At 43.0% G+C, this 135176-nt stretch overlaps 2 protein-coding genes and 1 long non-coding RNA gene across 3 annotated transcripts; 1 reads left to right on the top strand and 2 right to left on the bottom strand.

The window, feature by feature from the left end:
* Positions 1-17994: 17994 nt before the first annotated feature.
* On the bottom strand, positions 17995-75809 carry LOC130403823 (uncharacterized). The gene is made up of 3 exons (XR_008904125.1): positions 75418-75809; positions 27394-27477; positions 17995-18811 (listed from the first exon to the last, which is right to left on the bottom strand). It is a non-coding gene; the product is annotated as an uncharacterized LOC130403823 (long non-coding RNA).
* A 4571-nt stretch (positions 75810-80380) lies between these two features.
* On the top strand, positions 80381-91670 carry spg7 (SPG7 matrix AAA peptidase subunit, paraplegin). Its single transcript, XM_056608306.1, has 17 exons — positions 80381-80901; positions 81031-81133; positions 81224-81310; positions 81524-81765; positions 82111-82250; positions 82618-82720; positions 82816-82941; positions 83512-83674; positions 86070-86243; positions 86465-86589; positions 86811-86913; positions 87226-87336; positions 87475-87590; positions 88136-88292; positions 89060-89223; positions 90638-90715; positions 90857-91670. Exons 1-17 carry the CDS (start codon positions 80677-80679, stop codon positions 91061-91063), a joined length of 2424 nt encoding a protein of 807 aa, XP_056464281.1. The 5' UTR covers positions 80381-80676; the 3' UTR covers positions 91064-91670.
* A 127-nt stretch (positions 91671-91797) lies between these two features.
* On the bottom strand, positions 91798-113801 carry cdh15 (cadherin 15, type 1, M-cadherin (myotubule)). The gene is made up of 14 exons (XM_056608307.1): positions 113607-113801; positions 103711-103896; positions 103266-103421; positions 102280-102424; positions 101647-101828; positions 99629-99757; positions 98926-99111; positions 97712-97956; positions 96356-96492; positions 95730-95960; positions 95157-95396; positions 93526-93674; positions 92845-93027; positions 91798-92430 (listed from the first exon to the last, which is right to left on the bottom strand). Exons 1-14 carry the CDS (start codon positions 113658-113660, stop codon positions 92230-92232), a joined length of 2424 nt encoding a protein of 807 aa, XP_056464282.1. The 5' UTR covers positions 113661-113801; the 3' UTR covers positions 91798-92229.
* Between the last annotated feature and the right edge of the window lie 21375 nt (positions 113802-135176).

Below are 135176 nucleotides of genomic sequence, written 5' to 3'. Positions count from 1 at the left end.
CATTGCAACGCCGGTAAACAAACGCCAGTAAACAAACCCCTCGAAGAGAGCTCCCAGCCCTACGGCCATCCGGAGGCTCACTCAGCTTTTGGCCATGATATTATGTATACAATTATATTATATATTCGCCCGATTCGCGTCTCTACGTTGACGCGTGAACGCACAGTAAAACCGAAAAAAACGTGTCTTTGGCGATCCCGAGATCGCGTTGTCTGAAATCGCGATTTCGATCAGAAACGATAAATCGGTCAGGCCTACTCTTGTCTGATCCCCTCATTAGAACACACGAAACACAGATGTATTCCTCTTACTATTTTATAGTGCTGAATCAGAATATTCTAGATAAGGTAATGATACATATTGGCGCCAAAAAAGCTGTTTATGAGCAAGAAAGTGTTCATTCTCATCCAAAAAAAGTGCTAAACATTTTATGTTCAGATGCAAGCTCTCAAATGAGATAAATACTGCCTCCTATAATTTCAATAATCATAAAAAGTAGTGAAGTAGCCTTGGCCTATTTTATAGTACAGTGATGTTGCTTGGTAGGGAAAAAGCGTGTCCTGTATTGTATTAATGTATTATAGTACAGTGATGTCATTCAATTCTGATTGGAAGCAACAGCTAGCAAGATTGATTGTTGAAATGTGACGTTTCTGGTTGAATTTAGTTTAAGTTTGGGGCAGGGTACTTTGTGTTCTGCCAATTGTATAGAAATATTGACAAACGGTAGTTCCAGGGGTTGACACTAAGGTTTCAAAAGTAAAAAACCTATACTTGCCCATCGGGCTAGTACAGGTTGCCCAAGTACAGGTTGCCCATCGGGCAAGTACAGGTCATGTTCAACTTGCCCGAATGTCATGTTCACTTGCCCAAATTAAAATCTGTATCGCCTCTTTCTGCCAGGTACCTGCCTGGTTTTGGGGGGCTCAGTAAACTCACCCTCGCTCAGACTTAAGCTGAATGTCAGCTTCCCCACATGTTGTGTTTAAAAAAAAACAAACTTCTGTTTACTTATTTACCGAACGGTCAAATCCAAGTGATTTCAGTCCACCGTTGCAACCTATCAAAGCTATCGCCCAGTTATATTGTAGACCTGCATGATTTTATGCAAATGTACATAACTAAATGTCCAAGATGGTAGCAAAGATATGTATTTTTTTAACTTTCACGTTACTTGGATGAGATGTAAACCAACACACCCCAAATATATTGTTTGCAGATCTACACAATTCATGTGGCTGCACTATTCAAGTTAATTCACTGAAATGTGACAAGTTTGCACACGTGAAAATAGGCTAACACCCTTTACAGAGTTGTTACGAAACTGTTGCAATACAACTGCACACCTTCATGTTATCAAAAGCAACCTATTCAGTCAGACAGTGTTTACTTGCACTGCGTACCACAGTGCAAGTAAACATTGCCTTGTAGCACAGACCGCTATCGAGATGAATGATCAATACATATAACAGATAGCGATGATCAGTATAGGTCTATGTTTTAAGTTTACCACTATGGATCAGTAAGAACACTTGAGAAACGTAATTAGGCCGCCGCAATGTCGTACAACTTGTACATTGGCCATGGTGACTGACAAAAATACCTGAATGTGATTGGTAAATCAGATATCATCGCTTGTGGAAGACGTAAATATATCAACCTTGGTGCGAACATAATAATTACTCCTTTTTGCAAAACAGAGATTGCAGTGTGTCTACTGCTATGTTTAACAAAGTTCATATTTCTTTTTATGCAATAAATGCACTTTATCCAAGTAATCCTCTCCTCGTGATCACTTTGCTTTATCAGTCTTGATTACCAAGTGAACAAACATTTGAACGCAAAGATAAATTGCTGACGGCCTGCTATGTGACCAAAGAAGACCACGCCAATTTGCCATTCTGCGCCTCGTCCGTTTAGGTTTTTTCAGTACGTACCACCAGGCCTGAAAAAAATTCTAGAGGAAACACTGCAATCAAAATCCATCTAATTATCGTTTATCTAACAATCAACTATTTAGCCATCACCTAACTCCCTGGCCAAGGATCTATCCCTGTGCAAGACAGCAGAACACTAACGGCTCCAGCCTTGTCTCCGACATGTCAACGAAGGGTTGATTGCAAGGCAGCAGTTATTGTCCAATTGTGCTTTGAGCACGTCCGAGTTTTAGAAAAGTGCTGTTATACAGAGTGCACGCCATTAATACATCGCTATCTCACATACTGCTCTGCTATTCTCAAGGCCGGCTTCTCAGCATGGAGGAACTAATTAAAGTAAGCCACGTCTCCGAGAGCGGCTGTGTGGGTGTAGAGATACATGTGCTCGTGGCATGTGGGCGGGAATGCATTGCCAGGTGGGGCTTGGGAAGGTCTACATCAACGCCAGAGCTCAGAGCTAGAGCTAAACACAAGTGAAGCAGCGATGGGATACACATAGCTCAATAAACTCAACACAAACAAAAATCTATTCTAATTCTCTAAATTGCATAACAATGCTCACGAATGAACAAAAAGCTATTATACACGTTTATGTATTCAAACTGATTTCTGTAGAATTTGTAAATATCGGCATTATATAAAATGTACAAAGTCTGCAACAATAGATAAAGGCAGTTATTGTAGTGGCATATTTTTAAAAAAAAGTATTAAATAATTTTGCAGTGCTGCCATTGGCTGGTTTGAGTAGCGTGAGACAGAGCAGAAACAAGAGCGAGGAGACAGAACGACAGAGCTGCTCAGTGCTGCTACTCTGTTGTTACCTCGATGACTCCGCCCCTCCCCCATTCATACCTCTCTCCCTCCCCCCCCTCCTTTTCCCCTCCCCCTGACTGCGGCAGGCAGGCAGGGCAGATGGTATACTAGAAGCAGACCCAGCTAGCGTTCCTGCCTTGCTTTTTCTGATCCTGCATCCTCCATCATGATTGTTTTGAGCTTATCCCATGCTAGCCAGAACCATAGACCAGCGTTCGTATTAATCACACAATGGATATTGCAGCCAGCTAGGGAGGGAGCTAGCCACGTAGCTAGCTAGCTTACACGGTCATTAAACCACAAATACGTCTGACACTCGTGCCCCCCCACTGCCTTGTTCTCTACTGCTTGCTTCTACTTTAACACACACACACACACACACACACACACACACACACACACACACACACACCACACACACACACACACACACACACACACACACCACACACACACAACACCCACACACACACACACACATCCTGCTCTCTACGTTACTTAAAAACACTTTTCCACTTTTCTCTCATCACCAAAAATAAATAAAAGAGGCAGCTCTTTATATGGCTTCTTTAATTTAACACAAAAATAAACATTTGCAATTGAAACAGCAACACGCTTCTTACCAGAACATACGCCCTAATCTGGTGCCATTTAGTGCTAAGTAAAGTATAGCATATTAATAATAATGACAATGGTGATAATAAAAATAGCAAAAATGCCAATATATATACTCCTACAGGTTTGATGGTATGAAATAACAATCTCGAATAGCATGAACCAGCTGCACACCGATGGGAAAGAATAAAATACAACAGTGACAGGATAAAGTCAAAGGAGGAAAGTGTTTTCACCATCCACATCCACAGCGTTTGAAGTGTATAACCAAACATGTTTGTTTGCGGAAAGTACAAGCCAAGAGTCAAACCTCTCCTAGAACCATCACCTTGTCGTGGTGGAGAGCTTTGCATGTCCCTGTGAACCTGAGGGCTGTGGTGTCTGGAGCCTTGTGCTCCAGGTAGGGTCTCCCATGGTAGAGTGGTCTCAGGTGAGGGGCCAGACTAAGAACTGTTCACCAAGACCCCATGAAAGAACAAGACAGAGGAGGAGAGACCCTGCCCGGAGGAAGCCATGGGCCCCCATCCGGAGCAAGGCCTAGACGGAGGGCTCGTCGGCGAGCACCTGGTTGCCGGGTTTTCCACGGAGCCCAGCCGGGCATAGCCCGAAAAAGCAACGTGGCATCCCCCCCTCCTCGTCCTGTGGGCCCACCAACTGCAGGAAGACCTGCTGGGGTCGGGTGCGCTACCACATGAGTGGCAGTGAAGGTGGTTTTGGAGTTTACCCCGGAGGACGAGAGGGTCGCCTCCCTCCCTACACCTAAGGGTGGTGGGGGGGAAAACTCTGACAGTTGTTTGTGCGTACGGCGTACGCACCGAACAGAAGTTCAGAGTACTCAGCCTTCTTGGAGACCCTGAATGGAGTCCTGTAGGGGACTCCGTAGTTCTGCTGGGAGACTTCACCGCAACGATGGAGACACCTGGAGAGGTGTGGTGATCAAAACCCGAGCAGTCGTTTGTTATTGGACTTCTGTGCTCCTCATGGATTGTCCATAACAAACACCATGTTCGAACATAAGGGCGCTCATAAGTATACCATCTAGTAACGATGCCCACTCGGTGCCCCCCATAGGGGTTTTCTCGGGGAAGACCCAGGACTAGGTGAAGAGATCACATCTCAACACTGGCCTGGAAACGCCTTGGGATCCCCCCGTCAGAGCTGGTCAATATGGCCCGGGAAAGGGAAGTCTGGGGACCACTGCTTGAGCTGCTGCCCCCGCGACCCGACCCCGGATTAGCGTATGAGGATGAGGACAAGACCAGAGTCGTATTTGTGCTGCGAGGGGAAAATAACTGTTGCATAGCCATTTACTAATGGGTCGGCTAATTCCGCCTGTGCCGTTTTGCATAACGGAAAATATGTCGTCATAGTTGGCAAGTACTTAGTGTTGTGGTTGAAGTGTTCGTTAGGAACACTGAACATAAAAAAAAATTATGTTATTTGGGGTGTAAGCAAGTCCTAAGATCGTAATGAGTGCATCTTGTGTGATTTAAACGGTTGTAAATTATTGGGAAATGTAAAAGAGCTTAGAATAACTAGCTCTCATTCGATATATAAATACAATGTAATCAGCCATCACAACAATGGGTGTTTCTACAGCTAGTTTCAACATATCAACTTACAAAAATGATCGAATTTGATTATTCCTCCCGGCAGGCTGTAATCAGTAATTTATGGAATTATTTTGAACTTGAATCCAGTTTACTGTTACTCCTTTCCATTCACTCACGTCCCCTCCATTAGAATGAGAAAAAAACATTGCAGTCCAGAACTCTCTTCTGCCGGTTGCCTAGCAACTTATGTGCAAGCATGTGCTTGCTTGTGCTAGTACACGTACGCACACACACACACACACACACACACACACACACACACACACACACACACACACACACACACACACACACACACACACACACACACACACACACACACACACACACACACACACACACACACACACACACACACACACACACTTCAAGAGCCATATTTCACATTAAAGTCTAACCTTAAACCGTGATAAGGATTAATCCAAGCAACAACAGTGCAACTAGACCATAAGCATGCTGTATTCAAATGTTTGCCTGTTTCTGAGATAGCGGCATGACCACGTGATGCGTCATGATATCACAGCCATACCCCCAACCCAAACATCAGAACGTGTGAAGGACCAAGCGGTTAGTCTTGTATATCACTTGTAGCTAAACAGCCACAATGTTGCTTTTTGGAAGAGTCATCAAGAGAGGGCACCTGTTGCTCTATAGCCCTGGGGCAGAGTCCTCCAATGCCTGAAGTTCTGCTGACAAGTGAGTCACCCACACCAATGCCAACACAGTGGCTCTGTAAAGAAGTGGCCTTTCTTCTGCCATTCTGCCATTTGCACTTATGGTTTTGCCCTTCAAACCATACTAGGCTGATACGCGTTTCCATTACCAGTATAAACGCACTGAACTGCATCTACAGAATTGGGCCAAAGCAAGCCCAACCCAGCTCCAAACAGGCTGCAATGACCTCATCCCTGGTTCTTTCAAATGTAATGAATATAGACCTTTAAAAATAATAATATTTGTTTGGTCCTAAAACTTGTTTGGCCTAATGAAAAGGGTAATGAAAGTTTAGATGGAAGCACAACCCGTTAATTTTAGGTTGTCCTATTTCAACCAGGTATTTTGTATAACAAACAAATATCGTCAGATTTCTTTCAGATTAGTCTTTGTCTAATTACTGGACATTGGAGAATTTTTCACATTTTTAGATTGCTGATATTAATATTCCAGTCATGTCCTAATATCAAGGACATCGTGTGGCACTCTGAGAAATATGTGTGAAACATTTTCAAATGTGCCAACAAGACTTAAATAAATAGTCTCTCAATGAGTTAATGAGATAAGAAAGCAAAAAAGGGGTGAACATTGACCGTTGAATTTGAATTGTGTGTTTTGTTGGACTGAAACAACCCAGATATGTGAAATGTCTCTCATATGAATCAATACAATTATATGGTAGACAATAGAATAAAACTAAATAAGCTACAATAAGTGTTTGTTGTTTCATCGACTCAAGACAAGCGCGTTGTCAGTTAAAGACACTCCCCGCTTTATGCACCTAGTCAAACAGGTTTCAAACTGGAGCGAGGCCAGTAGTCCAATTGAAAAAGGCTGTAGGCCTCACCACAACAACAGGATCTGAATTTATATTGAGACACAACAGGAAGCATTTCATACAGTGTACTTGAAAACAGGATTATTGATGACCTACTGGTAACTGTTACAGCCAAGTAAACTATATTCAATTTGATGTAATCAAATGTAATAGACACTGAAAAATATGTATGGACTCAAAGTGTAAGTAGCCAATCATGATACTGCTGCAGCCAAACAGTATTACAGTACTGAAAAAACGTATTCAAGTAATCCAACAAGGTAAGAAAGGACACTTTAATTGTTTTTCTACACCAACTAAATAACCTTCCACTAACAAAGGCAGACCTTTATGATTTCAAAACAAGGTCTTTCAAACAATAGCTTGCTCCTTCCTATGGTCCGAGGGGGAGAATCAGAACCGCCATTTAAAATTTGAAGGGAACTGCTAGAATTCAGCAGAGCTGGTTCTTGGCCAGGAATCTGTAGCCCCGCCCCCTCCTACACCCTGTGACATCATCGGTATGTTGAGGTTGAACACTGCTCTATATATAGCAGCCTGCCGCCCGCACTGCTTTGCCTCTCTCTCTCTCTCCTCTCTCTCCTCATTTGCCTCCCTCCCCCTAGATCTGTTTTCATCACTCCTTCTCAGTCTCTAATAGAACAGCTCTCGCTGCTCATTCATTTAGAAATAAGAAAGGTAGAAGCTGGGGAGAGGAGAGGTGAGGGACTATGCAGGAGAGAGAGGGGTGAAAGGAGAGATAAACAATGAAAGAAGGGTCATAGGGAGGAGGAGGGGATGGAGTGAATAGACATGCTGTAAATTAACACACACACACACACCACACACCACACACACACACACCACACACACACACCACACACACACACACACCACACACAACACACACCACACACACACACCTCTGTAATGCATCATTGTGTACACGAGAGAGCGAGTTACGTTGTGGCATGCGTGTGACTGGCATTATAAACATCCTCCCTGCACGAAATAACATCCAAGGCAGCTAATCTGCTAATCCCGCAGCCACTGGAAATGTATTCAGGATCACGCTTGTGGCTCAATGTGAGGACGCAGCCCGGGAGCAGGCTCCATAGCGACGCAGTGTAAGGGGTTCTGCCTGGAGACAGGCAGCCAGTCACCTGCAGCGCCTGGTACCCCAGCTCCACCATCTTGACAGTATCGTCACCTCCACCTCACCAGGCATGATATACGTTACAGAACGTGGCAGAACATCCACCCACTCCCGCAGCAACGCTCCTCATCTCCAAAAACTGTCAGCATTCAAAACAACACATTTCTTGAATTGATATTTCACCCACAATATTTTCCAATTGTGTCAGTAAGATCACTTGATACCCTGGCGGTTATTTTTCGAATGTCCATCTTCTGCAATTTGGATATGATCTTCAGCATTGCAGTGTACTGTTGGATTTTAAATAGCGTATTGTGAAACGTTTGACATCAACGGATCGTCAGGCGATAAACAAGCCTGGTCAACAGAACACCTTAGGAGGGCCCTGATTGGCTACAGAGGAGCATGATTATACCAATAGTGTGCACTGCATCACTTCCGCAGGGAAGTGGAGGCAGGAAAGGGTCTGTTATAAAACACACAACCTAGCAGATCTGCGTTAACATAATGCTTCTTTGTAATAGTTAACTATTTTAACGGCACCGACAATCCAAAACCCAAGTGGAATCTAGATGGAAAAAGTGTGTTGTTCAAAACGTGAGCAGCTTTTATTTCTTTGCCACCTACGGAGTTTGTTATGTACGATCATTCAAAAAATCATCGTAGAAGGAAATGTTATTTCCCATAGACATTTGACCAATGGAACCAGAAACCTCGGAGGCTGTGTCATTAACCCCCTATAATAAGAGTGAATTAACTAAACTAACCACCACTGTGTATGCTGTATTTACATTCAAATCAATGAAAAAAAATGCTCCACATTATCTGGACAGATCCTCTACTGGGATGGGCTTGAGTGTGTTGGCGTGTCCACTATTCTCTGTGTGTGCTTGTAAAGCAGGTGAGGAGGAACTCTCATCCTATTGCTCGTCACATGCAGTTTCTAGTTTCATCAACCCTCTTTCTTTATCCAACTCAAGTCCCCCCCCCCCCCCCTCTTTTCTTAATATTAAAAGTGGGCCGGCAAACGGGCAGTTACTATGGCTAAACTGGAGGAGTTAACCCTATAGGGGACGCATAAAACTGGAGGAAAAGAACATGGAGCTCACTGGGAAGCGATTACCTAGAACACCAACATGTACATAACATCAGACTAGCGCCCAATCAATATTGGATTTTAGGGTCCTATACCGATATTAGGGAGAAAAACATTACCGACATCGTTTCATCGCCAATATTCAAAATGTACATATATTGTCAGATTTCGAAAAAAATATATTGTGGTACCCTGGGGGTTGAGCAGCTGTAGTTCGGGCCTCAGCAACATCTTGGCTAACGGAACCAATGAACCATATGGGGAGGAGCTACTAACCTTCACACAGGATATGATATAAAACTGTTAGTGTTGGGAGGCTTTAGGTGGATGCTCAGTAAGCATTTAGAGGTCCAACCAGCCCTGTAGAGGAATTCTAAAGAGGTAATTACATTTATAAACAACCATTTCTAAAGTTTTCATATCGGCAGACATATACTTTGATACAGATATATCTGTGAAAGGCCAAAATCTTCAACCGATATATCAGTCAGACACACATACAAAGTAAAAGTGCAATTCAGGACAATTTACTTGCGCTGTGATGAGGCTGAATCAAATGTGGACGCACAAAAGAGTTGCACAGACAAGCGCGTACACGAGCACAAATGCACATAAAGGCACGCTCTGAGGCTGATGTAGTCAACACGCATGCAAACATTGATAGGTTAAAAAAAATTGGCTAAAGGGTTTCGCACACCCTAATCAAGGCTTAATACAGGCCTAAGCAGTGGATTTGATTAGAATCTAGCATTCTACTCCAGTGTAGCTGGATTATGAAAGTGGACCAACACACACAGTGTGTTGATCCACTACAAGTTTAGAGAAAGTATGACATCGAAATATTCCCCCTTGAATTCATCCAGGTATGTCAGTAGTCAACCAGAGAACCTTGATGAACTTAAAATTAAACCTACTTTTGGACCAATCGATTAGTCGAAGAGCTAACATTTTGAACTTTTTATAAAAGACTAAGTACTTCATTTTTTTATTCAAACTTGTGAAAACAGGGGTTTTACCAAGTCTTTAAGCCTATGAATATGATTAATACAACAGAAACAACGGCGCCTTTAAGATTATTTCTATTCATTATCAAGGACATTTTAACACAATTCATCACTAAGGGGTACAATTATTCAGTCTGCATGTGTCCCTCGGGCCCCAGAGAATAGGACATCAGCGATTGTCCAACCAATTAAACATAGAGCCAATCGACTAATCTAAATATTAAACATCACACAGCAAACAACCGGATGATCCAGGTTGTGTTAGAATAACCAGATATGACCAAACCATCGTACATATTTAAATGCGTACATTGGATTGTAATTTCACTACAGACCTGTATAAAAAGAAAACGCGCAATGTTCCCTTAGAACGTAGGACGCCCATTTAAAGGGTCGCAGTAGTCATTGTCTAGACAAGTCCATCAACTCCTAACTGCCTAATCAGCATGTTTTCTCTTCTCCACACAAGGGGCCACTCACACTAGGGCCGTTTGCCTGTTCCGTGCTGAAGATTCCCTAGTATGTATAGTTTCCTTCTGGAAATTGAGTTGCTGAGATTAGCCGACTATGAGTCGTTACTAGGATCACCACGTAGAGGTTCTCTGCTCGATCCAGAACCTGGGGGAGAACCCAGTCCTTCCAGAAAATGACAGGATCAAGCCCCTCAGACACCTGCCAATGTGGGGCTACCCAGACGGTCTCACACATAATCAACGAGTGCCCGACCTTTGGCACCCCACATGGCCGTAGAGGCCTGGTACAGCTGGACGGAGAGACACTGAACTGGCTGCTGAATGTAGCAATCCCTGTGTGATAGTTCCAAAGGAAATTACACGAAAGAAGAAGAAGAAGCACGATTCCCCCCCTCCCCAGTCCCCACTCCCACCGCTGGCCTGTGGTCACACTGCTACAAAGGCCGTGGCCTGGGCACGATTGCTCCTTCATACATACGTCATCACGTCGTAATACGATAAATACGTCATCACCAAGCGTGGTGTCCAGCTGCGACTGAATGCTGTCGTCTGCCAAATTTCAAGTAAACACTCGACTTCACTATCGCATCAACGTAAACCCACTCGTGAACCGCTTGCCGCCATTGTCTAAAATGATTGTTGTGGGGAAGAAGGACTTGGACCTATAAAGAAAGAAGGGTCACGCAAGGACTACGTCATCCAGCTCACGTTGAGTATCCGCGCGTGTCATCTCATTAGCATCTGTACTTTGGCCACGGCACACCTCTCCCAGGTGTGCCGTGGCCAAGGGGCTGTTCTGTGCTGGAATACGGATGGCGTGGTCACACTAGCCGAACGTTCTAGACTTGAATATGCAAATGAGCTCGGGCACGGGGCGTTGGCCCTAGTGTGAGTGGCCTTACAGTCATGGCTGAGTTCACACGGCTAAAATACAGAACTATAACAGCATCCCAGACAAAGGTAGGTACTAGGGATGCTAAACAGGTAGCTGCCAACAACAGTACACAATACAAACTGGAAAAAAACTTAAAAATCCACTTTGCCAAGCTGTCTTCTGCTTGGTCGCGTTCATGCAACAGATCAACGTGTCACGTGTGTGTGTCTTTAACTGAAGTATGTTCCCTCCTGTTCTAATTCAGTTTAATCAGTGTCCACGAAAAATAATTTAATCCAATACCACCACAACGAGTATGAATGGAGAATGTACACTAAAGAGTGTAAACCGTTATTGGGGCTCTCTAAAATGTTGAATTAGCTTCTGACCGACGTCAAACGACGTTCACCACAAGAAAAATCAAATGACCGCCAAAACCCAAAGATTTGTGACAAACTCCTCCTCTCTCCTTTCCACAAAATTAGCACTCTGCTTTCACACGCTGCACTCACTGTTCCAAAGCAGAAGGGGATAGGAGTGCTTGTACAGTAGATTTAGTTTGCTGATAATCTCCATAACCAGGGAGAAAACAACTTCTTGCTTTACTTTTATACCTAGTTTCTAGCCGTTTATACATTATGTTTTTGATTTATCAATCACCAAAACAACAACAAGCTACTTGTGTTGCCAACAAGGTTTACCAGAATAAGTACAAACACTTTGGTTTAGTTTTGCTACTAGATGCTAGGCTAGCCATTCAATTGGTAATGACATTGATGTTTTCAGCAGCAATACAATCGGTTGTTGAGGTTTAAAGAGTTGTCAGTTATTTAGGGGGAAGAGAAGAGCGAAGGAATACAGTCACTGCTATGCTGATGTCTTATCTTAGCATGTCACTGGATTCATCTTGCGTGCATGGACACACTCACGCGGACACACTCACGCACACACAGCCACTCACTGACACGCATGGAGACACTGTTGCGCACTTCTCTTTGGATGCCTGGGTGGCTAGGAAAGAGTCCTATGCTTTCTGGCAAACTACATTTCTTGAACAAACACTGAGGGAGCACGAATGCCGGGGCTGGATCTATACAGCAACAAAGCACACGTAAATTCAGCTGTACAGCACGACACCCCCTGTAGTTTAGTTCTGCAACAACAGAGCATAAATAGCTTTAATTATTTCCCTGTTTTTCAATGACCCCAAGTTGGAGACCCATTGACATCCATTCTCTTCCCAATAAAGCAGCTCCAATAGCTGTATTATTGTTTTGTTCAACATAAGTAATCATAGGTTTCTACAATAGTGCCCAAAAATAAACAGATCGACAAGTTTCGACTCTGATCTTCACTCAGATTTCTAACTGTGTGTAAAAGCAGAATCAAAACATGATTTTTTCATAAATTGGTGAAAATGACCTAATCAGGGCCGTTTGTATGCACTTACTTGGGATGAACAATACAGACACCATGATTACACCACCGAAGACTCACTTGTTGTAGAAAGGGATTCAATGGCTTTAATTTGCCAAAAATGTAGGTCGATTTTATGAATGAATGAGGTGCCCGGCCTGCACACTTAGATTTTACATATAGACAAGAGATTTTGTCAACAATTAACCTGGGATCCGAGCAATCAAGCCAAAATCCTTTAAGTTGTGTGTGTTTGTAGCCCGTAAACAAAACTTTAGCATGTGCTTGTATGATTCGAATGAATGCTTTTCAATTCCAAGCAAATGACTAATTGAATAGCACAAACGTAGTTTACAATCTCTGCAAGCTTAATGAAAAGAATGTGTTCAAACAGGGCTCAAGACTATCATGTACTACTAGTGCCACACACTTTTCTTGGCACCATAAGAATTTTTGCTGAATCCTTTTTTAAACAATCTGTCCATTTACCTTGCATCTCTGTAACGCATGTTGATCCTTTACTACTCTCCCGAGTCATACCTCTGATATCGCGATACCAGACGCAATCATTGAAACCACGCTTCATCACCCTAAAATACATGTTTTATTGGAATCAAGCTTAAAAAAGCAAAACTGTATTATCAAGTGCTGTGTGGAGGAAGTCGGTGGCTTCGGATCCACACTTGGTCCGAGTTTGACTGTTACAGCAGAGCTTCAATGTAAAGCAGGACACACACTATACAAGCCATGGAGCACCACGCCAGGCAGCGTTGAATTTAGGTCTTGTTCCATGTTTAATATAATTAGTACATACGCCAAGGTTTTGGATGTGCCGAAAGTTATTGAGAGCATGTGGCAAAGGTTTCAATAAATAATAATAATAATAGCACAGCAACACTATCTCTATTCACAAGCATGGCAGAAATGTACTATTGTAGATGACAAATCTCGAGATGTCAAGTCACTGGCAGTAGAAAAAAATAAAAAGACTACCAATGCAATAAAACATTTTTTGATAATTTCAAAGTGAGTGAATCTTTTATAATGAATATACACAGAGGGAAGGTTCTGTGACAACGGACATGCCAAATGAAGAAGTTAGAAAATCCTAGTTTTGAGCCCTGCCGGGACGGCGTCTAAATATCATCCGAGACTGGTAGGTTTTCTGAACCGAATAAACTCAACAATAGATACATTGCTCGTCTGGTGAGCCGACCACTTCATATGAAGCTCTGACATAACCTAGCAGGACGGACCAAGAGTGGATCAGAAAGCCACTGACCTCTTTCATGCAGCACTTAGTCCTGATTTTGTCATTTTTCTTTTTGAAGCGTTATTCTGATGCTCTATGCGTCTACTTTTTTACTGTCCCAACTGGACTAGGAACACATTACCTCCCATCCACACAATAAATGCAATCATTTTGGTCACAGTCTTAAGCCCTGTTAAATGCTGAGTGTGTTACTAGTAGGGGTGGGAATCGAGAACCGGTTCCTACTCAGAACCGACTCCAACTAACCAATTCCATCGGAATTGTACGCCTCCAAAATTATCGATTCTTCACGATGCCCTCATTTCTCTGTGCAACGTTTTCCGGTTTTCTCAAAATTTTGCGTCACGGTACATTGCGTCACTCTCTCTGCGATGGCTCAGACCTTCAAACAACGAGGCAGCATCATAGAGAGGAGGAAGCGATCCAAAGTCTGGTTCCAGTACACCAAAAGCAATGAAAATGCTGCCCTGTGTAATCAATGCAATGCTGTTATATTGTGTAAATGTGCAAATACCAGCAACATGCTAAAACATTTGTCTACCCAGAATGGATTTAATCATGCCCTGTGTAATCAATGCAATGCTGTTATATTGTGTAAATGTGCAAATACCAGCAACATGCTAAACATTGTCGACCCAGAATGGATTTAAGTACCAAGAATATGTTGTGTTCAAAAGCCTGCGTACGAGTCAAACAAGCTCCACTGTGTCCTCTGTTGACGACGGTAATGATCAGGTTGAAAGAGAAAACTTCCCCTCCAAAAAAATTGAAATAGGCAGCCATTACAGCAGATGGATGGACATGGCTTGCCCAAGACCATTATACAACGGTCACTGTACATTATACAAAGCAGGGAAAGATCTTAGGTAAAGTCCTAAGAACCAGGGCAGTGTATGAAGCCCAAAACAACCCATCTGTCCTAAAGGACAGCGCGGATCCGTCTTCCATCTAATAAGCACATTTTTTATTTCAAACATGATCATTGCTCACCACTGCCAGGTTTATATGTTTCTACTTTTGTTGGTAGGGCCACATGAGTGTCAGTCACACAAATTTATGGTCCTTTTAATTTCAGACTGTACCTTTAAAGCACCCCAAGAAGGCCCTAGAGGAGCTGTTTGGAGAGGAGGAGCGTGCAGCAGGTAGAGACCCAGAACATTGGTGAGGACTTAGAAATACAAATGTACAGAAGCACTCCCATGTCATCTGACCCTGTTCTATGGTGGTGGCAGAAGAAGGACCATTTGCCACTTCTGTATGTGTAGCACAAAAGTATATGTGCGCTCAGGCTTCTTCTACTCCCTCAGAAAGGGTATTCTCCACAGCAGGAGATACCATTAGTGCGGAGCGCTCAAGAAACCTACCAGAAAAGGCAGATATGCTTGTATTCTTGCATAATAATTGCTGATGCACATTCAGTGTATAAAAAAAATAATTTAAAAAATGTTTTGAGGCATACAGTTCATGCCTATTTAACTAAAGTGGACGTACGTATGTTCACTGTTTTGTTTACATTTTATATCCCTTACTAGAAAAGGATTGTTAAACTAATGTACTGACATTTGGTTTAAGCTTAAGCCGGTTTCACACCGCCGCGCGGCAACTCGCCGCCTCCATTAATTTCATGAGGTAAGGGCGGCAGAGGGGAGGCGGTTACAAAAGCGTCTGTTGACCAGGAAGCGGTTGCCGCCCACTTTAACGCGTACAGATTTTGCCCTTCCGCTCAGCTTTCCCCGTGTTGAAACTTTCGGCGGTAGCCGCAGCAGCAGCCGCTTTTGAAAACGCCTGGCCCTTCACACCGCCGCGCTGAACCCTCCGGCAGCGAGGCGGTTATAAGGGCGGTTGCCGCGCGGCGGTGGGCAAGCACCTTTACAGTTAAGCTTACAGTTACTGAAGTTAAATCAACATGTACATAAAAAAAATGATTATCTCTAGGCCTACATTACTTTTGCTCTAAAGTGGACTTGTGTATGTCCACTGTTACTTAATTTACAACATCCTTATTAAGAAGTTAAACCATGTTCCATTATTAAATGTATTTATTTTTTGTATCAGTCTATTTAGAATATATTTTCTTTCTACTCTAGTGTCATGGTCAAAAATAAAATGTTTGCTTTTGGTATTACTTTTTTTTCTTTTTTAAAGCCTTCATTTACAGGTGTTTGTCATTGGTTCAGTAGTTATAAAAGGCCAGCAAATAAAGACTGTGCTGCTATTTGTACAAAATAAATCGTACCGTTTTTGATACTGTACTTTAATCAGTTATAAAAAGCCATATGAAACGCAACGTGCTAGAGGTGCCAAAAAACTATGCTTGGTACTGCCTCTTTTTTGGTCATGGTTCATGACCAAATGACGTCAAATCTTGGCAGAGAATCGTGATATTAATTCCCAGCTAAAAAATTGTGATTCGTATTTTTCCCCGAATCGTGCAGGCCTAGTTACTAGAATAGCACATATAGCTTGAGCTGTTGCTCCATCGTTAATAGCTTGCATGTTTAGAAACTTGTAACATGATAGCAATGCAAGCATAGCCATCCTGAAAGCAAAGAACAATTAGTTACACTGCTTTCAAGGTCTGCCTGCTTTTTGAAACATTGGGTATCAAGGAAGGGTTCTTGGGAGGAATGAATGGAAAATACCTTACTTAAGCGTTTGGCTTGAACACTTCCCATCAAGACTCATCATGCAAAACCTCATGAACTCTTTGCCCTCTTTAACCAACGAGGAAAAAAGAAGTAATACACAAAATATATCAGAAGAAGAGTGTAAGAGTGGGATAAAGAGATAAATTGGGAGAAGGGAGAGAGAAAGTGAAGACAAAGATGAAGGAAGGGAAAGGAGGGGAGAAGGGATAGAGAGAGACAATATAGACAGAGGGGGAGAGCGGGAAAGGAGAGTCTAAAAGGCCAGCTTGAATCTGGCTGATGCAATCTAATGGAACATTGTATTATGGAGGTTTGTGTGCAGGGCGGTTACTCTAGTAATGGAGACACACAAGATAATGCGGGGGTGTGGGTGGAAGGTGACGTGGTAAACGATGGTGGTGTAGCCGGAGTCTTTGGCGGAGGACATTATAGTGTTAGGGCTCCAGATATGGAAGAATTTATTCAGCCCTAAAATTGTATTGTATATTTATAGTACATTTTAGAAGATACAATTAAATACTTAACTTACAAAAGGAACAAATTCAAAGAGATGTTCACAAAAATGTAATATGTGCTTATTTTAAAAAGGTAATGCTAGATATTATAACCAATTCCTTGTCAAGATCACAGAATAGGATAGAATGTGTATAAACAAGGCTAAGGGCAGTTAGAAGATGAAAAGTGGAAATCAAGGAACCACAACAGGCAGCATAGCTTAAAACGTGAGCAGCATTACATTATTGCGCCCCAAAAAAATAATAAAAAGAAAACGTGAAATAAAAATATTAAAAACAACAAAAAAAAGGAAAAATACACGGAATGAAAACAATAATTGGTCTGCTATTCTGGTAGAAAGATGTATCAACCGAAGTGGAGGAAATGGGTTGGGGGGAGCAAGAGAGAGCGAGAGAACTACAAAAACAGATATAAAATTGAATGATATCAATAGCAAATGAGGGGATCTTTGAAGGAAGGAGAATGTTGTTGTTGTTGTTGTACAGGGGTTAGGAGGAGAGGGGGAGGAGAGATGGATGAAAGGGAGGGGAGAAGAAGGATAAGAGAACAGTCATTTGCGAGCTAGCCTTCAGATTGGAGCTGTGAGCTTCTGGCTACCATTGGTGGGTAAGTGTGCTTGGTTCTCCCCCACTACACTGCTAAATATAACCTCAACAACTGGAGCAAATGTTGAATAATGAAGCATGGCAGCTTCTGGAACACAACCAACTGCAAGAAGGGTAAATATAGAAGTGTCTGAAAAACACCACTACCAAGAACAAGTTTCCAGAAAGATTTAGAGCCAAACTACAGCTTAAACTACCACTAGTAATAGTAGTATTAGTGATGTTAATCTAGCCTTCTTTACAGCTGTGTTCATCGTTTTACTTGTCTACTTGGTGGATTGGGTAACAGAATGCATGAGATCGAGAGGCAAGCCCTAATCAGGACTGCAGGAAAGAACACACTTGCACTTCCTTGTATGGACAGCCTGCGTCAAATAGTGAGACCAGAGTTTAATTCTGTGAATGGACAAGACAACACTCTTTGCACCCTAGAGCTTTAGGCAAAGACCTGTCCTTCTTGTTCTCATTCAGGCTTTTTATCCATCACAGAGCTCCATCCTAGAGGTCACATCCCATAACTACAGAGCTCCATCAGAGAGCTAATCATCATTATAATAACTATAAGACAGATTACCAGAACAGAGCTCCATTTTAGAGCACACATCAGATAACTACAGAGCTCAATTAAAAGACTTGGCCGGTTAGTAAAGACCTCAGCGGGTTCATTGACATTGTCTTCTTCAAGATTTAAATCAACCTTTTTTTTTTGGTGTACTGAAACTGAAACTAGACAGTTGGGGATCAATTGAAAACCATTATAATCCAAATTAGTCAAGCAGCTATAGTCCCCCTGTACTCTGATACCCCTAAATACATTGTCTAATAAATTGCCTTCAGAAGTCACCTAAAGAGTAAATAGAGGCCACCTGTGTGTAATTTACTCTCATATAAATACACCTGTTCTGTGAAGGCCTCAGGGGTTTGTTAGAGAACACTGGAACAACAACATCATGAAGACCAAGGAATTCACCAAACAGGTCAGGGATAAAGTTGTGGAGAAGTTTTAAGCAGGGTTAGGTTATAAAGAAAACATGTGGAAGAAGGTCAGATGAGACCAAAGTTGAACTTTCTGGCCTAAATGCAAAGCGCTATGTGTGGCGGAAAACTAACACTGCACACTATCACCCTGAACACACCAACCCCACTGTTAAATATGGTGGTGGCAACATCATGCTGTGGAGATGCTTTTCTTCAGAAGATACAGGGAAGATGGTCAGAGTAGATGGGGAAGGTGGATGGATCTAAATGGTGGAGAGATACGAGAACATGAGTGAGCGAGATATTGAGAGAGAGAAACTAAGAAAATAAAGCAAGATGGAGAGAGAGATACATTGTGCTTTATCAATGTAAATTAATGTTTTCCAGGCTAATAAAGCCTAGACCGAGAACGACATGAGCAACGGGAATCCAGCTAGCTGACTTTGTGATCCCGTCCTCATCAGTGGGCTCCTTCTGCTATGGTCATCTTGCTTCCCCAAACAATACAATCGAGGCAAATAGAGCCAACGGTCGCTCCCACCCCAACCCCCTGACCCCCCTCCTCCTCGCCTGGGTCCATTCAGAGTGCTAGGGGGGTGATGAGGAGTCAAGGGGTATTGTTACAATGTAGCAACAGATAAACACTATAGTGGGCCCCAGCTGCCTGCTCGTTTCATCAACAATATTCTTCAAACCCACCCACACAGAGAGACAGAGAGGGTGAGAGAGAGAGAAAAAGAGAAAAATATATATCCATCTGTTAAGCTCAGTGCATAGTTTCACCCTCTCTTACCAACAATTGAATTAGCTAGATTGGCATGAGTGTCCACATTCAACATTGTCCACTGGGTCCGGACAGGCCTGCAGATTATGGCCGGGCTAGGCTGGGGACGGATGTGGAGCTAGACAGGGAGCGTGGTGTGGGAATGGTTCAGTCCATACAGGCCCATCTCTTTCTGCTTCTGGACTCCTAACTAGTCACTCGTTCTGGCCCAGCAATGCGTGCACACACACAATCACACAAATACCTCATTGTGCATAAGCCGCACTTGATAACAATTAAGGATTGAAAGAAACAAACCTGTACATATGTCACCGCCGTGTAAAGGCTTTTGGTAACAAAGGCCCAATTTAAAGTACATGAAATCATATCTGAAGGCCCTGCAAGTGCTGCGCAGGTATTCAGACTTTGAGATCTTCGTGGATTACGACAGCAACACTGAGCAGCTCAGAGGAGCTGACCCACTTGCTGCGGAAGCACGGCAAAATTGTGGTGATGGACCAGCCGGACCACCCAGTGTGCTAGAAGAAGGTGATCACACTTCAGAAATAAATGTTTGCAATAAGTCTGTGAGAAGCCTTTGAAATTATTTTATGTTTATATCTTATATCAAAGCATAATATACTGAAGAGGCATGTATATGTCGGTAATTAAATTGTTTGTTACCAATTAGAAAGTATTGATCATGCCACAAACCTTTGAAAGGTATTTGAGTAGATTACAGGGCATAATTACTGCAACACAACACACACACACACACACCACACACACACCACACACACACACCCACACACACACACACACACACACACACACACACACACACACACACACACACACACACACACACGAAATTATATGAAAGCAGGATTACAAGGCAGAGCACATAAAAAGGGAGGGTGCGTTGTTTGAACAGATTAGGCTTGGCTATAAAGATGCGGAAGAAATGATCATGTACCATCCCTGACCTATCAGGCCCCTTAAATTTGGATCCAAGTATCAAAGTCCAAATAACTTGCAGAGAGATGCATGTCTACGTACATCTGTGTGTGCATGTTGACATTATTATTAGTTAGTAGTATCTGTGTGTGCATGCGTGTGTGAAGAGAGGAAGGGGTTACTTACAGTGTCAGAGAACAAGGTCAGCCCATCCCTTGAGAGGTGTTGGCTTACTAGCAGAGCACAGCTACTTGAAACCAAGGTCACTGCTTTATGGCTAGGGAAAGGGGGGAAGGCTGGCTACAGGACACCCACACAAAGTAGCAAGGGATTGGTGGGGTGGGGGGGAATATATCCATCTTTCTTTCTTTGTTCGGCTGGACGAGATTAGACACACACACACACACACAAACACAGTATGTGTGTCTCTTGTGCTTGTGTGTGCATCTGTGCTCGTGTGTGCGTCTGTGCTCGTGTGTGCGTGTGCTCGTGTCGGTGGGCGTGTCTTGCGTGTGCTTGCAAGCGCGTCTTGGGCGTTTCTTTCGCTTATACACTTTGATACTCCCCTTCAGGGCAAAACTTCCTGAAAACTGACACCGGTCTGAGATAAACAAATCAGAATAGCAGCCATTATTGGGTCATTATGGCTGGAAACTGGAGAGCAAAGAGACCATGTGCATGCACCCTGCACCCTCCTCATTCTCTTCAAAATCCACTAACCAGCATCAGCCAGCTCCTTCGGAACACCACTACACAATAAGAGCGCTCTTATAGAACTGTGGATGACAGCACGTTGGGCGATGGAAATTCAACACCATCAATTCATTACTAAGACTCTAGGGTAGGGGTGTATGGTATAAACGGTATAGAAAGTATACCGGTGTGAATTTGCACTACGGTATGGATTTTGACGTTACCGTGAGACCACTAGACAGTGTTGCGTGCAACACGTTACAAAGTAAGTAACACGTTAACACAGTAACGCAACTACTTTTTCATGTAATAAGTAAAGACGAAACATAGTTCCTTTTTCAATTCTGCGCACCGTTACTTTTCATCACAGACGTTACAGATTTGACAGCGATACTGCATACTCAGCAAGCCCTAAGCACAGCGAGATATACCAGCATCCAATGCGGAAGTGACAAACATTGAAGTAGCACCGGGTGACCACTACGAGGTGGTACCAAAAGGGAGCAATTCTTCGTTGACTCACATGTTAAACAGGCCGTTTTCACAGTCTTATTAAACCTATTTACAGCCTGGTCCAAAAAAACAATCTAGTCAGAATGTTTACTTCATATCTCCATGACAACACAGATTTTTTTAGGAGGCTAATTTTTATTGTATTGGAGGTTAAAATGTAGGAATAATTAGGGGCGCAGTCTCTAGTCTAGAGTGATAGCTAGCTGATGTTGCTAATTCGGTGTACGTCACCTAGATGGGCGTATCTCCCGCCCCCCATGGGGGGGCGAAGATCAATGCCCTTTTTTGGTTAAAGGAAATGAGGCGGAGTCAAACTATGACGAGTCAAACTAAGATGGCGACGCGCATAAACCAAGAGAATTAGATGCAGTTGGAATAACTGCCCGGATGCTACAGCCATTTTATATACTATCTATGGTACTCAGGTACTGAGTACTTTATTACTTTAGTAATTTTTTACTTTGGTACTGCCAAGTATTTGTACTTGGGCTAAGAAAAGGTGGAATCGGTGCATCCCTCATTATTTATATTTATAACTTTACACCAGACCCATATGCATTTATATCCACCATGTGAAATGCACTCTGATACCCGAGTCTTTTTGTTAAGCCAATTGACAGACTGAAAGCCATGCCTAGCAGCGCTGGTGCAGAAGGTAGACGTGTTCACAGCACAGGAGGAAAGAGGGGACAGGTCTTATCTCAGCCTCCCAAGCTTAGACCAGTGCCTAGCAGCTCTAAAATTAGACACCAGTTCTAAACACAGAGAAACGCCTCTCTGATGTGAACTTGGCTGGCTGCTGACATAACATAGACGGAGCAGAGTGCTGGAGCCGGCCAGGTCCCTTTCAGGTAAACAAGCCAGACACACAGGCCGGGACTACTAGTCGCCACAATCAGCACTACCATTGACTGCTAGCGTGCTGCCATTACCAACCAACATCTGCCACTGCACAAGATATAAACAAATACATTGGGTTTTCCAAAGTGTTCATGGCATAACGCAATATAACAAGAATGGATAGTCTGATTTATAAATGGAAACTAGCAGCCTTTTGAGACCTTGGGTGATAAACTGCTAAATAATTTGCAATAAATCTGTTGCAAGATGCACTTTTAAATGTAAACATATATTTGTAAGCATATCCATATTTAAACATATGCACAAAGCAGTTCTTGTAGGCACTGATGAAGCTAGAAGAAACAGCTTGGCAGAGGAAAATCAGAACCACTGCCAGTTTACAGCAATTCAATGCAAGAGTTATAACGAGTTAGGCACAGATAGTGTTGTAGGACTGGATTCCAACGAGTAGTGAGTACATATTTTCGTGCACAGACGTGTCTGACAGACTCAACCTCTAACCCCTCCTGCCTAATAAAGGCTTTACAATGAGAGAGATATTCAGAGACACTGAAACAGAGAGAAGAAGGAGTCAGATGCAAAGGTTGAGGGGACGGACTTAACCACAAAAGAAGGAGGGAGAAAAAAAAATAGAGAAAGATGGACAAAAAAGACAGAGGCAGGGCAATTAAGATCAAGACGAACAGAATTAAGATGGGGCTAACATTGAAACAGAAAGCAAGAGTTAGCCAGGAGAATGAAGCCCAGAAATAGACTTCATAATATCTTCCGGTTTGTGGTGGATGGAACAATTTGTCAGTCCAATTAGCTGTTAGCTAAGAAAGCCCCTTTCCTTTTTTCCCCATTGACAGCCACTGCTGAAACAGCGAATAACACAGTTACTGATCCCAGAGTAGACAAGCGGGTATGTTTTATTTTATGTAACACAAACATGCTGCGCTGCTTAAGCTTTTGCATAAGTTTTGAATGTGGAAGCTACAAGGATATTCACTGCGGCCCTACTTTGGAAGACCCCATGTTTGAATTTCACCATCACCATTTGGCTGGTCCACATCGAACAGATATGTTTCAGTCCAAAAAAGCCGAAAAAAGTAAAAGTTCAAGACGAGAGACGAGTTCTCTCTGCTAAGAACACACAGCATCCTATTGGAGAACATTCTTGTTCTCTGCTCTGACAAGCAACTCTTCCTTATTTAGTGTAACATGACACATCTCTTGCCTCAGTGTAACCAACCTGTGTGTAAGAGCACGAGTGTATGCGTGGTGGCCGGGGTATTGCACTTAGTAGGGCGCATTAAAAAACAAAACAAGCCATGCACCTATGGGGAAAAATAAAACAAAGACATTGAACAATCACCAGCCAGATGAGCCACCCACCCACAAACTCACCCACACACAGAGAGAGAAAGTTCACAGAACCCTCCTAGTTCCTCCCCCAGCACCCCCTCTCTAGCCTCACCCCGGCACATGGAAGACCTCACATTCCAGGTCTGGAGATGTAAGCCGGGCCAGTGGTGGCCAGCTAAGAGGAGCCTGTCTCCCCTCCACAGAGGCTCGACTGTTCCCTCAAACAGACTCCCTCTATCTTCTGCAAGGACTGCGCTGTCGGAGAAGGAGGGGAGGGACGGAGGGGAGGAAGTGGAAAGGTTGGGCAAATAAAGAAGCCTATAGTGGAGTAGTCTCTCCGGCCTGGTGCAGGAGGAGCCTGATATCTGGGAGTTATGTAATATGACTGTCGGGCCCTGCGTGCACAGAAGGACTACTGCCACACATACTAATAATACCAGAGATAGAGGCAGAGAGCAAGAGAGAAAATAGAGACTGAGGTTGGAAGTGAGGCGAGATGAAGTTTGAGAAAAAGAGGAACATAAGAGGGTTGTGAGGAGAGGGCAGAGCCTTTAATCAATAACACACACACACACACACACACACACCACACACACACCACACACACACACACACACACACACACACACACACACACACACACACACACACACACACACACACACACACACACACACACCACACACACAAATTAATAACCCCACACACGCAAGAAGAGAGAATCAGGGAGAGTGCTAGCTTGTAGGCCACCTCAGTCTGTGTCTGGTAACCAAGGGGTGAAGTGGAGGAGTTAGAACGCTTAAAATATGATGGTGATTACTTGGTTGCTTCCAGTAATACATGTGACTGGCATCACTTAGTCGGGGAGGGCTGGTTGGGAAGGTGTGGAGAGGGCGGGGCCTACTAATGCCGGAGGTCTATGAGGCTTTGTGATCAGTTTTCCTGCTTCCTACTGACGGTAAGCAGATCGCCCTTGCACACAAAACAAGCAGACACTACTTTGGCCGGGGGTAGGGGGATGGAGGGGTTAGGGTGGTGCTGTCATGCCAAATTTGTACCAGCTGCCAAATTTGTACCGGGCGCGTCATCCATACGTAATCCACTCCAAATCTGCCTGGCAACAGATGATCGCTTCGTCCGTTGCCTGGCAACGGACGATCGCGTCGAATGACGTGAACATTCGCGAACCTTCTATCTAGCGATCCGTTATCTGTATTGTGCTAGTTTGTCCTTGACCTGCTTTAAACACTAAGTTTACTTGCTAAATTTGATTAAACAATTAAATACAATACAAATATAAAGTAAAAACAAGTGTTATCTGTAATGATATCAACATCAGTTATTAGACCGTCACACGGAGCATGCGCAGTTGGATTGGCGCGCTGCATGTTGATGTCTGTTCCAAGATACATTGTGTTTTTATTAAGGAACCCAACAAAACATTACATTATCTAGCGATCCGTTAACTGTATTATGTTATTTAGTCTTTGGCAACATGAGCGCGAATGTTTTTTGAAACCTGCCCGGCAACGGACGACGCGATCATCTGCTGCCATGCAGGTTTGGAATGGATTACGTATGGATGACGCGCCCGGTACAAATTTGGCAGCCGGTACAAATTTGGCATGACAGTGCCAGTCTCAGCCAGTGAAGATTCCGAAACGACAGTCGCGGCATCGGCTCCCATGAAAATATCACAATAATCTCGGGTTGATTTATCGGCTCCCATTTTTATATTATTAGCCATTGTGCTATTGGTGCTATAATAACACCAGAGATTCACAACTTGTGAGCAGTGTGGTGACTGTCATAAAAAATAATTAAAGGTCACAATATTAGTTCTTGAGGTAGGTATTTCAATCTCAATTCAGCATTCAAATGCTAAATAATAGCAATATTAGCCTTCGGCAGATACATTGTCATCTGCATTTTAGTCTGGCCGACACTAGGAAAAAGGTGAAAGCCATGCCTGTCTCCTAAGAAGATGTCATAATCTAGTTGGACAAGCACAGTGCTCCTGGAGTCAACCATTAGCCCTGCTGTGTCAGGAGTTGGCCTTACAAGAAAGGGGGAGCCTTTTACCTCGGCTCAAGAGTGCAGACAAGTCGGTGCAGCGCAAGTCATCCTAGTTCCTAGTTAATGCAATGAAAAGCTGGAAACATAATACATGGCTGTGTATTATGGCTGTTGGAACGAATTTCGGGGAGATCAAAATGTAAAAAATGTATACTATTCAAATGATGCTAACGTAAGGGAATCCTGCCGTTCTCTTCTGGTCCTACTAACATTTGAAAATAAAATTACATTACTCTAAACTGAAGTTGGCAATCATTCTTTTGTCAAAAGTTGGTATACTAAATTAAACTGTTGTGTTTAGGGGTGTAACGGTAAACCCCAATAAAAATGTTGACAATATCAATAAATGTTAATTTTAAACACAATTATTATTTTGGTGGAATACCGCGAGGGGGAAACCGTGTGTTTAAGTTCATTTTAAATTTCCGTTAAGATGAGGTCTGTGATTGTTGTTTACGACTATGGATGCAGTAAGAGCATTGTCTGCTGAGATACATAAATAGGCTGTTACCTACAATATACTCAACGAAGTGATGAGTCAGTGCTCTCCATCACCACGTACAAGCGGCTAATTATATTAACGAGTCGAGAGGTAGCGTTAATATAATCTCCATTTCTGCCTATAATTTACTTTGCAAGAAAAAAATTATAGTTAGAATGCCCTCTTGTGGACAGAACGTTAAATAGTTAAATGTTAAAGGTTGGATCAGCGATTCTAGGCCGAAACATAATTGATCACATTTGTCTGATCTTTTCTCACGATCCGCCTAGCTGCCACCCCATAAGCAGGCCGTCAAAAAAACACATCTCTGTATGCAGCCTATGCTCCGAGTTCGTATACAAAAACAAATGGTGCTACCAAACACTCAAAACCAAAATAAATAATATTCCAAGACCAATCACCGACAAGGGGTGGGTTTTGTGGGGTTTCGCGCAGCGTTCATGAATGCATAAAATATGGAAGGGAGGGCCAAGCTAGTTGTTTGTTTGGGATCTCGCTTCAAATACCATAAGTGACGTCACTCAACATCGCTGTTACAACCTTTAATTAGTTAAAAATAAATAAAAACACAACACAAAGTATCCAACAAACGCACCCTGTGCCTCGAGGTGTGTAGCCGGCAGAGCGGGCCCCCCTCCCGCAGCGCTTCAGTGCCAGACAACGGCAAACATAAGCATTGAGGATTCGGAAATGATGATCAAATTAACACTGCTTGTTATATAGCTTAAGAAGAGCTGCTGTTTTCTAAATTTAAGTCCCAGATCATCCTGATGAAAAAGAACGGGTTGATTGTAAAGCTGACTTACAGCTGAAAACTGCCTGTGCCCAGTTCATTGGAGTGACCGCTGAAAAGTCTGTTCAAACCTAATTAATAGACTCCCTGCTGGCACGTGGTAGTGCCAGCCCTAAATGCGAATTACAACTACTTTTTGAACTTACAATAGTAGACAGAAAGATCAAAAGTGTGTGTGCATAAACAGTCCCACACACAAAGCCCCTGACAAACCCAGCCAGGGCGAGGACAGGCATGCTCCTGCTCTAAACATTCCAGCATTGAGGGTTGAACACAGCCGCTGCTCTGCACGTGCGAGAGGGAAGAGATAGAAGTTGCTGTATACAGCAGAGGGACATACCGATTCCATGGCTGAGGGAGAATGAGTCGGACTAAAATCCAGTGAAAGTAAACGACTGCTGCTGCTTTAGTAGTCCAGGGAATCCTGGAAAACAAGACACAACCACACATCGACATTAATAACATATCCATTGAAATACATTTCACAGATGTTATACTAGAAGAGGCATGGGATGGTCGCAGATCTTGGCCCTTCAGGAATATAAATGTGCTGCAAAACGTACCTGGTGTTTTGCCAATTTATCAGATGTTGCTACATAGTGGTTCTGCACATGAGCATGACGACACTACCAAACACATGAGGCAGCACCATTTGTGAGGGTAACATGATTTGATAGACTCTGACAAGGGAGCATACATTGGCAGAACAATGTATACAACTAGCCAATCAAAAAGTACTACCGTATGCGTTTGGTAGCGTATTTTATCTGTAGACCAATTGCCCTTATCAAATGATGCTCCCAAGACAGAACAACGTTATTTTACTCACTCCAAAAATATATTTTGATACTGTATTATAACTTAGTCATTGGAGATTTCAGGGGTTCATTATGTGTATTTTCACCACTACTACACCGGGGAGCAATAGTCTCGTCATGCGCTTCCGCAGAATCACTTGGTAGCAAAACTGACAAGGGAGCATAAGTTGGCAGAACAGCAGTTAGATACTGGTCTGGCCGTAACACATGATCATCCGTCAAGGATGTCGTATCCAAATGCTGCAGAAAAAGTAAAGCCTTCTAACCAGTAGGGCTGTAGTCAATTAGGGCTGGGCGGTTTGACAATATATATCGGGGATGTGAGAAAAAATGTCTATCAATACACATTTCCCTGTATCGTACCTTTCGTTCTATTACTTATCCGTAATGGCAGTATTTTACATCATTCTGACCCTGCTTTATTTTTACTACACTACACATTTGGAGGGATTCGGTCTGAAACAGAACGAATGTCCCGCAACTTTCTGAGGCAGTACAAGAGTCAAATAATGCAATCTTTCAAAGAAAAAAGCTAGTGCCACTAGCTAACCACTAGCTAAACGGGTTGAGTCAAGTATGCGGATATTTGAAGCTCGTTCTGGAAAGCCGTTTATTTTGATGATCGCGGCCGAGTGAGTGTTGGGCTTCTCAGTATAACGCTACGGTGCATGTAAAAGTTGCCATGGGTCCAAACATGCCCCCTCCTTCCAAGAAATTAGTTGATAGGATTTTTAAAAAGTATTATAGAGTATGTGGTTATTCTGGCTAGAATTCTTTTTCATACAATTGACCAAAAATGCACTATACCGTGATATATATCGTTATCGACATGAAATGACCAATATCGTGAGAAGATTTTGTCCATATCGCACAGCCCTAAAGTCAACCAAAGACAGAATGCATTCTACCTGGTAACCTAAATATAAATATTGTGTGGAGGAACTCAGTGGATTTCGGTTAAGGCAGGGCTTCAACTTAAAGGGGATCGCACACCACACAAGCCACAAAGTGCCGCAGCTGGCAGCATCATGCAGTATAAAGAGAACACACGAATGCGATGGGTGCCATGGTTCCAATTCTGATATGTTCACACTCGAAGCCCATCAAGCATTAAACAAGATAGTCGATCAACTATCCTAGAGCACACAACCTGACTTTTTAAGATGTACCATGTTGTTTGTTGAATCGTGATATTTAAACTTCTGTAACCAAAGTCAACATTTTATATTTTTGTCCCTAACCCTTTCAACCAAACACTACCACACCGACACCTTTGTTGACATGGTTTGTTCCAGATGCCTCGTAAATCAGCCTCACGAGTGGCACTTGTGACGTCATTTTCTGTCTCATAGCACTTATAGCATTCCCGTTCTTCTTTGTGATTGTGTCATTGGCTAGTCAATGTTAGCTACATTAGCCTCTTTAGCAAACCAGCTCGAATACAAGCAACACAACTTTACATTGCATTGCACGCACCGCATTTTGCACGCATGTAATCAAGGGTGTTAGAGCATTTAAAATCGACATTAAAATGACCAACGTGGTACAAATACAAAGAAAGTAAATATATTCATGGGCACAGCCATTTTTGTTGTCGAGTCTCCTCACTGAACTCTGTATACTCTAATAATTCCAAGTGGGGCTGACAGAAAGAGGGCGTGCCTCTGTGAAATGCCACAGAAAGCTGGGAGATTTCCTCACTTGCAACTCGTAAGGATGGTGTACAAGGCATCTGGAAAACACCATTAGTTTGGAGCCGAGTAAATGTCAGTAAATACTAATAGGTTGAGTGAGTTCAAGTAATATGGTATATTAAAACAAACGATTATTTAAAAAAACACAAAATGTAAAATTAATGTGAACATTATTTTGTATTCAAAGTCAATGTCCAAACAAACATAAACGATTAAGCTGTGCTTTTCTCCTTATGCAACACCAGCGATTGTCCAACCAATGAGAATTACGTTGGACAACAATAATACATGAAATTGATATAGGGCTTTTCCAAATGCAGACGCTTCACAATAGCAGCTAAATCATGATCAAAATAAAAAAACAAAACAAAAAACAACACAACAGCATGCCAACCAATCGACCAATAAACAAGAAGGTGTACGCCCTACTAACCAGTAATGCTAATATTTGGTAGTGCTGGGCGATATGGCCCAAAAGTCATATCGATATTCTCAAGCAGAATGTTGGTATAAGAAATATAGATATTTGTTGACACAATAGCATAGTTTCCGTTGCCGTGCTCCAACTCGTCATTCTACATCGGTACCCCGCTGTGCTTTCATTTCCAGCCTGCCTGCGTCTCTGTGCTCGTTAACCTGGGTTGCTGAAGCAAACTCATTCCTAAATGTGGGTGTAGGCTAGTGCTGCACGACTTATCGAGCCTTTGCGATTGTATAAACCGCAACAGGCTAGGATAAAAAAAATAATAATAATGTATTATTTATTCTATTAATTTTATTTAACATGAGCCCCAATTTAATTCGTAGTTGTAATATTGAAAAAAAACTAAAAAAACGAACAAGTTTGCATTGCAGAAATGCCTTTGCCTGAATGCCTGAAAAATTATTTTTTTATTATTATTTATTAAATTTGTAAAATATTGTTATTTTGAAAACAGTACTGTACACGTTTTTTAGATTTGTATTTTTTATGCTAGTTTAAGTTTGTATGTGAGTTGAAAAATAAACATTTTAAAATTAGCAGTAATCTGTGTGCATTTTCCTTGATAACCAAGCAAGTAGACTCATGACACCATTTGTTTATTATATCGCAATCGCAATATTGTCCACAATAATCGCAATATGACTTTTTCACCAAATCGTGCAGCACTAGTGTAGGCCAGGGTAGCAAACATTTTAAAGTTATATGCGTTTGACGGACTCCATCTTTCACGCTGAGGGGGATTTTAAAAAGTGGCGGGAGTAGAAGAGCGGGGGCCGGGGCATTGTTTGTGAGAAGCATTTCCAGATGGGGCGCAAAGTATGGGTTAATCTGGCAACCCTGGCACCAGCACCCTGCAGTCAGTGTTGCCAGATTGGGCGGGACATTTTACACAATCTGGCAACACTGTGAGCCGGAGGCAGAGAGGGACGGAGAGAGATAAGCAGAGTGAGGAAATAGCAGGCGGCAGGCGCGGCTCAAAACAGCTGATTTGGGGCAAATGCGCTGTACTTTCAACGCAAATTAACTATATTGATGTTGACGATAGCGTCACGTTTCATACCTTGCCTGAAAAAATATCAATATATTTCAATTATCGATATACCGCCCAGTTCAATATATGGTTTCGCTCCTTTTATTTTCAATTTGAGTCCTGACATCGTTACCATTGCCATACAAGTATATATTTACATCATAGTTAAACTATAGATCGTAGTTGCATCAAAACTTGTCTGATCGGAACAGACAAGTTCCCTGTCATCAACTGAACAGAGAGTCTTTACTATGAGCATGCGCTGTAGTTTTAGTTTCAATAGGACCTATGACCTGTTGGGTATGTGAAGCTGGTTGAAGCTCTACCAGGTCTAGGTGACCAAAGGCTGTATGATATGAACTTGACCCTCAGACCCAGCACCATCTGAGTGTAGAGGCCAGGGAGATGAAGTCTGGCAGGTGGGCATGCTGGATTAAAGACAGACCTCCAGTGGCTGCTAAGTAGGTAGGAACAGTGGCGTGTTTGTCCCTGTTTGGAGGTCGGGGGGGGGGATTGTGCACAGGATTGTGGGATTGGCTTAATCCGAGTGGGATGCAGAGCTGAGACGGGAATAGGAGCGAGACAGCCCCTACCAGGTTGGTACCACGTCATGGTGCCAAAAAGCAGTGTCAGGGTTTAGAATGGGCCACAAAATCCCTCCACTAATGCAGGACAGAGCTTGAAATATAATTGTATGTTTGATTGGGCTTCTTGACAGCAAAGGACAATATCCCCCCACAATATAGAAGGCAAAGCATAATAACTTGCGTCACGTGTTCCTCCCATTGGATGTGCAGTTGGCCTTGAGGGACAGAGTGAGGGTTTTTTTTGCGAGTCGGCCATTTTCCTGCCTGCAGCCTTAATTTTTCCTTAATTCTCGTCTTCGCAACTGGCTTCTCTGCTTTGCCCTATTTCAAATGTTTATTAAAATTGTGTTTGAATTTATTTATGCTGTTATGATGCCCGGAAGTTAAGCATAATATTTCCGTTAATGATTACGGCTGTTTGTCTGTTAATGGGCATTTGATTATGAATGCCACACTTGAACAATCATTGTAAACAAGTTCCTAAAAAAGCGAAAAGAGAATATGTGTGATGGTTGAGAGTCGACACAAATTTGTTTTGTTAAAAAAGGTGGTTCGGTCACTAAAGTTTTTTGTGCAGAAGGCAAATGATAGTTAATCAACTCTAAGTACACGTTGCACAGAGTCAGTATATAAATGTAGCATCAGCTCACCGTTGCATCTAGTCAGTAAGAGAACAAAGAATGGTTACATTAACAAAAACTTATGGTCGTTGATGCAGTATTCCTCACAATCAGCAACAAGTCAACCACAATGATGTGAAGAATTATACTAGTGAAATAATAGGGATCAACTAACTTGCAATTTGGACCATCATGAATAAAGTGTTATTCAGTATGCATTAGCGTTGTTGTGAAGCAGCTTGCGAAGCCTTGAGCCAACAGTCTTAAAGAGCAGGGTAGGGCAGCTGGGCAGGAGAATGCTACCTGACAACTTTCAGACCTTAGGGCAATTGTGCAGGACAACGCTACCTGTCAACTTTTAGCCCTTTAGAGATACGGAGAGAGCAGAAATATGCTTCTTCTTGCCGTTGATGTTTAATGGGAGACCCAGACAGTCGAGGAAACGGGAAACCAGAACCTCCTTTGTTATGTGCGGATTGGTTGACAACCAACCCATTCTGCATTGCTGCAGCACATATGCTGAGGTAGACAGAAAAGCCTGGCACCCTTCGCACAACTATCAAGTACTTCCTCAGAAACACAACAACAAGGCTGACCAGACCAAAGATACAGGCTTACGGCTCTTTAGTCACCGGAGACCAACGACCTGTATTCATTTATTTAACAAAACTCTGTAAATAGCTTTCAGTAGCAATGATGACTGTTTTAAATACTTTAAATCTCTTCCACTAGAACAATGATCCGTGTATACATGTGTGTTGATGTGTGAGGCAGACAAGCTGCTGCAAAATGTTTAACAGTCAGCACGCGTGGAGTGAGCGACAAGGCAACATGCTGCTTTGCTCTCCAATGCCCCCCAGAAGCGATAGCAAAACTGCTGACACGCCATCACAGTCTCAAAGCGCTGCACAAATTCTCAAATACCCATCAACAACACAGCTGCCCACACCAGGATTACCTTCATGTGTGTGTTGTCCCCCTTTCAAATATGAGTTGTGGGGTCTGCACCAAGGGATAACACAACACAATCCATAAATGGGCAAAGGTCAATGCCCTTCCCTGACACTGAGAAGTCATGATCATTGACTGTACGGACAACGCTGCATCTTAACATAGACATGGTTAGGCTAGGCTATTGATTGGGCTAGGAGCTCCATGTGCATTGTGCGTTATCTAACCACAAGCCAACTTGGAGCGGTGGTCACCTGGGATAGAGGCCTGAATCCTCCCCAAGAACAGGCTGGCGTTTGTGAGACAGGATTAGTGGGGTTTAGAGCTACTCCTCCAAGCCTCCTCTTTGATCTCTAGAACACATTACAGGGAGCGAAATACAGGAAGAGAAACAGAATGTGACCGGGAGTATGAGAGAGAGGCTGCGAGAGAAAGAAACAGAAAGAGGCAGTGAGTGTTGGAGCGAGCGCGAGAGCAGAGATGCCTAGTGAGAGAGCCAACAGGCTTAGAAAGAGCAAGCAAGAGACAGAAGGAGGGCGGAAGAGCGGACAAGCAAGATAGATGGAGAGCTAAAGAGACAGAGAAGGGGAGCTGCAGAGAGGGGGAGATGTACAGAGAGAGCTACAGTCAGAGAAAGCCAGGAAAAAAGCCAGGAAAAGAGCGAGCTTCAGAGGGAGACAGCGAAACTGTGTTAGTGTACTCCTTTAACAAGTACGAGAAGAGAGTGGTTCTGATGATAGACTGGAACTAGGGCTGGGCGATATGGACAAAATCTTATATCACGATATGAGTAATTTTATATCACGATATGGATATATATCACGATATGGTATTTTTGAAGTAAATTAAAATAATAAATGCCTTAAAATAACCATACTTCACATTTGATCAGTTTTTTCTTTTATTTTGAACTTGAATTTCCATGCTTACAAAGGAGTAAGTAGTGAACAATCTGTCATTAACTGCAGTGTCATATAGTGCAAACATCTTGTAAACATTGATGTTTACAAGATTGGCTGGTGAAGTTTCTTCTTCTGGGAATAGTTAAATGTCTTACAGCTAAGCACTCTGCTGCAGGGCCCCGTTGTGGCGCAACTGCAGTTAACTGCAGTTCCATCCACCGCCATTTTTTTTTTTTTTCTTTTTTTCTTTCTCTCTCGGTATAAACGATATGGCCAAATCTCTCCCGGTAGACACTTTCATATCGTCCACGGTATGATATCGTCATATCGCCCAGCCCTAACTGGAACAGTTGATAAAGAGAACTATATGTAGAACTGGCTAATGTACACATTAGGGGACGTAACGGTACACTGAAGTCCCGGTTCGGTTCATACATCACGGTTCGGTACGAGTACGGTACAATGAAGGCAAAAGAAAAAACAAAAATGCAGAAGGCAATTATTTCTTATTTTGCATGTCTCAGGTTGTACCACCTAGTGTCATACAGTCTCTCACCTGAACTATCTGCAAGAGCCTGAACTGTGTAATCCAAGATATAAACAGTATACAATAAGTACCCCCCACATCATCTCCAGACTCCATCCGTAACTTGTAAACAAAGCCTCAGAAGAGGGCAGCGGGAAGCGGGCAGCGGTTTCCGGCGGGAGAAAATCGCGGGAAACATCCCTTTCTCCTCCATGTCAAGGTTCATGTACCTCAGGGAATCAAAGCCAACGTTCCTTTCCCCCCAATTCCTTCTCAACCATGGCTGAGATAACCCCTACTACGAGTCTCGTTATGGTAATACCAGAGACGTCAGAGAACCGACGTGTTATGCGCCATAACACGCTCGGCTACCTAGGCGTCAATCAGGGCTGCAGTTTAGTTGTCCCTGAAGAACTCTCGTATCTAACATTAGTTCCGCATTACATTAATTAATTTACACGCCACTTTTATTTAATTGTATACCGTCTATTCTCTGTGTAAATTCATGCACCGAACCGTGACGTCGGCACCGATTCGGTTCTTCATGTACCGTTACAGAATCACAACAAGAATCACAAGTGTTTTGGTCAATATGGAAATACAATTAGTAGTTCATTATGAATATTTCAACATCCTAGTTTGATAAATTGTCCCTAGATGAAACACCACAGCTCACCACACAGGAGAGCTGCGACCTGGAAGTTCAGTACAAATCAACATCCATTACCAGCTAAGCCTTAAGCATCCCGGGTCCACGCAGGCAGCCATTATGGATCCTGTCTGACAAGCTAACCGGCATGCCAGATATCTTTAATGCAAAGAGCCAGGCCTCTGCGGAATACGTCATTTCACCACCCGGAAGAACGTATTGTGACGTCATGTTGAATTGTCGTATAGGCCGAGACACACACGCACAGCATAGGAGGTGATCATTAGAATTATAGCAAAGGCTTAGCTAAAAAAAACTACAACAAACGCTTAGCTGAAAACTGTCGTATAGGCCGAGACACACACACACACACACACACACACACACACACACACACACACACACACACACACACACACACACACACACACACACACACACACACAGTAGGTGATCATTAGAATTATAACAACAATTATTCAACGCAAAAAACGCAAAAAGTAATAAGATAAAAATTACGACCAAAGTGCGTTTATGACCTACAACCAAGGTGCCAAGAACTACTATTTACATTTAGCTGAATGCTACAATCAAGTTTCAGCTGAGAATTACAACCGAGTATCATTTGAAAATGACGTCCAAGGTAGGTCTTTGAAGTTGAACCAAGCTACCAATAATGGAGTCCTATGAAATACGTTTATTTAATTTTTAATATTTTGATTTCAGATAGTCTTTTTCTGTTTCTTTTTGTCTGAATTCTGTGTTTTATGATTTGTGGTAATAGTGAGCTATAGGAGCGTCGCTAGCAATTGAAAACATTTGGGTCTGTAGCCAAGAAGTTAGTCCTTTTAAAAGGGGGGTTGGGGGGTCCCCCGAGAAAATTTGAAAATCGGGCAGATGAAATATGCAATTGTAACGTAGTTTGAGAAAGAAAGGAACGACCAATCGTCATGTCTGACTCACGTCCGGGCAGGCCTACTGAGTAGGTTAATGTTAACGTTAAGGATAGGAAAGTGAAACACTTACACCAGCAGCCAAATTTAGACATTAGAAAATATTGTAGCCAAATAAACACGGTCATGCGCCAATACGCGATGTGCTATGCATAGAGAATACAATTTGCAACATTTTGCAACAAATGATTCTAAATCTGCCCATAAATGTACAAATGTACAGCCGTTCAAAGCCAGTCTGCATGAATCATATAACAACTGGATGGCAGGGGTTGCGGACAAGGAATACACAGCAGGGGGGAACATGAGAGCCCCAGCTTGCCGCATACTAGTAACAAGCTGGATACAAAGCGGGTGAAAAACTCCTTAAGAGTGTGTGTGTGTGTGTGTGTGTGTGTGTGTGTGTGTGTGTGTGTGTGTGTGTGTGTGTGTGTGTGTGTGTGTGTGTGTGTGTGTGTGTGTGTGTGTGTGTGTGACTCTGCTCGAGCCTGCACGAGTGTTCAATGTTGCCATTAGCCGTTACGTCTTTCTGACCAATCGCAGTTCAAGGCCGACCTGGGCTGTACCACTTCGGGAGGGGGCGCTCAGTTACTCCCCTCTAGACAAAATCGAATTGGTTGCCACGTTGACAGATTGTATGTGTTGTGTGTGTAGAGCAAGTGAAAGGTTGTGGTTGCAAAGCTCAGGCTACCGGACGGCACTGCAAGGACCTTTTATAAACGCAATATTGTTATCCCGCATCAGCCCGGCGGCCCCGAAACGTTAACGGCCCACAGGGAATTCTCCCGATTACCACTCCGCCTCTCTCTCTGTGCGTGCGTGCGTGCGTGCGTGCGTGCGTGCGTGCGTGCGTGCGTGCGTGCGTGCGTGCGTGCGTGCGTGCGTGCGTGCGTGCGTGCGTGCGTGCGTGCGTGCGTGCGTGCGTGCGTGCGTGCGTGCGTGCGTGCGTGCGTGCGTGCGTGCGTGCGTGCGTGCGTGCGTGCGTGCGTGCGTGCGTGCGTGCGTGCGTGCGTGCGTGCGTGCGTGCGTGCGTGCGTGCGTGCGTGCGTGCGTGCGTGCGTGCGTGCGTGCGTGCGTGCGTGCGTGCGTGCGTGCGTGCGTGCGTGCGTGCGTGCGTGCGTGCGTGCGTGCGTGCGTGCGTGCGTGCGTGCGTGCGTGCGTGCGTGCGTGCGTGCGTGCGTGCGTGCGTGCGTGCGTGCGTGCGTGCGTGCGTGCGTGCGTGCGTGCGTGCGTGCGTGCGTGCGTGCGTGCGTGCGTGCGTGCGTGCGTGCGTGCGTGCGTGCGTGCGTGCGTGCGTGCGTGCGTGCGTGCGTGCGTGCGTTATTCGATTGCCCAGCAGCCTACGGTTACTAATATTCATACTGGTTTAAATAATACATTTGATAGTATTTCCCATCTTTGCTGAGCAAGAGTTTTATTCGAAAGTTCAGTGATTGAAACAAATAAAAGCCTGGGCTATTGAAGTTTTACGGTACGACTGTCATGCACCTACCCGATTAGATGTCAAGTGGACCGGGTTGAATTCACTGCGGGTCTCTCTTCTTATATCCATCTTACCAAAGATATTTTATTACCGTCCTTCAACACTATGATCTCACTAAAAAGCTAGCAGCACGAAACAGCAATGTCGACGAGATGCGCTTTGCATTGAGAGGAAAGAATTCCGTTGAATTTGCAACATTTTGCAACAAATTATTATAAATATGCCCAGCGGTCCACACGTATCTATTATTCACATTGGCCATCTATTCCGTGGACGTATTTAAAGGATACATTGTATATATTTAGAATTCGAAATTCGCCTCAGCCTTTATACCACAGATACTCCAGCAGTGTTCACCTTAGCCGGCTATAGCCGGATATTGGCCGATTGCACGCACGCATGGCCGGTATAATAAAATGTAAACGGCCCACATGTCCGAGAAAAACAAGAAAGAAGTTTGCATTTATGTATGAATTAATCAGCAGCATATGAAAACCAGTAGCGGTTCCTGGCCGAGCTCACCAGGTAGGCAAACACGAACGTGCATTCATGAACGCGAGCAGTGCACCCGCACATGCATACACATGTCACTCAGTGGCCACGCTGTTGAACGCTGATTGGCTGTCATCACGCGAAATTCGTGTCAAAGTTGAAATATTTCAACTCGAGCGAATTTGCGACACATATCCTCGTGAACGCGCTCGCCTGTGCACGGCAAAAGTGTGGCGCAGCAAATCAAAACTTGTCGCCGGTTTTCTCTCGCAAAAAATACGCCCATTACGCGTCTCTACGTTCACTTTGTATGGGATATTGTGGCCCCGTCGCATTTGGTGTGAACGCACAAATCTTTCTCGACTGGGCAAAGCTGGCCAAAATCGCCAGTACAATCCCCGGGTCCAGTTTTCCTGCGGAACGAGCCTTTTCTCTCCAAAAAAGGATTAAAACATCCATCAGAAATCGCCTAACTGAGGAAAAGGTGACGAGGCTGATGCGCATATCTGCCATGAAGTTGCACCGAAAGTAGCCTGCAAGAATTGCAATTATTGAAGTAACTTAGTTTGTGTCGTTTGCCGTTTAAATGTGGACTTTTGGTGATTATTTATTTATTAGTGAATAACGTCCGTAAGATATTCCAAATGTCCGATATTCTGGAATAGTCAGACATTTGTCCGCCCAAGAAAAAGTCTAGCGTGAACGCTGTACTCCAGGGTCTATAGCATATAACCGCGTTTTCTGATTACAGTTTAATCAATTTTTCACAATGTACCAGCTCTCGTTTTGAAGGCTGAACAGACAATATGACTGGAATTAATTAGTAGGTGTCCATATATCAGGGATTAATGGACACGGTATAATTAAAGGATATGCAAACATAGACATCCTATATAGGTATAGATATAGATATATAGATACATATATGATATAGGATATCTATGTATACAAACGCTTAAAAATGTATACATCTATTGACGCTACAAGTTGATGTCGTCAGGGTTGCTATAGCCGGTCGTTATGCGGAAATCTGAAGGACGTCAGTCCTGTGTGTTCAATGTTCACTACATCAATGCTGTTTCGATAAGTGTGCTTCCATCTCCCATTTTGCGCATTTACTCTGTTTTGCATTTCTCAAAAACCACCTCAAGCAAGCAGATAAACTTTTTTGCGAGGTACAGGATATTTATGCGAATTTTGGTGTTTCCATCACCGTTTACTGATACGATACTTAAAATCAGGTGGAAGGAAACGCAGTTAGTGTTGCAGCTGTGGCTGCTGGTAATGCAACCACAAAGAAGTATAATCTACGGGGATATTTTCATCATTATTTATTTTTTGACGGCACAGAAATCCGGGGCTATTCCCATAAGATCCAGGGCTGTAGCCTTGAATGCCCAGTTCTAACGACGCGCCTGGTGAGCGAGATGGAGCAGCAGACAGCTGCTGCCAGCATTGCTGTATTTCACCACGATAGCTTGTTCTTTGGAATATAAGTTTGCATGTGGACAGCTCAGCAATGACGATGTTTCCAACAATCTACCGTAGAACAGGAGTACCGTAATTTCCCGCACATAGGCAACATCGTGGATAAACCGCAAGCCTTCATTATGTATAAAAATTGAAGAATAGCGCATAATACGCACCCATATATGGGCCAGTGGGCCACACAAGTTTTAAGTGGGCTAATTATGTAATGATTAGGCAAATAAAACCGTTGGTCCAGTCTCTGGTATTTGGCTAATTTAGAATCACTTCTGCCTGCTTCAGAATGGCTGGCTACAGGCATTCACAAATCTGTCCTTAAAACAACCCTAAACGTTCGTTTTCAGAAATATGCAACTCACCGAGTTCTAAGTGGTGTTCGTTGATGTTTCAAATTAAGTATTGTAGCGAAATACAGTTTCTGTTGTGTTTGAGTTGGCATTTTGTAAGTCCCATTGATTTCTGTTGGAAGACTTGTTGATATTACTGCGCCGTTTACGTTTGGTTGCAGTCTTTTCGCTCGGTTCTTCCTCTCGACAGTAGGGCTAGAACCGAGCAAAAAGACTACAACCAAACGTAAACAACCCTCCTTTCAATTGGATTTACAACATGCCAAATAAAATAAGAATAACAATTATAAAAGAATAACAAGACAAAATCCTCGTAAGGACAGTTCCTCTTCGTCCCTCTCGTAGATCCCACCATCTTTCAACGTCTTTGTTTAATACGACTGCAGCACCTTCTCTCACATGATCAGAAGGCGAGCATAATCAATCAATCATCATCAATCACACTTGAGTACGGTACAGGGCAACTGTGCCTAGTGAGTGTGCCCTCACGCGTATGATTGCCGGAGAATTCTTTAATTTCGGGCACCCTCTCCCTGTTTGCAATGTTTCATGGGAAAGGATTAGAAAGAAGAAGGAAACGGACTAGCTTTCTTAGCTTTCCTAAGGCGATGTCAGACTTGGCATACAGTCAAAAAGTTTGCACTAGTAGAAATGGTCCCATGAGGAGGCATGTTCTGGTAACAGAGTATTACCTTGTTCTTCACATGGGGTTTAGACTAAGTTGTCCTCACACATATTTTTACGGTTGAAATTATGCAATTATTAAATAATTAGGTTACTACAAGTCGGGCCGAATTTTGATTATCTTTATTGAAAACTATTGAATTTCTTGCAAATTCTACAATATTCCACGTTTTACAGAATCATAGGGCTCTACAATAACAACAACCAAAGTTTAGCTCAAAACTAGAACCAATGTGCCACTAAGATCCATATGGAACAACAGCCAAGATTTCATGCTAAACCTGAACTAAACTAGATTATCAGCCAAGCAGGCTGATACCTGTGCCGTTTGCAGTTGTTTTTCTGTGTTCTACGATGGAATCTGATAACAGGAAGTTCTGACATTTTCACACTAAACAAACTATCATGAGTGTCGTGTTCTTGAAGAAAGTAGTCCAAGCTGAATAACAGGAGGGGCCAGAACACATTGGAAGGTACAGAAAGGCATAGAGAGACCCATGTTTAGAAACGACATACTCCTTTGCTAAGGAGACCAAAGTCAAAGTCTCAGGTAGGGCGACCTTTCTCAATTTAAAGAGCATTCTGGGCCTGGATGAAACTAAATGATGGCAGGGTTTCCCACATCATCTTACAGCTTAGGTGGTAGCCTAAGCCACACACGCCTTCCTCCATGTTAAAGAGTGTAATTACCAAAGGGACCTTGAATTGTTCTTTTTAAAACCAAGGACACAAATTAATTAAATTCACTGCCCAATTCACTGTTCAAGGTGTTATTTTGAAAAGCTGCTTATTTATTAATGATATATTATTATTATTTGCCATTTTGTGTTTAACAAATAATTGTTGAATGTAGTACAGAGTCTAGTCTATCGAGCAAACAAGGTACTTCCACAACAAGTATAGATTCGTTGTGGGGGTTATCTCGGCCATGGTTGAGAAGAATTGGGTGAAAGGAATTTGACTCTCTGAAGTTCATATTGAACCTCAACATGGAGGAGAAAGGGATTGTACACCCGGAGCTGAGCTGCCGGACTACCGCCGAGTTCCCCCCGCAGGAGCTGCCGGACTTCTTCCGCCGAAGCTTCCCCGCCGGAGCTACCGGACTGCCGCCAGAGCTTCGGCGACAGTCCGACAGCTCCGCCGGACTCCCTGCCAGGCAGTCACACGGCAAACTGACAAATTGGACATCTATTTTTGTATGGAATATACCAGATTCTGAAATGTGCCACCATCTCCACCCAGCGCTTGTCCGCTGGTCCACAAAATCTTTGCTATGTTCTTATTGGAGGGGGGTGGGGAAGTGGGAGGTAATATTCAAATATGCCCCCTTCCTACGTAGGAGAGGGCGCCGAAAGTGACTCGCTCGTTTGGTAACTGTAGGCGGGGTATTTTCAGAAATGCATATCTCAGTCAAGAAATCACGTACAGACTTTTTTCAAAGTTTGTATGTGTGTGGGAGCACCAGAGACCCAAAAAAAACAAATACCAGGATTTCTTTCTCCAATTGCTCGCGGACCTTGCCGTATAGTTTTGGCATCTCAGTAAACCCTGTTCAATCAACATTTTGGAAGGGAACTATGTCCAAGTTACACAGCAGGTAAACAGTGATGACGTTTGTTATCTTGTTCTACCGCTGGCTTTCTTTGTCAGAAAGAAGCGATGCGGAAGCGATGTCTGAGATGCAGAGACAGCTTCACGCTACTTTAGCATGTGTCTCGTACGGTGTGGAATGAGAGCTCGTGAAGGGACTATTGCACCTGCATCCTAAAATGCTGCAGAGAAAGTTGAGATCATGTTCAAACCGAAAGCAAAGGCGTGACGATCAGCCAATCCACGGATCACGTGCGTTCCAAACCGTGAGGGTTGATCCGTACGGATCATGGATCATCTGTGATCCATGGCAGCACTAACCTTGAGGGAGTGAAATGATTCTCGCCTAACAACCTCATCCTCAACACCTCAAAGACCAAAGAGCTGATCATTGATTATAGGAGGAATAAGCCGGACATTCAGCCCATCTATATGAACGGGGAGAGTGTGGAGAGAGTCTCGGACTTCAGGTTCCTGGGCATGCACATTCAGCAGGACCTGACCTGGACAATAAACACAAAGGCGCTTCTGAAAAAGGCCCAACAGAGATTGTATTTCCTAAGGATCCTCAGGAAGAACAATCTTCAGGAGAAAATGCTGATGAGCTTTTATCGCTGCACCATTGAGACTGTCTTAAACTACGGCATCTCGCTGTGGTTTGCCAGTTGCACTGCAGCTGAGAGGAAAGCGCTCCAGAGGGTCATAAAAATGGCACAAAAAGTCATTGGATGTCCTCTTCTCTCTCTTGAGGATGTGTACAATAGACACTGCCTCAGGAGAGCTCATAGCATCCTGAGAGACTCATCCCACCCAGGCCATAACCTGTTTGAACTGTTGCCCTCTGGGAGGCGCTACAGGGCAATCAGGTCAAGAACAAATAGGCTTAAAAACAGTTTCTACCCCAGAGTATTTCTCTAAATAATGCAGAATTATAAATGACTGCATTATCATACCAATCTGACCTTTTAAATTGGCTGACATTTTAAAATGTATATATTTTTTTGAGTTCAACATTCTAAATTTATTTTAAAAAAATACTAATTTTCTCATTTAGTTTTTGTTTTAAAAGCACTTATTTTGAGAGCCCCCACCCCAATTTCGTTGCACTTTGTGTAATGACAATAAAGAGATTCTGATTCTGATTCTAAGCAACCATGACACTCATTCTCTTCTTGAAGCCCTGTATTTCAAATTACCTAAACAGCTCTCAGGGGTGCCCAATACGTCGATCGTAAAAGGTATTGCGGGTGGATCGCGTGACATTCCAATTCGTTTTTTATTAAATAAAAAAGAATGGATCATCCCATAGCATTAACCAAATTATGACAAAAATTGTCTTGCTTTACTCGAGCCATTCGCTACCTTTATGTGCTATCCATTTAGGAAAGATGTTGAGGTTGATTTAATTTGATAGAAAATTGCAGCACTGTTTCACCTGAACACGTCTGGACTGGGGTCTAAGATTTCGATGGTACAAGATAATATTGAGCTTGAGACCAGGGCTCATGGACACTTTGGGAACCTACTCACAAAGGACAGAAATCCAAACATGAGGAAATATACTTCCTCCTTGACTGAATTATTTGGCTCTACTTATTCATGCAAGTCAGCCAAATAAGTAAGTCAAAACACTGTTCGACCGTAACTGATGATCATTTGGAAGCCTGCTTGAGACTAACTACCAGCAGCTACTATCCGGACAATGCAACCCTGGCTTACTCTTTTCAGTGAAAGCCATGAGATTATGTAATCAGTATAGTATATAAATAAATAAATAAATAAATGTTTAGCATAGGTAGGTAGATTTTTTTGACCTGGCCATTTTGAAAGAAGCTTGCAAGCTGAAAAAAAAGACACCCTGATGTACGTCATCACACACTGACGTAACCTATTGTATTCAGCATTGCACTTGCGCATGGCGCTGCGCAAAGTCAGTGATTGTTCCTGTTAAATAAATATTGAAAATGTGTATAAAAACACTTTTATCGCATAGGCGTGTGAGGTATAAACGGTATAGAGAGTACACCAGTGTGAATTTGAGCTACGGCAGGGACTTTGACGTTACTGTGTGACTCGTAGATGAGCGCTTTCTTTTCCTTTTTTCTTTTTAGAAGCAACGACTAAAGAAGTAATGACGTAATCGCACAATGCGTCCAGGCTGCGTTGTCATCAGCGACGCACTTTACAACATGCGCGAGAGGGCGGCAGCGGCATAACAAATGGAGATATGGCTGAAAGCGCAGTACACGAGGAAGAGGGGCAGTGGGTGAAAAAGTCCTATGCCAATTCCATTACATGGTTTGGTTTTAAAACAGACACCGAGCAGAAAACTACCGTAAATCTGCAAATTGTGCAAGAAGACAGTGGTTGCAAAGGGCGGTAATACCAGTAACCTTTTCCATCATTTAAAAACAAATGACGTGTTGGAATATGAAGAAACCAAAGAATGTGTCCTCCGCAAATGTCAGGCACATCATCAAATATCAGCGGGAAGTCTCTGCATCTCAGACATCACTTACGCAGGCATTTTCCAAAGCCAGTCCTTACGACAAGAAAGCCAGCTTAGGAAACATATCAAACGCTGTCACTGTTTACCTATATAAGGACATGGTTCCCTTTCAAACTGTCGATAGAAAGGGCTTTAAAGACAGAGTCAAAACACTGGGTCCGGGTACGTGTTGCCTGCCCGCACTTCATTCAAATGGAGATGCCAAAACTATATGGCGAGGGCCGCGAGCAAGTGGATTAAGAAATCCATACTATTAAGTATGCTATTAACAACTATTTCGAGTTGGTCGAGGGAGAGAAACCTCCAGATTTTGCATTATTTCTAGACCAATGTGTATTGTATTTCTACGCGATTTTGAAATATAAATATTATTTCGTTAGTTCATCTCTGCATAGCTCTTTCTCCCCGACACACACCGACACACACCCAGACAAAAATAAAACAACCCTCAAATAGTCTAGTTTCATAAATACATAAAATGCTTAAATTTTTTTGGAACTTCCGACTTGAAATTTTCTTACAAGAACTTAATGAATACGGATAACTTTCTATAGTCAACGCCAGCTTGACTTAAGACATCATCCTTACGACTGAAGCGGAGGTTTGACTGACTGGGTCTGGGTCAAATCGAACGTCAACCTCAAGTTCATTGGTATTGATTGATGTTTGTAAAAAATAATTATGATAATCTCACTTTTATTACCAGCCCAAATTGTATGCACCCTCTCAATGCTCGCTCATTTACGTGATTAAAAGTAGCATTGGGCGGGAAACCGGCCAATCTGGCAACAATGAGAATGACGTAAAAAGGACACACACACACACACACACACACACACACACACACACACACACACACACACACACACACACACACACACACACACACACACACACACACACACACACACACACACACACACACACACACACACACACACACACACACACACACACACACACGTATTAATATAATGTGCCCGACCTTGCACGAAAACTGACATCCCTGAGTCATATGCATTTGAAACAAAGCAGTGTTTCCCCCAGTACTGTGTTGTTAAGGCGGCCGCCTTAACAACAACAGGGCCCAGCCTTGACTACCAATGTATATATTTTTTAAGAATATAATAATAATATTTTTAATTATTATGCATTAACAAAGTAGAAAATTCTCGAGGGAAAGAAATCATACTTCCATCAGGTGTAAAAAAATATAGATCAATAATGCATCAGTAATACTGTCACAACAATGGTCAGGCTTTTTGAATGGAATTGAAACGGAGACCCCCCCCCCAACCCCCCGCTGCTTGACCACATTGACTAAGACATTTTCGGGGGGAAACACTGCAAAGTATTACAATGATGATGCATAGCAGCTTAACGTGAGGAACCTGCATTATTGCATTAGCCTATTTTAACCCGCTTCAGTATTCATGCAAAATTCTATAATAATAGCATAACATTCACAATAGATAAGAATTTCCCACTAGCCTACATAAAATCTTATTTGAGCATTTATCAAGGGGATGCCTAATTGATGCTATCTCCAAAGCATGAAATCGGAATATTTTAAGAAACGTCGTCATTAGAGACAATCTTTACATTCTGCAAATTGAAACCTTTGTTCACCAGGTCAACAAATAGTCTAGGTTTAAGATAGGTGACAACTGCTCAATTTGGATCATCACTGATATATGCACATGCACTGAGAGCTGATTCGCCTGGTCCTCCATTTAAAATGTATTGTTCTGAGGTTGCTAGTTAAATCCCCAGCTCCTCCTAGATGAGTGCTGATGTGTCCCTGAGCAAGACATTTAACCCTAACTGCTCCTGAAGAGCTGGCTGTCGCCTTGCATGGTTGACTCTGCCGTCGGTGTGTCAATGTATGCATTAACCGATGTAAGTCGCTTTGGATAAAAGCGTCTGCTAAATGCCCTAATTGTAATTGTAAAGTCCAGCAGTCGATTGCACTAGCAGAACGTAAAGCCGATCATAAGTTTGGGTCTAAATTTCGCCTCAACCCTACGCTCGATGTAGCTAGTTTCAACCTAAAAAGGTGTTCTAAATGTTGGTTGCACCACCATAACTTAAGTTTTAACGTTACTAGTAGTGCGTAAATTGTACCAGTGTCGCATTTAATGACGTTTATATAATTTCAAGCCAATCATTGACAGCCAACAATGTAAACAGGAAGTACCGGCAAGTTTCCACCTTTCGAGTGAAGACACGTTAGCACTAAGGGTGTGCACGTGTAACCGGTTAGTAAATCATAACCGGAAAAATAAGTAAACGAAAACCGAAAAAAAAAACGGAAAAAAAACAGCGCCATTGTTTCAATGGGAATCGCGACGATCTATACTTTCAACATAGTTTGCATGTTTATAATTCGAAATTCGTCCCAGCCTCTATACCAAGGATACTCTAGGGTCTATAGCATATAACTGCTTTTTCTGATTACAGTTTAATGTAACAGTAAGTTGACAACATCCTAATTAACACCGCAACTGCAAATTAACGCCGCTTGATGGCGGATTTTATAATAAATTGCAGCACATTGCTGCTTCTTATGCTATTCATTGTGTGAGGGTTGTGATTTTTTGTCTGAGTAAGCCTCTACCTTGCTATGCATTGTATGGCATAGCTCTAGAACAGGCATGGAGTCGTTTTTTATTTTATCTCTCGAGTAGGGAAGACAGATGTTTAGCAACTGAACTGTTGTCAAGAAGGCCGGTTATTCTAAGTAATTCCGCCCGGCAAATGCGAAATTGACCCTATAAATCTACATCATCATACTGATGAAATGGATCAATAGTCACGGACAATCCGTTCCCAACGCAAACCGCCTTGAAAATCTTTGTTGCTCAAAATGAATAGCCATCTTTTGTATTTAAATATTTTAATGTATTTAACGTGGTCTTTATTGTTAGAATGGAAATTACACCAGCTAGAGGGGAGGTGTAAAATATAAGTTATGACTTAGTGTTACGTTGCAACTATCTGCTTGGTGCAACTGCTATTGTTTTTAGTAGAGTGTAAAGTCGAACGTTTTGGCAATTTACGTTCACCGTAGCCTAAGTGGGACCTTACTTTCTACTGGTGCAACCAGCTGCAGGTATTTGTATGAGCAAACAAATTCTACTGGCCTGCCCTGTAGTGTATGGAGTTAGGATGAGGAATGAAACCAGGCAGGTTCTGGTATAAATGTTTTTAGCCCGATGACCGACTCCACCGACTGCCATGGTACGGTGACACTTGATTCCCCCACCGGCGCCAGGGGGCCACCACACATTGCTACCTGGTCTGTGGGAAACATTGCACTGCACTCCTAACTTTGATAAATTACCTTGAAAATATCGATACTTGATTCCATTTTCGATTCCACAGGGAAAACTAGTCAGAAAAAAACATGCCCAAAGTAAATAGAGTATATCTCTGCAACTGCAAGGACAATAATAAAAACAATAGGGATCCAACCTGTTGGCTTGGACCCCTAATTAGTGGTGCCAAAAGAAAGATTGTTGTGCATGGGTGAAATATTCAATGTGTAAACTACTTTGTTACGAGTGGATAGAGCTAGAACACAGAATAAGTGGAAGATTACATTTCCACCTGAAATAATGATCAGTTGGTTATTATTATAGTTGGTAGCCCTGTGGTACCATGATAACAATGATAATATACTTTATTTGTGAGACAGGTCTAAAATTTGTTTTGTGTCCATTTAGTTGCTTCATTGTGACTTAAACCATACATGTAACATTAATTGTCCATATTAATTTAATATTTCTCGAAGCCTTAATTTACAGGTGTGTTGAATTGGGGCAGTAGTTATAAAAGGCCAGAAATTAAAGACAATGTACTGCTAAATGTAAAAAAAAAATCCTTCCGTTTTTTGATGCTGCACTTAATCAGTTATAAAGGGCCATATGAAACGCAACGTGTTAGAGGTGCTGTCACACCAAAATTGAACCGGGGGCGAAAATTGTACCGCCTACGTAATCCACGTTCAAAATATTAAGTCATCGTTCGACGCGATTGTCGGTTGCCAGGCAGGTTTCAAAAAACACTCGCTCATGTTGCCAAAGACGAAATAACATAAACCAGATAACACTTGTTTTTACTTGATATTTGTATTTTATTGAATTTAGATAGTAAACTGAGTGTTTAAAGTGTATCATAGTCTAGCTAGCTTGTGGTAATACACTCAGTTTACTAGCTAAATGCAATTAAGCAATTCAATTAGGGCTGCAACTAACGATTATTTTAGTAATCGATTAATCTGTCAATTATTTTTTCGATTAATCGATGAATCGGATAAAAAAAATAAACATTTGTCATTGCCGCATCTTTATTAAAAAACTGAACATTCCTTCAAATTCACAGTGCAGACTGAAGTGTAAAAACACCAGGTTATTGCTCCAACGTCCCGGAACTATTAAAAGTAATATTAAATAATAAAAAAACATAACTGGGATAACACAAAAAAAACATACAATCTATGATATACTTTTATATGTATACAAGGGATGTCCATGGTTAACCGGTCAAACCTATCGAATTATCGATACCATTTTCGAGACTTTTTGAAATAGAACTTGTAATATTGCTTTAATTGCTGATAAGATGATGATAGTTCAAGATAGGACATTAAACAGGTCATAATTCTATCTTTACTATCTATTTTATATTACTGGGAAAACTGGCAAAATCTCAATTATTATTATTTTTTCTGTTGCATTTGAACGCATCAATCATATTATTGAGCCGACCTGAACACATCACATTTGACACTGTTTGTGACCATTGGTCAGTTGTTTTTGTTAAGCAAACAAGCTCTATATCCTGCCGATTTTGACATGGATTTAAAAACTGCATTACTATTTTTAACTGACGGGACTTTCTACACTGTCCGGTTGTGTGATTACTACCGCTGCTTTGAATGACTGTTGATGCACGCGGTGCCGACTCCGAGCCCGTCTGCACAACGTCTGCAGCAGCAGCAGCTGACAGAGTTTTCGGTTGGACTAGACGGATACTGAGTTTAAGGAGTTTTTTTAACCCAAAGACAGTGAAGGTACAACACTTTTATGTAGGCCTACAGTCCAGTGTTAAGATATGACCAAAATACAAGCTGTGGTCGCTCACACTAAAGCTCGCTGTGGGCTTGCATGAACCATGAACCAACCTGTCGGCGGCTGGCTGTAAACAATGCTGCGCCTACGAGTAACTTATTAATCGCGTGACACAACGAATCGACGACCAAATTCGTTGCCAACGCATTTAGTAATCGATTTTTATCGGTTTTAACGATTCGTTATTGCAGCCCTATATTCAATACAATACAAATATAAAGTTAGCAACGCTAATAAATGTCATTTGTCAAATAAGTGTTATTTGTTGGATGTTATATCGTCTTGCGATGCTCAATGAATGAGCGTGAATGTTCATGAACCTTCCGACGTCATCTTTCGACGCGATCGTCCGTTGCCAGGCAACGTTCGACGCGATTGTCCGTTGCCAATCCAGGGAGGATTGGAATTTTCTAACGCGGATTACGTAGGCGGTACAATTTTCGCCCCCGGTACAGTTTTGGTGTGACAGTGCCAAAAAACGATGTTTGGTATTGCCATATATTTTTTTGCCATGGTTCATGTGTGCAATAAAATTAAATTTCGTGAGAAAAAAAATCAATTCTAAGCTAAAAAATCGTGATTCATATTCTTCCCCGAATCATGCAGGCCTATCCCGCACTGAGATTCATGCCCTGTGGTCTTCCTTCTACACTTCACGATCCAAACGGTTATCACACTAATGCAAATAATCAATCAACAACATCCTCAACAACATGTTCAAGATATGCATGTTAAAATGCCTCCTCTGCTCTGAGACACAACCACAGGCAGTGCTGCTGTGATTTTTTGCTGTTGCTGTTGATATTCTTCTTTATCACCCATGCTACCCTTAGAAGACCAGCCTATATTGCATTATTGGGTACATTCTTTGTATGCGTGTGCAGGCGATGCAGATCTCTGGAAGCTGTGTATTAGCTAGATGCTCGTGAAATACTCCCATGGCATGATCATTCAAAATATAAAAACATAGAAAAAGGTTATTCCATGGTTGTCTATACGAATGTCACATTTGGGACCCCAGTCAAATGGCCACAGAATTTAATGGAGGATTTGAAAATACCTTGCAACATGCTGACCTGGAGAGATAACTGCATAGGGAGTTTGTGAACAGAGCATTAAGCTGCAATGACTAGTGCATGGTCACCAGCATCACATTATGTCTACTTTAGGTAAGGCTATGATACTCAAGAATCGATACGAATACAGATCATCCCATGGGAGTAAATCAATGTATTCTTGCACTGACTGTACAGAGAAAACCTGCTCGAGGATAATGAACCAAACCATGGAGAATAACAAAGAAATCAGCAGAAACTACTACTCAGTGCCGAACGGGACCACTCTTCCATCTAACTAAAAATTCTGACCAGACTATTCCGATAGTTTTGATAAGACTATTGTGATATTATGTGTAGGGATCGGAATCGAAACCGGTTCCAGTTGAGAACCTATTCCAAATTTTCTAATCCATAGGAATCGCATGCCTCCGAGCTCATCATTTACTTTCATTGATGTCGACAACTAGGGTTGCAAACGTGTATTTGAGTAAACAAGCACTTGTCAGGCAAAACAAACTATAACATTATCGACACTATTAAAGAATCGCGGATATAATCTGATCTGCTATCATTATTGGAGAAATTGAGGACGAATATTTTCTATTAATTTAGGCTTAATGGCCGGCAGAACGTGACACAAGATGGCGGCTTGACTTCTGCGCTTCAAAAACCTATTAACAAAATAGCACTAAAAACCTTGAGAATATTCCGAAAGAATATTGAAAGAAACTGAAACAAATATGGCAGAGGGCAGGGCTAGTAAGAAGACAAATAGGAGAACTCAGGTCGCAACAAAGACACGAAATGAGAAAGAATGGTCTCAGCTAACGCAGCTGATCGGGCAAAGTATAGTTCTTGATCATGTCTATCCACCCACGGTGCTTAAGAAACGTTTGAGGCGAAGAAGATCCCGGTGGAGCAGCAAATTCCAAACCCCCTACCCAACAAAACTCTGCATCCAGCTTTACCAGAGTGTGGCACAGGCAATGGAGGACATGGCTTTGCAGGGACTCCCGGTCACCGTCATTATGGCATCACTCGACAAAGGTGACTAGGAGCTTAAACTCCTTTTGGCACGCCAGGTGACCGGGGACCCGAAGGTGCCCGCGACAGAAAACAAAAAATGTATCTCATCGTTTGCTGCCTTACCAACGTTATCTATGCTGACTTAGGGTGCGGTATCAATAACGTTGAGTTCATAAGGGCTAACATTATTTTTTCTGAGTTAACGATAATTTTAGGCAGGTGTTTGAGAGAACAGTATATCATACTAAACTTTGGTAAAACGGTCGCCGACCGTCTTCTCTGTGCCAAATATCCCGCTTCTTCAGGTTTTCCTTGATAGGCGCGTTGAGAGGAGGAGCGGGCGAATCAGCTGTTTAGAAGTGTACCCGCGCATCACTGGCATGAATGCGGGCTTGTCTCTGTGTGTCGGCTATTTTCACCGCCGCAAGACGCAGCTTTAATCCCGGCCGTGTAGAGAAGATCACAACGCTGAGTATTTCCATAGTCCATTTGCTGCCGTTTTAATTGCAGCTTTAAATTATTTGCAATGGTTAGGCTACTTGTTTTCGTTTTTGTTTTTTTTAAACTGTTACAGGCCTTGGTTCGACGTGGTTTAAATGGTGAGACGCATATTTATTTTTGTAAGGGAAAATGTGTTTTGAACGTTTGCAAAAATAAATAATGAATACTCGGACTGTTTAGATGGAGAATAAGCATTACATGTTTGGTTGGTAATATTGCCGTTCATCATCAGGCCTATTCCTGCTGCAGATGCGTTGCATTCTAAAAATAGATTTGATTAAGGAATCAAATCAATTCCTTGAGGAATTCCTTCGATCACTCGAGTTTGAAATTTAATACTCGTGCCCATCCCTAATATTTATATTTAGAAATCGCAAAGAAAAAAGAGTAAAAGAAGTGCAATCAATTTGTGCCGCACGGTGTTGATTCAGTGGCGCTGCGCCACACATTGCTCTATGCATAGGAAACACTGGAAATACACAGCAGACAATCCGAGAAAAACTGCAGCTATTCAAACGAAATACACAATCGACCAAGTCAATAGTTGCCTGATTTATGTGGTTCCAACCTAGCAGCCTGATTTAACTGAACAATTCTGTTTTTGGACTCATTAAGAGCTTACCTGGAACTATTGGACTTTTAAAATAAATGTTTATTCCCTAGCGTGAGCTGCAAGGACTGAGATAGTTCTGTTTGATTAGAGTTACAAATACCGAGGACTCCTACAGATAATAATAGAAAGTATTTCGGACATAAAGATGTAGTGTGCATGTCAATGGATGATATGCAACAATCTTTTAGGGCTTCTCTCTGCAAAGAGGAATTTCCCTTCATGAGGGCCTTAACATCACAGGCACTAGAAAGGCTAGATTAGATCAAGACACAATTGGACACAAGGACGCTAAAGCAGGTATAGTGGTTCTAATGAGATTGAAGTTCATCTAATACTGGTATATAGTTTTGTTCTTAAAGTTCATAAATGTTTTTGGAATAAATTATGGTCTTAACGAAAAAAACGCCGCCTAGAGGGAGAAAGCAGGATGGGATCAACATAGCACAAACAACTCAAAAAGCCTATGACAGAACCCAAATATTATGATTATTTCATATAATATAAATAGACTTCTTAACCCAATAAAAATAGGTATGATTCTGAATAAACTGAAAGATGGGCATATATTGCATTATTATAGGGAAACGCATCTTAAATTGAATCTCAATCGGGCATGAAAAACTTATTTTTTGATATTCGAATTATATTCGAATCACGAAGTTCGGAGTCAAAGCCCTAATGTGACGTGGGGGGGAGGGAGACACGCCCATCTAGGAGACGTACACCGAATTAGCTCGTAGCTCATTAGTTTTTAAACAATCGGTTGGTACAGTTGACCGCAGAGCAAGGCATCTTGGCACCGGAATGAACAATAGGAATGAACACAGTCAAGGTCAAGAAGACAGAGATAGCATACTAATCTTGAAAACTACCCTCCGAGTCGAGATGAGTCAGCGGCTAGCTGTCCCACAAGAGGCCACACCCCTAATTATTCATACATTTTAACCTCCAACAAAATAAAAACTAGCCTGCTAAGAAAAATATCACCTCAGTGTTGTCATGGAGATATGAACTAAACATACTGACAAGAATTTTTTTCTGGACCAGGCTGTAAATAGGTTTAATAAGACTGAAAACTGCCTGTTTAACAAGTGAGTCAATGAAGAATTGCTCACTATTTGGTACCACCTCTGTACCACAAAAGTTACTTGAGCATAGTACTCGCCAAGATTTCGATACTGTATTCAGTTATCATTGTTTGATAATGGCATCAGTTTAAAGAAAATCACATTCATCACTATCCCTCCCTTCTGCTCATGTCAACACATTATTCTATCTCCAAAACAATCGGGACTATTCTGATATGATTGTTCATCCTTTAAATCACACTATTCCTCTATGTAAATGTAACTTCCTTGTATAATCTGATGGTTTTTAAATGCAAATCAGACTTCAAAAGTCTGACTATTCACTAGAGATGTTGCAATACTCAATATATAATTTAACCGCTCAATACGCCATCCACGGTTCAATTCTCGCTTGAGAATGAGGGGAAAATAATAATAATTTATACTAACTGATTGCTTTGTACTTCTATCTGAATTGGCTGTGTCAGAGTTCTAGAGGAGCACATGAACGCAGAATGTGCGCACTTCCCACCAATAATATCCATCACCAAGTTAGTAATTTAACAACGTAGTAAGATTTCAGAAACACGCGAACATGGCGAGGGCAACCGTGAAGGAGAGGTTTGACGAAGCGCCGTCTTCTTTCATATTTGTGGTGTGGGGAGATTTCAATTTTGGAGTTGAATGCAGTGAATCAGACCATTTCATCCTATTATCACTATAATAGGGTGTGAATATCACTATAACCACAACTCCAAGGCTACTCCAACCCAACCCTGCAAGATCTCGCCCGCTCCTCCCTCCATCACAACAGCCTGCCTGTTGCATGATAATATTTAACGTTCTTACAAATTCTTCTTCTGAAGAGACACTTCATGTCAGCGATAGCAAGCCTTATATATTGGCAGCACTGCATATAAAATACACTGAATGACTATTCCATGGTAGAACACACTACATAAACCATAAAGTTTTCCTTTTAATTGAAAAGGCTTAGTTGGCCAGCTTAAGGCCTCCTTCATCCCGCCAAAGCTTTTTAGCAGAAATCCTGAGAGAAACTAAATGTGAAAAATGTAATATTGTGTAACCTCAGTTATGGCGCACATAAGCTCATCTAGTATTGTTTCCAATGAATATGTGTTCGGCTGGGTTTTCCTAAATTTTCTTGCAAAGCCAACATCACTGTCTGCTAGGGCGGCTTGATTATGAAAAAAAAAAAAATCATAATCACGATTATTTTGGTCAATATTGAAATCTCGATTATTCAAACGATTATTTTTGAGTTTGAAAACATGTATTAATTCAGCAGGTCTCTCCCAAAAAACATTTAGTAACTGATAACTTTGAAAATGTCCAAATCTAAAATAAAGTACAGATATATTCCAGCTGCACTTTCTCTAAAACTTTTATTGAAAAAAAAAAGCAAATCGAAAAGTCGATATTAGTTTTGTGATCGTTTGACGCTATAATCGAAATCGCGATCAAATTCAATTAATCGCCCAGCCATACTGTCTACCATTCAAATTAACATTAATAGCAGGAAATTAGGGATGCAAATTATCGAGTAATTCATTATTCGATAGTCGTTTCATCTTATCGATCGATGATCGATTAATTGATAAGCGGCAATTCTTCTGAGAAGCTGAATTTTCTTCTGAATGCGACACATTTAGGTGGTAATTCAACAAAGTCGTTTAGTTGTTGTACTTTAAAATACTTCCACATATTGTACATTTGGCGTCTTTGTCGTCATTAACCAACTTAAAGTGGCTCCATACTGCACTCCGTTTTGCCCTCTTCATCGCTGAATCTGAATACTTAGTACATACTATTTCTGTTCAGTGTCTACAACTTGACGGTACTACACTTGACAGTGTAGTAAGGTCTACAGCTATGCGTAGAACGCCTCCGAACACTTCCGAACATCGCCGAAACTCCACCGGATGTTTGGAGATGACGTATCTCCCCTCAGATGCCGGCAAAATTACCTTGATAAGTTACCTGTTTTCCGTCTTGTCATCGTTGCTATTAAATTAAAAATGTCTCTTTTTACTTAATTACTTACTTTACTATTTTACTCTTTTTAATGTCTCTTTTTTTCGTCGCTTCCTACAACGTCTTTCTGGTGGTGTCGGGTCAGCCATCTCTTCTTCGTTCGTTACCAGACTCCAGTTGCATTGTGGGATAGCGTAGTGAACTCCGTGGTTTACTTTGGCGGTAGTACGCATTCGGAAAAGTCTTCCGTACTACACAATGCGTACTGAGCATTCGGACGCGCTATATTTTTGGCATACTACAAAATGCATACTATATAGTAGTCAAGTATGAGTATTCGGATTCAGGTCCCGCTTTTCGTTTTTCTTGTCCTGCTTCGCTTGTGTTCCCGCTTGTGTTCCCGCGTGTGCGTCAAGTACGTCTGGCGTCAAGCGCGCCCTCACGTGGACGGGTGGGGAATTACGGGTTAAAAACGCGATAAATTGCAAGTAATTTATTTTAATCGTGTAATCTCTTATCGACAATTAATATCCCTACAGGAAATGCATTGATTTCTGCCAAATAAGATGACATGGACTCATCGTCTTCACTGTAAGTGGACTAGTTCTACTATTTAGAGGAACAGGTCGACGCCATAAGTGGGCGACTGGAGGGATCATACAATAGTAGCCTGGCTAGTCAAGCAAGTAACACTCCAACATTGCAAAGGACCTAAAACCGTGTTCATTTTCAAACTACTAAAGATTTTAAAAAAAAAATGAATTGTTATGCTAATAAGTTACCAGAGTGCACACAAGTGCATATCGACCAAAATTGAACCAACCAACAAGATCTTGAAAGCAACACATGATGCTATTGAATCTTATACAATGCCCCTTTAAATTTCATATATATAGCTACATATATGTAATATAACTGTATGGCGATGAGAGATCAAGATGGCGGTGGCAGTTAAGCCAGAATGACCATAGCCGCTGTCACGCAAGTTACCACATAGGCCTTATTTTGAGCCATGAAAAGCCCTTACATGTGGGCAAGCCCTACAAATCAAGACTTTAAACTGGTTATTTGGTTATTACTCTGATAACAGGCGAGTGTTCATGTTGATGGAGGTGGGGATCTTTAAGAGCATAGCAAGAGTCAGCTGGTAAACTGTTAAAGTGCCTGTATAGTGTAGATGTTTCAAAGCAGGTCACTATAGAAATACACTTATCAAGATCCTTTTCTAAAAGCTCCATCAACTAGCGCAAATTTGATCCTCTTCCAGTAGAATATCTCCGTAACGAAACAGGAAACACCGTAAAATCTGTTTCGGGTCCAAGCTCTGTGCATTCAGGTACCCCATCAATTCGGTCATGGCATAGGACTGCTGGATCCCAGATTAATATTAGGCTAATTCTCCTTTTAGCACAATCTTTGAATATTCAGTCATAACGCTAATTTATCCAGCCACTGTATCCGTGAATTCAGATACATTTCAATAAGGAAAAGGGGTTAAGGCCCCAGCATACTTATAATCAAACAAACTGCTGACAAACTTAACAGTAGGGCTGGGTAAAAATATCGATTCATCAATGCACTGCAATTAATTTGTTCTCGATTCAATTTCGATTCAGAAAAAAAAAGGAGCACTCAGTCGTTGTAATCTAGAAGCGAGCATGCCTAAATGTACATGCCCTTTTACATGTGTCCATGTTATGATTATTACTTTCATGCTGCAAGTTTAGCTCAGGAACAATACTATACAATGGTGTATTCCCTTTTTGCTAGTTAAGGCACAATGAAATGGTTAATTCATTATGAAATGGTTAATTCTAAATAATATTTAGGTATTTTTGTCATCTGCACGTATTATTGAATCGATATCGAAGCAAATGGATCAATATCAAAATCGAATCGAATGAAGACCTAAAGAATCAAATTTAATTGAATTGTGAGGTACCTGGCAATACCCAGAGTACCCAGAGTGCATCGATTCAAGCCCAATGCAGCACTTCGATTTGGTTGTATACCTGCCATTTTGCCTGTGCGAACACATGAACTCCGACACCAATTTTAAGTATGCTCGAGAATGCACACAGGTAGGGTGCAAACGAGATGGTTAAGGTTGGAGATCAAACCCTGTACCTTTTGGAAGCGAGTCGAAACCCAATGTTTACATTGAATGACTCCCTCTGGAAGGCAGTCAAACCAGAAAATGTATACAATAACACAATATGAAAATAAAAAGGAAATTGTTGGTGGGGTTGATGTCAGCCTGTCTAAAACTGATGACTGTGTTTGTTGTTCACATAGTTCAAAATGTGGTTAGCTTAGAGGACCAGTGGGGGCTGCCCTAGTCTAATGGCTGTAGCTATTAATATGATAACAGGCTTTGGTGCACATTTAGTTGTGTTTTAGTTGTAAATACACAACCTGCAATTGTATCTTGTGCTCAGACTGACCAGTGTGGATTTAAAAAGGAAAACCTAGCGGGGTGTTACGGTACACTGAAGTCACGGTTTGGTTCATACCTCGGTTCAGACATCACGGTTCGTTACGAGTTCGGTACAATGAAGGGAAAAGAAAAAACAAAAATGCAGAAGGCAATTCTTTTTTATTGTGCATGACTCAGGTTGTACCACCTGTCATACAGTCACTCCCCTGAGCTCTAGCCATTCTGTTGGTACAGAGAACCGAGCGAAAAGACTACAACCAAACATACACATGTCAGCTTCCGGTTCCGGTTTCCATTTCAATGGGATTTACAGAACGCCAAATAAAAACACAACAGAAACTGTATTTCGCTACGATACTTGATGTTGTTAATACAGGAATTGTCCTTTAAACATGCGCTGATCACGTGAACGCACAACTTTTATTTTCTTTTTTTTATCAGCCGATCCGCAGATCATTTGCCTCCCGAACCATGAGAGTTGATCCATACAGATCACGGTTAACCCGTGAACCATTGCACCACTAGGTATAGTCAAATAACAAAATGTGAAATAAAAATATAGGCCTGATGCAACATACAGGACTAAATAGCCTTTTTTTTAGAGGCAGGTCAAGGTAGAGGTGGAGGTGTGGCCCTGAGCAGCTTGCGTCCATGGAACCATGCGTTCGTGTTTACAGTGGATGTACCGCAATGGTAAGGAGCACACATTTTTTGGCTGTGTTCTCCGGCGGGAGTCCTGGAGCTCTGTATCTAAATAATATCATATTATACATAGATATCTATATCATACAACAGATATTATCATGGCCAAAAGCTGTGTGCGCATCCAATGATGATAACAAATGTTACAATGTCTCAATTTAAAAAAAAAGAACATTTATTTAACTGTCTGTAAATCATGCCGAAGATTTTTATTTATTTTTTTTAAATCATAATTGTAAAAAAAGAAAAAACTTTGCAGACGGTCCCTAAACTCGCGGCTGAAAGCCAACAGCTCATAGAAGCCAATGCATTTTACCGTTCGCTAAAGACGGCTCGTTTGGATGAAAACAATTGTGTCGCAACGATGTTTAGCTGATCATCTACTGAACTGCAAACTGCGAATCTGCCAATTTATTTCCAACTTACGGAAGTTCCTCTCCGTTTATAGCTATGCTTTACTCACAGGTGTGTGAATTGACCTGGATATGAAGCGTCGGTAGCACAAAATAATAAGGATGGGCATTTGATTAAGTTGTCTTAGTCGATCGTCGAGAGAATTAACGATCAATTAGTCGATTAATCGTTAATTTTTTACATTACAATTGAAAATATACAAAAAAAAAAATCAAAATGAAATAAATACAAATGCAGCGTGTTTCCCTCATTGGGACCTTTATTATTAGATGAACAACTCAGTTAAACCAGATCCGTTCAATAGTTATGCGCTGCTCTGCTCTAAGCAACGGAGCATGCAGCTCGAAGCCGATGTTCATAAACATAACTAAAAATAAACACAACCCTAGTTTTTTCCCAAAATAATAACAAAAATAATATCAAAAAACAATCATAATATAAATAAACCAACCAGTTTACGGATTTCTGTTCAGAAAGATGAGCATGTTGACATGCTCTGGAGTCAGACGCGAACGCAGCCTGGGGACCGCCAGTCCAGCCGCCGAAAACACCCGCTCTTGAGGGGACCGACGGGCTCAGAAAGTTCTTTATTTCTGCTTCGATGCTAACCTCGCCTTGAGTGGTAGGCCTATAGTGCTCCCCAAAAAGTCATTTTTTTAAATCATAATGGTCCTACACCAGACTTCGCCGTGGCCTCGACCGCTTCATGATTACATGGCCGTGTTCCAATATCCATACTATCCGTACTTACTAGTCTAAGTTTGAGTACGTAGGGCGTTCCGATTCAGATCGGTCGAAAAATTGTCAAATCGCGAAGTGTGTGGCGATGTACACTTTTCGTACTCAACGGCAGCCATCTTAGCTACGTAGCGGAAGAGGGCGGAGCCAGGCTGAAACAAAGTCGGCACATTTTCCACATAGCCTGCATTGGTCATTTTGTAGATTTTATAGCTTTTTATAGCTGCTAGGCGTAGAGAGTTCACCGTTCAAAGCGGGATGTTTATTGCGGGATTTGCAAATTTAAATATTGCCCCCGTGTGGTAAAATGTTTAATTGCACACTAGGGCTGTCACCTTTTCCAAAAATGAAATTCGAACGAATTTCGAATGTCAATAATTAATTCGAATACATTCGAATACATTCGACCCCCCCCCCCCCCCCATAGAACTATTAAAAAAATAAAAAAGAGGAAGCTCCGACACACAAGTGCGGCTGTCTTTTACGCATTAACAATAACTGCTCGGAGCGCGATATGCGGAGCGCATGTCGTCCATGGCACACACAGCCTATATAAACGAACAATCTGTGAGGCCGACCTCCAACACGGCATGCTGCTCTTTTGTACTTGCAAAGAAAATTACAAGTAGTCTCGCAGCTCTCCGTTACCGCTGCAGCTGCAGCCGCTACAGGCTGCCCATCGCGCCCAGCGCAGCAGCGGACTTTTCTCCCTGTCGTGTGCGATCAGTGTCGGTCTCCGTTTCAATCAGCTCGTGTGAGAGGCTATCAGTCACGAGATGTTTCTGTGCAGGGGAAAGGTGGACTAACCGGGAGAAGCGGGGATCCAGGAGGGCCGCTTTATTGAGGAAAAGCCACTCACCGCTCTCTTCTTTATAGCGCATTTTTACAGTTCGAATGGAGAATTACACTTCGAATTCGAACTTTTCACCCCACCTTCGAACGAATATTCGAACTTCGAATAAAAAGTGACAGCCCTATTGCACACTGCACTAGTTTAATCGCTGAAAATGTTACGTAATCGACGAAATTCTTAACGATCAATTAGTCGATCGTCGATTATTCATGCCCATCCCTACAAAATAATATAACATTCGTTTTTTTAAAGAGTTAAGACGGAGCTCTCCTCTCCTTTTATATGCTTTACTCACAAGTGTGAATGGACCTGGATATGAAGCGCATATTGAGCGTCCGTAGCGCACGGAATGTTATATTATTTGGTGTGGCGCAAAATAATATAACATTCGTAATTTAATGAGAGAAGCTGAAGCTCTCTGCTACTCTTGTTAAAAAAAAGACATTCAGCAGCGGCGGTCATATTTCAGCAGCAGCGGTCATATTTCAGCAGCGGCGGTACATGTAGGGGAAACAATGATGTGTGGAGGGGGAGGGTCAGAAATTACCGAGGCCGGGAAACCGGCGCGGGTCTGTCAGATGGGGTAAGATCTCAACCTGCCATTCAAACAAGGAGCAAGAGAACAATTGATTCGTTCTTCCGACCTGAGGCACTTGCGGCTAGTGTGCCAGTGCCACAGTCTACAGAGTCGGATGATGATTCAGAGCATTGTGTGGCAAAAAAGGGCCGACCCCACCATTTTCGGGAAGACTCGCTGCGAGAATTCAGCTGTTTAACGTACTGCAAGGAGACGACCTCCATGAACTGCGAATGTTGCAGTCTCTACCCCAGATTTGCGGGGAACACCAAGTTTGCCGACATTGCAGGCATGTCGCAGTATAAACACAACACAATAGTTAAACACAATCTGAGCCTAGTATGTGTACGCCGAGACCTGTTAATAAATGAAAAAGCAATGCCACTGCCAGTTGCTTTTAGAAGACTACAACTTCCGGCTAGGGCTGGGCAATTAATCTAATTTCGATCTCGCTTTCAGCGGCAAACGATCACAAAATTAACCTTTTTTTTTTTTTGTAGAAAGTGCAGAACAGCTGTGACTATGGAGACCCCTCAGCAGCTCTCCGTCGGGATGTGCAATGCGCTCCCCGAGCGATCTTATATGTTGACTACAAACCATGTAAGCAGTGTTGTAAATAAACTTCCAAAGCTTTACAAATCTTATTTGGTGTTTTAATGGTTCTTAAGGTGCAAACAAGTAAACAATGTATAAAGTAATACATACTTTATACAATGTATAAAGTATAAAATGTACTGATCGCACATGCGCGACCAGATGGAAAATTCGGTCGCACACTCAAATTTTGGTCGCAAAATGCGACCATTTGGTAGCAGTCTGGAGCCCTGTATCGTACAATTTTGACACGCACTGGATTATCTACTAATGGTGGTTTTATATGATCAAACTCTACTTTGAGGACAAAAACAACGAAAAAGAGAGTGGGAGGATTGTTCTTGATTTTTTATTTGAGTTATAGTCTGAGTAATATGTTTTGAACAGCTTGGAAACAGTCCAAGCTGGAAGCTCAGCTTTCATATAATGTATAGTTTGTGAAGGTCAAAATTCGTTGCTCTGCATGGGCAGTTATGAAACCCAAAACCTTGTTCTTGCAAATAGGTAAACATTAGACTGGCTATTGCCAGCTGCGGTCTGGGGAGGACTTTTGACTTTCCTTGTTAATTTGCCTCAAAGCCAAAGTCCTTCTGAACAGCAACCCTGCCATTTCTTTCTCTACCAAAACCAGGCCTGGAGGTTCTGCACTTGACATGTTAGCTGTGTTGGCTAACCTTTAGCTAACACGTCACACAGAGCAATTGAGACGTGTGCACTTCCAGAGACTGCCAGTGAGTGAGAGGAGGCGGGGGTCTTTGGGCGCTGATGTGCCTGTTAACTCGCTGTCCGAGAGAAGAGATTGAGAAAAATGCAGCTGGTATTTGTGTATTGATACTGAAGAGAATGATATTGAAACAAAAATTCAATATAGATACTTTTGACAACACTACTACAGGTATGAATTGGTATTAGGAGCAAAGCTTCTAGACTGTTTAGCTTCATGGAAATTACACAGAATACTTGATTTGCGCTACGTTAGGATACAAGACTAAATCTAGTGATAATGTTTTTTTAAAGAAAAAGGACATCCATAGAAAAACAAAAAATCAAGACTTTCAAAATGAAATTCAATGCTTTAACTATCCTTAGTTTTGGAAATTAAATTAAATAATTTTAAGACTTAACGGTTACTTTACTTTGGATTAGGGATCGACCGATTATCGGCCGGGTCAATTTATGTGCGACCCAAATTATTTTATGAGGTTTAAAAAAAAAAAAAAAAGTTTGCATACAGCGCAGGTAATGCCACTTTGGAAAAATGATTTTTTTTTTTTTGATGCAAACTATAATTACGTTTTTGTACAGCTCCTCTTCATTCTATGCAAGGATGAGCGAATTTTCTTGTTTTTAAATGAAGACAACCTACCTATCATTCGCTGCCGCTGGAAAAAATAAAATAAAAAAATAAAATAAATTCCCATGACCTCAACTGACAACCAACAGGAACCAAACTTTTTTTTTTTTTTAGGCCTGAACCACATTTGCCCATATACCATATACCCTTTCAACATAATGTTATTTTTGACCACAATATATTTTGTAATAGTCTGTGGTTTGCTTGAAGCTTATTTACTCAAGTACACAAGTTACCCCCAGTTATAACATGAACATTTTTATAAGTCACCTGCAGTGTGAACCGACATAGCCCTGATACACCCAAAAGCTTCATCATTGAGCAGGAAAAACATTATATAGCAGCTTGAGCCCTAAATAGATTACTAGTTCCGCCCCAGAGTCTAAAATATAGACTCTGTTGAAAGGACCACCAAGATCTCCCGAAGAAGACCCAAACAAACCAAGCCTCGCCAGGGACTGCCTTGTTTGGATATGGTTGTCAGATAGCGTAAGACACACTGAATTAACCCAAGGAAGGAGAACCATTTGGGTTTAGTGGTTGGCCGAAGCCCCTTTACTCTCCCCTCCAAGTCTCCCTTAAAAAAGCCAGTGAAGGGAGTGCTGCTTGTGTGTGCATGTATTAGTCATGAGAACGAGTCGAGCGCCGTCCTACATCCACACCATAGATTACACTGCTGACTGCCGCTTCTTCTATAAAAAGAGTTGGGACTGTGAAATCTCAAAGGTATGCAAACAGATACCATTAGCACACACAAACAAGTGTTCAGAAAATGGTTAAAATACATGGGAAAACTATCAAAAATTCCCATGGCGAGCAAAATGTTTTGTCTACCATTGGCAGACATTTCATATTCCCGCCTTTTTTTTCGGCTAAAACACACAAACATGCGCTTACACAATGATATCAGGTCAGAAATATCTAGGCATATGACTTACCATAACATTAAAAGGTGGCTTGGCCAGGGCTTAGCCTAGATAGCCTGTACCTTTAAGAGCTAGCTTTCCACGCCTTCACATACTGAAAGGGGAAAGTCCCTGTGCAGGCTAACTGGAGATGTTTTTTTCCACTGCCTGCAGATGGAACAGGATAAACACATGCCAGCATTTGGCCATTCAGCACTTAGCCTTCCCCCAAACCCCATTCAGAGCACTACATCAGCACCCTCAATACTCCTATTATAAATGAAATTAATGAAATATGGAGACACTTAGTCTAGTGGTTATGATGTTTGAGACGAGTGGTTCAAGTTTCAATCTCCATTTAAAAAGTCTAACTTACCTGCTCCTAATGAAATATATATAAACGTCAATACCGATAAAAGGCGTCTGCTAAAATGACTGAACAGTAATAAAGTTATAAATGATAAACATGATTCTGACATATAATTTGAATTAACCTGCACAAGCTTAATGAGGCTGTATGATATCTATTAATGAGATGCAGTGTGAAGCGCAAGTGTACATACCTTCCAAACACGGAACTGCATGTTTGGTAGGTTTGTTTGTTTACCTCTACTCAACTCAAAACCCGGGTTTATTGATGGCTGTTGGTTGGCAAACTCTCACTGGTCTTTATGACCTGGTTCTGCTTGTTTGAAGGAAATTGACGGACAATACAATAATTGAAATGCAGCTTTTCTGATATTAAATAGGTGACGTGCAATAGTCCTCGGTTGAAGTCAATATGCCAGCATCAATCATCGTGTGTGCCTTCACTGCCTTCCTGACGAAAGTGGGTGATTCACAGAGGGTGGTGACCATCCACTACCAGACTCATCTACAAAGTGCCCATTGGAGAGCACGTTTTGCTTGCATTTTTTAATATGCCTTGTTAATCCGCTTCAATTATGTTTTTATATCAGGACTTTGACTTCCTGTTGAAAAGTTGTAGGCTATACTTCCAATAAAAGCTGCGTACAACTGTACAAGACCGGCTAGTGTGTTAACCGGCTTGATGCAAAGGATGTGACGATCCACAGTAGGGCTGTGGATTCATCAAAATGTTATCACGATAGCGATATTGGCATCCCACGATAAATGTATGTGATCGCACGATATTTAGAATGTGTGCTCCCTGCCCAAATTGCTTATAAAATAATGCATGTTCCGCACAAAAGAAAAAAAAATAAGCATGCCCCGCACATGCAGTATACCCTCTGGCTCTGCTGTAAAGCAAACCAAACATTCCTTTACACATGCTGTCTGCGTGAGTCCAGCACAAACTGCACCGCAGCGCGAAGCCTGAAACCTAGTATACTGGAGGCAGGCTTGACAATGCCGCAACTAATTTATACAGCCACCTGAAAACATCACAAAATAGAGTATGACTACGAACGCATGAAGGCTAAAAATGTTGCATTGGCTGCTTACGCGAGTTGTCCCACGTCAACACAGATGTCCTTAAAAGCAAGCTTGTACAGCGTGACACAGTACCCATCCAGGTCACAAAGTTCACCAATGCAATCACATTCCATTTGTTTCCAATAAACACTGTCAGTAATGAAAGCTTCAAGAATGGTAAACATACTGGACAAAAAGTATGTTAACTAGGGTTGCTGCGGTATACGGTATTACCGGTGTTGCCGGCGTCTTAATTATAATTAAGAAAATAAAAATTTGTAAAATAGGCCACAGTTCTGCTCTGTGCGGAAGAGAATTGGCGCTCCGAGAATTGGCGCTCCGAGAATTGGCGCGCTTCCGGACGCTGTCACCGAGTGCGAGTTGACGGAGAACATAATGGCGGTTGACCTTGTCTCTAAGTTTAAGGCAAAGGCGCCTATTTGGAAACATTTTGGATTCAAACTAGGGCCCGACCGATATTGATTTTTGAGTGCCGATGCCGATGCCGATTATTTTCAGAGAAAATTTACGATTACGATTTAATCGGCCGATTAAAAACAAAACAAAAAAAAGCATATAAAACGTAGTTTTTGATACCTTAAATATACTTTAAACACTTTAGACGAATATGTGAATTGAATGCAGAACCTTTGAGTGTTTTAGAATACATTTACAGTCAAAAATGAGTGTAATGTAAAATGTAAAATAAATAACTAACTCCCAATGTGCTGCGCTCGTGACTAACACGTGCGTGCTGAGCAGTATGGTCTCACCATTAGAGTCTACAGTATAACAAATTAACATGGCCTGGGACCTAAAGAAAAACAGGCAAAAAATGCTCAAACAACACGTCTTGTGTACATTGGTGAGGTGAGCGCGCAGCTGCCTGAGCGAGCGTGCTTTCATGTTGTACGGTAAAATTCAATCTCCTCTTTTTTACTCCAGCTAAAGTTGTTAGTTAGCAAGGCGAGTAGGAGCGCAATCTGCAGGATACTAAGCGCAATAACATTTATAAAAATATATATATAAATAAATAAATAAATAAAAATCGGTTGTAATCTGCGTCTTTTTGGCAGATGTTGATTATTTTCAAAAAGGCTATAATCGGCCGATTAAATCGGCAGGCCGATGAATCGGTAGGGCCCTAATTCAAACCAAACAAAAATCGGGAACACAAACGAGGCAATATGCATTATGCAAACTCTGCAACATGAAGGTGGAAGCAGCTGGAGGTAACACTTCAAATTTACACACACACCTCAAACTGCACCACAGGAGCGAAGCTGTGAAAATGGAGCTTATATTTTTAAGAAATATACACAAGCCTAATAGATAGGCTACCTAATAAACCGTTGGAACACACAAGACCGGTAACCATAGCAACGTCGGTAAACAAACCCTGCAAAGCCGAATCCCTACGAGAGCTCCCCGCGTTACGGCCATCCGGAGGCGCACAGTGCTTTTGGCCGTGATATTATCCATACAATTATATTATACTATTATATATAGAACGTTATAAGACGCTGTCACCGAGAATTGGCGCGCTGCCAGACGCCGTCACCGAGTGTGAGAGGAGAGTTGACGGAGAAGATGGCGGTTGACCTAGTTTCAAAGTTTATACCCTTTATACTCGGTAATACCGGTGTTGACACGAGTGTATTACTCGGTGTGAAAATGTCCAAACCGCGGCAACCCTGATGTTAACCCCTCGCTAGGGATGCAAACAATTAATCGATTATCGATTAATTGTCGATAAGAGATTACTCGATTAAAATAAATTACTTGCAATTAATCGCATTTTAACCCGTAATTCCCCAACCGTCCACGTGAGGGCGCACTTGACGCCAGACGTACTTGACGCACACGCGGGAACACAAGCGGGAACACAAGCAAAGCAGGGCCGTGTTCCAATACCCGTGCTTCCATGAATATACTTAAAGGAAGTATACTATCCGCACTGGCTACTACGTACATTTTTCAGATGCGAGTGCTGTTCCAAATCGAGTACTCCGTGGTGCACTAACCGGAAATTACGATCACGACTGCCGCCGTGGCTCCTCCCCCGCAATAAACATCCCGCTTTGAACGGTGAACTCTTTACGCCTAGCAGCTATAAAAACTATAAAAACTACAAAATGACTATATTAATGCAGGCTATGTGGAAAATGCGCCGACTTTGGCTCAGCCTGGCTCCGCCTCTTCTGCTACGTAGTTAAGAAGGCTGCCGTTGAGTACGGGGAGTGTCCTTCGATCCACACTTCACGATTAGCCCGTTTTGAGTACGGCATCCGGGTCCTTGAAGTATACTTCTTTTCGCCGGATCTGAATTGGAGTACTGCGTACTCAAATTTTGGCTAGTAAGTACGGACAGTACGGGTATTGGAACACGGCAGGACGGAGTGCAGTATGGAGCCACTTTAAGTTGGTTAATGACGACAAAGACGCCAAATGCACAATATGTGGAAGTATTCTAAAGTACAACAACTAAACGACTTTGTTGAATTACCACCTAAATGTGTCACATTCAGAAGGAAATTCAGCTTCTCAGAAGAATTGCCGCTTATCAATTAATCGATCATCGATCGATAAGATGAAACAACTATCGATTAATGAATTACTCGATAATTTGCATCCCTACCCCTCGCAGAATCATTTTTCCAAAGTGGCATTACCTGCGCTGTATGCAAAACGTCATCGTACAGGGCTCCCTGTACGACACTAAGTTGGACAGGGAGCCCTAAATAGATATGCACTAAGGCAATACCATTTCTGCATTGTCCTGCATTGAATTGTTCTGATTCTGGATGGCATATTTATTTGAGCAATCCTTTATTTCATTATAGACACCTTATTTACAAGTTTATCGAATCATTTACAATTTAAACATTGTAAAAATCTGTGCCCCGTTGATTTAAGTTGGCGTTATGTATGCAAAGTAGGGATGCACGATATCGGCATTAATATCGGTATCGGCCGATGTACGTAATTTTTTAACAAATCGGCAAATCGGTCCGATGAGTAAAATTGGGCCGATATCCACAACCATTATCCTCTAATTGCTGTTCGTGTGTCGGGAGAGGGAGAAGGAGGGGGATTTGGCCATGTGTATAGGGGGATAATTTGCTTATCAACACGGCGGATGCGTGCGCAGAATGATCGCAAAAAGAAAATATGTTTGACCGTTAGCCATGTTTATCTCAGTGTGGTTGCGGTGTTAATTAGCGATGTTGTCAGCTGTTGCCAAGAAAGGGGACGATTCAGTTTTTGTGCGATCTACTGGAAATGAAAAAAAAACGAATCACTGTAATGTTGGCGTGTCTCGGAGACGGGACCAAACTCCCCCCATATGTGATTTTGAAATGCAAGACTATACCAAAAGAGGCGATGCCAGCTAGCATTATCGTGCGTGCCTAGGAAAAGGGCTGCCTGGACACTGAACTGGTAGTTGACAGGCTCAAGATAGTGTGGGGCAGGCGCCGCAGAAGAAGAGAAATATGCTTGTTTTGGATGCATTCCGGACACTTGACGAAGCCCGTTAAAACTCAGTTGCACTTAGTCGTCAAGCCATTTAAGGACAATCTGTGCAAGAGGTACACAGAGTGGCTCCTGTCAGACAATTAGTCACTGACGCCTACTGGATCATTTAGAAGCCAGCTGTGCATCTGCTCTGTACATGTATGCTTGGAAATATGGATGCTCCAAGCATGGGATGCCATTTCACCGTAGAGCATCATTCATGGATTTAAGAAATGCTGCGTATCAAATGCCCTTGATGGGAGCAAGGAAGACATTCTGTGGGAGGGGTTCGTTGAGCATCATGATAGTGATGACAGTGAGCATAGCGAGGCAGGGGATCTCTGTGAGGAATAGGCCTGGTTAAAAAAAAAAAAATTGCAATGAATTATCAACAAAAAAGAGTTAGAGGGTAGAAATCAAGATTATGTCAACAAAAAGCCCTACTCTGTCTCTCAGTTGCTAGTACTGACTTGGATGAGACGTAGACCACCGCCACCCCCTCCCAACATATATTTGATCAGATTTACACAATTCACGTGGATGTCCTGCCCGGTTTGAGTTAAAAAGGGTGACTTTCGTCAAAAGGTGACGAGTTTGCCCCCGAGGAGCGGTTGTGATTAGCTCAACCCAGGCCGGTTCTGCTTGAAGTCTGCCTGACCGAGAGACGGCCCAGACGCATGATGCGCCAGAAAATAACATGAGCTTGCAGATTCCTCTGGTTCCCACGCTATGTTCAAGCCGGCAGGCAGCAATAAGAGGGGAGCAAAGAGAAGAAGGAAAGAAAGCTGAGTAAGCAAGTATGAAAGAAAGGAAATAATTAAAATAAACTGAAAGTCCTGACCGCTTGAGTCTTAAGTCTCAGGACTTGAGATTTAAGTCTCAAGTCCTGACCCATCAGACTTAACCTGAACGAGGCTTAACTCTGGCCTCAAGCCTGTGGCCAGAGCCCCATTGCACATAGAGAATACCCCATTCCCCCAACCAGGAACCTCCTCTTCCTCTCCCGCCTCCTCCTACACCCCAACATATCTCACAGGAGATAAGAGCCATCCTGGAAAGCTGGATAAACTCAGGGAATGACACACTGGCCTCCTTTAGATCCAGCACAGCGTGTCTATGGATCAACTTATGAGTTCCACAGATGGTCTATTTTACCAGTCAAATGGCACAGGGATTCAAATAAACCTTTTGAAAGGATTCGATGCCTTTGGCTGTGTAACTTGCTTTTTGTTTTACATGCCTACATACAAACACATTTACACTTGAATGACAACATTGGTGTACCAAAATCTTATACAAGTTATAATAGCCACTCCTTAAATGTTCCTGCATGAATCAGATTACAAACAGGCAATAAAGATAAAGCAGGCTAAAGATGGCAGCGACACTACAATGACTCTGCAAATTCCATCCAATAAAAATGCTCCTTTTTTTTTTATACTTGATTATGTCATAGAGTATCACACACAAGTCTTGATTTTGTTTTTCTTTTCTGTACTAGTGCGACAATAAGGGCTTTAATCAATGCTTGCTGTAGCCATGACGATAGAGTTGTTGCTATGGAGTTGTAAACCGAGTTGAAAACAAGGGAGAGGTGCTGCATAAAAAAGGTTTTCATCCAAAAGCTTTATAGCTTAGAAACTGCACTGGACAGAGGACAGAGAGCCCATCAGTGGCCGTGCACAGGGCAGCAGGGGCCGGCTCAAGAGGTGCTTTGACAAACGTGAACCCTGATGAATCAGCGGTGTGGACCGAGACTATGAGCTCAGAAAGAGCTGAGTGGTGGAAGTGGTGTTGTTAAATAGCAGGGTGCTTATGGCCTTTGTGTGAAACACAGAGCCCTGCGGCAACACATACCCCCCCTCCTACCGCTCCCCCTCTGGTCTTTATCAGCTAGGTAGCCTCTTACCCCACACACAAACCACCACAGAGGCACCACGCTCCCCCCTTCCTGTCCCTGCATTTCAATGTAAATGGCTGGTCTGAATGGCTGCAGCTGGCCCATCAAAAGGCTTGCGGGCCTAGAGGGCCCTGGTGATTTCAGATGCAGCCTGGCCAGACCAGCTCCCCCCCCCCCCGCCCCTCCATCCCTCACATGGTCAAATCCCCGCCCCCCTACCCCCACCCCCATACACACAGACACACTCATCCCATCAGCTTACAGTTTATCTCCACATGCACAAGTATGGAAGTAATGCTTACGGCTGGTTTTGGAGCAGGGGTCAACATGAAGTTATGTCTAAGCCTATCAGGAGTGGGCTTCAGAGTTCATTTTTTATACATCAGAGCGTTGCGGGGTAGTTTAGAGGAACCGCTCAGATATTCTGGTTCGGAAACCAGCGACCGCAGGCCAGAACAATTGCACAACAGTGACAGGGGCATTACCAAGGTTCTCCCGTCGGCTACACTGTCTGGCCAGTTAACCGCAGATAACTGCTGATACCATGGTTCTATGAGAGAGCTTTTTAATACTCAAGACAACAAATCAAAACAGCAGCTGGAGTCTCTGACATGGCAGAATGTGAAAGTTTGACTGGTTACTACTATGGCAATAACATCAAAATACAACCCACACAGCCTACCGGAATGGGACTTAAAATTCTTCCCATCTATTCAAATATTACAGTCGGCCACCATCTTTAAAAAATGAAAGCAGATAATGCACTGGAAATGCATTTACTTTCCATGTAGTGATGCTATCAACGAGATCAAATGGAAAGCAGTTACATTTCTGGGAGGAAAAAAAATCTGTATCAAAAATCTGTATCAAAGTTATTCTTTCCTTTGATGCAGTGGAGCCACAGTGACGGTAAAATTAAATATAAAGATTACTGCCGTTGAACAATTGCAGGCACCAGGGGAGATGAGAAGTCTTCAAGTCCCAAAATGAGCTCCACCATCCCCATGGACAACTCAACTTGAGCCCGCCATTTTGTTCTGTTTGGCTTAGAGGTGCTAGGGGAGGGAGGGCTCACATCATATGGTACGAGGATGTTTGGTGAGATTGTGGTATATCACAGTAAATTTGACAACGAGTGAGGAAAGAAATACAGAGGGAGCTAAGGAAGGAGGGAGCCGCCATGCTTGTTTACCAAAAGAACCACAGAGCTTCACTGCCCCTCCCTCTCTCTGAGGGAGAGTGGGAGGTCCCTCTCAGACCTGGTTACCTTGGCGACACCAAACACGGGTCAACCTTAATTATTTACATTGGCAGATGGAAGATTCAGCCTTCTAAGGCATATCAGGATATCTATCTATCTATCTATCTATATCAGATATACATAATCAGTTTGATGGTCCTCAACCAAGACATGGTTCTCTGAAAGATCTGATGAATGTTTTTTCTCAGAGGCAAGAGGGGGTAAAAATACAACCATTTGACGAATGAGGAGGAATCTGCCCTGAAGGCGCAACATTTTGGAGTTGTAAACAAACACAGCATTAGGTGCAAAACAAACACCCCTATCTTCCCAGTCCCCGAAACCCATCCAACGAGTTAACAATTATCTGCACTACCCATATAAATTCCAGACATATTACCAGGGGAGAGTGTGAGACAGACAGTAGCTAAAACGGTAACCCCAGAGACAAACAGAGGAAGACTGTACCGGCATACTGACAGGAAGTAGGAAGACAGCCACCAGGCCAACAGGAAGAAGCTAAACACAATCAGCACCCTGAGCTTAGTGGAGCCAAAGAAAGTTTCCATGATGCATCATCATGGGAGAATGGCACTAGTGTGCTCAGGGCTGGAAAGAGGATCCAGGTCTTTGGGCAATAAGGAGGAAAGGCTGGCCATCTGGGAGACCACATCAACAGTCAGTGCCCTGACCACTGGCGCCTATGTGTGGGACAGGATACCCCTATACCATAGCGTGCCTGGTAAACACAAGAATCAGGAGGAGACCCAGATCACAACAAAGTGGCTAACCCCCTTGACCCCACTAAGACCTTATTTCCTGTTCGAGCCACAAGGCCTGGTGTCATTCATTCTTTGGTCAAACACAAATAGCTACGTATTCTGGGTCACCCTGATTCAACATTAAGTAGCATTAACCACACTATCAGAGCACAGAAGTATGACGCAATAGCCAAGAGCAATATCGGACACCCTAACTTCTTCTGGATAATTATTCCTATTAGTTAACAATTCCTTATAGGTTGATAGAGCGATTCAAAAGAAAGGCTGTGGATCCAACAACTGAGGTCAAGGCAAAATAATCACTCTGTTTCTGAGTATCTAGGACTGATGAAAGGTAACCAATTTACTCTTGCTGTGACTCATCCCGGTTCGGATCTGTACCGTTTTGTTTACTAGAGTTGCAATGCAATGTTAGCAGGCTGAAGTTGAGTGCTATACGTCCAAAAACTAAGGAACAACCATCAACAGTGAAACACAAATCCCTGTACATAGTCATCCTTGGTTTGTTTATAAAAAAAAAATGGACCATAAACCTGGAACACTGCAATTAGAAAATGCAATCAACGTGTAAAGCACTCGCTTGCCTAATGACTAACTAAATGACTAGGTGTGTTTCCTAACGGTATGTATAGTAGGTTGAGGAGGCTACAGAAAAGCAGTTTATTGCGTCGTTGGTGTTGTGCATCGCTGCGTCTGCAGTAGTCAACGTGAACGCCCCAGCAAGCAGTACGCGTAGAGAAAACACCAGTGGAAACACTGCAGTAGTGGCCACGGCACCAAACACTGCAGCAAAGCCGCCGCTTTCTCAATGCTGACCAGAGCGGAGTTCAGAGTGTTCATAGTTGAAGCTCTGAGGAGACCCAAACGGAGTAACTTGAAATGATTTCCTACCTGCAGAACACGTTGATGGGCATAGCTATATAATATCACTTCCTGATACAACTAATCCGTTATAACGTGGACGTGCAGAGGAACCGGTTTTAATCTTCCAGGGATTTTATATTTCTCTCTGGGGTGGAATTAAACGTATCACTAGTGATATTTCATGATCATATTGGATAAGGGGTCTGCGACGTATGCGTGTTGTTCAGTGATAATACAGGCACCATAATAACAACAGTCTCCCTGATGTGAATAATGTGTTGTCTGCTGTCGTGTAATACTGCTCTTATTGATTTATTGTGGTTGTAGTGACAAGTATAGTGGAGAAACACATAACTATACTGCTTCGGTCAGTGTTGATGATAATAAAGCGGTCATGTTGTCTTGTTTTCGGCCATGTGAGCTTCTCTACACCTTGAATATTGTAGTTCTTAGAAGAAAAACTAGCAATCGACACAAAAAAAACAGGACCTTAATGGCCCCAAAATTGTATCTATACCAGTCAAACAGTTTGCCCACAATTAGTTTTCGAACACCAAAACAAAAAGGGCCGACCAGAGGCAATCATCAATAATCACGTAGCAGCTCTCAACCAACCTGTGGATTCGCTAGCATAAGCAACCGAGCCAAAACAAAAGCAACCCACATTTAACGTGATGAACTCACTCGAAACAACACCGCATGTTTTAAACCAAAAATGTGTGTATATTGTCAAAAAGCAGAAAGCAACTACACCAGTCCGTCGCTACACCAAGGTTACGTCGCTTGGAATGCAATGCCTGTGGGTAAGCAAGGGTCAATTTAGCAATGTAATGAAGACCATGGTTTGCTTACCTGCGTCAGATGCTCCACAGACTTTAAATTTGAGTATCAGACTTTTACAAGAGTGCCCTTAGGTGTTCCCGACCGATGCTAGATGTTCCCATTGGTTAACGTCGTCATTTGTTTCATTAATAAAAACATCGGAGTGAACTCCCTGCGCGGCTAGCGCTAAAGAAGAACAACACTCAAATATTTCCAGGATACGCGCATACAAACACGAATATTATTGCTTCTCCAGCGACCATAGTCCGTTAAATGTCCAATAAAAAACGAAGGCTTAGTTTGAGGGCGAAATACGTCGAAATATCATATTATGTTCCGATTTAATCCCCTTGCAGACCCGTGCGAACGTTCTCGAGCGGCCTTTGACTTCAGTATCGGGATGGGTAGTATCGCGGTACAAAACGTGACTTCGCGAGACTACAAGTACGATGCCTTGTGTTCCCGCGAGACTAAGGGGGCGGGGAATATAAACGCTTCGAGAGCTAAGACGTTGAATGTGATTGGCGCGCACGAGAGGGCGTACACATGGTCGAAAACGACCATTTTGGACCAACCAAGGCCATTTTTGTGTGTGTTTGAGGCGTGTACATGGATCTAACATGGCTTACGTCGGCGAACAGTTTACATTGCAGTAGAATAAACTAATTTCTATAGTTTGAGGAACAATCAAAGTACATGATTGTTTGGTATGTGAACGATAATACACGTATTACGATTAGGTTTAATAGTTTCATTATCTCGTTGTTGTTGTTGTTGTTGTTGTTGTTGTTGTTGTTGTTGTTGTTGTTGTTAGCAGTAGTAGTAGTAGTCGTGGTGGTTGTTTTAGTAGTTATGTAGGCCTATTAGTTTAGCAGTGATTATTATTTGTTTTATTGATTCCAGAGAAATGTGAATCGTAGAAAAGGAAAAGAAAAGATAAATTTAATTAAAGTTTAAATAATATTTGCAACCAGCATTATCTCTTATTAACTCTTAGAATTAAGAAAATGCAGTGGATATTTTTGTGTATAGTCTCTACATAATGAAAACTCATAATGAAGGTCCAGTTAATTTTAATATAAAGCAGGACATGCCAGTTCACAAGCCAAGCGCCAGAGTGCCCGAAAGTGCCCGAAAAAGAAACAAAGCTTCAACCCAATAAGAGAATATATTTCTGGAATATTATTGAATTGAAATTATTGGTTGGCTTTTCACACGTATATTTTATTATTATTAGTAGTAGTAGTAGCCTAGTAGTAGTAGTAGTAGTAGTAGTAATAGTAGTAATAGTAGTAGTAGTAGTAGTAGAAGTAGATCATCTGTGCTATTGAAAAGATGTGGACTCATAATATGAAAACAACTTTCCCTTGCATCTGCGATCTGATGGAATTAAACGCAACACTGGCTCACTCTGGTGGTGGTGGAGTTTCTTCAGAACGTAGACAAAAAGAAATGCAATGTAAACAAAGCTGCTATCTAAACCAAGAGAAAAAGTGGCCCAGTGATCTAGTAAATATAAATATATACACACAGACACACACATATATACCCACAAACACACACATACTTATCTGCACGTACATGTAGCCTATATACTTATCCACACACAGACACACACACATACACATAAACACACATATATACACATGCATATATATATACATACATACATATTTGCATAGATACATACATATTCACATATACACACGTACAAAAACACACACACATGCATATGCATGCAAATACATCACACGCTGTTGTACAGCGTTATGGCTGCAGGCACAAAGGATCCATCTGCCAAAGCTCAACATAGAGGGGATGGGAGGGGTTGCCCAAGATGGACTTGAATTTGCCCCTCATCCTCCTCTCCACCACTACCTCCAGACTGTCCAGCTCTAGTCCCACAACAGAGCTAGCCTTCCTCACCAGCTTGTTGAGTCTGTTGGACTCCCCAGCACGCCCCAGAAAAGAAACAGTGTGCTGGCTACCACAGACTGATAGAACATCTTTAGTAGCCTGCCACTCACGTCAAAAGACCTGAGCCTCCTGAGGAAGAGTCTGCTCTGACTCTTCCTATAGAGGGCTATTTAACGTAATCTCGTAAAAATAGTTGTTCATGGATCATGGAAACCGTACTTTTCAGTCAAGATGGGAAGCAGAGTATCTGTTCATATAATTCAAAGGTAAACCCATGGGTCTAGTTTAATGACAGTTTGGGAATTTGTTTGAGTGATCGGAGAGACCAGCCCATCAAAAAAGACAGAGAAATTATCAGGTAGAGTCTAATACATTCACTACAGCAATACTAACACCCTTAGTAGTGTTTCCCCTAGATTTTTTTATAGTAGTGGTGCTGTGAGTTGATAACCTAGCAACGCTAGGGGTGTGGGGCCATGCTCCCCCCGGAAGAACTTTTTGAACTCTTTGAAAAATTTGCAGATTGAGCTTCCAAATATGACATAACAACCAACAGAGTCAAGGTATCTGCTGAGACCAGATTTGTGCAAATGTGCTTTGAACTTGGCAGAAACCTTTCTGCAATTCTATTTATTTATTTTTTGCACTGGCGCTGACAATCCAGCAGCGGCAGTGCGCCACTGCTGAATGAATATAGGGGAGACACTGCCCTTAGTGATCATTCAATCTAGAGTATGACCTCTGATATTAATATCTCCAGGTATAATATAGCAATCAAAATCTGTAGATATGATTGACAGCATTTCAGAAAAATCATGAATGAAATTGGAACAGCATTTGGGTGGTCTGTACAAAACAATTGGTAAAAACTTTTCAGGACAGTACAGAGATCCTCAAAAGTATAGAATTCCCCAATTGAGATTTGTTTACATTCAAAAGTCTGCAAAACAGCAACACCCCCACCTCTCTTTGCCGACACAGCAGACCTCTAGAAAATTAAAACTTGGGGGGGCTGTTTCAATAAGTACGTTGCACTATTGCTCTCTGACCATGTTTCACTTATAAATAAAAAATCTTACTGGTGTGTTGAGATTATATAGACTAATAGTGATCTGTTGGCAAAATTTAAAAGTGCCATCCTAATTGGTGGTCTAGTGCTGGGAGTTAGATAAGCATACTTAGAGTCTGTATTAAATAAACACGTAGACTGCGAGTTGACCGAAACAGCAGTCCATGGCCAGCCAGAGGACGGCTTCGCAGGCAGAACTGGGGGGTCGCACATCACCGGCTGAAGTTGGTGCGGAATAGTGGCAGGCAGCGCCGACATGGAGGGCCGTTGTCCATGGCTCATACCCAAAGAAGGAGAGCCATTTCCTGGAGAGGCGCTCTGCTGATCCAGCCCATGCTAACCTCTCTCTCGCTGGGTCGTGGTCGCAGAGAGTCGATGGGCTGTGCTCTCAGATGCGATGGTTCAGCATCAAGCTTTGTGGACCAGGCTGCGGTGGCACAATCCGCATCTTGACCTATCTCGTCCAAGATGTCTCCATGGTGGAAGGCAGGGCTTCGATGTTTTGTTGGTTGCAATGTATTGGCACCATGGGAGGCAGGCCATGTAATTGACCTGGTGAGCCCACCTCGGAAACGGCCAGAGGAGCAGTGCACATATCATATGGAGAGGTTGTGGATGGGAGACGGCTTCTGTGGAATTAAGAGTAAGTTAGTGTTGTCCAAATTGAGCTCCGGTGCCCCGCTGCCCGCTGCCGAGGTACCAGCGCCCCGCGGCGGTGGTGCCTCGGTGCTGCCCGCTGCCGGGGCTGTGGGGCCTTGGCAGCGGGGCTCCGGCGGGAGACAATTGCGGTCAACAATCCCTTTCCCCTCCATGTCGCGGTTCAGTCTACTTCAAATTGATTTGGAAGTGGAAGAACCAGAGACGTTGGAGATCCCGACGCAGTCGTTCAAGATTCATAATAACGTCAGGAGTTGCACACAGCTTTTGGCCGTGATAATATATATTATATGATATAGATATCTATCTATAATATGATATTATTTAGATATAGAGCTCCAGGACTCCCGCCGGAGCACCCGGAGTGTTCTAGAATATTTACAGATCACGGCCAAAAACTGTATGCGCCTCGCCATTGCGATACATCCACTGTAAACATGAACGCATGGTACCGCGGCCACAAGCTGCTCAGGGCCACCGCCCCTAATTAAACATACCTGAATATATTCGTAACCTATTACTTTATGATTGTTTATTTTCTTATCCGCAAATTTTAGTCTTACCAGGGACACAACTAAGATTCAGTTCCTTTGCTTGAGTACTTTCTTGTACTTTATACAAATAGCCACAAGCGACCAAGAGGTGGCGACCACCAACATTAACTTTGTTATTTCGGTCAAGAAGTCTGTGGAGCGTTACATTTTTCTAAGTGTTCTTAAGTGATTGTGATGACCTTGCCAGTAATTGATGCCAACCTCCTTTGTCGCTTGCGGCTAACACACCACTGTTGTTTGGCATGGTCTTTGGCTGAATCCTAAAATGTGGGTATAGATCTTTTTATCTTAACCCTCATGGTGTTTTTAATATGCTCATAATTATTCATATAAATATATTGTTTCAGGTTTAATCTTGAACGTCCCAAAAATATCTGAGGACAAAGTAATGCAGCATTTTAATACCCAGGAATAAATGTTATTTTTAATTAGATGTGAATCTTATGGGTTCCAATCGTATTGAGTGTTGTATAACACAACCATCCAAACACTCAAAAGATTGTTTAGAAATCAATCCACCACAGCAATCTAAATAATATTTCCAAGAAAAAGAAAAAAACTCATTCAATAAAATGCACACAAGGTTTTTCAATGATGAACTGATCTATCCATTTTTTCGTTTTCGTTTAGCATATGATTATAATATTTTAATATTTGTGTTATTACCACATGAATCACTTGAAAATAAAATAATTAACGCCGACAAATGTCTCTACTAATGCGCAGTTTTGCGCAACTAGTGGGTTACTGAACAACGTTATGAAACGGGGAAGTTTAATCTATTTTACAAAGATCACCAATACTATGCTCGTTTTTAAAAATAATAATTAGATGATTCTAAAGTACTGAAATTGATCAGTGTTTCATTATGTATAGTTTTTAAGGTTGTTGTATTTACATAGGACGCTGTAGTGCTGTGTTCTCTGCGCAATGCAAACGCAATGCACGTCTTTGTGTAACTACGTACCCTCACGGTGACTTAACTAGCAAACAGCTAGGACACAGGCAAACAAACCTGCAACGACGAAATACGATTTCAAGCTATGCATTTGACGCCAATTATACCATTGGATTAACGCGACCGATATCAACATGGCTGCTTTGCTTTTGCAGCGCCGTGCGGGCTTGTGTAAAAAACACAGTGCTACCTTACTGAGGACCCTGTCCTTACGGAATACTATACAACAACCATCCGTGAACACTGGTGGTGATGCCAGCCCTCTGCTATTCAAATGCTACAGCTACACAAAGCAACTGCACCCAGGGTTACAAAGGTTAATTTCGGTTCAGACTAGACCCCAACCTATACCCCTCCAGGTAAGCTGTGTTGTGTCTATCGATCTACTCTGAGATTATGGCATCAACCTTTGCATGTGAGGCACCTTTGACGAAAAATGCCTTCAATGACTGTCATGAAATCCGCTAAAACTCTGTCTTTAACTATAGAAAACAACCTACATACCGCTGAATCCAAGGTTATGGGAGATAAACAGAATTCTGCTCAAGAAACACCTGTTGACCTATCCAGTGTGTGCAATGAATCTCTTCGGTAAAACATCCATACTCTATTGATCTCGAATCTAAAATGAGGAGACATAATCCTCACTGAATCCCCTGACGTATTTCTGTTTGATAACAGACACACACTTCTTTAGCACATCCCAGTCCAAGAAGGAGAAAAGTAAAAGTGATGGGCCGAAGGGGCAAACGCCTGAAGAAGATGATGGTAAAACATTTAGTCCTTTATCCTTTGCAGCATGTCATCGTTACATTGACACAAAGAGTTCTCTCCCCATCTATGTCTCCCTCATCATCTCTCACTGCCTCCGCTCTTTCTTTCTCTCTCTCCAACTCTCGATTCCACTCACTTTTTTCAACCCCCTCCTCCCTCTCTTCTCTCTCCCAATCGGTACCGCTCACCCTCTCCCTCGCTCCCCAGAGGAGAAGAAGCGTCGTGAGCAGGAGGACCAGATGTACCGTGAGCGCCTGCGGACTCTCTTCATCATAGCCCTCATCATGAGCCTGCTGAACTCCATCAACACCAGTGGTGGAAACATCTCCTGGAACGATTTCGTCCATGAGATGCTGGCCAAGGGGGAGGTGTCCCGCGTTCAGGTGGTCCCGGAGAGCGACATAGTGGAGATCTATCTCCACCCCGGGGCTGTGATCTTCGGAAGGCCCGTACGTCACTCTGATCAAACTCTGTGTGGCATCAAATGAGCAAGAGCGTTGTGGATTTAATACTTACACTAGTCTAGTGATATCCACTAGATATCACTAGACTATCCATCCTATGTCTATCTCTAGGTTATCCTTGAGCAACCCCTACCTTCTCTTTAATGGAAATGTCTTTCAAAAATGTATTTTATCAGTGTAATGCTGCATACACAGTTCTGCATACATCATGTCCTCAATGATCTGCATTGTGTGTCAGAAACCACGCAGATCTTTGCAGAGTTGGCCTTATTTTGCGTTCGTGCAGGACCCTTGAGTAGATTAAGCATTTTAGTGTGTCTTGTGTTGCAGAGGCTGGCCCTGATGTACCGCATGCAGGTGGCCAACATCGACAAGTTTGAGGAAAAACTGAGAGCAGCAGAGAAAGAGCTGAACATCGATAACAAGGACAGGATCCCAGTGTCCTACAAACGCACCGGATTCTTCGGAAAGTAAGAAGAGGTCCTTGTCCCAAGGGGCTATATTAATATGGTGGCACTTCATTTCTACAACAACAAATAGCTGAATTAATGTTTCGTCTTTTAGATGAGACGGCCAACATTTAAAAAAAAAATATGTATCTTTGAGAAAGCACCAAAGTATATAAAAAATGGTAGAAGTATTTCATTGTATTATGATATTAGTTGTTTTGAGATTAATCGATCCCATCGCTATATTACTATATTAATGGTATATGACTATATTATATCAAGAAGAACCCTGTTGCTTAGATGATACACATGTGGTGGTAGTACTTCCTCTGGGGCAAGTAGAATCTGTTGTAAGTGTCTTACCTCTCACCCCCTCTCTCCATGGCAGCGCGCTCTATGCCTTGGGCATGGCGGCCATTGCCGTTGCGATCCTCTGGTACCTATTCCGTCTTGCTGGCATGGGCGGCAGAGAGGGAGGCTTCAGTGCCTTCGTGAGTAGACACCCCAACCTCTTGAGAAAGTCAACAGATATGTATTTTGCCTTACAGCCACATAACGGATTGTACTTTGTGGATGCTATTACCAGAATCAGCTGAAGATGGCGAAGTTCACCATTGTGGACGGTAAATCCGGGAAAGGCGTGAGCTTCAAGGATGTTGCTGGCATGCATGAAGCCAAGATGGAGGTGAAGGAGTTTGTTGACTACCTAAAGGTGAGAGTCCTTTGCAAGGCAGGGCAAGATGGGTCCTTGATTTATGGGATGTCTCTGGGTATTGGGTATATTCTTCCTGCTGGTATGTTTTTGTTTTAGGAAGAATCATTCAAAGCATGATTTAGTTGTGACGTTGCAGTAATTGTTCGTAATCATAATTTGTGACTTATCACTAATGAATGAATTATACTCTGTAATATAAGTAATGTTATATAAGGGTTACACAAATACAGTTCAGTTAAAGATCCCATGGCATGAAAATTTCACTTTGAGGTTTACAACATTCACATGAGTTCCCCTAGCCTGACTGGTCCCTAGTAGCCATATATGATGTTAGGTGTAAAAAGAGCACTAGCGATCCTGCTCCTGCGCAGCCGTCTGCCCTCATATGGGGACATGTTGCCTCCCCTTCTCTGCTTTGCCCGCCCAGAGAATTTCGCCCGCCAATGAGATAATGAGCTACGACTGTTGTACACTTCTTTGTTAATTGGATAACCGTTCTGCTGTTGGTGTTATGGCGCATAACGCGTCGGGTTCTCTGACGTCTCTGGTATTTCCACACTGGGTTAGAACCCAGACAGGTACATCCAGCTGGGGGCCAAGGTCCCCAAGGGCTCCCTGCTGCTGGGGCCACCCGGCTGTGGGAAGACCCTGCTGGCCAAGGCTGTGGCCACCGAGGCCCAGGTGCCCTTCCTGGCCATGGCGGGCTCCGAGTTTGTGGAGGTCATCGGGGGTAAGGAGCTTCCATCTGCTACGCAGGGACACTTGAAATACTTTAAGGTGGTTGGAGCACACACATATTTCTTTACACCTGATTTGATGGCCATTTTTTTTAAGGTCTAAGGTTTGCTGTTTTATAGCCCTATTTTATTGCTTGTTATTACAGGGCTTAGAGTCTATGAAATGGGTAGGAGCACATTTACACTTAAATAAGAGTAAATATATAAAGAAATTAACGCATATGAGCTGAGGAAGGTCTCAATGTTGGCTGTGTAGAGCTGGACATTCACTTTGAGATGGTCCCCAGGAATCTGAATGACTCCATTGTTGACTGGGAAGTCACAAATGATGAGGGGGTCGCTTGTTGCTGGGCTCCTTCTTTTAGTTTACTACACTCTTTACAGTTTTCAGAGTGTACAGCTCCTGGCTGCACCAGGAAGCCAGGCGGTCTACTACTTTCTGTAGGTAGACTTATCACCATTGGAGATGAATCAAGGGTTGTGCCGTCTGCCAGCGTCAGGAGTTTGTCAGAAGGATGGCTAAATGTGAAACTGTCTGTGAACAGGACAGAGAACTCCGCCTTGTGGGCTACATTGCTGATGGTCCGTGCCTCTGAGACAAGCTTGCCCATGATAAGCTGACTGCGTGATAAACTCCGCTGATGGTACTGTTAAAGGGATCCAAAATGTTCTCCTATGTGGGACATTTAATTTACGTTTATATTTGGGAAGGTTGTGGGTAAAGTGGCCAACAGGGTTTCCCCTAGGATTGAGTTGTAGCAGCGGTTTTTTTGGGGGTGAAACCTATGTTATAGTGCGTGAACACGGGTAGTTAATGATTAAATACAGTACATTTGTGTACAAGATCGCTGTCTAGCTTACATATCAAATGTCTTGAGATGTAGGTTAAAACACTGTTTGGATAGGGGAACTTCAAACCAATATAGACTTGAAATGTGGCTTGGCTATGCTATGGTATCTACTCTTAGTAGCCATATTGAACAGCCGAGCCTATTGGATTTTGATGCAAAGTTATAGCTGTTTAAACATTGGTGATATGCATATATTTCACATTAAATCTTTGATGTCTTTGGCTTTATTGCTATGAGATTAAGACCATAGTCCCACATTCACCTGGTACATGTGTGCCAAGTTTGCAGATTTCACAAGCTCCGGTACCAAAGCAGTTTATGTGCTGGTGTTTGGTCGAGTTGTGGCCATTACATTAGGTCTAAATGGTCTGACAATATGGGTTGCATCTGGAAAATTGTTCATCATGACGAATGGTGCATGTATACCAAGTTTCATGCATGTTTAATTGCACTTTCCGAGTGGAATTTTGAGTATTTTGGGCTTCAAGTCCTTATATAGCACCCATCCTTTGCATCCCTAACTCATTTTACAAGCCTAACGATTTATACTGTTATTACTGTTGAGCAGGGTTGAGCTTGAGCGTTTTTGAGAGGCCATCAATGTATGGATCCATCACATGACCATTAGCAACAACAAATTATTGAACTGAAACTTTTTAACAACTTAACAGGCATCTAAAACAAACATACCTGGCTCCTGAACGAGGCCCAGAGCTCGTCATTAGCTGTCATTAGCTCTCCTCCCTCTCTCTCCTTCCTCTGCTCTCCACTCCTCAGAGATTTTAGCAGCGGCGCTCAAATTGCGCAAATTGTAGGGGCAACACTAGGCCCATGTTGAAGTCCCTGAGGACGATCACGACGCAGTCCGGGCTCCTGCTCTCCACTTCTCATATGGGGGGGGGGGCAGCTGGGCGTTGAGCCTCATGCACGTCAGGCTGCGGAGGGATGTAAATGGCAGCAGATTCAAAATAAATGAATTCACGCGGAGGTCAAACGGTCTCCAGGAGGTACAAAATGTATCTCCTGCGTTCGGCACGTCAGAGCTTAAAGCTGGGCGGTAGCAGGACAGAGTCCGATGTAGAGTCACACAGCCACTAATCAGCAAAACACAAACGAGAAGACGCAGAAGTCGCGGTTTACCCTGACAAGAGGTCACAATTCATCTCATTTTGTCAAATGCTGACATTTGGGAGGAGTATTCCCAGTAGAGGTGTTCATAGTCCTCTCTCCTTATAGCGTGACAGAGCCTTGGCACACTTGCCTCTCTTTTGCCGCCTCACTGTTTGTCCAAACGGCTCATCTTTGACCATAATGTAAAGTAAATCCACAGTTAAGGCAATAAATCTGTGACATAAATCAGTTGTTATTGAGTCACTGGTATTTAGTATCTCGTCCCTCATGAATTAATCGTAGTGGAATCACAATTAACGGAAAACAACAACATACAGTATCGCCGTGGTGGCACCATCTTAGATCTGATATTCTATCTGAATAAATTATTTCTTCCTGTTCGTGTGTGCATGTGTTTGACGTGTAGGCCTGGGAGCAGCTCGGGTGAGGAGCCTGTTTAAGGAGGCACGTGCACGTGCACCGTGCATTGTATACATCGATGAAATTGATGCGGTGGGGAAGAAACGCTCCACCAACATGTCGGGGTTCTCCAACACGGAGGAAGAGCAGACGCTAAACCAGCTGCTGGTGGAGATGGACGGTGAGACCATCTCACGCACGCGACACACGCACAAACATACTCTACATACAGACACGCATACCCCAGATATGGAGCTTCTACAAACGCCAGCAGAATATGGAAATTATATCTCATGATGGGAACATGACGAGCCTATGGCCAAATTTATTAGGGTGCCAAGCACAACACATGTTTCCTGTGCTTAGTGCTCTCCTCTTCTGTCTACTTCTCCTCTTTGCCAGGGATGGGAACGACTGACCACGTGATCGTCCTGGCGTCCACCAACAGAGCAGACATCCTGGACAACGCTCTGCTGAGGCCGGGCCGACTGGACAGACACATCTTCATAGACCTCCCCACTCTACAGGTAGGACAGACACGTCGTCATAGACCTCCCCACTCTACAGGTAGGACAGGTATAAACCTTCCCTTGTGTCAGGTAGGACCTTGGGGATTGACCCGACAACCTTCTGGTAGGATAAACATAACCGCTACTGTCCCTGTCCCCCCCATAAAAGCCTTCCGCAGTGTTAATGAAGCAGCATGGTTTGTGTTAACATCTCTAGTTTGCTGGTTGTTCTTTTCCAGGAGAGGAAGGAGATATACGAGCAGCACCTGAAGATCTTGAAGTTGACCCAGCCAGCTGACGTCTACTCCCTGAGGCTGGCCGAGCTCACCCCGGGCTTCAGCGGTACAACACTCACCATCGGCATTAACTATCTAGTCGTTGAGCTTTATCCAAAGCAACCTGCAGTGATTTAAAAAATGCACGACATCAATGAGCAGTAGAGGTTAGGGCATCTTGCTCATCAAGGCCTACAAGCAGATTGCCGGTATTCAACCCAGAGTTAAGTCGAACACCCTAAGTATGGAGTATACTATCCAGCCCATGATATCAATAATACACCCCACACAGCTCCACACTAGACGTCTCAAACAGTACACCGACCGCTGCCACGGAACCTCTGCCCTTCTCCAACCCTCCCCATGTCTCGTCCCCCAGGCGCGGACATCGCCAACATTTGCAATGAGGCTGCTCTCCACGCCGCCAGGGAGGGCTACAAGTCCATCGATACCTTTAACTTTGAGTACGCTGTGGAGCGGGTCATAGCAGGTAGGAGGTCGGGAGGGACACGGCTTCATTGGTACTATAGATGGTATCTGGGTGATACACATTGTAGTGGCAGGAGGCAGGCCTCTCCAGTGAACCTGTTGGACTTTAAACAGCCTGTGTGTGCGTGTGCATGTGTAGGGAGTGTTAAGAAGAGTAAAATCCTGTCCAAGGAGGAGCAGAGGGTCGTAGCGTTCCATGAGTCCGGCCACGCCTTGGTGGGCTGGCTGCTGGAGCACACAGAGGCTGTCATGAAGGTACACACACACACTATACAATACACATACTTACATACTCATGTTGCACAATACACACTACACTACATAAGATACACATTCTGCACTGTACATTTATGTACTGATTCAAGATGTGTTGATGTAAGACTCTTTCCATGGCATTGGAAAGGTACCTCTAAGTAGGCATCTATTAAAAATGAGACGTATTGGTTCGGAAAGCAGCCTCGCTGCAATCTTAAACATTTTTTCATTCAAGTTATCTGCAAACAGTATCTTGGTTAACCATTTCAAACGTAAAACAACAGGTTTTATCCATAATAATGCTTTTTAAAAGCATTATGAAGGATGTATGCTGTCTGTTACATTGGCATCATGTGATTGCATGCAAGATCTTAAACTATCTACCTTGTTGATAAAGAAGTTGCTAAAGTAATTAGCTACATCATATGGCCTGGTGTTGAATTGACCTGCACATTCTACATACATTTGAGAATTGTATTCTTAAATGGGTTGGTTATAAAAAAGTGTTCCATAACGTCATAGTGGATGGTGTTCTGTGATGGCAGGTGTCCATAGCACCGCGAACCAATGCTGCGCTGGGATTCGCCCAGATGCTACCGCGGGACCAGTACTTGTTCAGCAAGGAGCAGCTGTTTGAGAGGATGTGTATGGCTTTGGGGGGGAGGGCCTCTGAGGCCATCACTTTCAACAAGGTCACCACAGGTACTGTCTTTATTGTATTGGGAAGTTTAATAATGAACATACACTTGGATCCTTAAGTGTGTAAGACTCTATTCTAATTGAATCCTCTAAATACATGTAATGTTTGGGCGGAAGGACAGCATGCTGCTTGTGTGTGTGTGTGAGTATGTCAGTGTGAGAGAGATTATGATAGCTTGTGTGAGAGAGACAAGAAATGAGGGTAATGTGAGAGTGAGACAAGAGAGAATGGTAGTGTGTGTGAGAGATAGAGTATGATAGTGTGGGAGAGACTAGGGTTTTGTGCAAGTGATTAAAAAAAAAAAGTATGCTAGTTTGTGAGAGGGTACCTTAAAGCGTTTTTACACTGCCAAATACGCCCGTCTTATTTTAAACATTTCCCCGGCATGGGCCGTGTGTTTTCACTGGCCGAGGTAATATCCGGTCTTGATTTCCCACCCCAATGTCCCACCTTATACCCCTGAACATATTGGGGGTTTCATTTTCATGTAAATGCGATTAAACGGCATCGTGGTATCAGGGGCAATACTTGGGTAGAGGTGCTGTTGACGTAAAATGTGCGAACCACGCAGAAAAATAAAGGATATATTGGCGTTTTTGCACTTTGCACTTAGCCTACACTCGGATGTAGTCTACTCCTTCTTGCATGCCAGTGTGCATTTTTATTATTACAATAATGAAGGCACTAAAAAAATAAAACAGAGTATTAGGCCTGAACGATTTGGGGAAATAATCGAACCGGTTGTCTTTACCCACTCACTGTCCTCCAGGAGCCCAGGACGACCTGCGGAAGGTGACGCGCGTGGCCTACTCCATGGTGAAGCAGTACGGGATGTGTCCCAGCGTGGGCCAGGTGTCCTTCCCCGAGGGGGAGGAGCAGGGGGCGGTGGGACGGAGACCCTTCAGCCAGGGACTACAGCAGCAGATGGATCACGTTGGTTACACACACACACACACACACACACACACACACACACACACACACACACACACACACACACACACACACACACACACACACACACACACACACACACACACACACACACACACACACACACACACACACACACACACACCAAGCGGGACATTTCCAATACTCGGTGTTGGCTGTCAAACATGTCTTATATCCAATATTCTGAAGACGTTTGCTATCAGTCTGTTTACCCTGGGCTACATTTTGATTATAGTAATAAAGGCATATCGTTGAACGTCATTTTAACCGACTCGCAAGGAATCGCGAAGAGGTTTTTGTAAAGCAATAGTACTTATGAGTTTCTCAGTTGGTAATGCTGTAATTTAACAATGGAGTAACTTAATCTATTTTTAAAGTAAATGGACCATTTAACATTGATCAACCTGCACAGACTTGGCATGCTTTCCTAATGCGGTCTATGGTGAGGCACAGCGGGATCGCTAAATACCAACCACCTCTTCAACCAAATTACCTTTGGCCATTTTATGACAATGTGCTTGTCTGTTCATGTGAGCATTTGCATTCAATTAATCGATACAGAGAATGGATGGAATTTTACTGATTTAAGCAGAACAGCAAAAACACACTAGGCCTACCTTGTAACAACTGAGAGAATTGTTTCTCCAGTACAAAAGTTTATTTGTGTACAAAGTCTTCAAATAGTGCTCGACAATAAAGCGGGGGCGCGAAAGACCGATTTCGCTCCAAGTCGAAACGGGTTTAGCGACGATAACTTCTGAATCCCGAAAAGCGTTTTTGCGTGCTTGATTAATATCTATTTTTTAGTTTTAGACCTCATTAGATCCAACATATTATATCATAATTATTATTTATTGGTTAATAGCCTGGGAAAGCCTTAGGTAATTGATATCGTAACACTAGAATGTGCTTTAGTTTAGGCCATATATATACAGTATATTGCCTACCATGATCGAAGAGCGATCAATTCAGGAATGATCGGAATCTGTCAGGTATACATATTTAAATATCTGTTCCTAGTTTACTATGCTGCATGAGAGGATTAGCTTAACGACTGCTTCCGCCAAAATTTTCACCAATATGGGCATCTCTTCATATTGGTAAGAACCCGACAATTGTTTACAATTTCAGTCAAAAAGATTTAACCATTCACGAGTCGACATGTACGGTCGCTGTCTGGAACACGCGTAAGCGTGAGCATCATTACTGACAAGACGTCTCATTCATACCAGGACCATGAACACACGCCTTAACTCTCTCACGCTCACACACACCCCTTTCGAGTAGACATGGAGCAGTGATGATGTCATCAAGTCGGAGCAGGATTTGATTGGTTGTTGTACTGCATTACTGTGGAACACAAAATAAGTTATTATGTGACGTTAATCCTCAGGAAGCCAAGCTGTTGATAGCACAGGCCTACAGACAAACTGAGAAACTGCTGCTGGACAACCGAGATAAGCTGACACTGGTGAGTTTTCACTCTCTCTTCAACTCCCCTTGTTAGTAATTGGCTGTAATGCGGCCCTCACACTGCCACTTGGCGGTGCTATTACTCTGTTGGACAACAACTGCCGAGATAGTTTGGGAACCACATTCTTCTACATTCCAGTTGGCAAACGCACTTTTGGACCGGGAGGTAGTGAACTACGAGGACATCGAAGCCCTGCTGGGCGTGCCGCCCCATGGGCCCAAGAAGATGATCGCCCCCCAGACCTGGATGGAGGCCGAGAGGGACAAGCAGGACTCCGGGGAGGAGGAGCCCAGGCCTCCTACCCGAAGCAAGGATACCCAGGAGCCCGACCCAGAGCTGCTTTGACACACCTGCCCCACAATTTGCTCTCTGGCTGCAAGGCTCTATATGCTAGGTTAAGCTAGGATGTGCTAAATTTAGATGGGCTAATGCTAGGCTGAGCTACAGCCAAGCTAGACTTAAGCTAAGCTAGCCAAATATACAGTGGGCTGAAACGGACTGTGTGTCCATTTTCTTTCGTGGTTGATTTGTTTGGTCTTTTCCAGTACAAATCAGTTGGCATCCTCAAAGGGTTCAATTGTGTTTATATAAGAATGAAAAGGTTTTGTTTTATTGTTCCTATATGTGAGCTTGACATTACCAAAGGCTGAAAAAAGTAGATCAGAGCTTCAGAAAACATAACACACAAAGCAATGTTTTAAACCAAATTTCTTGATCTGCTAATTAATGGGAAATACAGCCTACAGAATTAATTCAGCTAGCAGTGTGTATGGCTGAATTAAAAGCATAGCGAGTTGAAGAAGACGAGTCCACACCTCCAGTGTAGACTTCTTCAGACTTCAAAACTGCTTCTGATGACTGATGTGTACATTTGTGTAAAAATGCTTAAAATATTTAAAAAGTATTTGAAATAAAATAACATTTGGACTGTAATGTTTGTTTAATTTGTTAACTTTGAAAGTTTAAATTTAAAATCAACAGTGCAGATAACAAATCTAATATTACATTTATTCAGAAGAGAAATTATCAAGAAAAACCCACTATGAAGTAAAATAATCTACTTTGATCATTTTACTTCATAGTGGGTTTTTCTTGATAATTTGACTGATGCTGTAAACTTTCATATACGGGAGTATTTATGATAAAAAAAAAGAAGGAAAAATACAGTTCAAAACAAAATCAATATGATCAAAACTCATGTATCTTACAAAATAATAATATAAAAACTGACACATTTAAAAGCTTCCTAATCCAGTGTGGTCTGTGATTGTCATGCAATTCACAAGATCTAACAACCTCAGTCATGAACACTGCAACTCAAATCCTTGTTCCAAACTCATTTAGGCTCAGCATTCACCCTTAGCTTCTCTAATACTGCTTTTAACACTTCCCAGAGCCATCCGTAAAGCATCGGTTCGTATATTAAAAGGTGATTTAAAGGGTCCCTATTATCTGTCAGGTGAGATGTTGATCAGCCAGCCCTTAAGTCTAAAGGGTCTGTGGCTCTCCCGCTAGCGTGGGTCGTACATGTTGGCCAGCTTTTTGAAGCGTGGGCCCCAGTCGTTGAGGTAGTCGTAGTCCTGGTCGCCGTCTGAGCACCCAGAGGCGATGGAGCTGAGGCTCCCGGCCAGCGAGCCCTCGCCCTCGTAGTCGTAGATCAGCGCCGTGTCGTAGGGCGGCACGTTGGGGTCGCGGTCGGCCGCCTCCAGACCCTGCCCGCACACAAGATGGAGTCAACAACCAGGATATGTTCTAATGTCTTGATACGCAGTGCTGTAGGCTCTTTTTACTAGGCTACTTTGGAGAAAAAAATATCTAAAAAATCTTAAACACTGGACTAGAACGTCATTACTTAATTAAAACAAATTGAAAGCTCACACCCGACAAGCCACTGAGTGCCGTAGTAGTAGAAAGGACAAAACATTGTTCTGTGTTTATTCATATAACTGGTAATGAATGCCGCTGTGTTCTGCTCCAAGATGTTGGCAGTGCTGGAAGTAACATTGTGGCGCAATGAATGCGAGTGCTCTCATTGAAAATAATAGTTTCCATTTGATAGAATATTGTATGGTTGCATATGGCGTGACAGCGTGACCCTGTTTAGTGTTGAGAGCTCATTCTCTTACATCATTAATGTAGTCCTCAATGTCGGTGGGGTCAGCCGGGGGTCGTCGGGGGTAGGTGGGGGAAGGGAGGTTGTGGGGGGTGTCCTTCCGGAGCGGCTGCTTGCCCCGGGGGCCCACGCAGAAGGAGGGGACCGGGATGTGAGGAGCGTCGATGGGGCTCAGCAGGTCCAGGCTGTAGGCGTTCTAGGGGGAGAGGGGGGCAGTTGAACACAGCTCAGGATAATGCTGGAGATCCTATACCAGTTGGACTGCACTTAATCTGTTAAACAGGAGCAATGATGTGTTCTAAATTAAGTATAGTAGTCTTTTTATTAGGGTGTCACAGCAAAAATACATGACAGTAATAGGATTAAGAATTATAATGTATAAAGTAATACGTTTATAGGCCTTAATCACAGATTCTGTGTCAAAAGGGTTCACAAGCCCCACATTATACGACTCAGCCTATTCCTAATCCTTCTGAAGGGTAGGGAGAAACCTTACGGACGACCGCAGTAGAGGCCCTCATTCTTTCCAGAGGGGGGTCACCACTAGAAGTTCAATGTAAACATTATAGACTATATGCTACAGATGTTTGTGTGACTAAGGGTACTGAAGGGTCCAGTATGATCCTGTGAGTTCACGCAGGGGAGACTAATGTGCTGTCTTTCTGGGGGTTGGCAGGTATAAGCTTGGCCTCACCTCATCCTCCTCGCCCCCTCCCTGCTCGTCGTAGTTGAATACGTTGTCGCGCACGTCCTCCTGCGACTCCCCAACCAGCAGGGCGCTCTCCTTCTGCAGGTAGCGTCGTGAGGTGCAGCTGTTGATAGCCACCGCTAGCAGGAGAAGCACTGGAATACAGAGAACAATTTGAGAGTACAGTCAGGCTATGGAGACCTATAAGACTACATCTAAGCAGCACTGGAGGACAGTGAACACTCTGAGAGTACAGTCCAGCTATGTACAGTGAACACTTTGAGAGTACAGTGAACACTTTGAGAGTACAGTGAACACTGAGACTACAGTCAGGCTATGGAGTCCTAGGAGACTACAGCACTGGAGTACAGAAAAGCAATATGGCCGAATCCTGTTTCTTTGCTCCAAGCAAAATCTCAGCCCTATGCCTCGCTGTTGCGTGTTCACGCAGCAGGGAGCTGTGTCCCGAAAGCCATTTTAAGGTAGGGTAAGGGGAGAGGGGGAGGGCTAACATTCCCTCAAAATTGAGATTTTTCGACGGGCAGCCTTGCAACGCTGCAGTTGTGACTTGCTCCCGCAATGCCTTGCGAGAAAATTTAAAATAATGAAAAATCCTAGGTAAGATGGCGGGCGAAAAGATGCGCAGGATCGAAAACCACAAATGTAAGTGCATTCTATGTTTATGATCATTAAATAAATGATGATGACCACCGCATTATCATTATGCCGTTTGAATGTTACATAGGCATTTTCTTTATAACAAGCACAACCACCAAAACTGCCTGTGGGCAGCCCGGCCGCAGGCATGGAATATGGAAAGCCAAGAGTGCCACAATCCGGCCCATGGGTTCAAATTCGAAATAAGCACAGAAATATAATTCCATAACTTTTAGTGAATAAGTATTCCATATGACATAAGAATTGGGACTTCTTAAGTTACACATAAATGCACCCGTGGCAAAAAATCTACGTGAAACACAGACACACTGCGCAACAGTAAGTGCAAGGCTTCGCCGTGTAGCATTGCCTACATAAGGTCCAACAAGGACGATCAAATAGCAAATACCCTGTGATGAGAACCAGTATATCTCATAAAGAATATTCTCAGACAATGCCAAGGGATTGTATCTGTCCCGAAAGACCCTCTGTCTCCAGAGACCCCTGTACGATACAGGCTCCGAGGTCCACGGGAACACCCACAAAAGGTGACGCTATTGTCAAAGGAGGGGCTAGGAAGCTGTGCTTAACTTTAAGTAGCCGATCTAAACTGAAAGTCTTAGCTGATAACCTCCTCCCGACCAGGTTTGGTTGGCAGCATAAGTCACCATGGTGATACAGCGACGCTAAAAGAGAGCGACTTTCGTGTCAGCTAACCCAGTCCTTGAGCGCAACATACCTCGCTAAACCACTAATCGAGGTTCGTAGTATACCCCACAGGTCCCTTATTTCTCATAACAAAGCAATTGTAATTTTCAACAGCACACACACACAGCAATGTTCAAAGTTCTCAACTTGCTCTGCCTTTTCAACTAATAATATAATGGCCTAACATTAGCCTAAGAGAAATGTATTTTCCAATTTTTTAGCTTTTGAAGAAGGGCACAAGCTCATAAACACTACTTTCCCCAGTGACTCACAGAGCAGCAGTGCGATGGCTGCCATGACGATGATGAGAGCGATGAAGCTGATGCCCACGCTGGAGCCCAACATGGCTGCCGTCTCTGACCTGCACTGGGAAAAGGAGTCGCAGGCGCAGACGGTGACGTTGATCTGGGAAAAGGAGCCCAGGGCTGGGGACCCGGCGTCCATCACCTGCACGGTCACCGCGTACTGGCCCAGCTCCAGCTCTACCAGGGAGTGGAGCCGGGCGTGGGTCTCTGGGGGGAGGGGGGAGGAGAATAGAGGGGGGAATTCAGGAGCAGAATCAGTGGGGAGTTTTACCAAGTAAATGACTAGTTAGTCAATCAACAGTTGCTTTTATTCAATTAACCTACAATGAATACAGTATTCACAGCAAATCACTTAGAATAAAAATAATCAGTGACAGATGCATTTCATTAAGAAGCTGGTAAGGGTAAGGGGCATCTTGCTCCAAGATGCCTACTGGGCAGACTGCAGACATTTGAACCCAGAACATTTCCACTGGGTTAGTAAAACGAGACAATCCCACGCTAGCAGATAAAGAGCACAAGGTTTGTGTCTGGTCTCACTGTTGACTGGGACGATGGTCCAGTTGAGGGCCATCTGGTCCGGCAGCTCAAAGGCGAAGGGCTCTGCGTGTGGGGCGAGGTCCTCGTCCAGGGCCGTCAACAGGAGGGCGCTGTCGGGGTGGTGACTGTGGTGACACACGGTGCCACTGAGAGGAACCAGCTGGGGAGGATAGTCGTTGGTCTCCTTCAGCGTGATGAGCAGGGTGGCGCTGGTGTCCAGGCCTTCTGCATCTACGGTAAAGAACGTTTAAACAACATGTTTATAGTCCTGAACAGCAGCAGAGAACCGTGGCAACATGTTAACCACACATTTGTGGTTGTAAACAGCATTAAACAAGAGTAAACATTTAAACCACACGGCTGTAGTAGTAAACAACAGTAAACAACATTTAAACCACACAGTTGTAGTCATAAACAGCAGTGAACAAGAGTAAACAACATGTAAACCACACGGATGTAGTCTTAAACAAGAATAAACAACATGTAAACAAAAATAAATAACTGTTTGTAGTGTTCAACAAATGTAAATGACATGTGAACAGGAATGACTAACATGTAACAATAGTAAAAATCATGTAAACAAGAGTGAACTGCCGGATATAACATCATGAATGGGTTCCACAAACCTGTTGCCCTTACAACAGCGTTGTAGACGCCGTTCCTGAGGTAGGTTGATCGGATGTTGAACGGTCTCCTGGCGCTGATGTCACCGGTCTCTTTATTGATCTCCAACCACCTCTCAGGATCTCTGATGATGTCATATCTGAAAACAGTTCTTTCATTCATATACATTTGACCATGACCAGGACAATCTCCTTAGGGTAAACTGTACATGCATTGCTGTAGGAATTACAGTGCAGTCTTCCTACACCTCCTGACGTTCCTGTAGCCTGATCCTACCAGACTCTCGTACTTCGTTTAATTTGCACAGAGAGTCTGGACCTACTCAATTGACAAACGTCAACTCACTTGAAGGCGGGTGTCTGTTGAAGTTTAAAACTATTGGATCTGCCCAGTGCCACTCTGGATCTGCCATAACCAATCGCTAATGTTTGGCCGGGAATCAAGTTGTGCGCAGGCTGTAAACAAACCGGACGGAGCCAAGCTAACAATCCTGTCTGTTGGGCCACAAATTCTCATTCTCACGCAGCCTCACTCCTCTTCCTCTTCTTCTTCTCTCTGGCTGTTGACCCTGTCCAATTCCTTGTCCTTCCATTGTCAGACAATGTAACATTGTGTTGTGCTCCAGCTATATATATGCTTGGCAGTTCATGGTTCATGAGATGCATCTTTGAGCTATTTCAGTAAACTGGTTGATCGTTGGTAAGTCAAGATTCACCTGGTAGCAATTTACCAATTCAGGACAGATTTAGAAAAGAAGTCTAATGCAAATGTATAGAAATATGCTTGACATATTATGACCACTTGTTCAACCATTTTGCATGTAAAGACTTATGCAATGAACTAATACCTAAATATTGTGGGGATGAGACTATTCGATAGAGACCCATTACAAGACATTTTGATCAAAATGACATAAGCAAATGATATTGTAAGAAAGAGCAGAGAATTGTACATAATCATTTGCATGAATGTACCAAAGCATTTGCAGTTTGTTAAAATAAATGAGAAACTGATTTTTTGATGTGCAAAAGTGACACAATGAAGATTGAACAGATACTTTTGAGAATTTCAATTCTGATCTGAGAAATGTACCAAAGCAACTGAGAAAAACTTCAATAGTAAAACATATATTTCAACAAACTTATGAGCACAATAAGTATGTAAAGTTTGTTGAATTTTATGTTATTACTATTACTACTATATATATATAGAATAATTTCTCTGAATATTTTATCCATAATAACCAATTGTTTTGGTTACATGTATCTTACATGTATGCATTTTCCCTTATCCTTTAGAGGGCTTATGGTGTAATGTGCTGCCTTTGAAGCCCTTTGAGACCAACAGCTGGGTGGTACCTCAGTCCCGTCTGGTCAGGGTCATAGGCCAGGTTGGTCTTCAGGATGGTCCCTGGCACCACAGACTCTGGGACCAGGATCTGGATGGGGTCTTCTCTGAAGCGCGGTGCCTCGTTTTCATTCACCACAGTCACCACCACTGTAGCGCTGCTCACAGGAACGCTTGGGGCCTTGGAGCTGAGCAGGTTCCGATTAGCCACAGTAAGAACCAGGGTGTATTCTGATTGGCTCTCAAAGTCCAGAGGCTATGCAGGGAAAGTACAAATAATATATGAGAGAGTAGATAAAATCAACTATTGGCATCTATTAAATAAAATTATCTATTTCATATCATACAAGATAATGGAGCTATATGTTATAAAAGTAATCTACCATTGAACATTATACGTCATCAGAGATGAAGGTAAGGTGCTTAAGTCAGAATACTTGTTTCTCCAACAATTCTACATCCAGTTTGTTGTCCTTTGATATTGCTGTTTCAGGGCGCAATGTTTGCTGTTGATTGTGTGTATGATTCCCTAAACTCCGAATGGCAAACATTTATTAAATAAATTTAACTAGATTCTAAGCAACCTAAATAGCTTCGTGCTGGTTAAAAAAACGTCATGACCAGAGCTTGGATAAAACCAGGTCAGTTTGACATGGATGGTTTATAATTTGCAAAGAACTTGTTCCCCTTGTCATTGTCAACATAGAATGATTGTGCTTGTCTCATAGAAAATTATGCTGCACTCAGTCCATCTTTGCTCTTGTTAGCTCTGTGTTCTCAACATGGCAACCAGCATGAGCTTCGAGTCTGGGGAGGAGGAGGCGGTGGGATTTAGAATGCAGTACCCATTTCAACCGGTTGGTGTCATATTGTTACATAACGCACCTTTAAGTCTGGCCATTAAAACATAACATAATATTTGTAGTTTTAAGTTATATGTATTTTTAAAAAACACAGATAACTTCAAAAATACAGTGAAAGTAGTATTCACACATGTATGAATGAAAGTGAGAGTAGTGAAAGGATGTCACAGGTGTCGCAGCTTGTAGCTCTTGGGGATAATTATAGCCTAACAACTGTGGCCTTGGCACACGTCCAGGCATTTAATCGCCAACACGAGTTATAGCGGGGGACGAAGTGTATGTCATCGATAGCATTCTGACAACCTGGCAAAAAACGAAAATGCATTCCCTGCTATTATGTGTTATCCCTCAGCTCGTAGTACCTTCACCAGCGTCAACACGCCCTGGTTGCTGAGCGGGTCCGTGTGGACGACGAAGTGCCCCCCGGGGTTGCCGCGGGTTAGGGTGTACTTTATCTCCCAGTTGCCGGTTCCAGGCTCATCTCGGTCTGTCGCGTTGACCCGGCACAGCTCGAAGTCTATCCTGTTTTCAACCGCTGATACGTGGTACTGTAACCAAACAACAAACACAACACAATACGCAACACATCAGAAACAACACACAAAACATGGACATCAGATGAAAACTATATATACCAAAGCATAAGACACAAAACATAAATAACCCAAAATACACACAGCTTCAAAGGATACAGCATACAGAACAGCAGGAGGACAGGTGGAGTTGGAGGATATGGGAGAGGAGAAGAAGAGGTGGACGGCAGGTGGAGGTGGAAGACAGGTGGTGGTGGAGCAGAGATAGAAGAGGACGACAGGTGGAGGTGGAGGAGGGGTGGAGGAGGAGGACAGGTAGGGGTAGTGGACCGATGGTGGAGGACAGGTAGAGGTGGTGGACAGAGAGAGGAGGACAGGTAGAGGTGGAGGACAGGTGGAGGAGGAGGACAGGTAGAGGTGATGGACAGATGGAGGAGGAGGACGGATGGAGAAGGATGACAGGTGGATGACAGGTGGAGGTGGTGGACAGAGAGAGGAGGAGGACAAGTGTAAGACAGGTGTAGGATCTTACCATGCTGGGTCTGAACTGGGGGGCGTGGTTATTGATGTCAGTCACATGTATGATGGCCACACTCTCGCTGGTCAGTCCCATGCCGGACATGTCACCCACCTGTAGCTTCAGTCTGAAGCTCTTCACCACCTGTGACATAACACAGTTATTATTGGCCATTCATTTTGTATTGTAACAATTGTAACTAACTAACTAATAATGCCTACATCTTAATGTATTATCTCATAATAATTTTTTTATAGGTATAACAAAACAAAGCAAAATCCAAGAACCCCCTGGAACTGGATCCCCCTCTGGGGTATGAGGCCTTGTTGGGACCACCGTATTTTGTGAGATTTCGATGAGATGGTTGTGCCATTTTGCAAAACGTTTTGAAAAAGATTTTGCAAAGCGTATCAGCCAATCACGTCTGGGCCTCGTCCTTGTAATTTCCTTGTTTATGTTCGTATGTGTCAGCATGGAGGAGATTGTCGCTACGCGGCGAAGTTTGGCATATGATGTGGTGAACAGCTTATGTGCGCATCCAATATTTTTTAACTATCCGTCGACTCAACGGAGACGGCAAGGGCTGTGATTGGAAACCAAATCATTTCCGGAATCACTTTTCCCGGTTTGACTTGCACCTTATTTACCTTGTACATTGTTTTCTTTGCACATTAAGGACCAATAAAACATAAAATAAGATTTGAAAAGCTTTGGAAGTTTATAAACAACACTATTTACATGGTTTTTTAGTTAACATATAAGATCGATCGGGCGGCGTATCCGACATCCCGACGGAGATCTTCGAATGCTCGAGGGGTCTCCGTAGTTACGGAGTCGGATTACGGAGTAGGAGTAGTATACTCCTGTCGTCTATCATATCTCCCAGAGCAAGCACTCTATCAACTGCATCTGGACTTCAACACAAGTTTTCTCCACTAGACTGGGTAACCCCGCACATTCAGCCGGCGATTTGAGTTCGCCCTGCACAAGGGTCTCGAGAAGAGCAATACATTTCTTTCGGCAAGGCGGACCAGGACATACCCAAAGACATTCAGAAGATGGGTTGATTTATTTGTAGAATGTCATACAAAATACCAGTAACGTAATTTCTAGAGTTGAATGGAGAGCTGTTTGCCCTCTCCATCTCCTCTCTCTGTTCCTCCCCTCAGTTTCTCCTCTCTCTCTTCTCTTTTCTCCTCTCTCTCCGATATCCTACTCTCTTAGTTTGTCCTCTCTGTTCCTCCGCCGTCTCCCCTCTCTGTTTGCTCTCCCTCTGTCCTTTCAGTTTGTCCTCTCTGTATCTCCTTTCTTTTTGTCTTCCTGTTTCCCTGTGCCTGTCCTCTCTGTTCAAACTCTCTTTGTTTGTCCTCTGTTTCTCCTCCCTGTCTGTCCTCTCTTTGTCCCTCCTCTCTCTGTCTGTCCTCTCTCAGTTCCTCCTCTCTCCGTTTGTCTTCTCTCTGTCTCTCCTCCCTGTCTGTCCTCCTCTCTCTGTCTCTCCTCCCTGTCTGTCCTCCTCTCTCTGTCTGTCCTCTCTCAGATCCTCCTCTCTCTGTCTTTCCTCCCTGTCTGTCCTCTCTCAGATCCTCCTCTCTGTCTTTCCTCCCTGTATGCCCTCTCTCTGTTCCTCCTCTCTCTGTCTTTCCTCCCTGTATGCCCTCTCTCTGATCCTCCTCTCTGTCTCTCCTCCCTGTCTGTCCTCTCTCTGTCTGTCCTCTCTCTGTCTTTCCTCCCTGTATGCCCTCTCTCTGTTCCTCCTTTCTACGTTTGTCCTCTCTGTCTTTCCTCTCCCTCTGTCTGTCCTCTCTCAGATCCTCCTCTCTCTGTCTTTCCTCCCTGTCTGTCCTCTCTCTGTTCCTCTTCTCCTGACGTTGGACAAAAACTCTTCCGTCTAGCAAATATGGTAAACTCTATTAGAGGTGCATAAATGCTATTTAGAGTTGCGTAAATGCCATTTTAGAAATGTAGGAGGTGTTTTAAAGCAGTTTACGTGCGTTTAGCCTCCTCTTAAGCCCTGATTGTGCCATCTGGTTTACCTCGCGGTCGAAGCCGACATCTCGCGTGTAGATGGCGCCCGTCTCGTTGTTGATGCCGAACATGACCTTGGTGACGGCATCACCTGGTTCGCTCTCCTGGCCGATGATGGAGTAGCTGAGAATAGCATTGTCCGTGGAGGGGTCGTCAGCATCGGTGGCCAACACCGACATCACCGACGTTCCTGTTATAGAGCAGGTAAGTTGTTGTATGGAAGGATGAGGTAAGGTACATTTATGATAAGGTAAATTGGAGTCAGGGGAGGTATGGTAATGTTAACGGTTATTGTTATGGTATGGTGACGTGAGCTGACGTTCATTAGGAAAGTGTAAGGCTTAGTTACTTATGGTAAATTGAGGTTAGGTAGGTTTCCAGATTATTCATCATTCGTGCCTTACAGTAGAAGTCTTTAATGGCCGTGATACATTGAACTCAAGGCATCCTCAACTCTACTCAACGTAAGTAGGTTAAGTAAGGATGATAAGGGAAGACAAGGTTAATTAATTGAAGGTACGGTAAGGTAAGGTAAGGTTAGAGTACCCAATCAACCTAACCAGGATATGTTTAGAGAGGGAGGGGAGAGCCAGGCACCACAGAACAAGTGAGGTCCAGCCAGTAGTCTAGCTGTGCCGTACCTGGGACCGAGAACTCTGACACAGAGCCAGTGAACTGGTTCTTGATGAAGGCGGGTCTGTTGTCATTCTGGTCCAGAACCATGATCTCTATGGTGGACGGGTTCTCCAACCTCTGACCGCTGGGAGACAGGGCGAAGGCTTTCAACTAGACACACAAAAAACGAAGCACACAAACATACAGGCAGAAACACCAAGGGAATTAGAATCCCACATTTTCACGTTTGAACACAAACATGAAGACATTTGTATTCATATTTTAGAGATACATACATTGTTTCCTATGAATCTGTCTTTCGGTTTATTTGGCCATCTGTGCAATGAATAACATGGTTTCCAAAACATATGCTCCATGTGCTTGTAGAAACATTCAAGATGTTTGCTCCACATGGCAGAGAAGTGTCTCCCTGGTCGGCAATTAAGAGCCAAACATACTTCTGACCTCGCAAACTAACTGAGACGTCGGTCGGTTGCAGGCGAAGAAAACACCAAGCATAAGGTAAGCAGGAGGTGGAAAGTTGTTCTGCACATTATTGTGCTCCTCTAGGAGTTTGGAAGGGGGTTTCCACATTGGGTCAGTTTACAAGAGTTCCAATTAGAGTTTGCCTACCCATAATGTCTATAAACAGATCTGTTGGCAAGGGGACAAGCTTTTTTGTAATCAAAGCTGGTTTTCGTTTGTAGTCCGTTTGCAGGCCGTGTAGTATTGATCAATAACATTTGAGCATTTCCTAGTGGCATGCAGGTAAACAGTCTGTGCCGTTGTACTGATTGGATTTATCGTCTGAAGACAATTCAGCTTTAATATCTGTTTATAAAGATTAGCCAAATTGTCTTCTGGATGTGAAACATCCAGAAGACAAATATCAAATATAAATAATACAAATATAAATGTCAGATGATAGCCAATGGTTACTTAGATTGGCTTCCAATAACTGCTGTCCAGTCTTTTTTAAGGAGTGTTTTCATCTGACTTTAGTTCATCTCACCTTGAAACTTTTGTGCTTCTCTCGGTCAAGTGGATGCTTGCTCCGGATGATTCCGGTCTTCTCATCAATGTCAAACAGGTTCTTGGGCTCCTGGTCCACGCCGGGGCCCTCCAGCCGGTAGAAGACCTCACTAGTGAAGATCTTATCCGACTTGATCTGGAGGGAGAACATCAGAGGAGGGCTGTTGGCTTACAGTGAGTTTGTGTTTAAATACCCCTTGTTGTTCCCACTCAACCATTTCTAATGGATCATTTTTACAGTCAGGTCACGACAGGACTTCTTGAAACTAGAGTTGTCTCCATCTACTCCGTGCTTAAAGCTTGTTCATTTTTGGCTCCGTTCTGTTTGGTCATGGATTGTTGATTTGATTTTATACCAACGGCAGATTCAGTAGGAGAAAGGTTTGGAGTGTTGAGCCCTGATTGGTCTATGGTGGCCATCTTACCTGGACTAGGTCTTCAGGAACCTGTTTGCTGTTCTCCAGCACCCGGATCGGAGGGATGATCCAGTCCCTCTTGACCCGGGACAACCCTGGACTCTGAGGTATCCATGGGTTTAGAACAAGGAGTTCAGACTCTACTGTGTTGGGTTGAAGGTGGACATCTGGTATCAGTGGATATTCAGTGGACCCCTATGGAAAATGAAACCGACTTTATTCATCCCTAATTTATGAAGTATAATGTATTGTAGAAAACATCATGGCTTATTATCATTCATTTCAACGCTTGATAATACAAATACGGAAGGATCCGACTTCTCTTTTCAACTTTACATATTTTTAACTTAAAGCAGCTGAATGGCTCAATGTCTTTGTTTTATATGGAACAAGAACAACTGGATGTAACGATACTAACACGGAAACTGTTTTTCTGTCTGTCTGCGGGAGTGTGTGTGTGTGTGTGTGTGTGTGTGTGTGTGTGTGTGTGTGTGTGTGTGTGTGTGTGTGTGTGTGTGTGTGTGTGGACATGGGACAGGCTGTGGAACAGAGGTGATAGCTCTATTCAATAGCTTTTGAGGCCCTACGCTTCTTCCTCTAATATGGAATCCATGCGGTTGGGGAGGGCAGGTCTGACCCTTTGGAATGGGAGATGGGGGTGAGGGTAGGCGAGGTGGTGGTGGTTGGGGGCGTGGTTTAGAGTCATTCTACTCAGGTTTCGCTGGCTATAAACATATTTGCTTTGATCTGCTATGATCTTGGTGTGAAATAATCTGAGGACAAGGAGAGGAAAACTGGTCAGCACACAAACACACATAACTCACCATGTCACGCTCTCACACACACAGGGCAGCTGTCGAGCATGGATTTAGTTCCTGTTTGCTCCCACCCAAGGCCTGCTCACAGATTCTCCTTTGTGCCTAACTCTGCACCTGACTCACTCCTGAGGCTCCTCTTACACACACACACACACACACACACACACACACACACACACACACACACACACACACACACACACACACACACACACACACACACACACACACACACACACACACACACACACACACACACACACACACACACACGAAGGGATAGGCATATACACACACCCCAACACGTGCTTATGATGCTTTGAATTCTGTTCCCTTGGAATGTTTTACATTCAGCAAGTCTTCCAAACTCTCCATATCATCTACACAGCGCCATAAAGGGAAAATCCTACTGTGGATCAGATTTCAGGCGTTATTAATCCAAATCAAACACAACCAGGGCACCACCAAACAGAAAACCCATGTTTGGCTACCACTTACAGCTAGCATCTTACAGCTAACCGCCATCTGAGCAGGGCCATCATTTCAGGACTACACCAGAACTTCCTGGAGGCCCTGGTTCTGTCCTTGACAGCAGGGCTTAAAGCTGATCTTCTGGCATTCTGCAAGACACTACTGGGGCTATGCAGGCCATGCCTGGCATGCATGGGACCAGGAGAGGGGAGGAGGGGAGGAGGCTAATCTTAGACTGCCCCATATTCTCTGTGGTCCCTCTGGTCCTTACCCCGACTCATCTCATTCTCCTGTTGTCGGAACCCCGCTACAGGGGAACTCGGACAGTACGAGGCCTCCGCTGGCTGGAACCCCGCCACAAGGCAAATTCAGACTGTAAGATTCCTCCGCTGGCTGGAACCCCGCCACAAGGGGAACTCAGACGGTACGATTCCTCCGCTGGCTGGAAGCCCGCTACAAGGGGAAATCAGCGACTGCCGCTGGCCGGCAGTCGGTGGGAATTTCAAATCCCAATTCAAATGTTGTACATTTGTACCAATACACTGCACTAGGGTTAGGGTTACCCTTTCTCAAATATAGTTCACCCAGTGCATGGTTTCTGTTTGGCTGAAACTGGTTCCAGGAGATGTCAGTAGAAATGGTATCAATGGCCCCATTTGAAACCAATCATAACCCATATACTTTTGATTGCCCACACCACCAGCGAGGACAGTGCCGTCCCTGAGGTGGGGTTTGGCATCTTATTTTCCATTTAACCAAATCCTGAGGTGCCTCCAGCCAACCACCTAAGAAGGTTTTGTTATTTGATTTGGCCTCCTTTCATCGTGGCCTCACCCTGCGCCTGAGAGCTGACACCCAGCCACAGGAAGGGCACTCCGGTGGATTTAGGCCCAATCCCATTTCTACCCCTTACCCCTTCCCCTTACCCCTTCCCCTTGTTTTGAAGGGGTAAGGAGAAGGGGTAAGGGGCAGAGATTGGATTGGGCCTTATTGTCCTACACCCAGCTCCACGTGAGTCCTTCCCTAGTCCTGACAGAGGCCACCTGATCGTGTCGCGTTACCAATTAGACCCGTATTACAGCTGGCTAGTTAGAGAGAGATAGAAACACACACAGAACCCGCCCGCTTTCAAAACTTTTCTGGGGAGAGAGGACCTGAGTGGGGACTTTGTAATGGGTGTCAGCATTATTGGGGAACCTATAGGAACTGAATGAGAACTTGGGTTTGAATACCTTGGTATCCTCTATAAATCTAGAATAATTGTATTACCTTATTCTTGTCTTAAAATTGATTATTGTCTATTAGTAGATGCATAATTGTCTATTAGTCTTATTATAAAATAATCGGTATTATCAATTGTATTATTAGTTTGGAGGGCATAATGGCAAGACATAAACACACACTAATCCATCCTGCAACAAACACACCAACTGAGGAACACACCAACCAACAAACACACCAGCTGCCTAGCTGCTTACGCAAGCCGAGTATTCATTTCTACTCAGAAGAGATTAAACTTCTCAAAAGTAGGCATGTATTGATTAGTTGGTTGGTGACAAACAATTAGAAGGATCGATAGTCAGCATAATACAAGAATGGTGCAGTGCATAAAATTAAGTGGCATCTAACGGAGCGGACTTGGTAGATGAAATAATATTCTTAGGTACATTTGATTTAGTGTATAAGCCCATGAAAAGGAGAATATTTGTGTTTACATTTCCTTCGAATAAGCTTTTTATAGCTACAAAGAGCCTATGATCTCTTTCACGGAGTTCGCCATGATCGTGCCCCCATTTTTCCAATGTTTTCCAACTGACTAATCACTGCGAGCATGAGGTAACCTAAAACAGTAAAAACGGCACCTCAATGTGAAACAATTAAGTGTAATGTAAATAACTAAACAGAATAAAGAAATCTATCAAGGAACCACATCACTCGACACTAAGCTAGTCAATGCTGTAGTTCATCATTTTGGAAGTACCTACTGGCACCTTACATGCCAGTACAGGCCACCCTAGCTTCTCCTATGTTGTTGGACAGGGCAGGGTGAGGATAATATATAGATAGGTATCAATGATGCTATCTAATGATCTATCCAGCATACATCTAGGTAGACACTCCCACTTGTGATGTCGCCAAAATGCAGGAAAAAGCAGATTTTCAAACGGCTTGTAATGGCTAATCACACTCACACCTGGTGGCATAATATCACCCCTTTAATAAAAAATGATACTCTTAACCAAATATTATGCTTTGACAGAATGCCTTGGTCTATTAACCTTGTGAGCGGAACTCCTATTTATATTTATATATATATATATATATATATATATATATATATATATATATATATATATATATATATATATATATATATATATATATATATATATATATATATATATATATATATACATATATTTACACATATATATATATACACACACACACACACACACACACACACACACACACACACACACACACACACACACACACACACACACACACACACACACACACACACACACACACACACACACACACACACACATACATACATACATACATACATATATATACACACACACACACACACATATATACATATATATACACACACACACACATATATATACATATATATATATATACACACACACACACACACACACACACATATATATATATATATATATACATATATACACACACACACACACACACACACACACACACATATATATATATATATATATATATTATCAAACTCTTCTTTTAATTTAGAACTTAAGGCACTATCCTCATTGTTGAATGCAAGTCGCTTCGGACTAAAGGGTCAGCTTAATAAACGTTATGTTATGGAACAATATCTCGGCAGACGGATAATGCTATCAATTAATCCAATTGCCAAGTGATTTGAGCTCCTCCCCCTCCTCCGCTGCATCTGGAGGAAGGTGTGTGTGTTGAGAGCGGTCAGTGGACGACTCGACCACACATGGAAGTATCAGTAGGTCACACAGTTGGCCCTCCTAAATCTGGTCCGCTACACATTGTATCAAATAGAGCTAGCATGCTCCCCTTATCTGGTTAGCTGGCTAGTGAATAAAAGATCCTGCCCACAATTCGACTATTAAATGCAGGGCCAACTTCGGAATTAGACACTAAAGGACCGGTGTTGACGATCAATCTCGCCCTGCCGTCAGCTCAGTGGTCCACTCTTGGTTGACTGACACCATGTGGGGGAACACACATGAAGGAGCATTTTAAGTGTTTTAAATTACAAGAAAGAAAATCATGGGTTAATGTTTGATTGTCATAAATTTAATCGAGTTATCTAGAAAAGACGCCTTGTTCCTTGTTACAGATCCGTAACAAGGAATGAGGCGTTTTTTCTTCACATTGGCTGAGCCAAATTTACTTTGATTTAAATCTCCATCTCCCTCCCCCACACTACGTGAGTCAGGCTCAAACCATTTTGTCTTGAGCACCCCGAACTACAAAAGAGCTCAGCTCGCCATGCTAGCCAATCAACCAGGCCAATGCACCAACCGACAAGCTAGCCGCCTTACTGGTTTCTTAACAGTAGGCCTGCTAGGTCATGACTTCCCTTGAAGCTATTTTTGGGTGTATGGCTAAATCAGAATGCTAAAGAATGCAGAGTAAAGAATTGATTGGTTTATGGCACACTGCCACAACCTAAATAGGACATGGTAATAACAGACTTAAAAACTATTGAAATGTACATAATAGAATATTACCACAATTATTATCAATATCATATCATATTTCAGAATATCACATTTAGAGGAACACCAAGTCTAGCCAATTTTATTTATATAGCCCTTACTCAAAGTTACAGTCTCAAAGGCCTTAACAGGCAAAATCACCAGAGACCAAAATGGTTAACATTTACAATAATAAGAGGCAACTTCCTATATTGTACAAATTGTTTATAGCGGGTATGGTCGGGTGTGGAATGTAATTTGCGCTACTGTCGGGAACACGGGTCGGATGCGATTTTAAGTATTGCGGGTACAGGCGGGTGCGGGTTTGCTAAATAAGACCCGTGCAGGACTCTGACTGGCGCTGGCACACTAGCCAAAGGTCGGAAGCACGAGTCAATAGTTTCCGAGTTCAAATGCACGTAGGTCAAATCTTTCTCCTTTTCAAAGACGTTTATGCTCGATAATCTCTAGGACCCTCCCTCTCCACACATTAGCCACTAACAGTGGCCATTCCCAATCCTTCTCACACTCATTGGCCTGCTACAGATTCCGGATTTACTGACGCGCACCTTCCACGTTTAACGTGTCAAAAAAAAAAATAAAAGAGGGCAAACTTACTGGTCACCCGTGACCAGATGTAAAATTCAGTCTCACAATCTCAAATTTTGGTCGTTAAATGCGACCATCTGGTCACAGTCTGGAGCCCTGAACTTACTTTCAATGAAGAGTTCAGCAACAGCTGGTGGTCAAATTGGTGTTCAGTGATCAGTTTGTCCCTAGTAAGGGTTTGTTTGGTGTTTGGTTGGTGTTGGGTGGATGTTGGTTGGTAGGTAGGGGTTTGGTCTGGGATTTTCTGCTATGGGAGCAGCTGGTGGCTCTTCCGCAACACGGATAAGCCAATGGGACCGATGGCTTCATAGAGCTGGCATCTGGCAACAGCTGCAGCTGCTGCCCATGCCTCTTACACACACATGTACGACGTTATGCTACACTAAAAGCCTCCACCAAAATCATCCATACACAACACAAAACTACCCTACAACACAGCACTACACAAACAAAATACTAAACTACACCATGAAATACTACACTTTTGAAAACAACACAACAGACTTTACGTGTACCATTCAATGTTATGCTATTCATATTCAAAACTATACTAAGCACATTTTGTTAAACCAAAAAACTTCCGGCTGACCTCTTTACGTCACTAGCAACAACAAACTCAGGCGGTATTCGAGAAAGATGTTTTCAGTAGACAGCTGTCAGTTAGATTGGGGTCCATGTCATTTCTCCAACGCTCCATTGTTCTGACCTTTCGGTCATATGCAGACTCGTCCGGCGGCGGAGCAGCTCCTCTGGTGGCGGAGTAGCTTCTCCGGCGGGAGTCCGCATACGGCAACAATGCCTTTCTACTCCATGTCGCGATTCAATCTGGACCTCAGAGAGTCAAAGCCAAAGTTACTTTCCCCCAATTCCTTCTCCACCATGGCCGAGATAACCCCCACTACGAGTCTTTACTTGTTGTTGTAGTACCAGAGAGTCGGAGAACCCGAGGCACTTTAAGATTCATAATATCAGAGAATATCCCCGTCAGTTCGGCCGCGGCGCAATGAATGAATGAAGATCGTAAACACGTCGGAAGAAATAAACATTTATTTTTGACAGATGTGCCCGAAGTTACTACTTTACCACCTTGTTGATGACCAACATTTAGGAAAACACGTACTTTAATTCAGCCTTGGGTGAAATCGAAGCGTAGTGTGTACTGAATGCATGTTGATGATGATACACCTCTTATAGGGGGTAACTACACTGGCACGACACCGGTTTCCTCCATCTTCTGCGCCACCTTTTTGAATAAATCGCCGCTTATCGTTTTCCGAGGGCGACTCTAACACGACTACCGTCTCCTTCTTCCGGCTCATGGCCCCCGGAAAAGATCTCGAACACGCGCAGAACGCAAAATCCAATTCCAATTCGATTGACCGTAAATATGCACGCTTACTGCTGTTATCAATCGAATAATCTAGGGGTCTTAATCCGACAATGAGAACCGTAGTCGATAAGGTGTATACATGCATCTTATTAGTCAAATCATAACCCAATAACCCGGACTAACCCAATAATTCGATTTTCTTGAGTCATTGACTCAATGACAATAAGGAGACAACTAAACTCTTTGCAGGAAGAGAACGGTGGAAACATGAGTGAGAGCCGAAGAGAGGAGAATTAAAAAAAAGAATAGCTAGTGTTAACTAAAATAATGATTCAGGCGAAGAAGAGTTGAGATTGTAATGACATTAGGAAAATATTCTGTTAGATCATGATGATTGATGACAATGATTTCAGTGTAAGACTTCTCCTTGAGCGAGACGAAATAAAAAGCAGACCTGATCAAGCAAAAGGTGGAGAAACTAGTTTTATTTATCTGTATGTATCCTGACAGGGTATACTTGACCCAAACGATTACATTGCAGCCGAATTACGGTTGCAGTGTTCTAGCTCAATACTAGACGATTTCTAAAATAATTGTCCTCGTTAGTCCTTTAGACCCACAATAATTGAAAATAGGGTCCACGTCAAAGAATCATTTAAGGTCAGACCATAAAATATGGACATAGGGCCCTATTTTAACGGTCTGAAACGCAAGTGAGAAGCGCCAAGCGCAAGTAGCTTTGTGGGCGGTTCTATGGCGATGTCGCTATTTTACCGGCGTGAAAAATGACTCTTGCGCCTGGCGCAAATCTAAAAAGGGTTGGTCTGAAGTAGCCTCATTACCCGTAGGTGTGGTTTGGGCGTAACGTGCAATAAACCAATGAGAGTGCCAGCTCCCATCCCCTTTAAGAGCCATGAGCGCCATTTAATCTGACGAGTTGATATTTTGACAGTACGTCCTCAAATATATTTCGGCAAAGAAAGCTTATATGATATAACATATGATATGCGGTAACTGTGGTTCTATTTAATGATATCCGCAATACATTATAAACATTGTTTCTTATCAGTATTGTATGCATTATCGTTATCGACTTGTGTTCCTAATATGCATGTGTCGCCCCGTTAATATACATTGCCATGGACTGTATTATGCGAGTTTAGTTTGCGTGTGTTTAAACAGATTATTTTACAGATAATTATTTTACACATACACACACACGCGCCCGCATTCATTCATTCTTTTTAACACTCACTCGCGGTAAAACAATGTTTTCTCACGATCAAATACTCATCAATCCTAAAAGTTATGGGCATGTACACGATGTCTGTCAAGAAAATATGTGTTTGCTGTATGGTGTTTGCAGATGCATTGATTTAAAACTACAACTTATTACCGCTGTATCAGCTGTTCTTATAAATAATTTACCAAGAATGTGTGGCTAGGTAGATGAGAGAAGCAAAGTGTATGCGCGAGGTGCACAAGCAACATTATGCGCCCTTAAAATAGCATCTGAACAACACTCCACTGACTTTAAACACGGGGAGCCGAACCGCCCCTTGGGGCGCAAGATCATTCCCTAATTTACGACGCGTGGCGCAGGAGGGAAAAGAACGCTCTGCGCCAGTTGCAAACTAGCAACGACACGTGCGCCAGTGATTAGGTCAATTGCGCCGGATGCAAGATAGGGCCCATAGTGTATGTTATCATCGTCTTCTTGGTCTGTCTTCGATTGAGCATCAGTATTGTTTGAGATTTTTAAGATTATTAATTAATATTCCATCCTTAACACACCCTGCAGCCATACCCCAAACAACCTATAGGCTGTTAGAGGAAGTACATGCTAGTGTCTTTCGTCTGAGATTGGCAGGCCTCAGTGTGACTAACCGGCTCTTCCCACCACACAGCAGTCAGTTCACAATGGAGTTTGCTTTATATACAGGCAAGAAGGGGTGTAACAGACAGATGTGAAACTCCTTATATCAAACATTAGCCCACAAATTAAACACAATGACATACGTAGCACACACACCACTTGCGTGGTGGGTGGAGTGTGGCACACACACACAGAGCATGGTCTGTGTTGCATCAGTAGTCCAAACAGATAGGAGTGTGCAATGCATGTTATTGAGAGATGGTGTGTTTAATATATATGTAACATAGTCATCAATGTAAGTTCTCATAATGGTGTGATGACAGACAGCTAACAAGCTCCCTGGCCACTTTCTCACACACACACACACACACACACACACACACACACACACACACACACACACACACACACACACACACACACACACACACACACACACACACACACACACACACACACACACACACACACACACACACCTGCATGCTCTCCATATCTCTCGCTCACGATATGTCTAATAAAGGTACTGAAATACTCTCCCCCTCTCTCTCATATTCTTACGGTGCTGGAACACCGATCTCTGCCGCCAATGGGAGGACGATGGCTTAGCCTTGGGTAGCAGAGGCACTGGCCCACCACCACAGCTAACAGATATGTTCCCAACATTTTTTTGAGTCTAATTTAAAAATAATATGGTTCTGTGCTCTGGCCAGATGTCTTACTAAACACCTCAGGTTATTTACAAAGCCTTTCATCCCACTTACATTCTTAGAGGGTCTCCACTCAAGAGGGTCTCCCACTCTCACACTCAATGGGGACACACTTCCAATCAGTTTAGGAGTTTAGGACGCCCCTCCCACCCTTGCCCTCAGACCAAGACCCCCAAATAACCCAATGGGGACAGAGAGCAGTCTCGAACAGAGACACAAGAGGGGTGGAATAACACCACCCACCGTTTCCTCAGCATAGAAACATAACCTAGTCCCGCACTTTGACAGGTTTCTTATAAACAACTTGGGACTGTTACTATCAACAGTCAACAATCACTTGAACTATACGAGGACTCTTCCTACCTGGCAGAGCACGGCGCAGAGCGGGAAGCACAGCATCAAGGACCACAAGGCCATCTTCTGAACGTCGACCCTCTGTAGAGCACCAGGGATATGATGTCCTGAAGACCGCTCTATGGAGAGATCTCACACTCAATGCCCTCTCTCTCTCTCCAGACTCTTGTCTCTCTTTCTGTCAATCTCCTTCTCTCGCTATGTCTCTCTGACTGTTTGTGTCTCTCATTCCAAATGTGGGGGCCTCATAGCTCCACCCTCTTTCTCCCCCCCCCCATAGGGGTAGTGGGCTGTAGGGGTTAATATTTCAGCCCCCCTGTCCTCCCAAATACCCCAGCACATGTGCTGTCAGTCAAAGGCCAATGAGAGGCAGAGGAGACAGAGGGAAGGAAAGAGAGAGAGAGAAAAGGAGAAATAGTGGGGATGACAGAGAAAGGGGGGGGGGGGGGAGAGAGATGGCAGGGAGAGAGAGAAGGAGAGAGATATAATGGGACGAGGGAAAAAGACTAATGGGAGCTGTGAACAGAAGCAGGACAGCTGGTTTTAGGAGAGAGCGATCTAGTGTGCTGCTGAAGGAAGGTGAGGAGTCTGCTCCCTCGTTCTCCTTCTAGGCATTGAGTTCGGAAACACATGGAACCCAACAGGATCTACACCACCATTCCCACTCGGACCCCAGTGACTCCTGGTGTCTACTGGGCCCACAGGCCCACAGAACAACGGAACCAACACCTAGAGACACGATGAGGACTTGGCTCCAACGCGTTACAGGGTTTTCCCCAGGAAACCCGCTGGCTGCAGCTGAGAACTCTGTGTGCACACAAAGACTGCAGCCCCTCTCTTGCTCATGTGTCATTGTGCAGGAACCTCTGTCCTAATGTCTTCCCAGTATATCCAGCCAACAGTTGTTCTGTCCAGCCACTTCTCTGTCTAATTATCTGTCTGATGTATTTCTGTTGGTCTGTCTGTACAGGTTTCATTACACAGGCTGCCTCTGTCTGTACAGCCATCCGACAATGCGCCTGTCTGTTCAGCCACCTTTTAGTCTCTGTCCAAACATTTATCTTGCCGGCTTTCTAGGATCGGTCATGTTGTCTGTCCCACCATCCAGCCGTTCATCGCTAGATTGACCTCTCTCCGCTTATTTGAAACAGTTTTTCCGAAGACTTCAGATGGGAGCTGTAGGCTGGTATATTTAGAGGTGGAAACAACGACAAGGTTGGCAAAGAAACATACAATCTCCCCGTGTTTAAAGCCACACCATGCCTGGTACATTATTTTAGGAGATCACAATTGGTTAAGAAACAAAACAACCAGAGGTGTATTCCAGCGATGAGAAAAGCACGTTGATTTGGAGGAAAGGGTAAGGCTAAACGAAAATATAGCTTGGGTAGGGTTCTCAAAAAGAGCTTGGGTTCTAAAAGAAAATAACCTAAATGGAAATGCCGTTGCAAGGCATTCAACGAACCAACCTCTCAGCTAGAGCGAGAACCCGCTTAAAACACGCCAACAAGCTAGCTGCCATCATGCCTCCAATCCTAAAAGAGTCAACAGACGGGTTACAAACATGCTTTCAGGTTACAGCTCCCTGGGGAAAACATGAGAGAAGTGTGTGTGTGTGTGTGTGTGTGTGTGTGAGAATGTCCCTCTCACACGCACCCTCTCATCAAATCCTCTCTGAGGTCAGAGGTCAGTGGGGATCCCTGATAGGTAAACATCCTCAGATATTCAGCGTATGTGGTCCTCAGCAGCCAACACATAGAGACACAGGAGGCTGGAGTATGGCACAAAGAATGACCAATCGGAAGAAAGAACAGACTGACAAGTTGGAGGCAAGAATGAGCTGACCAATAGAATGATCTGACTAACTAGAATAGACTGATCAAAAGGAGGATAAGAAAGATAGACTGGAAAAACAGACAGGATGTTAAGATAGGACCAATTGAAAGATAGAGTTGACTGGGCTAAACAATTGGTAGCAGGAATAAACTGACCAATAGGATGCAAGACTGCACCATATTAAAGGTTTTTTATTGATTGTTTTTCATTCAACTTTTTTTTTTAAGTAATCTGCCATCTTCTAAATGGCTATTTCCGTTTCATTCAACTTTGGCTGCAGTGACCCCTGTATTTCCTTCCCATGATGAATACAAAGTTACGTAATCTTAACCTTTCTAACCTTATCTCATCCCATCTCTTATCATATATATTACCGGGGTAATGGTTGCACCGGATAGACTGAACAACAGAAAGGTAGACTGGTGAATACAGTTTAGACCAGTTATTGTTGAATGAGTTAGCTTTCGACAAAGGCAGCTTTCGACATAAGCAGCTAGCTTGCATGTTGGAACTAATTAGACTGAAGACTAACCAGCTAGCTAGCTTGGTTGAATAAATAAGACTTTAGAGTCAGACTAGCAGCTAGCTAGCATGTTAATGCCCAGTGTGAGTTTATTTACAGACCTTTAAGTTCTTGAGGGAACTAGAATGTAGTGTGGGGAGAAAATTGGGCCACTGATTCAGAAATGGAGTGACAGTGGGCACAGAAAAAGAAAGAGCGATAGAAAAAAAAAAAGAGCAAGAGAGAGAGAGAGAGAGAGAGAGAGAGAGAGAGAGAGAGAGAGAGAGAGAGAGAGAGAGAGAGAGAGAGAGAGAGAGAGAGAGAGAGAGAGAGAGAGAGAGAGAGAGAGAGATGCAAAAAGAGCATGAGAGAGTTGAGAGAGAGAATAGGACTCACAGATTTAGATGGATAGATAGAAAAGGAAACATAAAAATAGAGAAATAACAGGACACATGAAGGCAGAGAGAGTCAGAGACACACATTTATAAGTTAGGGTATGATCGGGTTAGAGAGTGTTCTGTTTTAAAGGGCTGGGTCTTCCACACCTGTTGTCTTTCTTCAGGCGAACAGCTGTCAGGAGCTGTGGGCTAGACTCGGCTCAACAACCACGTCCCCCCGGCCCGTCACAGGAAACACATACACACACAGGAAACACACACACACACATAATGTATGAGCTGCAGGACTGGGAAATCCATCCTAAAGAGATTTAACTGGGTCTTGTATAGAAATAAGTCATGTTTGACAATCAATGATGTCATGTCTGTGTGTAATCGACAGGAAGTGGGAAAATGCTAACATGCAATATATTTCTTTAAATACTTATGTTCTTAATAATTACCATATACTCCGTATTTTCCCATTCTATTTCCCAACTTCTTGTTTTGTTTTAAGAAGTTGAAGTTTATTTAATTACACAGATTATCTCACACAAAAGGATAGGACTTGCCTTAGCTATCAAGTCTTACAATTCATTCAATATGAAGCCCTAGATATGATGTCATAAAAAAGTGTTACAAAAAAAATGCCATCAACTGTGTTTGTTAGGGTGGCTAATCACGTCCACATCAAGCTTTATGCCTGCTGGACCTTAGAAGCAGAAGAAGATGTACCGGAGTCAACAGAGCTACATTTAAAAAGTAAAAATTTCCATCTGAATCTCAATTACATTCTGATTAAATGTAATTGACCACATCAAGAAATATCAAATATGTTCAGAAATGGCATGGGTTAGGAATAAGGATGCGTTAAACAGTTTGAAATTGAGTATTAGCCTAAGTTAGTAACGTTAGGCCTACCAATACATAGTAAAAAAAACAGTCAAGCAATCACTTCAAAGTTATAGTTTTGTGCTCAAAAGCTGTGACCCGCTCCAGCCGAAGCTGGAGCACATGACTATTAATCTTCTTAGTTCTTCTTCGTTCTTTCTTTCTTTCTTTCTTTCTTATTCTCTACAAATTTTGGGACTCTACTCCTTCCACAATTTTTTCACCTAGAGACTAAATTCCACTTTAATATGTTCATATTAGCTTTGAATTGCTCCCAACTGTTCCACATTTTAAAGCCAATTTTTTTAATTTTTATGATATTCTGATTTAAAAATATTATTTTGTACAATGGAAGTCAATGGGAGGACAGCTGAGCCATCCGCCCATTCTCTGACACTTCAACTACTTCAGACTTCATAACTTGTTCAACCTTCATATATTTTCAGCTGGTCTTCCATTGTGGCTCAAGTGTGATGGTCATGTGCTCCAGCTTGGGCTGGAGCGGGTCACAGCTTTTGAGCACAAAACTATAACTTTGAAGTGATTGCCCCTTGGGGCGCAAGATCATTCCTTAATTTACCAACGCGTGGCGCAGGAGGGAAAAGAACGCTCTGCGCCAGTTGCAAACTAGCAAAGACACATGCGCCAGTGAGAAAGTCAATTGCGCTGGATGCAAGATAGGGCCCCAAGTATTGATTGTATATGACAATATACTGTACAATCATTATGATTATAAATATAATCATATATATGTGATAAGTTCATACTGCCAAGCATGAACTTATCACGGTCAGTTCCAGTAGGAGGTCAATACTACCGGCCTTCTGTAGACCAGTGCTGTGTTACAATATCCATACTATCCGTATACAATATATATATGATTGTGAAACATGCAAATCACTGTACTATCTCATTAATTTACTTAAAATTAAAAACATGGTGTTTTGGTGTTCGCAGGGCTTTATGTTGATATTCAAATATAGTAAAATATATATACATTGTAAAATATAATATAGCTAAAATGCAGATTGTATATCTTGTATATGACTGCTATCATATCTGGTAGGGCCTGGAACCATTTTGATGACATTAGCTGCATTCAGTCTACCCCGTCTTGTAACGGGATCAGCAGCTTTCCATTTTTTGATTTCATGTCAGTTCTTGGTGGGTGAGATATGACAAGGGGGTATAATTGTGTTTGAGAAACCACAGGAGGGTCAGAATGTCCTATGTCACTGGCTTTATGCTCATCAGAGGAGGATGCCGCATAATCAGGGTCCTCCTCAAAACTATCCTGTGTATCAGAAACATCCTCACATATATTGCTTCCACCCTGAAAATCTGTGACAGAACCTCAGTGGCAGCAAATCATTTCCTGTCTGGTCATTTTCAAACTGTTTAGTTGAGGCACAAATGCAGAGAGGAATGTTGAATGAATTATCAAAGTTCTCGTGGGAACTATTTTTGCCCCACCCCCCATGCTGCGAGGATTATCAGTTATTATGAGAACTGTCAGAGTTCTTGCGGGAAATATGTCCTCCCTCTCCCTTTGCTTCTTGAATGATCAGAGATCTTGTGGGAACTATGTTTTCTCCACCCATGCACACGGATGGGACACACACACACACACACACACACACACACACACACACACACACACACACACACACACACACACACACACACACACACACACACACACACACACACACACACACACACACACACACACGAACGTGTAGGTGCCCTCAGTATTATCCAACACGACAAAACCAAGTCCAAGTCAAAGTAACCCAAGAAAGAAAATAATAGTGAGTCTGAAGAGTTCACTCCTGCCTCAAAGAAATCCAAGAGAGATGATGGTGTCAAATCAGAAGACCATTGTCCTAAAACTTGTATTTTACATGTACAGTACATGGCTTTGAGCATGCAGATTGCACACCACTCAGTAAAATTAAAGGATCTGCAACTGACAAGCTGGCTCTGCTACACAGCATTTGTAAGTGGCTCTTCTGAGGAGCTGTTCTTTTAGCCAATCAAGAAGCTGAAGCTGAAGACTATGGATGCCTCAAACAAGACAGTCAAGCTCATTGCCTCCCAAGGAAAGGTATGATACCCCATACTCCTCATATAGAAAATGTAATTACTGTTAATTACTGTTTTCCTGCATACTGAGGAAAACAGTATTGTTCACCTGTTCATCTTTGCAGGTATTGCAGTGAACAAAGTGACCTAGTCTTCATGCTGCTCATCAAGTCACAGAACCTGGATGAAGCCCTCAACCTTGACGAGCTGATGCGGTACTCACTCTACCCAGTTCCTCCCAGCCTAGGCACAGCTGATGCCTAGGCTGTTGGTCCAATAAGACCAACAAGGCTGCAATGCTTCACTACTTGATGGGAGATGCTCCTGAAGATGTCTTATTCAAAGGAGGCTTTCTACATCCAAGATGGCAATGCAATATTCCATGCCTTGATGAACCTCCCACCAACGTTCGAGGGGTCTCCAGTCCCTTGACCATATGGTGGCAAAGAAGCATTTTGTCTTCTCAACGGACTCCTACCATGATGATTTTGTCAAGGCTCAGGAGAGATTGCCTCGCGGCGTGTCCCAGCGGTACATCATAGGTGGTCCTGCAACAAGGAAGGGGTGGGGGAGGTTGTGAGGGACTGCAACCAGTGTCCATCTCAAGGGAAATACATATAGGCTAGTGGAATAAATAGAAGTTGCTTACCTCTAGCATGGCTAGCTTCACACAGTTGTTCATATGCACTCTTGCTCGCTTGTGTTTTTTTATCCGTTCTGACAGATGTTTCAGGTCTGTCAACCCTGCCTGTGTCCAGGAACTATCACACGCACTTATTTTAAAAAGTATACAAGGAAAGCAAAAAATTGCATTGGCATACCCACAGCTAGTTAGCCAAGCCGGAACCAAACTCTGGAAAAACTTCTCTTGTAGGCTCTATCAGGGTTATGTTCATTTCTGGCTTTTCTGCTCCGAGTACTTTTACTTGCAATTTTTCTGCAAATGTTCTTCTTTCGAAGGGATTCATAAGCAAAGACTTAACTAAATTTGGGGCTAGCTGAACTCACAGGGAAACAGTGGTAGCAGTACTCAAAGTCGCCATCTTGCTGATCTCTGAGGTAATGGCAAATGCGCGGTTACGCGCAGTGGACGCTGCACTGCGCTTGGGGCTATATATTGAGCGCCCCAAAGCCTTACAATTCGACGACGCTGATTGGCGAAATTATGTACTATTCTGCCTAGCAACGGGGGAACCATTGGCTAATAATTCAGGCATGTGGGGCTGAGCGAACTGCGCCCCACGGAAGACATCTACTTCACCAAAATGAACGTTGAACATGTAAGTGAATGAAGATTTAATTATGGGGGATTCCAAAGATATTCTAAAGTAAGAGCATTATTCGAATGCAATTAAAATAGATTAATTCTCAAAATGAGAAGATTATTAAAAAATATATATAAAAATATATTTAAAAAAGAAAAGATGGCCGGTCGGCGGGAGGGCGGTGGCCCAGCGCCCTCTATAGGCGAGCCGCCACTGCCTGTACAATGCCAAGAGAGGAGAAACAGGTGAGCCACCTGTTCCATTCCAGAAAGTCAAGGGACAGAAAACCAGTGGAGAGCCAGAGACTGCGATGGTTTTCATCCGACCCTGAGGTAGATAAAGACATTCAAACAATTATAGCCTAAAAGTTTGAGACTATGATTTAATAGCCCACTGCCTACACACACGTGCAGGCACACACACACTGCATAAACACACGTTTGCTCACACACACACACACACACACACACACACACACACACACACACACACACACACACACACACACACACACACACACACACACACACACACACACACACACACACACACACACACACTTGGCAATGATGGGAATATAGTCATATTTTTAATTTAAATAGTATCTATATGGTAATTCTGAGCTCTTTCACTCTGGTTGAATAACCCAGTGCTTAATAAGATGTAGGCTATGTTTTGAAAGGTTGATTTGAAGACCCTTTTCTTATCCATTTCTTTGCATATTATAAATGAGGGCACCAAAAATGTTGGAAATATCAATAAATAGACAAATGGGGAGAGACTCCAAGACATCTTATGCTGTCCACCATACCAGTAGATGCATGTATTAGCCCTGCACACATAGCCATAGTAACCTTCTTATGGCCGGGATTAGGCAGTAAGGCCCTGCTATTCCAAAATATACGGTGGAAGCTCATTAGTAACCACGTAGAAAAGGTTGCAAAAATGTGAAGTTCAAGACCGAGGGGTTTGGTAAGAGGCTGGCAAGGGAGGAAGCTGTTCTCATGTGGAAAATTAGAGAAATGGGTTGAATAATGCCATAAAGGGGAACGGGTGCTCCAGCATCTTAAGAAAGAAGGAGGAGAAATTAACTTCCAAGAAACTCATTTAAGTACAGTAGAACACGTTAAATTGGAGAAGTAATGCTCAAGTGTTCTATTCCTCCCACACAACAGCTAAAAGAGGAGTATCAATCCTTTAAACAATCTCATGTCCCAGAAAGCAAAATGCATAAGAGACAAAGAAGGAACATGTGGTAGTAATTGGTGAGATAGAAGCACATCTTAAAACCCTCATACATTTTTACAACCCTCCAGGGAAAGGGGATGAACTCTTGAAAAGAGTATTACAACTGCTAATGATGGAGGCACAGGTAATTACAATTTTGGGTGGTGATTTTAATTTGGTGATGCACCAGAAAGCAGACCCAGAGTAGGACAAAACAAGTCAGAGGAAGCAGCTGATCTATTCCGAAGAGCCCAAATGGATATAGGGTTAACAGATGTTTGGTGTTGTTTCCCCCAAGTGTTGTTTCCCCCAAGAGAAAGCTCTCACCTTCTTCTCCATGCACACAAGGTATTTTCAAGACTGGACTACTACTTTTTGTTTAGGAATGATATTGCAAGAGTCTGAAAATGTGAAATATTACCCATAACAATAACAGATCATGCTCCTGTCATAATGGATTTGAGTATGAACAAAGATAAAGGAGAAACCCAGGAGAATGAATAATTCATTACTGGGGGACCAGGGTTTGAAGGAGAAAATGGCATATATAATCCAGTTCTTCTTTGAGATCAATGACATTGGGGAGGTATCGGTCATAATATTATGGGAAGCTGCAAAAGCAACAGTCCGAGCAGAAATAATTGCATACTCATTTTGGAAAAAACAAAACAAAAAGAAAGAGAAAAGACCAAACTGGAGAAGAAGGGATTTGCAAACATACCATGAAACATACATGACAAAAGAGATGCAAACACAATTACATGCAGCTAAAAAATTACTAAAACAATAGAATCAATGGAGAAAAACAGCTTTGCAGCCAAAGCCGATAACTGTTATGGAACAGGACGAGAGGACCCAAACGCTTGACACAGGGAGGCAGAGACGGGGGTATAGGCAAGGGCTTGGCGACAGGCGGGTAGTCAGGCAGGCGAGGGTTCAGCGGCAGGCGGGTAGTCGGGCCGGCAGGGGTTCGGCAACAGGTAAGCAGGGTGCCGGACGGAGAACTAAAGCAGAGGGAAGAGAGTTACTGAGGAGGGAACAGGGAAAACGAGCTGATCTTAGTTTAACGCTGGTAGGACCGATACTGACTGAGGTGAGGTGTAGTAAACGACGAACTGGCGCCGGCTGATTGGAAATCCCGGCTGAAGTAGGCAGTGGAGATGCGGATTGAAGACAGGTTTGTCGGAAGAATGAGGACCAGTGGCGTCCAGGTGACCACTAGATGGGGATGTTGGACCGTGCAGCAGAAGGAGGCGTAACAATAACAGTCCTAGAGCATTGAAAAAGTTGGCTTTTAAGTTGAAGAAACAACATGAAAGATCTACAATAGTCACTATCAAGGATAAAAATGGCATTTATAAGAGGGAGAAATTTAAGATTACATTATGTTTCAGGGAATTTTACCCAGATCTGTATACCCCAAAATCAACTATAGATAAAGAAGCAATTAGAAATTATTTAGAATTGTTAAGGCTCCCAGCGGTGACTAATGAACAGAATAAGAGCTTACACAGCCAATAACAGGAACTGAAATATTGAAGGTGTTGAGTGTTCTCCCCGAAAGCGGGGCGATATAGGGCCACGTAATACACACCGTAGTGTCGGACGCCCCTCGGGACTAACCTCGATCGAACCCTTTTTAGTGTCACCGTGGTATGTCGTTCACGGAGGTGCTCGGCTCGGCTCTTAAACCGGTCCAACCCAGGTCACTCGGTTAAGTCCCTCACAGTTTTTATGAATTTTGCCTTGACCCTTTTTATTAGTTTACGAGGGGGTCAATGTCCCTGGTCACCACGAAGCCCTGATGTATCTTGTGCCATTTTTCTTAAAAGCTCTTTTACATTGCCTTTTTGCCATCTATACACGTCAGTCACAATCTACCATTGCTGGTATTATACGCCACTTACCGTGAGGGTTCGGCTGGGAGAGCGAGTCAGTCTGCTTCTCCAGGCCGATGAGTCGACAGGGAAAAGGACTTGAACGATAGGTTAACCTGCTAAAATGTTGTCAGGTATAGCAGGTCGCAATCAACGATGGGTCATTCACAATCAATGACAGCGGACCGTCGAATTCTACGACCCCCTCCCGTAAATGCGGGAAAAAGGAGTCAAACCCCAACCAAATGTTTTCAGCTCATTTGTCATCCTCATATCTGTATGTGTACACAATTATTCATGACTGCGATCATCACAGAGTCCACAAGCAGTTAGTCGCAATCCATACATTGTAAATTCAGTATGTACAATGTATCCTTTAAATACGTCCATGCAACAGATGGCCAATGTGAATAATAGATACCTCACTCACTAAGCCCATTTGATTATTTTACCCGAAGAAACCAGTTGATTCCTGTCTCTCATTGGCTAAAATTCAACGAGAGCGTCCTAGACTCAGTCCTAGAACAGCATACGATTCGCATGATCTCGTGAGTCGTCACGTCTCTCAGTCGGTCCCTCTTCACCACTCACACAGTGATTGAACGAACTGTCAGTGAGTCAGCGACTAGTGGGTCTTGGAGGAGTCGAGCCTGAGAATGAACGAGACGAACGAGACGAACGAGAGAGAGGAACCAGTTCGGTTCCTCTCTCTCGTTCATTCGAATCGTTCATTCGAACTGATTCGTTCGCAACCGAGCCACCTCTAGCTCGGACAAGGAGGAAAAAGTGAAAGTGGTCTGTGGGGCAGCTGAGGCCGACGCCTTGTTTAAGAATTTTACTGCAGCGACATTGGTGCACATTGAGGCCAAAATATACCAGGACAAAGATTTCACAACGGTTCTTCTGGCCTGGCATGCCAACCGACACTGATAATTGGTTTGTTTATGCTTTCATATTTAATAATTTTCTACTTTATTCAGACAACAAAAAAGCGTCAAATCACATGAAAATATCTTCACAATGCACGGTGTGTCAGCAAAATCGACATGCTTGGCACAGAGTAAAAACCAATAAAGGTAGACATTACATTTTTGTTTCTTTTAATCCATGTTCCTTTTATAGTAGATGGGAGGAATATTCATCATATTTTCAACATATTTCATGTGTGAATTACATAGCAATTACCTCTTTCTCTGTTTGTTTTCAAACAGACCAAAGTTCCTTATGAACTAATAAGGCATGGACCAAGTTGGCAAACTGGTGATGACTGATCAGGGAAATCAGTACATCTGTGTAATGGTGGACTACTTTACCTCGATAGTCACAGGCCTATGCCATCAAATCTAAATCTGCAGCCGAGGTCACACAGTGCATTCTGAAATTTGTAGGAGGAGAATTTGTCAACCAAGAATGTATTTTTTATCCACTCCACCTGCCACCTCCGCTCCACCTGCCACCTCCACTCCACCTGCCACCTCCGCTCCACCTGCCACCTCCACTCCACCTGCAGACACCTCCACTCCACCTGCAGACACCTCCGCTCCACCTGCAGACACCTCCGCTCCACCTGCCACCTCCGCTCCACCTGCCACCTCCACTCCACCTGCAGACACCTCCACTCCACCTGCAGACACCTCCGCTCCACCTGCAGACACCTCCGCTCCACCTGCCTCCTCCACTCCACCTGCCACCTCCACTCCACCTGCCTCCTCCACTCCACCTGCCTCCTCCACTCCACCTGCCTCCTCCGCTCCACCTGCCACCTCCACTCGCCACCTCCACTCCACCTGCCACCTCCACTCGCCACCTCCACGCCACCTCTGCTCCACCTGCCACCTCCACTCCACCTGCAGACACCTCCACTTCAGAGAAATGTATGTAACGCTATGAAGCTCACCCTGGTATTGTACATTTTTATGTAATTGTTCAACCAGGTAACTCAAACAAAAACAGTTGTTCAGGAGAGAAGATATTGAATCGATTGAATAGTTATAAATGTTTATTTTTTTCATGTTAGATGTTACAGGGGACGGCAAAAATGTCCATGTTCTGCTCTGAAGAATCGGACCATACGAGCTGTTTTATTGGGATATCTGTGCTTTAACTGACTTCATTTTCAAATGGATTTGCTTTCCCCTGGTGATCAATGCCACCCTGCTTTGAATGATCCAAAAGCATATTTGCCAAGGGGGCGAACAGGCACTTTCCATTGATACATTTACAATGACACAAATTTGGAAGGGAAGACACAGGTTGTAGTTTTTCTGATTGATGATTTACTGTATATTGTGGTTGTTTTTTAACAGTGAATTGTGTTATTTTAGAAGTGTAACCATCATTGTACAGTCATTCTGGGGGTAGTGAATGAGCCAAATCATTGGATACTCACAGTAAGTTAAACATTATCTTACCCTATGTATTCATATTTGAATTTCTAAGGCATATCCTTGATTTTATTAGGATATGTGAATGTTGACACATGCACAATGTGCTAATCCAAATTTCTCTAGGTCATCTTCTCCTCAGAAAAGAGGCGTCTTGTGCTGGATGATGGATCCACTCGGCAACGGTGCCTCCAAGATAAAAAGATGTCTGGAGACGACAAGGTAACAGTTGTGTTCTATGGCCTGACCCCGGCAGGCGGAATGCTGTTATTTAACCAGTGGAGAATGCGTGAAACAGGTGAAGGGAATGACCTTGAATGATGGGATGATGCTGCGAAGGTGTGTGAGAACTGTGGTACGGTGGTGCGTGAGTGCAGCTCATCCTCTGGTGACTGGGATCTGTGGTGCTGTCCATTGTGCTGGACTTGATGTTTCAGAATTGCATAATGATTTGCTGCTTTTTGTCTACTTTTCAGAGCATTCGAGAGCGAGGGGCTGTACAGTGTCCAGGTGGAAAGCCAACAATGTGCCACATAGCTTAAACAGGATTTAACTTCATGTAGAATATTTGCCATCGATGTAAGTTTTTGAATTGAATTTTTCTTTATGGAAACATGAAGCAGATTTTGAAAAGGTCTATTTTTTCAACATTTCAACTCCTATAGTATAGAGAGACATAGAGTTGATGAATTTTGATTAAGTTAAATTGGGCCAGTATGTTTGAATATTCATTTATTCAAACATGTTCTTAGTATGCCGAGAAGTCCTGGCAGAGGAGTCTCCAACTTTCCCAAACTCTGAAGAGGCAGTGGTTAACTACAGGAGGGAAATTGCTGCCAAACTTCTCAATGAGACTGGTACGTTAACCCTTTTCAAACTTGTATTTCTATTAACACCATGAGAATTTCAAATATCATAATTGAAATTAATATAAAAAAAGTTTAGAAAGTTAGCATGTCTCACTCATTCCATATTTTACCATATCCTAACCAGATGATCTCAGTTTGACTCCTTTCTCCCCAAAAATCTGAGGATCCATAATGCATTTCCCCTTTGTTGCATTGTTGTTTCGACGAATACATAACTAGAGGCTGCCCTGCACTATCTCAGCATTTACAGTTGGGTTGCAGAATTCGACGGTCCGCTGTCATTGATTGTGACCCATCGTGGATTGCGACCTGCGCTGCTTGTGGACTCTGATGATTGCGGACATGAATAATTGTGGCATTAGTTCATATTTATCTAATAAACGGCAGTAAAAAAATAATAACGGTGGGCATAAAAATGAAAACCTTTGGCAGTATAACCCCCCCCCCCCCCGACACACACACCTTATTAAATGTGCTTAATAAATAGCCTACGGTGGGCATTATAACAAAAACATAAGTAAAATATGATCCTTAATAAATACATTTGATTTCATTAGCATTTCACAGACCCAAAGTACGGATAGGGCGTTTAGTAGCCTACGGTCCATCACTGTTGCTTCTTTCCCCGTGACGCTATCAAGAAAGAAAGTATTGACCGGTGTCACAAAACGAATGCACCAAATATGCAACAGCGCCCCCTGGGGTCACACTTTTCGGTGGGTCGCAGAATTTGGTGTAACACTGGGCCCAGATTATTATCCAACACAACCCATAAAATATGACAATTCATGCAGGGGGCAGTGTTGTACCATCTTATAAATATGAAGCGGCTGGCGGGGGCGAGGGAGCGGCCGAGAGAATAGGAAGGAGAGGCAAAGAGCTGAAGGAATAAGGAGGAAAGGTTTTGTCAGTGCAACAAATAGGGATTCTTTGTCCCAACGAATCTGACAGACAGAGAGACAACTACAGGGACAAAGAGATGGACAGAGGAAGGCACTCACACACACACACACACACACACACACACACACACACACACACACACACACACACACACACACACACACACACACACACACACACACACACACACACACACACACACACACACACTATACCGGCTGACATTGTTTTATTTTATACACAAAGAGTAAAATAATCCAGTCCAAATGTTCATTTCTTGTCGACTAAACAATAAAACAATTATTTCTTCCACAGCGAGAAACAAAGAAAATGTCAATTGTTTGTAAATGAGGTAAGAAGGGGGGGAGAGGTTGGTGCGTGTGTGTGTGTGTGTGTGTGTGTGGGGGGGCTGTACCCTAACCTCCCGTTTGCTCCACAGGGTGGGCTGCCAATTAGAGCTGTGTCTGTGTGACTGTGTGTGTGTCTGTTGTGTTGTTATGAATGTGTGCGTGCATGAATGTGTGTGTGCGTGCGTGTGCTGGGACAGTATGCAATCGATTGAACAGAAGAAATTCCTATTATCTCACACAGGAGTCAAGTGTGTGTCAAACACACCAACATACATACAAACACGCACAACACACTCGTCTCTTCCACATTTTTCTTTCATTCTCTCTCCTTCTGTGATGAACGTGTCACTGTATAATTGCAGGTATCGTGCACACTCACACTTTAAATGAGCACAACACACTAATTATAACTGAATGTGAAACCACGTGGAGTTTATGCTGCTGGTTGAGGGCTTGATAACCGCTGCTGTTCACTGCACAAAAACATCAAATAATATGTATTCACTGACAACTGGTGAATATGATGCCCTGTAGTTTCAAGGGCATGATACCTAGGATTGGAAAAAAAGAAAACTCCCTCAAAGGCACATGCACAAACACACACACATAGACATATTCACAGACACTTTCATTTAATTCAAATAGTCCACAGTCCAAAAACACTAACTACGCTACATATATGCTATGTGCTGTATACTTTGCTGGAATAAGCCAGGTACTGATAGATACTTATATACAAATATAGAAGTGTTCTGAATTCAAAGCTACTGTGTATATGCATGTGTATATATATATATGAGGATATAACTACAGCTATAAAATGTAATAATGTATCTGCGTCTAAACATATGAAATCGAAAACATTCACTAAAGGGGCATTTGTTTACTCCACATTTAAAATAATAATTGCATTTCGGTTAGTTTCTGTCTTGACTTGAGCTCAACATAAATATGATTGCATCAACACTGGCTCATTATTAACGTAGAATTAAACAGACCAGAAGCTGAGAATACAAATGAAAACATTAAAAAGGTGTGTTGTGTATTTTTTGTACGTGTGGTGGTTAGTGTGTGCAGGCCTATGTGTGTTGGTACAGGTATTGTTAATAAGTATATATGCATCTATTTTGTTATGTTTAGATACAAGCCTGAATGTGCATTGTGTGTGTGTGTGTGTGTGTGTGTGTCTGTGTGTGTGTATGAGTGAGTGCGTGAGTGAAAATAATGTATATGTAAGATAATTGATTGATTATGCATGTTGTGTTATTATAATAGACATGATTATTTTATTTGTTAATTAAAAGCTGTCTTTATTATGCTGTATTTATTTTATATTATCATATGCCTTACAAAAGTGAAAACTGTTCAACTTGAATTTGCATTGAGTGAGAGAGAGGATGAGAAAGGGAGAGAGAGGGTGAGGGATCGAGAGAGGAGAGGGAGGGAGTGGGGGTATAAGAGTGGGCATGGATGGGGGGAGAATGATGGCCGAAAGAATGGAAGGGTGAGGAGAGGCAGTGGGAGGTGGGGTACAGAGGGGGAGGAGGCGGAGAGCGCAGGGGGAGGTGGGGTACAGAGGGGGAGGAGGCGGAGGTGGGGTACAGAGGGGGAGGAGGCGGAGAGCGCAGGGCGAGGGAGTAGGGGGTGACAGTTGTGAGGCTGAGCTCCCTTCATCAACCGTCAAACACAAAGATGTCAGGATCCTTCCCAACCTCCCCCTTTTTCTCCCCTCTCTCCCCTTAAGTCCTCTGGCAATGTCATATTGTCAGTCCACATATGCTTGTCTGTCGGGTTGGGATGAAGGAGGTGGGGGGGGAACTGCAGGGGAGCTACAGGGGGAGATGTAAGGGGGGAGGGGAGGCAGCTACTGTCTTTTTCCTGTCATCCCCAACACTTGTGTTCTGGCCGTTTGTGTGCTACTGTTGTCCTCCTCTCTCTCTTCTTCTTTATCTCAGTGTCTCTATCTCCCCTCTCCCTCCTATCACTACTCTGTCTCAAGCTTTACCCTCTTTGCTCTATTTCGCCATCTATATAACACTTCTCTCTCTCTCCCTCTCCCTCCCTCCCTCTCAGTGCGTTTACATGTATACCTTAATCTGATTAAAGCCATACTTCGACTATGCTCCTCGAATGGACAACTGCAATTGTCCGATTTTACATGACGGTGAGAAAATCGATTAATTCAGTGAGTCGGGGTTAGGGTTAGGGTTCCTCGTTGATGACCAACATTTAGAAAAACATGTACTTTTAATTCAGCATTGGGTGAATTTTGTAAAGCGAGGGTCGCATTTCCACAGAGCCTACCGTTTATCCCCGCTTACCGTTTGCATGCACACATAGCGCCACACCATAAACAACCACCACAAACAGTTTCAGTTTAATCCACGTAATTTATTTACTCAAAATGAGACATATTTGTATTTATCTGTTTACTTGTAGTGTTGTCTTATCTGTTCTGCATGTGCACTTTATCTGTTCACCGAGGGACAGTGAGAAACGTCTTCTCGATTGCTTTATATGTCTACATGTGAAGTAATAAAACGGACTGACTTTTTAAAAAATATTTCATACAGTTCATTCATTTGTTTATCCAACGCTCACGTTCTTCCTGTCCGTCCGCAAACTGGTCCGTGGGGAACGCGTGCCGCATGGGAACCAGGGCTTTATTTTCTGTTCCGGGACAGTTAATTTGGTTTGCAAACAGTAGGGTTGGTGAGGTAACGTTCGTACTTCGTCTGTCATTGTTATTGCTGGTGTGATTTATTTCAAAGACTGTGTTGTGTGTGTGTGTGTATATACATTTGAATGTATTGTGATGAAATTAATTAGTGGTTGAAGCTATTTTCTATGGGTGTTTCGATGATTTATTATAGTTGTGTCACCTATCCCAGTGGGCTCTCCCAATTGGCCTCTGATTGGTAGGCCTATTTAATGGGGAGACTGGGTGGGGAAAGGAAAAGGGCATGTGAAATGAAACAGCTTGTTGAGAGGGTGTCTTCTTTTGTTTGACTTTTGCACTTTTTTGGCACTGTAAATAAACCAGCACAATTTTTGAACCTTAAACTCTCCTGCTTTCTACAAGTCGACTCCTTGGTTGCGTCCTTCATGCCCCCGTCCGGTTTCAGCGTTGTTATGGATGTTATGCAATACATCCTCTAGACTCTAGAGGGCAGTGATTGTCGTGTCACAAATTACCGGGATCGACAATTCGAATAACCACTTGCAGCTGTAGAGGAGATGATGAATGAAATAACCAGATCGCTTTTAAGTCTCAGACGCAGTTTTGCTTGCTCATGATATCATGAGCTCCATCGATCTCTTTACAATTCACAGGGTATTTAATATTATAAAGTCACTCTAGGTATCAATAGCTAATCAGTGGCTAAAGAATAAAATGAAAGTCCGCCGTCGATGCCTCGCAAGTCCAGTGTCGTGAGTGGACGTTGCCATGACATCTAGAAATCATAGGTCTACCGTATTTAATGGGTTATAATATTGTTGATGCATATATATTATGTAGGGTCTGAATATAAATCGTGAATAATATTGTATGAATAATTATTTGAATTATGCACGTCTTGAGCCATAGTTGGAACGTGTCCGTGCCGCTTCCGTGCCGATTCCAGTGGAAATTGGCCTTTACATGCTAACTCTCTCACTGTGTCCGAGTAGCTCCTGCTCTCTATCTGTCTCACCATCAGTAGGATCTGGTGATGTCTGATTTGAATCTCAAGTGATAAATAAATAACTAGAGATATCTATCATTGTGTGTGTGTGTGTATATATATCTTTCTATCTTTATATCTCGAGTATCATTCCAGAGTATCAAAGCATGCATCATCGTGCATCCTAATCAATGATAACTTCACGTACTTAACCTTTTGAGAGCAAGTTCCTGCATTTAAGAATTGTTTAAAGATAAGATAGAGGGAAAGAAATTATTGATATTGTAATAAAATACTGTTGTTGCTCCAGTCTGGTGAACGCTCTCAGCTAACCTTTCAATGACAAATACTTCCAAACACTAAAGAACAACCAACTGCTGTCAACAAACACAAATCAGTTGTTACAGCAGGACAGACAAGGAGACTGGTTGTCGTTGCCGAGACAGTAAGCTTGTATTAGTCTGTGTGTACAACAAACTGCTCTTGCCTAAGTGACCTGCACCGGGTCGCTAGAGCACTCACACGCATTCACACACTCCTCAAAACACCCACCTACACCCACACACACACATCCAGGCAGACAAATGCACACAAAGAAACAACAGCTCTGGGGTGTGTGTGCCCTGGCCCCGAGTGCATCCATGGTCAGGTTAGAAGCTGTCCAAACTCCTTACACTCAATACAACACACACTAACCCAAAGACACTCACCCCCCCCGCCCCCACACACACACACAAACACCCACACACACCCACACTAACTTCATTGAGAACCTTCAAGGTCCAACTTGGAGTTTGACTGAATATCCCTGAAGAAGATGGAGCTTCTGTTTGTCTTTTCTATTCATGTGATTCTCTCATAATACCTCCTCCTCCCACCTGCATTCAGTTTAGAAATGGAAGGAGAGTAGTAGAGCAGCATGTGTCTCTACCATTAAATGTTGGTTCTCTGCAGAGGTAGAAGCCCACCATTAGATAGTTCATCTATCGCTCACCCTACATCCTGAACACAGTTTAGCGATGATCTCTCCTGTTTAGACGAAAGCTTATATACATTTACTGTATATATATATGTATACATATATGATCTTTTGCTCTCTGAGAGTCCCAACAGGAGAGATAATCTATCTATACAGTTTATATATAAACTATATATATAAAATACACAGATGACAACAACATTGAGAGAGAAAGCAATAAAGAGTTGTACTAGAGATAGAAATGAGCAGAGTGAGAGTAAGATGCCCTCTCTCTTGGTCTCCCCCCCCCCGTTCCAATCTCCTTACCCTGTTCTTCCTACCCCTCACTCTAGAGACACTGCCTTTGTGTCTCTAGGCAACACACCGTATAAACACTGCTGAACCACAGACCAGTAAACATCCCCTAGCAGGGGAAGCAGCCTGGCTAGGGGACCCTGCAGGCCCCATGCTAGGGATGTTTGGTCGTTTGCTTGTGTGTGTGAAGGATGGGGAGAACTTTAACATTGCTAGCTGCCAAATCGCCAATGCAGCCAACCTGACCTTAACATTATGCTCACACTGTCTAATGCCAACACCAATAGCCTAACTCTAATGCGGCTAGCCTGACTGTTCTGCTGCTACCCTGACGCTAGTTCCGCTAGCCCTGTGCTTACACTGCTAGGCTGATGCTAGTGCCCCTAGCCTTGTGCAAGTGCTGCTAACCTGACTCTAACGCGCCAAGCCTTGTGCTTGCTGCTGGTATGACTCTATTGCAGCTATTTCTTTGCTAATGCTATAAGCCCTACACTAACGCTTCTAGCCCCCCTCTACTGCTGCTTGCCCTGTTATTATGCTGCAAGCCAGACTAATGCCACTAGCCCTATGCTAAAACTGTCAACAAAACTCTATTGCCAATAGCCCTCTGCTAACACTTTTGGTATGACTCTAATGCAGCGTGGCAGGGCCTGCCACAGACAGCTGTTCAATGCCACTGGCACACTGCTACAGAGAACGTACAACCACACAGAGAGAGACAGAGATACCCCTACATGAAGAGTGAGACAGACAGAAGGAGCTAGGCACAAAGACAGACAGGTAGACAGACACAACGGGACGGGGGAACGTCTGACTACGGATGGAGAGCGGAGGAGCTTGGAGAAAATAAATCAAGTGAAAGTAATTTGTGTTGCTGGCTGCTGCAGCGTCGTTAATAATCTCGTCACGACGCTCTGCTCTCCCCACTCTTGCCTTCTGTTGAAGACATGGCAAACAAGAATCTTAATTTCTCCTGCCTCCACCCGTTCGCTCTCCTACTCCTCATCCTGGTCTTAAACAACTGGCCGAGGTTACAAATGTCTGCCTGCCACCCCACGCCCTCCCATATGGAACCCTCTCTAATGCTGCCTCTGATTGACTCATTCCCAAGGATCGCCTATTCACGGCTGACATGCTCATTGGTTTGCTAAGGATTCTATTTCAAACTTTTAATTTAAATTTATAACAATACTTAATGGTGACCGTACCTTTACACCTAAACAGAAGGATAAAGACAAGATATGATATTGCTAGTAGGACATGAGCTACGGAGGAAAACAGTACATACCGATAATACAATATAACATTATCGTATACAATAAAGTAATCCAACTTGTCTACACATTGATGAGATACTGAGTTTAAGCTTCACTGCCAGAACATAACATTCCTAGAACCGTGGCAGTATTATGGGCTATTTTTTCAGATTTGGATATCTATTTCTGCTTTTTGGTCAGATTATTATTATTGTCTGTACATAACCGCAGGTTACTAAGAGGACGTCTGCATGAGCATTAGGGTTGTGTTTTGCGACCTAGTGCCCTAATCAGAAAAATATGAGTCTTAATTTAAGGTTAAAATGTTCACGTTTGTTTAAGTGATTGATCCCTCAAAGACTTACTGACAGAGAGTTGCTAATCCAGACAAACGTGGATTTTTTGGAAACCAAAGTCATGCAGAGAGAGAGATTTATCGCCATTAAATACAATTTGATAAGAATTTGCTTTCAAACAAAACTGTTAATGTGTAATCACAGAAAACATAGTGCATCTTACTACTTTACTCCCCAGAGAATACCTGCAGATATATTATTATCAAATAATGTATTAAAGTGTATTATATACAAGGATTTACACTTTATGGATCATTTATTTTGGCAGCGATGAGAAGTGGACCAGACCGGACACTGACACTGAATTTACTACAGAAACAAACAAAATATGTTTGTGTCCACAACTGATTGTCCAGAGAGAGAGAGGGGGAGAGAGGGTTTGAGAAAGTGCAAGATAGAGAGAGAGAGAAGAAGTAGACAGAAAACATGAGTAACAGGAAGACAGATAAAGACAGTGAGAGGG

Source organism: Gadus chalcogrammus, chromosome 14, assembly GCF_026213295.1.
Source record: "Gadus chalcogrammus isolate NIFS_2021 chromosome 14, NIFS_Gcha_1.0, whole genome shotgun sequence".
Taxonomy (NCBI): Eukaryota; Metazoa; Chordata; class Actinopteri; order Gadiformes; family Gadidae; genus Gadus; species Gadus chalcogrammus.
This window is presented reverse-complemented; position numbering and strand designations above follow the sequence as displayed.

Coding starts and splice junctions, on each gene's coding strand:
- cdh15 (XM_056608307.1), bottom strand. CDS start 113,660: ATGGCCTTGTGGTCCTTGATGCTGTGCTTCCCGCTCTGCGCCGTGCTC. Junction 103,422..103,710: donor TTCCTGAAGACCTAGTCCAG/GTAAGATGGCCA, acceptor TTCTCCCTCCAG/ATCAAGTCGGATAAGATCTT. Junction 99,758..101,646: donor ATGTCGGCTTCGACCGCGAG/GTAAACCAGATG, acceptor GTTATGTCACAG/GTGGTGAAGAGCTTCAGACT.
- spg7 (XM_056608306.1), top strand. CDS start 80,677: ATGGCTGCTTTGCTTTTGCAGCGCCGTGCGGGCTTGTGTAAAAAACAC. Junction 81,766..82,110: donor CTGTGATCTTCGGAAGGCCC/GTACGTCACTCT, acceptor CTTGTGTTGCAG/AGGCTGGCCCTGATGTACCG. Junction 83,675..86,069: donor GTTTGTGGAGGTCATCGGGG/GTAAGGAGCTTC, acceptor TTTGACGTGTAG/GCCTGGGAGCAGCTCGGGTG.